At 38.3% G+C, this 132,849-nt stretch overlaps 6 protein-coding genes and 2 long non-coding RNA genes across 25 annotated transcripts; 2 read left to right on the top strand and 6 right to left on the bottom strand.

Moving 5' to 3' along the window:
• Positions 1-36,441: 36,441 nt before the first annotated feature.
• On the bottom strand, positions 36,442-41,651 carry vrtn (vertebrae development associated). The gene is made up of 2 exons (XM_048206575.1): positions 41,422-41,651; positions 36,442-39,610 (listed from the first exon to the last, which is right to left on the bottom strand). Exon 2 carries the CDS (start codon positions 39,606-39,608, stop codon positions 37,563-37,565), a length of 2,046 nt encoding a protein of 681 aa, XP_048062532.1. The 5' UTR covers positions 39,609-39,610; positions 41,422-41,651; the 3' UTR covers positions 36,442-37,562.
• An 8,790-nt stretch (positions 41,652-50,441) lies between these two features.
• Positions 50,442-52,023, top strand: zgc:153157 (uncharacterized protein LOC751674 homolog). The gene has a single exon (XM_048206574.1). It carries the CDS (start codon positions 50,888-50,890, stop codon positions 51,704-51,706), a length of 819 nt encoding a protein of 272 aa, XP_048062531.1. The 5' UTR covers positions 50,442-50,887; the 3' UTR covers positions 51,707-52,023.
• Positions 52,024-57,359: 5,336 nt separating this feature from the next.
• Positions 57,360-61,185, bottom strand: LOC125278756. Its single transcript, XR_007187264.1, has 4 exons — positions 59,626-61,185; positions 58,112-58,178; positions 57,741-57,860; positions 57,360-57,554 (listed from the first exon to the last, which is right to left on the bottom strand). It is a non-coding gene; the product is annotated as an uncharacterized LOC125278756 (long non-coding RNA).
• Positions 61,186-63,959: 2,774 nt separating this feature from the next.
• zbtb1 (zinc finger and BTB domain containing 1) lies at positions 63,960-69,755 on the bottom strand. Of its 2 annotated transcripts, none has more exons than XM_048206571.1 (2): positions 69,589-69,755; positions 63,960-68,053 (listed from the first exon to the last, which is right to left on the bottom strand). In XM_048206571.1, exon 2 carries the CDS (start codon positions 68,047-68,049, stop codon positions 66,016-66,018), a length of 2,034 nt encoding a protein of 677 aa, XP_048062528.1. In that variant the 5' UTR covers positions 68,050-68,053; positions 69,589-69,755; the 3' UTR covers positions 63,960-66,015. The 2 variants fall into 2 exon arrangements, with proteins under 2 accessions (XP_048062528.1, XP_048062529.1); XM_048206572.1 differs by lacking the exon at positions 69,589-69,755 and adding an exon at positions 69,462-69,562.
• Positions 69,756-69,800: 45 nt separating this feature from the next.
• Positions 69,801-75,402, top strand: zbtb25 (zinc finger and BTB domain containing 25). Its single transcript, XM_048206573.1, has 3 exons — positions 69,801-70,906; positions 72,186-72,364; positions 73,621-75,402. Exons 2-3 carry the CDS (start codon positions 72,192-72,194, stop codon positions 74,747-74,749), a joined length of 1,302 nt encoding a protein of 433 aa, XP_048062530.1. The 5' UTR covers positions 69,801-70,906; positions 72,186-72,191; the 3' UTR covers positions 74,750-75,402.
• A 1,487-nt stretch (positions 75,403-76,889) lies between these two features.
• si:dkey-1h6.8 lies at positions 76,890-80,492 on the bottom strand. Of its 2 annotated transcripts, XM_048206570.1 has the most exons (3): positions 80,305-80,492; positions 78,674-79,743; positions 76,890-78,593 (listed from the first exon to the last, which is right to left on the bottom strand). In XM_048206570.1, the coding sequence occupies exons 2-3, from the start codon at positions 79,628-79,630 to the stop codon at positions 78,585-78,587; spliced, it is 966 nt and encodes a 321-aa protein (XP_048062527.1). In that variant the 5' UTR covers positions 79,631-79,743; positions 80,305-80,492; the 3' UTR covers positions 76,890-78,584. The 2 variants fall into 2 exon arrangements, with proteins under 2 accessions (XP_048062527.1, XP_048062526.1); XM_048206569.1 differs by having other exon boundaries at positions 76,890-79,743; positions 80,305-80,491.
• Positions 80,493-82,885: 2,393 nt separating this feature from the next.
• mthfd1a (methylenetetrahydrofolate dehydrogenase (NADP+ dependent) 1a, methenyltetrahydrofolate cyclohydrolase, formyltetrahydrofolate synthetase) lies at positions 82,886-109,491 on the bottom strand. 15 transcript variants are annotated; one of them, XM_048206554.1, is made up of 28 exons: positions 109,053-109,491; positions 108,849-108,955; positions 106,669-106,753; positions 106,530-106,540; positions 105,678-105,737; positions 105,545-105,598; positions 105,296-105,432; positions 104,165-104,265; positions 98,871-99,007; positions 98,517-98,628; positions 98,304-98,431; positions 95,828-95,925; positions 95,547-95,690; positions 95,193-95,329; positions 94,014-94,060; positions 93,814-93,921; positions 93,650-93,724; positions 93,461-93,553; positions 93,111-93,245; positions 92,966-93,034; positions 92,722-92,833; positions 91,248-91,387; positions 91,053-91,094; positions 89,748-89,848; positions 89,304-89,481; positions 88,472-88,579; positions 86,659-86,811; positions 82,886-83,571 (listed from the first exon to the last, which is right to left on the bottom strand). In XM_048206554.1, exons 1-28 carry the CDS (start codon positions 109,360-109,362, stop codon positions 83,500-83,502), a joined length of 3,054 nt encoding a protein of 1,017 aa, XP_048062511.1. In that variant the 5' UTR covers positions 109,363-109,491; the 3' UTR covers positions 82,886-83,499. The 15 variants fall into 15 exon arrangements, with proteins under 15 accessions (XP_048062511.1, XP_048062512.1, XP_048062513.1 ...); XM_048206555.1 differs by having other exon boundaries at positions 108,849-108,958; positions 109,083-109,491; XM_048206556.1 differs by having other exon boundaries at positions 109,083-109,491.
• A 7,794-nt stretch (positions 109,492-117,285) lies between these two features.
• LOC125278826 lies at positions 117,286-119,120 on the bottom strand. 2 transcript variants are annotated; one of them, XR_007187274.1, is made up of 3 exons: positions 118,968-119,120; positions 118,448-118,601; positions 117,286-118,377 (listed from the first exon to the last, which is right to left on the bottom strand). It is a non-coding gene; the product is annotated as an uncharacterized LOC125278826 (long non-coding RNA). The 2 variants fall into 2 exon arrangements; XR_007187273.1 differs by having other exon boundaries at positions 117,298-118,338.
• Positions 119,121-132,849: the final 13,729 nt, after the last annotated feature.

Below are 132,849 nucleotides of genomic sequence, written 5' to 3'. Positions count from 1 at the left end.
TTTTGTTTATATGCATCAATATGTTTGACTCATTAGACAAGTCAGTTGATGAGATGGCAGCTCTCGCGAGTGGGTGTGGTTTCAGCGCCGACAGCGGACACGCCCCCAGTGTTTGAGAGCAGAGAGCGTTGCCTATTTTTCCGAGATTTTGATGACTTATTTCATTTACTTGCAGATTTTTTTAATCATTCAAATTTGGCTGGGTGGTTAATAACACATTTTTCTGCGGTGTGACAAGCTCAGAACACATACTTTAAAATGACTTTACAGGGACTTTAATAAATCACTTAAAAAATGAATTTATGCCAGTATGATGTTATGCTGTAGCCACATTGGGCCAGCTCAGTTTGGAAAATGGATGGGCGGATGATTCAGCTGCGGATGCCATCTGCTGGCAAGACCCAGAAATTAATTTGGCGCGTGACTCTCACAGTGCATTATGGGTATTCTCTAGCCATTGAGCGTGCATCAGTTGTACACTCATTATTGCGGTCCATTGTGGGATTGAATGAGTGAACTCGATATCGTCCACTATGGTTTTGGACAAAACTACAAATGGCTGTCCCCTCAAATAGTCCCCAATTTAAGGGTATAGGGGGCAATTTCAGACACAGCCAATGTGTGTATCCTAGGTGTGTGTTTTTACCAGTGAGGTGATGAGGTGATGATCAATGACAGGTACAAGCAATCAGTACTCTGGTGACAGTGCCCGTTGTGATTGGGTGACAGTGGAGCCTCCCGAAATTTAGTCTGTGCTACCTCAAAATATATTTGGGTGCATTTGTGTAAGTGCATATTATTCTTGGGGTGCAACATGGGGAACCGGCAAGGTTTTGCTCCAAATGATAGTATACCAGTATACCACCTGAGGACCAGCTTTCGGTCAGTAGAGTGTTCAGTGTCAGAATGGGAAAAGTTGCCAAGTTATCGGAGTTTGAAGGACAAATTGTGATGGCATGACACCTGTAGGAGTAACCATCTGTAAGTTGTTCACATGCTAATGTAGTGAGTACGTATCAAAAGTGGTGCACGGATGGCCAAAAGACGTAGCCTGGGTAGCCGATGACCCAGTCGGGTCCTCATGTTAACCGTACGCCATAGCCAACAATGCATGAAATGGGCCTAAGATCATCGAGATTGGACCGTGGATGTTTGGAAGAAAGTGGCCTGGTCTGACGAATCAAGATTCCTGGTGTAGAACATCGAAGGCCAAGATTACCAACAGAGGCTATGGCACCTGGATGCATTGTTGGGTGGACACAGGCCAGTAGTGGTATTATTGGGATACTTTAGGCCCAGTTATCCCAATAGCACAATTCCTGACAGCTGTCAGATATCTATCTGAATATCGTTGAGGACCAAGTGCACCCATTCATGGTAGCTGTGCTCCCTGCCAGTGATGGCCTTTACCAACAGGATAATGTGCCATGCCACACTGCCAGAATCATCAAGGAGTGGTTTGAGGAACAGGGTGGTAAATTTCTGTTAATGCCTTGGCCTGACAAGAACCCATCAAACATTTGTGGTTTGACTTGGAAAAGATGGTTTTTCCAAATCATCTGATGAAATTGTTTTCATATCACAATATATATCCCAGAAAAAAATATATATATGTTAATATTTTTCCAATATTGTTCAGCCCTAAACACAATCACGTGTAATGTGGCATAATTGCTTATTACTTTTGACCAATAGGAGGCACTGATACCACACTGATCTGGCATACTCAATGTTGGGTGTCAATTACACACAAAGTTTAGTGTCAATGTCAAATCTTTTCAGAGATGCAACCTCAGATGTAGTTTGGCAATATGGCATCAAATTTGTATTGACGTCAAAACGACACAAGATCGATATGGTTTTGCCGGCAAAACTGGAATCTATGTTCTCAGAATGAAACAAGGAATGCATTAAGACAAGTTTCATTACAATACACATGCTGCACCGAATCTAAAGAGACCAGTCTCGTGATTTTTGATCAAACTGTTATAAGCTAAGTTACAAGCAAAAAGAGCCATTTTTCATATCTCCTGACCACTAGGTGGCACTGTGCCGAAACTGTGCAGGTATCCTCAGGTCATGGTTGTCACAACACAAGCCAAGTTTGGCCTGAATACGCTAAAGTATTGTGAAGATATACCCTCACATCCATTTTGGAATGCTCTTTGTCAAATTTGTTTTCGCGTTATTCGAGAACGGTTTGACGAAAATTCAATGGAGGAATAATTTATGACAGAAAACTGTAACGCATAAAGCTTGCCGGAAGGCACAGGCAAAAGTAATGATTGTGAATGTGTCGGAAAAAAATAGCAAGGACACATTTTAAATATTTATTAATAAACTAGTGTTTGAGTCAGTGTCGGTGCAAAGATGAAGTTGACAATGCTGCCTATAGTGAATGCACCTATAGAGAGAAATGCAACTTTCATATGGATTACATAAGCAGAGAGTATTTCTTTTTGATTTGAATTGGTTTGTTTAAAAGTAGACATTTCAAGCTTTCTATAGATATATTTCTCATGTCTGTGAGGCAAGTAGCCTATACACTGAGTTTTGGTTCATTTAACAATGGCACGTTTCAAATGATAAGCCATATTGGAGGTCAATGGATGATAGGCGAACATTTGGATTTCCTGCCCGACAGCCTACTGACTATGTCTAATAGCCTAATTACCACAAAGACCCTCCATTAATGATCTGTCCCTCACAAACTGCATGACTTCACCACAAGGTTGTTTTTTCTGCGACTAACCAACTAATAACATTTTGGCCTCCTCTAGTCGACTAATGAATAATGATTAGTCAACAATTAGGGGGCAGCCCTACTTTTTATGTCTATGGGCTGCCATAGACTCGAGTGGAAGAAGAAGAACACTATTTATGCAGATATTATCCTTTGCTAACAGTGTTTCCAAACTTTCAAAGGCACTGTATCGTGAAAAAATGCTGGAAGCTGAAAAATACTTCATTTACTGGTAGAACTACAAATTATCTTTTTAAAAAGATTGCAACATACACAAATATATGTTTGAGTTTAAATTTACATTATATATAAATTTTAGTGCAATGTACAGTAACAGTCATTTTAAACATGATTTCATAATTGCTTCTTGATTACATTGTTTAATTGACGACAAACCTTCACAGTAGTAAATTAAACCTCCTACACTGTTGCATTTCATTAAAAGGGGAACATTTTTTAAAAAGCCAAACAAGGATGATGACACAAAAATAACGCATGGAAGACGATGCAGAAAAGCAACATATTTTTGATCTCTTCCAGAGGTGAGTGGCTCTAAAAAGCCGTCCTTGTCTCATTGTTTACACCGAAAGAGGCAAAAAAAAAAAATGACAATGTAGAAGCACTAGAAGCTTTTGTTCTCACACCTTTTTCCTTCAGCCTTTTCTTCACTCTGGTATGCACATTTCCTGAGAGAGACAGCCATGAAAGAGCCAGATTTATATCTCCTAAAGCTTCTACTGTGGCCCTGCTATATCTATGAGGATTTTGTATCGACTTTAAATCGTATGAAAAGGGAAGAGCAAAACTGGAAGAAAGAGAAAGTTACACCATGTATCTTGGTACACAAAAACATTTACAAGCTGACTGGAATGCAAAATGGCACCTTATGGAAAATGAAACACTGGCTTTTTCAGCCCATTCAAGTGACAATCTTTCCATGTCAATAAGGTAGCATCAATAATGCCATCATAGGATTATGTATTTTGAACAAAATCTAATAGCAACCAATAAATAAGTATCAACGTATGTACACCCTTCTTAATATATACCCTGAGTGCGCAATCTCATCGTGACTCAAACACTAAACAATGAGTCATCTGGCTCATATGGACCAGTAAATATTGAACTGAGTTAAACAGACAGCTGCTCAGATCACAGCTCATTCTCAATGACAAAATCTTTCCTGATTTTATGGTTGGATTTTTCTTTCAGATATGAATAACAGTTCTGTCAAATCAACTCAAAATTCAACGGCATATGTAGAATAAATAAAAGATGAGTAAGATGAAATCTAAAGAGCACAGACAATATCTTACCCAAGAAATGTCAGGCTCGCTTTGGAACAATATAAAAATTCTGCATTGATGAAGCATCTGCCACACTCTGTCAATATCCACATCTACTGACAGAAATCAAAGCAAATGTTTGAGTATTTCCACAAGCTTCGGCACAGTGCAAGCACCAAAGATAAATAAGATTCCTCATTCACAGGAGTGCAATTTGAATGCTGATTCTTGTGTAACCGCCTAAAACAGAGCTAATATGTAGTAATTTCAAAACATATCTGGAACATACTACCGCTGTTGCCATGGTGCAAAATAAATTATAACAATATAATTCAAATATATAAATTATATATATAAATAATATAATTTAGAGAGAAAGAGAGAGCGAGAACTTGGGTCTCCTTTTCACTGCATAGCTGGAGGTAGGTTTTAATTTCATACTCTGGTTGTTGTTTCTATAAAGACTGTTTTTGAAATAAAACAACTAAAGCAAAAGCATGTAATTATTTGCCAAAACAAATCATTATTTAAGTCTGCAAATGGCAAGATATCAAAAAATAGGATTAGTATGATCCCTGCACACAAATTCTTTCCGTTCTGATGAACATGAAATAAACACTAGTAGCTCACAAAGCTCCATTTCCTCTCAGTCCTCAACCTAATAGCTTTCTCCAGGCCCAAAATCTTGTCGACGGGTAACATCACAGACTCTGGTCATTAAAAGCAGCACTCTCACCTGCGTCCTTTCCAGTGTCACAATTGCGAGGCAGCTTCCCAGACAGTCTAATGAGGCTATGCCTCTCTTTCTATTTTTTCTTGTAATGATATATCTATCTTTGGCCCTTTCAATCCGTCCATTTCATTATTTCTGTTATAACAACACCAATGTCCCCTTCAATACCAACTATATGAGGACAATATCTTTTTGCCTTTAAAGGGATAGTTCACCCCAAAATGAAAATCTGCCATAATTTACTCACCTGTATGTCTTGCCAAGCCTTTTTGACTTTTGAAAAAATGTGTTTTTGTTCATACCTAATGTGTTTTTGGGGCCCAATGTTGTTTTTGGACCCTCTTGACTTTAATTGTATGGACAAAAACATTTGTGTTCCACAAATAAAAAAAATAAAAAAAGACATACAAGTTCGGAACAACATGATTGTTATTTTTGGGTAAACTGTCCTTCCTATTGGTATTTGACTTTGCTAAGCTTTTACATAATGGGATTGTTCATATTCTGAAAATCAATATAAATGTGAATCAGAGCATGGATGTAGTAGATGACTGGCACATGTAAGAGGTAATATGTTCTAACAGGATTAGCCATTAAATCTGGCACATTTCTTGATTAACGCAAGTGGCGAGAGCACCTCTCCATAATTCAGCAAAGTAATTAACCTTCGAGAAGTGTCTGAACCAAACGAACGATATTAATTCCAGCCCAGAGAAAGAGATAGAGCAGTTGAGCTGTGACATTTTGCCACCAAAACCAACTGAAATAACAAGGTCTGAGAGGAACAAATCCCGGTTTGACAAGTGACAGTGAACTACCATCGTGACAGCAAAGTCCAATGGCATAGCGAGTTTTCTCGAAGCTTTCTTGACACCCCTGTAGAGGAGGCAGGTTTATGGCATGTCCACTAGCAACAAATCAATCTCACCTGTAACTTCTCTTTCAAAGAGCCCAATATAGGAAACTGGTTTAAAATGATCAAACAATACAGACTGGAATCAAAGACAGAAAATTTGGTGTCAACAGAGTCCATGATTGTGGAGTATTGATTCCACTCAAAGACTGAGGACAATCTAAAAGATAGAGGCTGTTTTTAGTGGGATGAATGACCATTGAGGTCTTACTTTTGTATTTGTCACTGGTTTTCTGATCTTTCTCAATCCTACTAACTCCAAATGTGACAATGGAAAGATGAAATGGCTCAGGTGGGGATTCAAAAAGGCCCTGTGAGGTATTCACAGCCTGATCAATTCTTAATTAGACGGCACCAGTCAGCTGTCAGGGTATTTATAGAAAAACACTTTCCCTTAGGTCTGAAGGTAATGGGTTGACAACAAGAGTTGCAGCAGAAGCAAGACTATTATATGCAAGTTATATGTAGTATATATAGTTTTATGCAAGCTTGATAGTGAGATGAGTGTTTTGGAGGTTTCTTGTGCTTGAAGGCCTAAGAGGTCTGTCATTCTTGGAGAAATCTATCTGCTGGCATTCCCATCTTGTAAATGGCATGTGACTAAAGGTGCGGTCACATTAGCAAAATCTCATGGGCAAAGAAGTTCCACTGTCTATTGTCAATAGTGTAGAGATATATGAATCTCAGCTCACACAGAAGTCACTTTCAAACCATACAGCTTTCTGTTGGTCAACACAGCAAATCTGCGTGATCCGTGCCATGCCAATTTCTAGATCGCATGGATTTCTTTGAGATTTGGTGAACATCTATAAATGCGACCAAGTCTTAATGTTGCATTCCATTCAACTTTAAAAAAAATCGGGCAACATTGAAGTTTAAGCACAAAAAAATCATACATTTTTTAATTGGATGCAGCGTTGTTACTCTAGAGCCACAGCAAAATTGCATTATAGAAAAAGTGATTGGCTGATGGGACGGATACAGTACAGTCTTAAACTAGCAACTAGCAACTATCCTGAGCTACATCCTGTTTTTGTATTAAATTTCTAACCTTGGTTCTTTGAAGATGAAGAGAGCCAGTGAATAAAAGTATATGAGCGATTATCATGCTGGTTTTGTTTTTGACCACTGCTGTATGACAAGGGTATGATGTAAAACAACTTTAAATGGTAACTAAATCAGGAAGCACAATGCGTTAAGCCTTCTTCAACTTTGAGTCTTTGTGCTATGAGGGAGAGAGTTGTAATTGGCTTTTATTTGTTCCTTCTCTTATCATTGTCTTGCTTTCATGGATAACTTCAGACTAATTAATCAGGCCATGAGAATGATGGAAACGGTCATTGTACCCTCTTCTCTTGTCTTTTTTCTATGAACGTCCCTTGCAGTGCTGACAAAGGCCTTTTGAAAGACACTCTGTTATGAGCAGATAAATTGTAGAGAAAAAAAAATGTGAATATTGAGTAAATATATCTTTAGTAAAGTGTGTTCATTTCCACAACCCCAATTACATTAATTTTGTCTTGCACTGATTTTGTTTTTATATTATCTCATCCAGGCCCCAAGCTGTCTAATTTTAAAACACATTTTCAAAGTGTCTGAATTCCTTATCACAAAATTAAAATAAATGAATAAATGAGGCTCACTTTGCACATCAAATCTGCATGTTTTATATGTAAATTATGTGAATTTAATTTCTCATATTGTGCAGTGCAAATGCAAGGAAACAAAACATTGTGATGTGGCCTCTCTACATAGAGTGATTAAAAACCATGCAACCCAATTAAATCGCCTTAAGAGATGAAATTTGCACTCCTCAGTCAACCACTTTGTTAAGAAAACATCAATGAAATATGCATGTTTGATTCAAATGTAATGACAAGGAATGTGTGTTCAGATGTTAAGTATCCTATATGACCAGAAGTATGTGGACGCTCTCTAAAAAACAGGCTTGGCTATGCCTGTAATTCCAGTGTACTTTAGTGAGTCAAGAACTTCAACGGCAAGAAATGTCCTTCTATTGAGTTGTCCTCACTCGCTGCACAAAAACAAACATACAACACAACCAGTATAGTACGAATCGTGTACAAATGACTCTTTTAAACCAATTACATGTAGTGAATAAAAAAACAGTACAGAATGATTCCTGAAACAAAAGACTCTTATGTGCTGGTTCATTTACTGAACAGTTCAAAAAATTACAGGTTTGAATAGGTCTAAAATACTCTTCTGTGTAAGTTACAGCATTAGCAGAGAGAGAATTTCTTTGAGGTGTCCAAAATATACATTATGACTGAAATATACCCAACTGAATAAGGAAATCTGTATCAATACCCAGAAGGCATCCACATGCTTTCGGCCATAGTAGTGCATGTCATTTTTGCACAATGTACTAATATGTGAAATCCATTACACAACCAGGGTTTCTACAGGTTTCATCAAATCTAACTTAATGCTTAATGTCTTTTTAATGCCAATTTTTAAAAAATGTAATGCTATATTATATATATATATATATATATATATATATATATATATATATATATATATATATATATATATATATATATATATATATGTGTGTGTGTGTGTGTGTGTGTGTGTGTGTGTGTGTGTGTCACTAAATGTCAATACATGAAGTATTATGGGAATTACAATATTCATTATGTCATTAAGTTGCATTCACATTCTGCCAAGTGTCAGCCCTTTGTGCTCACAATGTATTTTAATACTTCCCAAATTCCCAATAAAATTGTTTCATCTATATATTTGTTATATATTCTATATATTCTGTTCCCTTTCATGGGAACTGTCGACGCTGTGTCATTACACATTGTGAACGCCTCTTGCATCGTGAAGTACTCGTGAATCTATCCAATAATGTGACGAGACGTCAGAAGCGGGTGACGTCATGGACCAGGAAACTATAAAGCATACCCAGAACAAAGAATGCTAGGTTCTGTTGTCTTCAGCAAGCGCTCAGTGTTATCTTGTGTGTCTTATTTGGTGTTGTCACAATCTCTTCATCTGAGGGCAAGAGTATCTACACACCTCACATATATATATATATATTTTTTTTTTTTTTTTTTTTTTTTTTTTTTTTAATCACCAAGTGTTCATCCTTGCACCCGGTTTATACCCAGGTGGGGATACACACGAGATGTGTGTTGTCTGCATGGGAGTTGAGCATGCCCAGGCAGCTCTCGAAGGAGCTGTCTGTGTGCATTGTGAGAAGCTCACTCTCAGAACGCTGAGATCATGCCGGGCACTCTTTGACAAAGATAAGGAGGGTGCCGTGGCCAGTGTTCCCCGCGGATCGGGTCCCGCTGCTGCTGAGGCAGAGCGGCAGCTCCATTCGTGGGGTTCACAAATGGATTTGACAGAGGGGTTAGAGACGGGCCCAGCCTTATCTCTGCCTTCACCTGTCAGACCCAGTGTCTCTTCTCTGGTGGTGGAAGCACGCGCTGCGGTTTCTTCCCCTCGGAGAGAGACAACGGCGCTTCATCTATCCAGCTCCGAGGAGGTGGATGTGATGAGCGTCGAGGCTGGCGCTTAATGAGTGCTTCCTCCCTGCTCGGTCACTATCCCAGTGTCAGGGACTGCCCTGCCCTGAGGCGTGGAGGTCGTGGAAGAGACCAGTTCGGTATCGTGTTTTCAGCCCCCAAACATCAACATATAGCAACATCATGGTGCTGAAACACCATGGGTATGGGGCGATGCCTCGGGTTGAAGAGACGCTCGTGAGCTATCTCTTGCCCGAGTCTGCATCGTCCCTGAATACCCCGACGCTGCCCACAAAACCCTTAAAACAACATTTACCTTGGTGGGCAAAGCTTATTCGGCGGCAGGTCAGGCAGTAGCGTTTGAGTCCATGCAAGAGCTGAGAAAAGCTACAAATCTAGCTCTCCGGGCCACCAAGGAGACAGCCAAGTCAGTATTTGTCAGATATTAAAGACAGAGACAAGACCATCCTTATGGATGCGCCGCTGTCTCCTGTGGGCCTATTCGGCGACGCAGTATCCTCGGTCGTCGATAGGTTCCAGGAGACGAGGAAACAGTCAGTGGCATTCCAAAGGTTCCTTCCCCGCCATGTTCATCCCCCCGAGACTGCTGAGTGGGAGCAGTCTCAGCCATCAACAAGCTCCTCGGCGCACAGAGCGCAACAGAAAGTTAGTGTGGCCACCCGTGCTCCCCCGCAGAGAGCCTGGGGACCGGGGCGGTCAACACAGCATGAGAACCTATGAGGGCAGCCCCCTCCGGAGAGGGTCGGGTATTAAAATATCTGGCACCCGTCCCTCTTCGGCGCCCTCAGGGTTAGCGTTCTGCTAACCCTGCCACCCAGTGTGCTTCAGGGCGCAGCGGTCTCCACCGACCCTCCGAGGAGGGCAATCTGTCAGGGTTCTACAGCCATTACTTCATTGTTCCGAAGAAGGATGGAGGGTTGCGTCCGATCATAGATTTACGTGTGCTAAATCGATCCATGCAAAAGCTCAAGATGCTAACACTCAGACAGATTATCCCACAGATCAGGTCTGAGGACTGGTTTGTGGCGATAGACCTTAAAGACGCTTACTTTCATGTATCCATCCACCCTCAACACAGGAAGTTCCTCAGGTTTGCTTTTGGGGGCGAAGCTTACCAGTACAGGTTTCTTCCCTTCGCCTTGCGTTATCACCCCGCACATTTACAAAGTGCGTGGATGCAGCTCTGGCTCCACTGAGACTCCAGGGCATCCGCATATTGAACTATATCGACGATTGGTTGATAATAGCTCAAACACAACATTTGGCAGTTCAACATCGAGATGTTGTTCTGTCACACATGGAAAGGCTTGGGCTGAGGCTCAATGCCAAGAAAAGTGTGCTGGGTCCAGCTCAAATTACCAACTACTTAGGGGTAGTTTGGGACTCCACCATGATGCAGGCACATCTCCTCCTCGTGTGAGTTCCATTCTCAATGCCGTGAATGGGGTGAAACTAGGCCAGTCACTCACTGTCAAACAGTTTCAGAGACTGTTGGGTCTCATGGCAGCTGCGTCCAACATGATACCTTTTGGCCTGCTGCACATGAGACCCTTGCAGTGGTGGCTCAGGACCAAGGGGTTTTCTCCGAGGGGAAATCCTTTTCGCACCTCTGTGGGGAGCTCCTTGTCGTCGCGTAATGCTTATGACGGACGCTTTCCTCATGTGCTGGGGGCGATCATGAGTGGTCGCTCAGCTCAGGGTCTCTGGGAGGAGCGACCACTCACGATCGCCTCCCCAGCCCGTTAGGGAAGCATCCGTCATAAGCATTACGCGACGACAAGGAGCTCCCAACACAGGTCCTTGGGACAGGAAACAGGGCTTTTTCCACACGACCAGAGCACGAAGGCATAGCCGCATCACGTGTTGGTCCACACAGACAACATGTCAGTGGTCTCATATATCAACCATCAGGGGGGTCTGCGGTCTCGCCAACTATGCAAATTGGCCCGTCGGATCCTCCTGTGATCCCTTGGGAAGCTCCTCTCACTGAGAGCAGCTTACATCCCAGGGCATCAAAATGTGGGAGCAGACGCCCTGTTGAGGCAGGGGCCGAGGCCCGGGGAATGGAGACTCCACCCCAAGGTGGTGGAGCTCATTTGGAAAAACTTTGGTCGAGCGGAAGTCGACCTGTTTGCTTCAGGGGAATCAACCCAGTGTCAACTGTGGTTCTCCCTGTCACATCCAGCACCATTGGGTCTGGATGCCATGGTACAGACATGGCCGATGCTCCCAGGAGTTTTGGAGAAAGTACGCCAGGAAGTGGTCAGTCTAATATTGGTAGCCCCGTACTGGCCAACCAGAATATGGTTCTCAGACCTTGTGTCTCTTCTAGACGGCTCCCCAATGGAGCTTTCCCTCAGGCAGGACCTTCTGTCTCAAGCAGGCGGCATGATACTTCATCCACGCCCAGAACTATGGAAACTGTGGGCCTGGCTTCTGAGGGGGCCAGGCTCATAGATTCTGGTCTCCCAACTGAGGTTGTGGAGACCATACTCCACTCCAGAGCTCCCTCCACGAGGAAGCTGTATGCATACAAATGGAAATTATTGTCTACTTGGTGTAGACAACGTAACGTGGACCCTGTCCACTCTTCTATTAGCCTAGTGCTTCAATTTCTCCAAGACAAGTTCTCAGATGGTTTATCCCCTTCAACCCTGAAGGTTTATGTTGCGGCCATTTCGGCCTATCATGCTCCTCTGGGGGATTCCTTGGTAGGTTGAGACCCCCTTGTTATACGCTTCCTCCGTGGTACCCTGAGGCTGAGGCCTTCTATTCGTACAAGAGCTCCGGCCTGGGACTTGGCCGTGGTGTTAGAAGGGCTAGCTGAGGCTCCCTTTGAACCACTAGAGGAGGTTTCTGAGAAATTCCTCACTTTAAAGACCGTATTTCTACTAGCTATTTCATCTCTTAAAAGAATAGATCTTCAAGCACTTTCAGTTGCTCCTTTATGTTTAGAATTTGTGCCTGGCATGGTCAAGGCTTTTCTTCACACTAGACCTGGCAGAAGCTAGCGTTCTTTGTTATAGTTTCCTGGTCCGTGACGTCACCCTCTTCTGACGTCTCATCACATTATTGGTTAGATTCACGAGCGCTTCACGACGCAATCACGCAGAGGTGTTCCCAATGCGTAATGATGCAGCGTCTCGTTCCCTATTCAGGGAACCAGGGTTACATACGTAACCTGTAGTCAGATAATATGAAATGGTGTCTGAAATGCGGCCCATTAAGTCTACATACAGGGCTCGACATTAAGCCTTGTCATGTGCTTGTCCTTCGGACAAGTAAATCGGTCATTCACTTGTCTGAGTAAAACAGTTGCTTGTCTGGAAAAAATAGGATTTTTTATTTTTTTGGTGTAAATATAAGTTTATTTTGAAGCAATATCCTTTCAGAATATTTCAGCTTTGACATATATAAATCTGCATATTTGTCATATTTACACTCAGGGCATTTTTTTTTTTTTACCTTTACAAGGGGCAGTTTCCCCCCACCCAATGATTCATGTAAAATGTATGATTCATCTTTTATTTTTAAATTCTTAAATTTGCTCAATAAATTCAATTAGAATAAGACACTAAGGGTTGTTACCAATCAAATTAAATCATTTAAAATAAAAATAATTCAAATAAGAAATGTTGAGGGGAAAGTGATACTTTTAAAAATTAAACTAAACCACCAGTAGGTGGCGGCAAGTAACCGTCTTAGTAAGTGAGTCATTGAGTCATTCATTCAAACGGCTGAGAAAGATTCATTCCAATGGCTGAGTCATTCAAGAATGAGGCAGTTGTTTATGAATGAGTCATTGCCTACGTCTCAATGTGCATTCTATCTATCCTAAATAGTATGTGACATTAGTAATATTCAATACTATTTTGGGGTGGATAATATGCACATTGAGATGCTTGACTCAACCGATTCATTCAAAACGCTGAATCATTCAGTAGGCTAATGAAAACAAGGCTGTGCGAGCAACCTTGTAATCATCAGTCCATTATACAGCCTATTATTATCCACTATCGATCGACACTTACACTAAATGTAATCAAATCTGTCATTCTTGCATTTTAGTGATTCTCAAGTTATTATTTTTTTTTATTGATGATTTAATCAGGCTCCTTGTCCGACCGGGCAAAAAAAAATCCACTTATCCCGGACTAACTGACAAATGTGAGTGTCGAGCTCTGACATGTTATAATCCTGATTTGTAATCGAGACGTTGTCTGACAAAATCACTATACACATAAGATAAAGACATTTGCTGTGATTTTGGCTGTACACGTAAAATGATCACTCAGGTTAGAAGCAATAGTATCTATTTTATTTGTTCTCTGACAGCACACACCCTCAACTAAATGCCCTGCTCCTATCAGCCACTCAGAACAGGCGCAGAGAGAGGTGCGGCAGCGGCAGGAAAGCAAGATCTTGCGCTCCTGCGGCAGTACCGGTGGTCTCGGAAGATAGATAAGGTTTCAACAAGTCGCTATATTTGTCACAATGCGCTTTCTTGGAAAAAAGTTGCTAAGTTGGCAACACTGATGCAGCTTTCCGTCTCCAGGTCCAAGCCGGTAAACCGCTATCAAAAACGGCGTTACGGCAATTTTGCTCTGGCCAGAGGCAATTACCAAACTGGTTCTGTGTGTATATCACACCAATGTACATATTTTGCGACAGCAAATCAGTTATTAATTATGAAGGCTATATTTAAAATAAACTGGTAGTACTATTTTTCTTCAAAACGATCTAAAAATTTAATGCCTGTAGGAATAAAATTTAATGCTTTTTAATGCCATTTAAGGCCTTAATTTTTGCAAAATCCATTTAATGTCTTTTAATGCTTTTTAATGCCCCGCGGATACCCTGATAACTAACATGACAAATTCTGTAGGACTTTATTTTGTATGATACAGATATCTCAGTATATACTATAAATGGCTTGTGCTGCAACCAACATCACATGAAATATGTTACGCATGCATCATAATCACACACAAAAACAAATAAATCACAAAGGAATCTTCAGAAAAAGAAGAATTTAAAGGTGCTCTTTTGCTACGCACCCAAGTTTGATTGACGTCAAGAGTTTGGTTCATTTGGTTCATTTGCTGCTGATATGAACGCAATCGCACTAAATCACAGAAGCGAACCGTTAATGATGACATAATCAAAAGGTTCAGAAAATGTTACCAAGCAACAAGCTGCTGCTTTGATGATGCAAACGCACCACGGCTCAGACTCAAATAATATAATGTGAACACACTCCAGTGGGGTCAGGGGGAGGAGAGAGCACTCAAATTTGGATTCGGACCAGGAAAATCGAACCAAGTGTGAAAGAACCCTAAATGTCACCACAATTTAAAACTGTGAAGAACTTAAAAGTATTTAGCCCTGAAAAATAAGACATTTTAATTTCTTTGATCTGAGTGTATGGCAGTCTCTTAAATGAGGCCTCCTGCTTGCTGTCAAACTCTTAAGTGGATCTACGAGGGCTAACTATTATTTAAAAAGTTGTCATTATCACAGCATAAATCTCTCATTTGATGCAGTCGCAGCAGGCTTTGAGACATAATGACTGCTACTAGATTTACAGGCACTGCATGCTGCCATTGTAAAGTGGCTTAACTGCTGGCTGCTTTTATAGCCCCAGTGGTTTATTTTAGCAGGATGTTAAGGTAGCAAGAAAGGCACACAGGTCTAAAGCAATAACTCTAAGTTTATAGCAGTGGACCATGACAACACAACATACCAAAAGTTAGAACAGGTCTTCCACAAATCCACCGAGGAAAGAAAAGGCCATTTCATTGTGCCCTCTACAGTATGTTATTGAGTTCTCATATTTGTTTAAAAAAGGAAGGAATGCTGACTAAAATAGAATAGATAATACTCAAATGATACTTTGAAAAAAAAAAAAAAACACATGAAGGGCAAAATCTCAAGAATGGATGCAACAATCTCAGACAGCTAAGGTAAGTTCATCTGCAAAACAATCTCTGCAAATTCTCTGAGAGAGCATCTGTGAGAACAAACCCATTTGTTTTGTTGTCTGAAATAACCAGGAGGTGATAACCTGCAACAGACTGCATGTGAAAGCAGCTCAGGTTTCCCTGAGCTTAAATTTAGTAAACACCAGAGTGGCTAAACATGCAGCTTTTTACAAAGCTTTGCTTTCTCAATGTAAAGCATTGCTAGGAGTAGCAATGCTTGCAAGACCTCAGCAAAATGTCTGAATTTCTTGCCAGAAATAGCAGTATTCGATTCCAGAGGGTATAGTGCAGCTCATGTGCCGACTGACAAATGGCAAAAGCACATACAAAAGAAAAGCGAATAAGGAGGACTCCAAATAACATCTGCATGTTTTTACATTAAATTAATATACTTAATAAGGCATGAGGCAAGAAGACTTACAGATGAATATCATGTACTTTAACATGCTAATGCAGAGTTTGCAGTGAAAATTATTTTTTATTATGTTAAGCCCGCTAGTTTATGTTAAAACATGATGTGCAATCTAGCTTCACATGACTGAGTAGTTTTCACCAACTGCATGCATGATTACTGAATGCAATGCATTTGTGTTAATTATTCAACAATCAATAGGCTTAAATTCTGGTCAATACTGATAAGCAAATTATTATTTTCATGTTATTGCTGAAATTAAAATTCATTGTTTTTTGTAAATAAATTAAAATTAAAACACTAAAACCTAAAATTGATAGAAGTGAATTTAGGCATCATCATTCTAATGTACAGTATGAAAAATGGATATTTATTCTGAAATTTGCTAAGGATTGCATTATTAATTTTATTAGATTATGCATCGATTGTTGAATAATTGACTTATTCAACACAAATGCATTAAATAATCATACATTTTAAAGGTTCATTTTGAGTGAGTGTTAGATAACTGGAAGGGAATCTAAATGTAAAAATAAAGGAAATGATTATGCACAAATATCCGATAAATAAATATCCGAAATACACAAAAACTGACAAATTAAAAAAAAAGGACAATTAATTGATCGATTAATAATACATTCCTGTGGTGCGCAAATGGCTCTAAAACATTAATTACAGAAGTTAATCAAGAACGTATCATAAAACAGGGGCTTGTTATGTGTAAATTCTGTGATATGCATAACAATTATTCTCTGTGTGATCAGACAGGAGAACTAATCAGGAAGGCCTGTCTTGCTTAATCTTTGAACTGCCTCTCAACTGCTTCCAGAGTTCAGTGGTCTATGAAGCATGTGTTTCCCCAAATAATTAAGCTAAAAGGAATAAGGAAACAACAAACATATCAGTGAGAGTGATATCGATATAGGCCCAGAATTGGTGATGTATCCCAAATTTAACCTTATGTCTACAGGATACAGCATCTGGTGTTAAACCAGAAACATATAACAAAACTACATTTAGAGAACACGCTTCCACTATAAAACCTAGTGGGAAAAAATCCCAGGGGTCTCATTAGTTTGGGTTTATCGAGAGCTGAATATATCTGGGAAGGTCTGTGCTTTAGCCCACTTATCATTGAGTCTCACGAAAATTGAGGTCGGAGCCTGTGAGCTGCAAGAAAATGCTTTTTATTATACTGCTTATGAATGCTTCCCAATGTGAAAACTGTAACTGTTTACAACGGCAAATCCTTATGTCTTGAAATATGACTAAGCATGTGTGCATTTCGACGTTTTCTATAAAACATTTCCCTCTCAATTCACTCCCTTTTGTTCATCGGTGATTCCTGTGGCCAAACCTCAGGGGACAATTAGTGCTAGGCTAACATTAAAATGTAATTATCATAGCAATAAATTATGATTAACTGCAGGGCTGTCATATTCTCAATGGACCCGCTGCCATCTCAGAGTGGTGCTGGAGGTACACAGTCGTCCCTCAGGGGCTGCAGTCAGCAGTGCAGAGGGCACAAAAGCTTTGAACAGCATTCATTCATCCAACATCAGCCAAGCACTTCCTGTGTCCCACACCAAGTGATATAGAGTACGTTTATGGTTTGTGTCCATGAAAAGGACTACAAAGTTGTCCCCTGGGAGAATGGCAACAGTATGCCAATCTTTACTCTAGTAAGAGTCGACACTGAGTCAATTAAACGAGTTGTTTGTAAAACAAATCCCAAGCCGTTTCGTTGTGACATCTAGGGCTGCCACTAACGACTATTTTTGTATCGATTCATCTATTGACTAATTTATCGATTAATCGATTAATCTGAACGATTAATTTTCCACCCAAAAAAAATCAACAATTATTCTTAAGAACATTTTATTTAACTTGCAACTTTGGCATTCAGTAGTGTACCATAAAAAAGTATAAATTTGATAATCATATTCAGGACACTATCAGTAAGGGCTGCAGCCAATTGTGGTGAGCAGCCCTTCTTTGGCAGGAATTCAGTCACATGGCTTTGCCTAAAACTGAGAGAAAAATAAATACTAAATTATATAAATGTAAAAATTCAGAGTGGAAAAAAACATTCCTAATGTTCTTTTAACTTGGCAAACTCTTTTCATATTGTATATGAATAGTATTTATTAAATGTGTACGTATTATGTATAAATTTGTATTTTTAAATGTTACTCATTATGTAATTTATGCCGTTATGTTGTTATACTGTCAAGCAATGAAATGTCCTTAAAACGGGCAGAAGTAAATGAATTAATTACAGTAGGATACATTACGCAGGCACAATCTAACCGTTACAGTGGTTCTCAATTTCACTCCTCGCAACTCAACTTCTCTTACTTCCAAAAGAATTTAGGGCCGTTCACATGTCGCGTCTAAAAACATTATGGCTGCTATGCAACCATGAACTGCGATGACGAGGAAGTATCAGCAAATGATTCATTGATTTCTAGCCCTCGCATTAGCTTTACTACTAGATATATATATAAAAAGATGAGAAATAAAAACCCGCCCTGTACAGCCGTTCGGCTGAGCTATCGATGTTGTTACGGAAAGGGCAAAGCCGGATGGTTCTTGTCACATGATATGTGGTGGCTCACGTCACTTCTATTATGAGCATGCTACATTTGAAATAACGAACTTCCACGTGCAAAAGACGTGATATGTGAACGACCCCTTTAGCAGCTTAAAGGACAGCAGATTTTAAACGTTCTGCATACGGAGGCTGAGTTAATTTAATGGACAGAAACACTTACGGTGGCTGTGGCTTTGACTTTTCCGGCGGCCCATCATCCAGAATAGCCCCTATTTGTTTCCACTTCAGATGTTCATGCTTCAACCTTGCGCTGCTGTGTTATGCCAACGAAACCAGTGTACAAACCACCTTTTTATTATCAGCTAATCTGATTAAGACCCCTCTGGCCTTTGAAAACTTTTGCTAGCAAACTCGTCTGACATCGCACTCGACTCTGCTTCACCCGCCATCTGTAGTCAAGTCTACCTTTGTCGAGTCCAAGACAAGTCCAAGTCCAGGACTAGTCAAGACCGAGTCCAAAGAGGTTCGAGTCCAAGTCAAGACCGAGTCCAAATGAGACAGTCAAGTCAGAGCCAGAAAAAAAGAATCCTCTTCAAGACCACGTACATAACTATTGATAATTTATGTGATGCGAGAGACAGCATATCTTCTATTCTAAAATAATCATTTTGCATTATTTTTTTTTCAAAAAGCATGTGCAGAGTAGCAACACTGTAGGATCAAATAAGGCCATTTTATTTACTTTAGGTATAGCAATTTCACTAAAGTCACATAAAGCTGAAGTGCAACTTTACATTTTCAGTCTTTTTTATTACTGTAACAATCACAATTTGGGCTACCAATGGAAAATATAAAAAAACAATTTTATATGCACTCGCCGGAGCAGGGCAGCCCTTCAGATACAAAGCAATTTGCGCTACGCTGGCCAGAGCAAAGTAGGCGGAATTTTCCAAACTTGTAGCGGGAGTTCTATACGTCTAGTCATTTGATTGTTGTTCTACCTTTTGGTCAGCAGCAAAGTATATATCCCGTGCTAAGAAGTGAGCGATAGCAATAGCCCTGCTTGTAAGAAGAAGAAAGAGAGCAGCTCTTGACAGTGTCTGTCATGTCTCCATGACACAGCTTTTCTCCCGATGTCTCTCTACGACCAGCAAAATTGTATTGTATAGCTCTGGAAATTCCAACACAGTAAATAGCTATTCATCCATTTTGCTTTCCAATTGTTTGGATGCCCCATTGCTTTTGGTCGCGTGGGTAATCGTCACAGAGCGCAGCGGCAAAAGTTGAACTATTTTGAACTTTGACCGTGGCGTACGTGCAAGCTGCGTTCCGCTGCGTGTGCGTTTTGGTCGACGCAGTAACAAACCGTCCTCGCGCAAGCCATTGAAATAAATGGAGAGCAAGAACGCGCGGCAGACGTTACTGCCTGTGCGGCGCCACTGGTAACAACGGATCGGCTCGGAATTGGAAAGAAGTGAGACAGTCCTGCTGGACTCGGTCGAGACCACCTAGGACCTTTGACGAGACCACTGACCAAGTCCGAGACAAGTCCGAGTGCAAATACCAACGAGTCCAAGACAACAGAAAAACATCTCGAGACTAGACTCGAGTACTACAGCACACACTGATGTCGAAAAAAAACATAAAATTGATGTTGATTTTTAGACGTCAATTTGATGTCCACACACTGATGTCCAATTGATGTCAAAGAAAACCCCCATCAAATTGATGTCAAAAACTTGACAACCGTTTGATGTCCACACATTGATGTCCAACCGATGTTGAAAAAATATCAAATTGACATTAAAAAAACGTCAAAAATGCAAATCAAACTGACGTCAAAAATTTGACGTCCATTTGACATCCACACACTGATATTCTTTGGACCACCAAAATAACGACACAAAGCAATGCAATGAAATAAAAATACAAAGTTCTGTCATGAAACTCTAAATGCGCAGGCTAATAGGTCCTTAACTCAACTTCTCATAATCACATCATTATAGGACACAGATGATTGGCTCCAGCTGTATTAGTAGCCAATGAGCTTGCATGCTCAGTCTTCAAATACATGAGTAGCATTTGCCTTAGCAGTGCAGCACGCTTTCAGAAACCCTCCACCTTCCCCAGCTCCACCTGTATAGATCTGCTACGGGTAATTCATGTACGCTACATTGTACAGCAGCAGCATGTCTTACTTGCTCATAGCAGCGTGTCATGTACGTATTGGCAGTAGCAAATCCCGTACTTGCTCTGCAGCAGCAGCAGTAATAAAAGCAGCAGCTTAGCAGATGTATTCTGCCAAGACCAAACATATCAACATTGTCATACCCATTATCATGCCAAACACTCAGAGTTGTCATGACATAACTTTTATTCAGCAAACTTCAAATCAATAATACAAATAAAAACAAAAATGCACCTACTCTGATTGAGAACAAAGGTCAATGACTGTCTGGCCCTCCTGGCATCCCATATCCCCATATCTGTCGGGAGCTGATCTCGAGATAGTTCTTTATGTATTTGATGATGTCAGCCTCAGACGATTCTGGATTTGACTGCTGTACAGCACCTGTATGAAGATGGAACAACTTATATCACTCATTTTAAGACATTATAAACTACAGCATTAATTACAAGATTTTCAGCCACCATCACTCATACTAACATACTGTAGCAATCCAGAAAATAATTAAAGCTCTCTAAACAAGCATGGATAACCACCTAGATCAGTAATCCTCACTATTTCTTCCAAGTAAGCCAGTCGCCACAATAAAAAACACACACGGAAATACACATCTGCCTAGTACAATATGCAATGCATTTAGCCACTGCCATTCTAATAATACAAAACTGTTAAGGTGTACAAGTTGCTTTAAAGGTGGGGTATGTAGATTTTCAAAAACGCTGTTGGTTATTGTTGATATCCATTCACTGATGTCCAATTGATGTTGAAATGAACATCAAATTGACATAAAAAAATTGACATCAATTTGATGTCCACATACTGATGTCCAATTGATGTCGAAAAAAACCCACCAAATTGACGTCAATTTTTTGACGTCAATTTGACATCCACACACAATATCAAATTGAAGTCGGAAAAAAAAAAAAAAAAAAAATGGACGCGAAAAAAATTGACATCAATTTGACGTCCACACACTGAAAAAAATAAAAAATATCAAATTGACGTCAATTTTTTTAAAGTACATTTTCAGAAATGTTGCGCTTTCATGTGCTTGAATGATAAAATGGCCCTCCTATGAGGCGTTAATCACAGAAACAGCCCCCAGGCAATTTGAGTTTGAGACCCCTGCCATAGAGACACGTTGAGATGGTGAATCAGTATTTGGTTGATCGACTACTTCAGATGTTTCATCGTTGGACTCAGGCGCGAATTGATATGGTAAAATCGATGCCATCTTTTCTGTCCATACATTGTATACAATGTCTTGTAAATTGATAGCTGTCAATCAGTTATAGCAATGGGCACGCAGTGAACGCAGTAGACCAATCACAAAGGATTGGGCCATCTGACCAATCAGAGCAGTGTAATGGAAAGGAGGGGTTTAAAGAGACTGATTCTTTGAACTGCTTCTAAATGAATCGTTTACAAAACACTGAGAACTGAGTGAAAATAAATGCATATTATGAGAAAAAAAAAGGTGTTTTTTGACCTTGCATGCATGTAAGCCTGTTGTAGGAGACTCCCAAAACAATATTAGGAACCCTAAAAAAGGCATAATAGGGGCACTTTAAGCATCAGCTCTGTGCGCATAACTCTCTTTCTCTAGACATATGCCACATTACGGTGGGTGTCCATTGGCGGAGCACAGCAGGCGCCTTTAATTCATTCCAACGAATTAAATCTGCCCCCGCCACCCCACCCCAATGTCATCATCCATCGCAATGTTTCTCTGTAGACATCATCCAATGCCAATTTGGTAGACATCGTCTAACACTAGAACTGGATTAAATCCAATACGTAATGGACACGTGATTTCCAAACCAGGTTAAGGTTAGGGTGTAGGTTTAAGGGTTAGTATTTGTTGTAGCATTGTGTAGACAATCAGCTACTGTGATTGACATCAGTAATGAAATCTTTTGAATCAGCTGTGGGGATTACACTGAACTGCTTTGTGAACTGCGTATTGGATTTAATACAGAACGTCATCGTGCTACAGGCTGCGGCAAAGACTCCTTTGCTCACGCAATCAGCTTGTGATCCAGTGGTGTGGTCCACGTCTCAGAATGGCTCAGTTTACAGTGAATGCAGTGAACTCCATCTCTGCATGTGCTGTGAATATAGCATGCATTTAGTAATGCATGCTGAGGGTGAAACACCCCCCACCCCACGGAACGCACTTTATGGTGCTGGCCCCCCGAAAATTTGAAACGCCCACCCACTTTGAGGGTCCTGGTCCAGACCCTGTTCTGGGGGACCCCCCCTAGAGGGACCGAGGTCCAGCCCCCACAGTCTCAAAAAATACTACTGATACTTTCCCAGACTAGCAGGTCTGCCTGATAACTACCCACGTCCACAATGGCCTTTCCTCAGACATGCAGTCCACCCTGACTTACTCCCAAAAGAAATTACTCTTGCTGAAATGTGCCATTCATCCAGAGAATCAGATGCTGCGTCGCCTGCCAGTGCTGCCACCATTGAAACCCAACTCCACAGCTCCAAATGAAGATGTGAAAAGCCAATCTACGTTCCAGCAGGAGAGGGAAGTAATTTTCTCTTCCCGCCTCTCTATTGATCTCAGCATGGCTGATTCAGAGCCCTGCTGCTTTCTGGGCACAGGAAGTAGAGAGAAATGGCCTCACTGAGAGGAGGCAAACAATTGAAGAAAGACATTTTTGTCTTACCTTCATCGCACATTTATCCCATAGAGGACAAACAAGCCACAATAGACACCATATCTTGAAGTATCCGTTGTATTACATGCTTCCCCTCACTGAGAGTCCACCTCACTGGGCATCAGACTACATAATGAATGGCTTATTGTTTCAGAGTATATCCTTGGTTGCTCCCTTAGGCATGTACAAAAGCCTTTGCTGGTTCCACGAAGCATATGCATGAGTTTATACATCCTTAAGGAAAGTCATTTCAACTGCTACAGTAGTTTATGACTTCTGTGCTAAACTCTTAAACACAATGCAGAGGAAAAAAACTCAAGGCTGGAGCAACGGGTATACAAATTAAGTAGTCGCTTTTTTTAAGTTTCAAAAGTACTTACTAACTTTCCTCCCAGAGATGACTGGAAGCACACAAACAGTCTTCACGTATCAGTGTGTAGCAGTAAATCTTCATCTCACTGCCTGGGGGAAACAGCACCTTACCTCAGTGACAGATGTGTTGCTGAATAACTTTGGTAAAATGAGGAGTAAACAGCCAATGGGCTGGTGCCACATTAGAGACGGATTATCAAGGTGCCAAGCTGCAGGGAAGTGAGAAACTGTTGATCCAGCCATAAGGGGTCAGTCTACATGCTTCCGAATAAAATCTAAAATCTTTAGTTATTGCCACACAACCAGGGCTAGGAGAACTGGCTTCTGTTTATCACAGGGACAGCCTCTCTGGAACAACATAGGGTGAAGTGATTTGCTCAAAGGCACAAGGTTGATGGCTCACGGCGTGATTCTTGTGTTAACTGACCCAGCAATCTTCCGGTTAGCAGCCTTGACAGACCTCTACAATGCGAGTAAATCACTTGCATATGCAACCTAATTTAATGCTAGGCAACTAAAAATGTTTTTAATTAGCCAATGGCTAGTAAATTGTATGATTTCACTCACCTGTGATTGAGTTAGAGGCAAAAAATAAGTTTAGAGCAGATAAAATTCCATTGCCTGCTGAGCTTTACGCATGTTGCTAGGCTGAGAGCTCCCTCTGTTGCTTTCTCTCTCACACTCGCACTCAACGCCAGAGAAAGAGAAAGGTATGCCACGTAAAGAGAAGTGACACACTAGATCTAAATGCAGGGCTCAACAATAAGAACTGCCCGATGGCCAAGAGTTGATGGAACTGTCACTGTCCCGATCAGGCCAGTGATGCATTGTCATGAAAGTTTATAATTTGCACATGTTTTTAAGCCTTGCCAATTTAAGCATTCAAGCACAAGAAGATGCAAAAGAGAACTCAAATTTCGTACTCGCTGTGTTAGAAGTTTTGTGTGCGCACACATTCGAAGCGCAACCCAGAAAGCCGTGTCTGACTGCACACGAATACTGAATAGAGTTATTCTCTTTCACGACTTCTTGCGCTTGAATGGATCATTTCACACACAATTATGTCAAAATGTCTGTCTTGACAAGTATCCTAGTAAACATAGTCAGTTATGTCTTAAGTGTGAATAAACATTTAAGACAGACAACGCAGGTGTATCAGCATATTGGATCCATGCATTATGTCTTAAAGTGACAACAGCCTAATATTCCTGCAGTTGTCTGTGTTTTTAATGTTAATCAAACAACAAAAGACTCACTGCTCTTGACTGGATAACTTTTGTAACTTTAATAAAGATTCATCTATATTTAATTTAAGTGAAGATTCCACAGTGTTATTTTACATTTGAAAACTTTTCCATTTCTGTACCTAATCTACATAATCTGTATTTACCTACTGTTAGATCTACCTGAAAAACATGAAAAGCAGTGTTTATTTCATTTGAATCTTTGTTATTTTGTATTTATTTGTACTATTTCTTATAGTTTGACTGTTTATTCATATTTTATTACAGACTGTTTACTTGTCTTTAGTAATGTTTTTCCGTTGTTTTTGCATTCTATGTAAAAAGTCTGCTGAGTAAAATTAAAAATGTACTAGCCAATGGCAACTCAAGCTTCGGTGTGTCCATAGAGGGTTGCTTGAGCCTTAAAGGCTTAGTTCACCCTGAAATGAAAATTATGTCATTAATTACTCACCCTCATGTCGTTCCACACCCGTAAGACCTTCATTCATCTTCAGAACACAAATTAAGATATTTTTGATCAAATCCGATGGCTCAGTGAGGCCTGCATCGGCAGCAATAACACTCCCTTTTTCAGCGCCCAGAAAGCTACTAAAAACATTTTTAAATTACAGTGGTTACAGTGGTTACAGTGGTTCAGCTTCAATATTATAAAGCATCGAGAATACTTTGTGCGCCAAAAATAACAAAATAACAAAATAACAAAAAATTTACTGAAATCGTGATTTTGCAATGATAGTACGCAGTGCCTGTGACCCCGCTTGCACGGGGAGTGTGCCTTGCAACCATGGAGACATTTGTGAGAGACGGTGCGTAATATCATTGCGCCTGCTGCACCCATGTTACGGCAGCAAAGCTCCTTGAATATTACGCCGGAATGAGAGTATAGCCATATCGGCCTAGAAAATCGCAACTTTTCATTTTTCATTGGTCTTAGTACACAATGTAACTACAGAAGTGTCAAGTTTTAAATAGGAAAAATATAAAAACTCTTTGGTCATTTTTGAGTGAGATTCTAACGGTCTAATCAGATTCAATGAACTATGCTAAGCTATGCTAAAAGTGGTACCGCCAGACCCGGAGATCTGCTGAATGGATTTGAAAACAGTAAAACTCAACTGTTTAACTCTAGGGGAGTTGGAAAATTAGCCTATTTTAAAAAAAAGTGGAGTGTTCCTTTAAAAACCACTGAAATATGGTACGGTACTGATATTAGTGTTCTCAAAAATACCGACCTCAATACCACGTCGGTTCTGAAATTTTAAAAATATGACTCTTTGAGTGCTGTTGAGCGGATTCGTAAACACCTCTGATTGGCCTTTGTGTTCACATGCTCATCAGATATGTCTGTGATTGGCTACAATGATCAACGCACAGGAGCATATGAAAGCACACGGAAGGGTTTAATTTTGAAAGCATTTTGAGACCGAGAGCATTTGAAAGCAGGCGTCTATCAGCCCATGTGTATATGTGTATATGTGTAAGGGCTCGGTGAAGAGCATCATTGATGCCTGTTTACAACATGTTTTTGAAGCGTTGATCATTATAGCAAATCATAGACATATCTGATAAGCGCATCAACACAAACCAATCAGAGGTGTTTAGGGATCCACTCAACATCGCTCAAAGCACCATATTTTTAAAATTTCAGTACCGACTTGGTATCGCAGTCGGTACTTTTGACAACACTAACTGATATTGTGCATACCTATTTTTTATCATGGAATAGCAGGAGGACTAATTCTGGAAAAACATATTCTTAGCACAAGCAAACAGCTTCAATCAAGTACCGTACTGAAGTACACATTTGACTCCGCAGTACTCTGCCATCCCACTCACTCTCTATAAGAATAAAAGTGTGTTGAAGAGGGCCATTTGTATACATGATCCATTAAATTATACATGATGCCCCCCATCGAGCCAGGCAAAGTTAAGGTTTGTATATCACTGCCTGAGGGTCCCTAAGATGCTCTGATGGAGGTGAGGAAAGGGGTTATTTTGCTGCCTGGGGAACTGCGAGATAGACTGGACTCATTTGCAGCTACCCTTCAACGAACACTGTCGACTGCATGCCAAGTGGAGCTGTGCATCGGAGGTGTCAATGTGAGCTCCCATATGGCGACAGGCCTCACTCTACGCCTTTCTCTCTGTCCTGCCTCACAAATTCAGAGGCAGGACAGAGGCAGGATTTCTCCCAACCTGCGCTAAAGGAGCAAGTGTCCAACAGTGAAGCATGACCAACTGTGAAATTGTAACAGCTCATATTGATCTGAGAGTTGAGTGTGACCCAATGTTGTGCAGGGCTCAATGCTGACACTTAGTCTTTCATTCCGCTTTAATGGTGCCTTTGGTTTCTTGTTGAACCTGCAATTTTAAGTTAAAATGTTGAGTGCTAACAAATACATCTGTACTGTGCTTGTCGGCTTCAGCAACGATAACAGATAGGGACACAAATATGCATAATTAATAAAACCAGAATGACCAAACTAACTGACATGCAAGAATGCACAACATTTTCTTCAAAAGAAAAAGAAAAAAAAGGAAATTATGACTACACCAGAACACTAAAAATTGCATTTGTATTATTATACTGAAACAACTACACATGTAGGGCTTGGTTCACAGCAATAATCTATCAAATTGCCAATAGTAATAATGCACCTCATCATTAAGCAAAACCATCTACAGGACACACTACAATGAAAATATTCCACAGTTTCTGTTTCACAGGCTTTGATCCTTTAAGAAGCTAAAGGCTCATTTAGATATCACCGTGACTGTTTTGCTGCACTGAGTATTTTTAAAGATACAGTTCTATATCCTCCCACATCCCCTGCTCCCTCAGGCTAGCAGCACATAGATAGAAGAGGTTGTAGAAGTTGATTAAAAAGGCGTAAACCCATGGAGAGTGGTGTGACTGCACTGTGACCCCCAGAGCTCAAACATGGCAAATTGAAAGCTGATAAACTCCAGCAGAGCCCCTCCACAATAACCAGCAATGGAAAAAAGAGGGTCAGCAGTTATGATGGTGCCTGAAAAGGAATTAACTCCAAGTCTGGGTGGGTGTATATCGAGGCATACGCATGAGATGCCACAGTTCACCTTACTCACCACTGAAAATTGATTCTGTTAAACCCAGATCCCAGTGGCCCTTTGACTGCCAGTTTTTCAATCAGCAGAATTAGATCTGAAATATAAAAAAAATACTATTTCCTGAAATGACTTGCAAAGATAATGGGTGATAATTCACTTAAAGGTGCCCTAGAACTTTTTTTTTAAAGATGTAATATAAGTCTAAGGTGTCCCCTGAATGTGTCTGTGAAGTTTCAGCTCAAAATACCCCATACATTTTTTTTAATTCATTTTTTTAACTGCCTATTTTTGGGCATCATTATAAATGAGCCGATTCAGGGCTGCTGGCCCTTTAATTGCTCGTGCTCTCCGCCCACGGAGCTCGCGCTTGCCTTAAACAACATAAAAAAAGTTCAAACAGCTAATATGACCCTCAAAATGGATCTTTACAAAGTGTTTGTCATGCAGCATGTCTAATCGCGTAAGTACAGTGTTTATTTGAATGTTTACATTTGGTTATGAATGAGTTTGATAGTGCTCCATGGCTAAAGCTAACATTACACACTGTTGGAGAGGTTTATAAAGAATGAAGTTGTGTTTATGAATTATAAAGACTGCAAGTGTTTAAAAATGAAAATAGCGATGGCTCTTGTCTCCGTGAATACAGTAATAAACGATGGTAACTTTAACCACATTTAACAGTACATTAGCAACATGCTAACGAAACATTTAGAAAGACAATTTACAAATATCACTAAAAATATCATGTTATCATGAATCATGTCAGTTATTATTGCTCCATCTGCCATTTTTCGCTGTTGTTATTGCTTGCTTACCTAGTCTGTTGATTCACCTGTGCACATCCAGACGTTAATACTGGCTGCCCTTGTCTAATGCCTTTCATAATGTTGGGAACATGGGCTGGCATATGCAAATATTTGGGCATACACTCCGACTGTTACGTAACAGTCGGTGTTATGTTGAGATTCGCCTGTTCTTCGGAGGTCTTTTAAACAAATCAGATTTATATAAGAAGGAGGAAACAATGGAGTTTGAGACTCACTGTATGTCATTTCCATGTACTGAACTCTTGTTATTCAACTATGCCAAGGTAAATTCAATTTTTGAATCAAGGGCACCTTTAAACTCATTTTAAATAGCCTCAGTTGAATCAGTCAGTACAAAAATGATTAATATAAAAATATAAAGCTATGGAATTAAAAACTTTAGAGAACTGATGACAGCATTACATGGCATTGCTTTGGTCTCCAAGCTTAGGTACCCTTTAACTGAAAAGCAAAGTGAAAGTTCAAATCAAAAGTTACAAGATTTCAAGGAGACCATGTAATTCCCTTGACAGAAAATACAAGCACACAGAGTGCCAACTAGTTTGGCAACAAACTGATTTAACATGCGGCTGTACACTATGAAAGATGACAGGTGGAAAGGGAAGTGACAAGGTAATAATTCACCAAGGACATGGAGCAATCCTGTATTTACCTTATGCACACTGTATAAACAGTCTGGTTCTGTCCTAGTCCACTACATTGCATACTACACTGCATTCTAAAGGCACAATATGACAGTGTCAAATGCATAATGTGAGGCTAACAAACAACTGAGACTGAGTTAGTTCATCCAAAAATTAAAATTATCCCATGATTTACTCACCCTCAAGCCATCCTAGGTGTATATTACTATCTTTTTTTAGACAAACACAATCGGAGATATATATTTTTTTAAATATCCTAGCTCTGCCAAGCTTTATAATGGTGGTGAATGGGGGGCCCGATTTTGAAGCAAAAAAAATCCTTCGTAAAAAGTACTCCACATGGCTCCAGGGGGGTAAAAAAGGCCTTCTGAAGTGAAGCGAAGGGTTTTTGTTAAAAAAAATTTTTTTAAATCTATATTTAAAACTTCATTAACTATAAATAACTAGCTTCCGGCATACGGCCGTACGCATCAATTTGCGGCGGAAGAGTGAACTCTCGCAGAGGATAGAGCAAAACAAAACACCGGTCACGAATTAGTCTAAAACGAGAAATTTTAAAGAGAAATGTCGGACAATTTTGACATAAGAATAGGAGCTTGAGTTTGTTGCACAGCCCTATTTGTTTAAATTGCGAGAAGCATCTAAGCTTACGCTACTCCTACTCCTACATCCTGCGACATACATTGCGTCAAGGGTTTCCTTGAGGAGAAAGTCGACTTGCGCAATATGCGTACGGTCGTCTGCCAGAAGCTAGTTATTTTAGATTATAAAGCTTTAATTCAGAAGGCCTTTATTAACTCTCTGGAGCCGTGTGGAGTACCTTTACGATGGATGGATGCACTTTCTTTTGGCTTCAAAATTGGCCCCCCATTCATTGCCATTATATAGCTTGGAAGAGCCAGGATATTTTAAAATATATCTCCGATTGTATGTGTCTAAAAGAAAAAAGTCATGTACACCTTGGATGGCTTGAGGGTGGGTAAATCATGGGGTAATTTTCATTTTTGGGTGAACTATCCCATCCTATAACTGATATGCATTTATAAAACAGTCTCACGTTTGCTGGGTCACGATGTCAGTAAAGCTACTTTGAGATCATTACTGTTTGAAAAGCTTGAGAAATAAGTCAACTGATGTGAGTGAATAATAGAGGTGAAAGGTGAATAATAGACTTCAGTCACAGCTAATTCACCTACTGTGGCCTTAATCATTACCATAGCTACCAGCTAAAAAACCTAATTTAACAGTCATTTGAAATCACCATTGGTGATTCCCACTTCCCAGTCAAGTCTGGTGCAGAAATGTAGTAGCATGTCACACCTAAGCCCACACAACATATGTTATATCACGAAGTATTTAAAGCTACAAGACTAACTAAACAGCACTTTAACAACTGTCATGTCTTAATAGTTTAATAAAAATGGACATTAATCAGGAATGTGACCACTGTAAAGTGTTCTTAAAGCCATTAAGAGCCATGTCATTTGAACACCTTTTTGTTTTTATTTAATGTACTCCCTCCTTCCAGCCCATCTCTTTAGATGGGAAAACACAAAAGATAGACATTCAGCGTATAAGAACAGGCTATCTATCTTTTTCAGTGCCCAAAAATGATGGTAATACAGTATTCGTTTAAAGTGGGATTGTCCTGGTTTACCTAACTTTTGGCTCTTGGGCAGGTGAAGTTATGCCAACATTGAGAATTTACCCAATTTAATGAATTTCTGCTCCATGAATTGATCATAAATTTCAGTGTTGTGTGAAATACCTGCCAGTGATACACTGACCCCTTTCCTAGCAAGTGCTTACCAGGTTTGCTTTCCTGCGGAATGAATCAATCCAAAAACAGTCAATTATAAATCAAAACCAGCAGATGCTGATAGGAAAACTGTCGAAAAAACTTGCACTGTAGAGTGCAAGTCTGCCTCAGTTACCTTCAGTTGAAAATGTTGCTCAAACCACACAAGAACTCTCTCAAAACTTAAAATGAGCAAGGATCCCAAAAAGTGTTTGATTTGGACCTCACATGCATTTAAAAAAAAAAAAAAACAATATTAACCATTTAAAGCCAAACTAAAGTGCTATAAACTACTTCAGATACAACAAGGTCACATTAAAAACCAGAAAGACAACATAAAACTCAAAGCACCACCACTCGACAGGGCGACCTTCACAAGCTACGCAACATCAATACAAATGCTACTGCCATGCTAACCAATGAGGAAAGACCTTCTCTTGTTGAAACTAAAACTCGCAGTACAGTATAACACTAACAATGGAAGAGAAATAATCCAGCTTATATAAATACTCAAATACTCTTGTCTTGACACTATTTGGCAAGGGCCAAGGCCAATTCCAAGTACAACGACGAAGGTGAGCTCCACATTTCTTCTGCAGTTGACGTAAATTCTCTAAAATACAATCTAGCTTGTGCAGAGAAATCTGTGAATGAGTAGAAAAACCAATGGACATTGAAATGCACAGCAACAGAGATGCATTTTTCTGTCAAAAATGGAAAGAAGTCAAATTCTTTCCAAATTCTTCTACTACAAGTGGTAACTAAATGCATTTTTTTTTTCACCTAAGAAAATACATGTAATTTACTAGAGTTTTGGACAACATGTTAATTACTGCAGTCTGTTTAAATTATTTAATTAATCTGAATGAATTATTTTTTAAAAATTTGAATTAATGATTAAATTACTCACTCATAAAGACACTTGTTTCATAACTGGATGAATAAGCGTTTTTTAACAAATCTCTTAAATGAATAATTCAATGACAAATACATTTTTTAACAGTCACTTGTCGCCACCTACCGTACTGCTGTAACTGCTGTAATGCAATTAATACAATCATTATTTGAAGCATCAAGTTACTTTCAAAGGGTTATTTACTCTATTTTAATCACTACAGTAGACATCAGTGTTTATATCTGAACTATAAACTTTTATCCCAGTACTTCTGTGATAATATGAATATTTGTAAGACAATTTGTATTGTATTTGATAACGTGTGGTTGAAAAGACTGTTTGTGAAGCTGTTTCAGCGGCAGTGCCAGCGCAGGTCTGACACAGGCGAATCTTTGTCATTTAAGAATAAGATCGCATCTGTGTTTGAATCGAGATGGCGATCTTTTAATCGTGCAGTTCTAGGACACAGCAAAAAAAAAAACTTAAAATAATGGCATACATGGTGGTAAAATATTACTGATTGGTTTCATGTTTAACCTGTTTTTAACACATGTCAGCCAGTTAGATAGGTCTTTTAAGTTTAGTTCCAACCTGCTTCAACACACCTCCTGCCTGCAAGTTTTGAGTCATCCTGAATACCTTGATTAGCTGGTTCAGGCCTGTTTGATTTTGGTGCTAAACTCTGCAAGACAGCAGGATTGAAGGCCTCTGAGTTTGATCATTTTACCTACTGGCAAGTTAAAAACATACCATACTAGCCCTAATGTCACAACAACAAAAAAACAAATAGTTTTAGTTTGCAAGGCATTAAATTAATGTGCATGTCATGATCAAAAATATGTAAGATAAAGCACTGGTTCAATACAGCAAGAGACAGTTCCATCAGCTGGCTCGAAACGCTCTCACTAATGGTCTCCTGGCTATCCTTATTCTTGCCCCCTGAAATGTATTTATAATAACTATGCATTTGCATTTCAGTTTTTTTTATACCCAGCTAGGTTTTTTTTGCTATTGCTTAAACAAAACCACAATTATCCTTGGTCCTTCTCTTTCACCTCCTCTACAGCAGACAAAAGGCGACATGGCTTGTGTCTGAGGATGTTTGCCTCTTAATCACAGAGGAGAAAGGCCATTAGGGAGGCACAGCGGTGAGCAGGATTCCACAATGGAAGTCATTTGGTCATTATCAGGGATGAGGTTAAATGAGAGAGTTGGGTTTACTAATGAGGTGGTCTTATTACAAGGAGAGACACGAGGCATTAGCATGCAATGGATGGAACTGAAATTTGCCAATCTCTCTCTTCTTTTTCATCCTCAATCTAACGTTTTTCCTGCCAAGACAACTTGTAACCCCAAAGTAATCTCAGAGGTGTGCTGTCATATTTGCTGTCTGATGGAAAAAATCAGTTTAACGCCATAAAACATTATATTTGTGATGTTTACAACCTTGCACAGAAGGCAAACAATTATTGCAACAGTAACTGAATGGTAAATTCATCTCCAGTGCTGTCTGTGTAGATTATTTCAGCGCAAGTGCCTCTGAGTGGCATAAATGAAAGTTGACAGCAAATTGTCTGTCAAACGAGTTAATTAGACACCTTAGTGATGAAAAATAATGAGTGCAGAGACCAGTCAAATTTGTGCAAAAAGTTTGAAAATGCTTCTTTCAGGGAATCTGTGAGGGGTTTCTCACATATATGCATGTCACGCGTTGTGAGCAGTACAACAAATTACTCAAAATGAGCAGGAGCAAAGCGCCATGTCTAATCTAGCAAAAGTGTGTACAATTAGTCAGAGCTGACTGATCACCTCACACAAATTAAACAATTGTATAACACATAGGGCCTAGTTAACAAAATCTCCAGTCATTCTGTTTGAATGCAGTGACATAATATGATCAAATCATTCAAGTCTTTGATGATGAATAAAAGGGATATCCAAAAGAAAAGGTTATCTGCACCAGGAATATCAAGGGTCAATAACAAGGGTTCATGATCCATCCGCCCATTCTCATCTTTTACCACCATTTTAAAGGATTAGTTTACTTTCAAATAAAATTTTCCTGATAATTTACTCACCCCATGTCATCCAAGATTTGCATGTCCTTCTTTCTTCAGTTGAAAAGAAATTAAGGGTTTTGATGAAAACATTCCAGGATTATTCTCCTTATAATGGACTTCAATGGCCTCCAAACGAGGTCTAGGACTTTGAAGGTCAAAATTACAGTTTCAGTGCAGCTTCAAAGGGCTTTAAACGATACCAGACGAGGAATAAGGGTCTTATCTAGTGAAACAATCGGTCATTTTCAGAAAAAAATGTAAATGTATATGCTTTATATAAACAGATGATCGCCTTCCAAGTGCTTCCGCCAAAAAAAGCACTTTCGTATTCTGTATTCTTCAAAAAGCTTACGCTGTATGCCCTACGCCTTCCCTATTCTACTTACGGAACGAACACAGCACCAGTTCCATTTCTCCGCTTTTTGAAGAATACGAAAGTGCGGTTTTAGCGTAAGCACTTGGAAGGCGATTCTTTTCGACTGAAGAAAAAAAGACATGAACATCTTGGATGACATGGGGGTGAGTAAATTATCAGGAACATTTTATTTGAAAGTGAACTAATCCTTTAATGGCCTTACTTACTCCCAATTCCTGTCAGTGCAGTTTTGACTCTGCTTTTAGCTAAGCTACCAACTGTAACTGATAAAGGTACACTCATAATGATTTTTGTTTATGATTAGTCGGTGCCAGTGGTCGTGGACTATTTTTTTGTACTTTTATGTTTTGTACAACACTGTATAGTCATACAGTAACTTGCCATGAAACATTTAAATTAACAAAAAATGACTGAGGGCACCATATAGCCTCTTCTGAAAGCACTTTACTAATCCACAACTTACTGTAACTGTAATGTCAATTCAAATACAGACTGTGAACATTAGAAAATAAAAAAATAGCCAAAATGATTATGCTTACAAATAATAAATGGAAAATGTTTACTTTGACAACAAACCAATTTAAACTCAGTTATTTGAATATGTTCAGGTCAGACAAAACATTGCACCTTTCAAGGGAAAAACAGCCATTAAATGCTAGGTAAATCTGAAAAATAAAACGAAAATGTACCTTTACATATTAACATTTTGATCAATTTAAGGATCAAACTTCACTAAATTTCCTCAGGAATCAAAAAATAATAATTACCTTACTCTCTTATTAGGGAATGCGTCTCTTTCTGAACTTCATGCTACAGCATCATCCGATCCGCGCTCATTTTGTTTTGTTTTTTTAATGCTTGAATAATTTACATAAGAACTTTGCCAACTTGCCAAAGTATCCGATCCGCGCTCATTTTTGCACGCGCACTGACGTAACCTGCAGGTAGCTGATGTCAAAATAAAAGTCTCAGCAATGGCTCAAAAAAAAACGCAAATATGAACAAAAAATCGTAATGTTAAATGATTATTTACACTAAATAACATCACCAAAAATAAATAAATAGTTGAAGCAATTTCTTTTATGAGCTGTTGTTCACATTTTCTAAATTTATTAAAGATTATATTAAGCTATACCGCAAAGTGTTACTTTGGAATGGGAATGCTTAAGGAATAGCGGCCAAAATTAATCATCTAATGTAATAATTTAAGAATCAACCATTGAAAAACCCACATATGTAAACCACTACACTGAATACTTCTAACTCTGAATCCAATTACTGACTAACCTCTTTTGATTACACATCTAAAAACTGTATGTGGTATTAAAATGTGCATTTTGATTTAGAAGTAATAATATTAATTTATAACAAACATTATGGGGAATTTCAGCAAGAGATTCAGCTAAAACAAACTGTATGATGCTCCTAAAAAGCCCACCACTGCCATCTAGTGTATCTGTACATACTCCTCTTCTGGATTTCTTTCATGACGTTCAAAAACTGAAAAAAAGGTTCAGAAACCCTTAAAGAGGTTTACTGATAAAATCATCTTAGTACAAATGAAACCATAAGGAGGAATAAAATATTCCTAGATTTTGCTCTAACTCTTATGGATTATATAGATTCAGTCGTTTTGTGGATGCTCATGAATATCTGTTGTTCCTTTCGTTTGTCCATTAAAAATGTGTAAATTCAAAACTTACTCACAGAGACGTGTGTATTCCTGCAGATTTCTGGCATCTATAAAAAGCTTCTGTATCCTGATCGATTCTGTATCTATATCTGTATCCTGGCCCACCTGTCAATTATTTTCATGCTACTGTGAGGTAAACACTTCTATGGTGCAGATATGGTAAAATCTCTGTCTGAGAAGTACTCCAGAAACCACAGACATCACAGTGTTGATGAAGCACACCAGCAAACTCTCTCTCTCTCTCTCTCTCTTTTATTTGCTATTTTTAAAAGACATTTATCTCAAGGTGTAATTGGTTAACTGATATTATGGAAAGTTTTACTCAAAATGCAGGTGCACTTTTTACTGGGCCAGTATTGGGTTGAATTAAACAACAACAACAACAACAACAACAACAACAGTTTGCCAAATGCTGTTGGAGTGAATGATCTGCCAGATCTGAAGTCAATGAATTTATTTTCAGAGTCAACACCAGAGCATCTTTGTGTTCAACTCTAACACAGATCTTTATTAACAAATTAACTCAACACTGGGTGGTTAAAGTTTGTAATACTTCATAAACACACACCTAAAGAGAAAACAGTGGGCATAAACCAGATTTTATTGCACAGAGCAACTGGTCACATACACGAGGTGCTCATGATGAAATGAACAAAATTAGCAGTGTGCTCATCAAATTCAGCAAAATGGTCCAAGGAGCACATTGTGAACTTGTGTAATTTTGTAGACAAGTTTAACCGAAAGTTACAGAACACCATAAATGTGAAGCTGAAAAATATCAGCTAGGTAGTTGAACATAATATCTTCAGAAAACACTTAGTATCAACAGCATCAAGCCAGAGATTGTCAAATATTTACACCTTTAGCAGCAAGAAAAAAGTAAATGTGTGAACTGAAACATGGTCAAAAACAATGTGCAAAATAGCAACAATTCTGTAACATTCAATTGTGAGGAATCCATTTTAAATTGGCCACATAAAGTTTTCCCAAGCAGAGATCACATTCAATTGTCAGTATAAAAATATATATGTATAAAAAAAAAAGAAATAAAGAACACTCCAATGTAAGAATTAAAATATACATTTTTAAGAAAAGTTCTCAACTGTAACTTTAAAAAAAAAAAAAATAAAAAAATAAAAAAAAAAGTCCCTAAAAGAAATAGACAAGAAAATAAAATTAACCTAATCAGAACTTAGAACTAATTTAAATTGTAAATATTTGGGGGGGTGGGAGTCAAAAGAGAGCCATTTGAAAACCTGATAATGTCTTTGAACTGCCTTTTGCCTGGGGGCCATCAGCACTTACTGTAGGTGGACACAAAGACTGTCTGATTTCACACACACGCAAATGTCCTCGAGCTAGAACCAAGTGGTCAAATAAAGGAAAAGAACAAATAATTAAGATGCATGAACTGCAATTATGTGGGTGACTCAAAAACAAAAAACAAAACAAAAAAACAGCCGAACTCAAAGAAACATTGCATTGTGAACTATGAAAATTAGTAGTGTCAGTTTTGGATGTAATTACTGGACTTTATAGTGGTGAAGAAAATAACAGCATTCAGCCATGAATTAATGGCACCCCGTGATGCAGAGCCCTTTTCCACATGTAGTAGGTGGAACGAGGAGTAAGAGGAAAGTAGGACCGGAACTCTTTGAATGTGGGAAAGGACTTCTCTTCAAAACGTTGTTGCAGAAACAGCTTTGCTTGGGCCTTGAAATTGGCCAATGCCACGACATCCATCACAAACATATGTTCATTACTGGACTGGTCAGGCAAAGAGTATTCAGGCAGTGTGAATTCAGAGGGACTAACAGTCTGTCCATTCAGGCAATCGATGTTCCCATCAAAAGAAAACATTCCTGGAGTTTTTATCTTTTCGAAGACGTCTGGCGAGACAGCCAAGCTCTGGGATTCCACCGTCTCAGACATCATGACGGGCTTCTTGGTATTGTTGTTCAAAGAATTTCTCCAGAGCCAATAAAAAGAGGAAGAAACTGAAGGGAACTTGAGTTTGAATTTAACGAAGGACATCTTTGACCTCCGGATGTGCATTTTGGCTTCTTCCCTTAACATTTTCCTCTGGTGGTATGCCAGCCTCAGGCCTCTTTGTTTGCGTCTGGAGATCTTCACCCTTGGTGACAGTTTCTGTCTGTCAAACTTAGCAGGGGACACTTGACTTCTGGGACTCTGGGTTTTATCAGCATCTGAGCTTTCCTCACTACTACCTGAGAGCTCTTTGAAAGGTGTGAACAGCATGGCTTCCCTCCTCCAGTTGTAGTATGTGGATCTGGAGATGCCTGGAAACCTTCTTTTGAAAATTCTGTAGGGGAACGAGGTGTTCGCTACGATACAGTTCTGCAAGCTCTTCTTCGCCTCCTGCATCAAGGCCACGTTTTGGGCCCGTTCTCCTTCAAGCTTCTCGCACTTGAAAGCCAACATGCTAGCAAAGCTCCCTTGGCTGGGCTTCTTCTTGACTTCAGGTGAGGACCAGTAGTCCTGTTCAGTGCTATCTCTGGGACTCAGCTCGCCTGTGGAGCCACCTGAGATGCTGCAAGTAGACACAAGCTCTTGCTTCCAAGCGTAGTATGTGGATCTTGGAATTTCTGGGAAAAGCCCTTTAAATTGGCTGAGAGGAATCAGCTTCCCTTGCTTGTAGGATGTCAGGAAAAAGTGTTTGGCCTCATACCTGGCCACTGATTTCTTGTGGTACTCGATGCTTTGCCTCTTCCAGCGGTAAAAGGTGCTCTTGGTGATATTGAACTTGTCTTTGAGGTTGGAGTATGACAGCTGGGCATCCTGATTCAGAAGCTCCAGGGAATTTACCATGGGCATTCGCTGCTCGCTGTTGGGACTCCCGATTTTGAGGTCACTCGCATGAATCAAAGCTACAAAGTTGTGGGGTTTGAAAACAGAGCCTGCCTCCAGGTCGCCCGACCACATGATGTGAAGGGTCAAGGGCTCAGAGTTTTTCGACCATGTCCTTGGGCGAATGAGTCGATTGAAATAGGGCCGAATCTTTAAATTGTACATGGGATAAACCGAATAAATGTTGCACTGCAGGACAGACGCCAGCGCATACACGTGCCACATGTTCGCAAATGAGCCAGGGAAGCAGGAGGCCTTGACGTCGGCATCGAAGATGGCCTCCAGCACCTGAATCGGCAGATTGAGCATGTCCTGGGACTCCTCGGCGCAGAGGGAAAACCTAACTGCCTGCAGCATCACCTTCGAGTCGATCATACCGCATAGGTAGTATCGCTTCCAGAGAAGCATCTCCACCACAGTCCTGACCTGCAGCTCCAGACTCAGGCTCGTAGAGCCCACTAGAAGCATGCTAGCTGCATCAAACAGCATGTTTCCTTCTCCTTTACAGACCAGAGGAAGCAAACCCGCCGGGGCGTCTGCCGGGTACAGCCTGTGAGCTACCGCGTCGATGCCAAGCCATGAGGAGATCTCAGAGCAGAGTGCCGTAGGAAGAGAGAAAGAGGCCAGAGCCTGTTCCACCTCCACAGCAACTTTAGTGAGGGCATCAAGACCCACGCACTCTGTGGCCTCCTGCAGCTCCCCCAAGACTGAGAGCACCACCTCTGTCCTCTGAATCATGCCTACACAAAAAAAAATGAAAAAAAAAAAAATAAAAAAATAATAATAATAATAATAATAAACACAGGATGACAGGAAGAAACAAGATCAGCATTAGCAGATCTATATATATTGAGGGGTTGCCAAAATGTGCATACAGTTTTTATAGACAGATGTAAAATATCTATAAAGAGATCTCTACTTCAGCATTGTGATGAGAAAAATCTAAGAGAGTTGTATGAAATGAATTTTAATTTAGTTTTTTTTTGGATAATACAAATAGTAGTGACAATAACAGGAAGAACTATAATAATGCTGAATAATATGTAAAATGAACATGCTCTTGTAAAGAGGTGGATGTGATTTGTAATTTAACAAAATGTAATCGTTAACCCATTTTTGTGACCAAAATGTACTTTTCAGTTAGAACGGTTTAAAATAATTACAGATGTATTTCACAGAGCGTTAACAACTATACAAGGAATTTAATGCTGTCTTAATCTTGTGAATATTTTACATCATTGATTAATTCCAGTTTGCTCATAAAGTTTCTGAAGCTCTAGAAAAAGAAACGCTGCATACAACACATATATGCTCGGTTTGAAAGACAAAGCTTAAGACTAGTCCCAGACTAAAATGCATGTTTGAGCTGCCTTAACTAAAAGCAACTTGCACTGACATATTTTAAAATAAGTCAGTGCCATTGTTTTGTCTAAAGATGCACACCAATAATGTTTTTTTCTAAGGCACGTTCATAAAAGTTACTTAGGACCCGGTTTCACAGACAGGGCTTAGCCTAAGCCAGGATTAGGCCTTAGTTCAATTAGGATATTTAAGTAACTTTTATAAACATACACTAGAAAATAACATTACTGGTGTGCATCTTGTGACAAAACAATGACACTGACATATTTTAAGATATGTCCATACAAGTTGCTTTCAGTTAAAATAGATCAAACATGCATTTTAGTCTAGGACTAGCTTAAACCCTGTCTGTGAAACCAGGGGTAAATGTCCTAATTGAACTAAGGCCTAATCCTAGTTTAAATTTAAACCCTGTCTGTGAAACCGGGCCATAGAGTCTATTATTACGATTTCTCTGCATCATAAAAATCATGATCACTATACATGTAATAATGTCAGTGGTCATAAAGCCCCATTTTGATTCACATTATAAAATGGCAGACTTATTTTTATTGTTATGTTAAGTAAATAGTAGTAAATATGTATTTATTCTTGGTTTATGAATCCATTTTCCCCACAGCTTTCTGGTAAATTAAATATTAAACTGTTACTTTATTACTTTAACTTTCCATTAAGTCTAACTGAGAATTTTTACTGTAGATTGCCGCCCATTTTATCAAACTTATTTTAAATAGACATGCAGTTTATTGTATATTTATTTAAAAAAAAAAAAAAATGTTTTTTTTTTTTTACATAGCTACACATGTATTAAATGGAAACATGAAAACGACAAGCCATTGCACAGAGATTACGGAGAGATCAGTCACAGATACTTTGCAGATAATGAGGCAGAAGCCCAAACGCAACAGCGACGAGTCTACGTCGTACAGGCGAAAAACACAGTTTAGAACTTAGCACTTTCGTTACTTTTTAGCATGCACGGTTATTCATTAACGTTTTATTAGTTTCTTTTGAAAACGCCAATTAAGTGGACCTAACACAATTAAGTAATTGAGAAAATAAGATAAAATAGGCATACGCTTGAGAAAATAAAAGCTCACTAATATTTAAGACTGCATTATTCCCAACAAATATAAACAGTATCGATCAGAGTTAAACTGTTCAAACGGACAAAATTATAATCGCTTACCTTGTTTTTTAATGTTTCCCTCCCTTGAGGTTTAAATCAGTTTCGTGAAGCAGTCAGGAATGACAAAACTGTGACCTTCTCACAACTCCAAGTTTAATCCATTGTGTGAGGCGGACAACGTGCTCATCATAGGTGACAACGAGCGCAATCTGAACCCAAGCAGTGGAAATTTCACATGATAAGGGAGGGACCTCCCTCCAGGAAATTGTCAATCACTATTGCCTTGTATCCATCCATACACACACACGCGGAGGACTTCTAACTGACACAATGGTTTTTATACTAATGTTTATTCCTATATCCTACATTTAAACATTACAAAAATGTTAATAGTAGCAGACTTAAAGTAAAACAAAATTTTACTCATTTAGAAGCCTTATAAAGAGTGACGACCACCTTAAATGTCCTCACAAAACACATTTCGACATAGTTCACGTCACTATATCTGTGAGGACAATTTCCAAATAATATTGCCCTCACTAGTATAGACAAACCTGCGCACACACACACAGACCTCAGCCAGGTAATTTCAATGTGAAGTGTAAACAAAGGCCAACTTATATAACTATAACTATAACTATATATATATATATATATATATATATATATATATATATATATATATATATATATCAGTATCACAGAAAGTGCTGCATTTTAAATTATATAGTTTGCCAAGCCACAAGGAGAGTTTAATTATAATAAAAATACATGGATAATTGACTGTAATACAGCACAGCTTGCAAATGCAGTGTCACACATTTAACTGTATTAATTGTCACTTTAATCTGTACATGATTATGACTGTTTAGAAAAGGCCTATACTAAAAATGAACCATTTCTCTACATAGAAGTTCGAATGGAAGTTTTGTTGCATAGTTCGGCCTTATATGTTTGCATTTTTATATTAGCAGTAACACTATAAAAATGAAAAGATTTAAAATGGACAACAAACTTTGAAAAGGTTTTATAGTTTCCTTAGTAATTATAGTTAAGCTTCACTGCACTTTTGGAGTTAGCCAATTATCATTGAGGAATGCTGGAAATTTCCATTTCCATAGCTCAAAGTGAACTCCCTCAGACAATGGCTTTGAAGTGTTTTCTTTCCATGCCAAAGCCTGGGGTCCAGTTTCAATCAGATGTAGATAGATTTTTCTGTATACCTGGGGATGTTTAGTGCAATGCTCTCTTTTAATGGATTAGAAAGACCTTGTTTTCCATTTTAACCCCCTGAATGCACCATACTCAGGGTTCTGTAAATTCAGCAGGTATGCAATTTTCTAAAAACCTTTTCCCTTTTAGTCATAGTGCTGCTTATGCTCCAGTTATCTTACTAAAAGACAAGTCAGACCAGCAGGCCGCACAAGGTCAAGCTCACAAATATGTTGATTGGAGGTGTGCTAGAGCAGACAGTATGTGCAAATGGCAGAGAGAGCAAAGAGACAGATCTGGGAAGGTGCATATCTGCCTCTTGTTTCTTCAGGGTATCACTTTTAACACCTCTGCCTGTCCACCTTTTGCAGCCTTTCACAGAACCTTTTGTTTCCACGCACCCCCTCCACATCAGCTTGACCTCATCTACCCACCAACCCTACATCTCTCCCCCTGAATTTTTCATATCCAGTCCTTTTTTTTTTTGAAGGGAGAGAGCTTGGTTCCATGCTTAAACAATGCGGTTTTTATTTATTCTTAAACCAAAAACTACATAATTATTTGTTTAATTCTCTTAAACGGCCAGTCCAAAAGTTGCAAGTCAATCAAACTTGAACTCTAAGTCAAGCGTCACGCTGTTATAGTATATAATCTTGGTAATTCGGGCCTGTGAATGAGCTGTAATGTAAAAACTCACTTGACTTCAAGTGTGATAACAGAAGTTCTTGCTGAAATGTTGATGAGCCGTTGTGTGCTACAACACCTCAAGTGTTCTCTTTCCATCCTGTGCTTAAAATGCAAATGGAGCAACATTGGGTCGGCTCCGGTAGTCTGCCACATGCTGAGGTTGTATGTATGTGCTGGGGTATGGGCTGTGCTTGTGTATGTTAGGGGGTTGAGGGGGGTCGTCAAAGATCTGTGGGACACAGACAAGGAGAGTCTTGCAACCTTTTGTTCTTGAGCTTGGCCGTGTGGACTCAGGCACAGTCAAGAGCAGGCCCTTGACACCTATTGGGTCATCTCAACATGGGTTCTGCTTTCGTGAAAGCACAGGCAGTCAGTCAGAGTTTGCTTCTAAACAGTATTTCAACTCATTAACTGCCAAATACAAACTAAAGGTATAGAGATAAGGGAACTCAAACAAACAAACAAAAAAAAAAATCTTAAATTCACTCTGGCTATATGAACATTTATTAATTTTTGTACATTTCAATGTGATTTTTAATAAGATTCATTGATTTTTAAATAAACTATTAACTGTTTTACTTTAATGAAAATTTATCAGCACTTTATCACCCAAAAATGAAACTTCTGTCATCATTTACTCATCCTCAAGTTGTTCCAAACCTATGAATTTCTTTCTTCTGCTGAACACAAAAGAATATATTTTGATCCAGTCCATCAACTGCTTGGTTATTCATATTCTTCAAAATATCTTCGTGTTTAGCAGAAGAAAGAAATTAATAGTTTTGGAACAACTTGAGGGAAGAAGTTTCATTTTTGAGTGAACTATCCCTTTAAACAGTTATGTCTCTCAGGAATGTTTTATGAAAGATTTTTTGTATTCTGGTTTCACAACTTCACCTTGACCAAGACAGAAAGGCACACTTGCTAAATGGAACTGGATAACGCTTTAGTCCTTATAGTATCTTGTTAATAACTTACATTAAAAAAAAAAGCAGCTTCAGAATTCACATTTAAGTTATGAACAGACTGTAGAATGTGAAAGAACCACAGACCTTTTTTTTTACTTATAAAAAATGTTAATTTAAAAACCCTATAAGAATATTCGGAAGGAACCCAAAATTTTGCTCTTTTGGGTTGGCCTGCAATTTGGCATTATGACTGCTCTACTGGGAAGTATGACACACTGCTATTGTGTAAAGTTTCATGGTTGTGTTTACAAGGGTGTAGCTTCTAGCAAACAGAAATATGGGTTATGTCCCATGGTGATATATTTCTCTGTCTACAGATTTGATACCACACATTGTGACTTGCAGCTATTGATGCATTTAAGGATTTTTTGCATCAGTAAATCTGACATACCACATGTAACATTCATTAGTGTATTGTGTTTCTATCTCCTGTTGAGTCTGTGCCACTTATTCTTACCTTTTATTCCACTGATCGGTTTTTCAGTTCATTTTTAGTGTCCAATGACGGCATTGGTTCCCAGTTTATTTTCTGACATGTAATTTTGTGAACATTTAATATTATATCAGAGAGCATAAAACTGATTTGTATATTACACATTACATTTGTTGGATTGTGATTCAGAAATGTTGCAGAGAATGAGGCAGAATATAGTTTAATGAAGCAAATAAAAAAACGCTAAAAGAATAAAGAAACAAACAAATGGAAAAATGATTATGACAAAGGATATATACAAGCTATTATTTCTACAGTTTCTGCTAAAATTAAAATGTATTCATTGCAAGAATGATACAATATCAATATGTCTTCACAGATCTACACATTTAGTTGTTCATTGGGAACACATCAGCCTTATTTTATATAATCTGAAGGGTTTGGACTTTTTGTTTACATTTATTCATGTAGCAGACATGAAATCCATGAAATGACATAAAATTGTGACTTGTGAGAACCAAAAACACAGACAATGTCCTCATGTGATCATCATACAATGTCATGAGGGAGTCATGCACTCAATGGAAACAATTAGTAAATGACATACGTCAATATATATATATATATATATATATATGCACCATATTGCATTTGTCTAAATTTGTTAAATCTATGTTTTATCTACTCATGCTAAACTACTGACCTCATTAAACCAGAACAACAGCAAACAATACATACAAATTTAAGATTGCTGTTGAACACTGTACAGTATACATTTCTCAATCATAAATAAGACTCATGGAAATAATTAGAGGTAGTTAACCTAACTCTTTCTGTCATGACTGCAGTCTGACAAACCATTATTGTCCATGGAAGTAGCACCTGAAAAGGGAAAAAAAGGCATTGTAGATGTTTATTGACTTTAGATATCAAGAAAAAAATGTTGTTTAGGATATTAATGGCATTTTGATAATATTTCTCTATGTTCCATTTATACATTTACGACTTCTAGAATTAAAACTTCTGCTAAAGCCACTAACTTTTATCTACTGACCTGGCTAAACTGCAACAACAAGCAAGAACATATGACAAGAAAACATTTAAAGGTGCAATATGTAAGATTCCTGTCCACTAGAGGTCGCTAGAGGCCTATTCAAATCAAAGGCGTAGCTTGACGACAGCAAGTTTGAGCACAGAATCTTGGGACATGCGGTCTTTACATCACAGCCGGTGGAAACAATTGGGATAGGACTCGGGAAGAAATCATGTTCATGTGATTATTAACGTTACTGTAGTACGAACGAGGCCGCTGGAGCGATTGCGCAACACACGCCACAGTCGCCGGTGCTGCTTCCGCTTTTCCGGTCATGAGTATGAGATAATGCAGCTCTGTTTATCATATTAGATACATTTGAGAGTGTTGAAAATGATGTTATAACGTTATCCTGTGCGTTCGCTCGGCGGCTGCTGTGAGACACTTGTTTGAGACACACTGCAGTAAGATCAATATTAGAATATATTAAATGCTGGATGGCTTGTGTTGATAAATGGCATGCAATTAATTTTAAAACGTATTGTATGATGGAGAAAATGCTGTATTACTCTTACAAAAAATAAAGCTGTATTTGATTATGATATGTTAGCTAACACAGTGTTTTTCTCTGAGGCATGGTAAAGCATGGTACTTGCAAAAAAAAGAAAAAAAAAGAAAATTAGATTTAAACAATAAGACTAAACGTGTTTAGCTATATAACAACAATTAGCTTTCTGTCCAAACAGTTGTTCCCTTGCCTATTAAAAACATGTAAAATATTAAAGCATCTTTGGTGTTTCCATAGTTTTTACAAAATAAAACCAGAAACCGAGGGTAACGCGGGTATGGCGCAATTGATAGGCGACTCCTCACACGTCCCGGAGCCTTGGTTAAAATTGCAATTTCCTCACGATTTACAAATAGTTGCAAACATTTGGGATATTGTAAGTACTCAAGTGAACAAAATATATAACACTAGCCTAGTGGTTTTTGGATATTTTACTGGAAAAGTCTTACATATTGCACCTTTAACTGGTAGAAATATAATGTTAAACATATCCTATTACAAATATAAATACTGTTAAATATACTATAAGATTCAAATCAATTTAATTTAGTTTAAGCACATTACTATTGTTTTCTATGGTAGTAGAAAGAGCACAAAGGAGCACAGATCATAAAAGTAATTCCTACAGCTGCAATGTAGGTAAAATAAAGGTTGATAAATTTGAGCATTTATATTAAAGCTTACCTTTATTAATAAACAAGTAAATTCTGGCATCCTTTTCAATTTGGTCTCCAATGACACCTGAATATTGACAGCAGGTTTAATATCCTGATGAGCAGTTAGACGTCAGACTCACTCTGTTTTTTCTCTCTGGCCTGTCTGGATTGCATCTACCAAGGGTGACCAACTCAGCCACATTACGTTCATTAGAAAGCCATGTAAGCTTACTGCAGTTTGTCTGTCTGACCAGATTAAGTCATGGTAAGGATGAATATTCTCCAATGAAGATGTCCTTTGTTTCTTCAAGCATATTAGCACCTTAATGTAAGTGAGATATTTTCTCATTATAGCATTCATTATAGACTAGGTTCAGTTGCCTCCTGTGCACAGATTTTGTTGTAATTACTTACCTGCTAAAGCAATCTAGATTAATAATTGTTAAACTATATAATATTATGAAAAATAACCAAAGTCATACTGCCGTTTTCCTGTATTACCTACATTAAAAAAACAAAACTGAACAGCAATGCATTACATGCGCACAAGAGTAGAGTCATTATTTCTTCTTTTAGTAACAGATTTCACTCTCAGTTCCTACAGTCTTATATAGATTGTCTTTTGACATCACTTCCTCAGACTGTGCAATATGTTCACCACAAAAGTGATCTTGTGACACTTAAATCAGAATAATTTATCTTGGACATTGATGATCGATGTTCAATAGCAAATTTATCTAAATTCTATAGTTGATTTTTTTTTTCCATATGATAATGTTTTCTTTAGGCCTCCTTACATTCTGTTTGGAAATTTTCTGAACATACTTCTTATTAGGCTATTATTTTATTATTTATTTCTGTTTCTGTGACTGTATAGGACTGTGGTTGCCATATAAACAAAAAAGCAACAAAGACGTTTGTATAATTTAAAGGGATAGTTCACCCAAACATGAACATTTTGTTGTCATTTACTCACCCTCATGTTGTTCCAAACATGTATGAGTTTCTTTCTTCTGCTGAACACAAAAGAAGATATTTGGAAGAATGTTGGTAATCAAACAGTTGATGGCACCCATTGACTTGGTAGGAAAAAAAATACTATGGAAGTCAATGGGTGCCGTCAACTGTCTGATAACGTACATTCTTTAAAGGTGCCCAAGAATGCTTTTTCACAAGATGTAATATAAGTCTAAGGTGTCTCCTGAATGTGTCTGTGAAGTTTCAGCTCAAAATACCCCATAGATTTTTTTTTAATTAATTTTTTAAACTGCCTATTTTGGGGCATCATTAACTATACCCTGATTTTGGCAGCGCCGCCCCTTTAAATCGCGTGCTCCCTGCCACACGAGCTCTCGACTATATTTAACCCACGAGCTCTCGACTATATCTAACCCTAACCCTAACCCTAACCCCAGTGCATTTACAAAGTTCACACAGCTAATATAACCCTCAAATGGATCTTTACAAGATGTTCGTCATGCATGATGTATGCATGCTTCGAATTATGTGAGTAAAGTATTTATTTTGATGTTTATGTTTGATTCTGTATGAGTTTGAGGCTATGCTCTGTGGCTAACGGCTAATGCTACACTGTTGGAGAGATTTATAAAGAATGAAGTTGTGTTTATGCATTATACAGACTGCACATGTTTAAAAATGAAAATAGCGACGGCTCTTGTCTCCGTGAATACAGTAAGAAACGATGGTAACTTTAACCACATTTAACAGTACATTAGCAACATGCTAACGAAACATTTAGAAAGACAATTCACAAATATCACTAAAAATATCATGCTATCATGGATCATGTCAGTTATTATTGCTCCATCTGCCATTTTTCGCTGTTGTTCTTGCTGGCTTACCTTGTCTGTGCACAGATCCAGACGTTAATACTGCCTTTCCTTGTCTAATGCCTTGAACATGGGCTGGCATATATGCAAATATTGGAGTCATACATATTAATGATCCCGACTGTTACGTAACAGTTGGTGTTATGTTGAGATCCGCGTGTTTTCCGGAAGTCTTTTAAACAAATGAGATTTTTATGGGAAGGAGGAAGCAATGAGGTTTGAAACTCATTGTATGTCTTTTCCATGTACTGAACTCTTGTTATTTAACTATGCCCAGATAAATTCAATTTTTGATTCTAGGGCACCTTTAAAATGCCTTCTTTTCTGTTCAACAGAAGAAACTCATACAGGTTTGGAACAACATGAGGGTGAGTAAATGATGACAAAATTTTCATTTTGGGGTAAACTATCCCTTTAAATTCTTATTTCATTGTTGTATAAAACATAAAGGTAAGAGAACCACATGCCAGCTTGTGACTAAGAAACTTTTATTTGATCATTGATCATAGTGCTTGTCGCCATCTGCCATTTGCCTACAGGAACCCAGATTCATTTTTATACCAATTAGGTTGTATATTCAACACCCAGTTAAGACCACATTACAGAGGATAAAGTACTGAACACTTGTATAACACTAATAGATTGCTCTTGTCCTGCATTGCTAAAAGTCAAGCCATCTTGTGGCAACACAGAGTTTGCTATATTGTCTGGTTACTGAAAAAAAAAAAAAAAATCAGCTGTGTGAAAAGCATGTTGAGAGGTGTCAAACAGACTTGCATGTTGTACACAGTATGAGACACATCAACTCTCTCTTCTCTCCAAACATCTTCAAATACCTCCCTTCAGATATTCAGATATATTTTATCATCATAGTAACCAACAGCTATATTGTACCTTGTTTGACCAATCAATTAACCAACTATTGATTTCTAATATGCGGAGAGAAAAAACAAACAAAACAATGTTACAGGTATAAAACAATATGGTATAAAATTATTCACATACTGATATTAATTTAGCATTAATTTAACAATCTCAGGTTGGTGGTTATTTCAGTCATAGTGCAGTGTAGCTGTTTGCCCAGCTGGTGGCATCCATGACTTAAGTGTCAAAACAAAGTCACTCACTGTACAACAAAAGCATTAATTAAAAAAACTAAATTCATAAACCATTCTAGACATCTGAAATGGGCAAAAAGTTTGTCTTTTTACACAGGTCCAGTAAAATCTTTGACTAGTTTCTAAATAATAATAAAAAAATAAAAACCTCCAAAAAAAAAAAAAAATGACAATAATAATATATTTAATATTTAAATATGAACACAACTGTCCTGCGCCAGTGTTTCTAAAACAGCACAGAAAACTATTAATCGAATCGAGAAACGTGACAAAAAACTGACATTTTTTAAAATGACTATTTGTATATAGTTGTTTAATGATTTATAAAGTTACTAAAATCACAAGAAATGGGTGGTTGACAGTAAGTTTCAAGCAGTGACAGAAAAAATAAAACAAAACAGAATTTCCCTACTTATTTTATAATTAGGCTATTTATAAGCTAATTGATAAATGCAGTACTGTTCAAAATTATTTGTGGCTACATATGATACAGTTTCCCTTTAAATGTAACCATGTCCATGTTAGTTGTCAGATAACCAAACACGGTCAGGGGGATTCTGACAGGATGACGTTTAGCTGTGGGTAGCGACTTGTTAGTGCGCACTAGTAAGACCCACCTCCCTTCATTTTAGCTCTACAGCACACGGTACCTCACTGCATAAACACAGACGCTGTCTGTATGTCAGTTCTCATGTCATTCAGCAGATGAATCCCATCTCTGCACTGGTTTAGACAAGGGTTAAGCTGTAGCTACCGGTCATCTAGCGCTCTGGAAGCATCTCTGCATGGAATAAGGACCACACGCTGCTGTCATGCTGGAAACAGATCGCTATTGTGGATTTTTCAGACTGGAGGAATGATGAATAAATAAAAAAACAGCGACGTGGATAATCGTCAGGCGCTGTGTATTAAACCGTCAGCAGTTCTCTTGAATCAGCCGTCAATAACAAGCGTTCAAGACGGAAGGCATACAGGAGCACAGAGGGAGAATCCGCGCGAACATGAGGGAACGGGACTTTATGCCAAACATGGAACGGGGCAAACCGGCTACATACACAGGAGATAAAAAAGCTAAAATGGCAGCTAAAACCAATAAAAAGTGGGTGAGACTGGCTACTGTATTCGCATATGTTTTGTCAGTGTCTTTGGCTGCTATAATACTGGCAATTTATTACAGTTTGATTTGGAAACCGACGTCTGCCTCTGTGTCTGGACGGTCAGATGTGTTGGTGACGGCTGCAATTATGCCCATAAACACAAGCAATATCACAACAAGTGATGTACCAACAATTAACAAGATGAATAATACACCACCTGTGAGCCTGAGATCAACACAGACTCCCACCTACGCCCACTCCACTTCTCCACAGGGACAACTGCAATGGGTTGACAACAAAGGTCATGAAGGCCTTCCAAATATCCCCACAACAAAAACAAAGAAAACTGACCAAACAGGAACAGTTGACTCAGTGCACATTCACGAAAAATCAGGACGTTTCAGTTCAGCAAAAGTTAGCTATGAGTCGAAAACTAGTATTCTAGTAGCAGGTGCATCAAGTGAACCTCCTTTGGCACATGGAGCCACATCTTCTACTAAACAAAACACCTATGGCGGTTCTGGGTTCGGCACCCCTGAGAATCAGCCAGATATTTGGGATTCAGCCTCTCCCACAACTGACCAAGCATCTTGGACAAGCTACAGTGCAAGACCCGACGTCTCGCCTTTGACAGAACATGGTCTAGAATTAATGGAGGGTTCGTCACCGTTGCAAGAGGAGTTGGTTACCAAGGACACAGAGAATGCAGCAATTGGAGTGTGACAACAGATTATTTGTGTGGCATGTAATTATATGACATTATCTGCGATGACTGTGCAGTTAGAGAAATAACAACAGTGAACATCATACAGTTTCTATTAATTTTGTGTCTTCTTCAAGGACAGAAACTGTGTTGACCTACCTGCTTTGGAAAGCTCTTATAAAGGTTGTTACATTATAGAGTTCAACAGTCAGGTTCCAGAAGTAAAATTTATTTTCTCCAAAGGGGAAATAATTTTGAATGGTAACTTATAAACCTTTAAAGACAGACATACTGTGAACTACAAGGTTGTTAATTAAAGGTGCCCTAGAATCAAAAATTTAATTTACCTTGGCATAGTTGAATAACAAGAGTTCAGTACATGGAAATGACATACAGTGAGTCTCAAACACCATTGTTTCCTCCTTCTTGTGTAAATCTCATTTGTTTAAAAGACCTCTGAAGAACAGGCGAATCTCAACATAACACCGACTGTTACGCAACAGTCGGGATCATTAATATGTATGCCCCCAATATTTGCATATGCCAGCTCATGTTCAAGGCATTAGACAAGGGCAGCCAGTGTTAACGTCTGGAGCTGTGCACAGCTGAATCATCAGACTAGGTAAGCAAGCAAGAACAATAGTGAAAAATGGCAGATGGAGTGATAATAACTGACATGATCCACGATTACATGATATTTTTAGTGATATTTGTTAATTGTCTTTAGAAATGTTTCGTTAGCATGTTGCTAATGTACTGTTAAATGTGGTTAAAGTTACCATCGTTTCTTACTGTATTCACAGAGACGAGCGCCGTCACTATTTTCATTTTTAAACACTTGCAGTCTGTATAATGCATAAACACATATTCATTCTTTATAAATCTCTCCAACAGTGTGTAATGTTAGCTTTAGCCACGAAGCACTATCAAACTCATTCAGAATCAAATGTAAACATCCAAATAAATACTATATCCACATGATCCGACGCATACATGCAGTATGCATGACGAACATCTTGTAAAGATCCATTTGAGGGTTATATTAGCTGTGTGAACTTTGTAAATGCACTGTATTATAGTTGAGAGCTCGGGGGGCAGGGAGCGCGCGATTTAAAGGGGCCGCAGCCTGAATCGGTGCATAGTTAATGATGCCCCAAAATAGGCAGTTAAAAAAATTAATTTAAAAAATCTATGGGGTATTTTGAGCTGAAACTTCACAGACACATTCAGGGGACACCTTAGACTTATATTACATCTTGTAAAAACTGGTTCTAGGGCACCTTTAATAGCACATGCAGGTCGCACATTATATTTTTTTAAAAATCGTGTTTAAAAACTACCTTACCCATGATTCTGCAGAGAAATCTCCAACAATCTGAGAATCCCGGCAACAAATTGCACCAAAAGAGCTCTTGAGCACTGTGAATGATGTGTTTTCTTGCATTTTAAAACTACTTAAAGGGATAATTCACCCAAAAATGAAAATTCTGTCATCATTTACTCACCCTCAAGTTGTTCCAAACCTGTATGAATTTCTTTGTTCTGCTGAACACAAAGGAAGATATTTGGAAGAATGTCAGTAACCAAACAGATCTTGCCCCCCATTGACTACCATAGTATTTATTTTTCCTACTATGATAGTCAATGGGGTGGGGGGATTTCATAAAAGCCATTAAGTACACATGCAGTCTTGTGATATTTTTGTCAGATTTTTCGAAAAAAAAAAAAAAAAATGTTGTTGTTGTTTGTTGTTGCTTCAAATCAAAATTTGTAATGTTGTGATTCATCTTATACCTGGTTTGGTTCATGGCTTGTAACTCTTTAATGTAGACTTTAAAAAAAAAAATCCTATGGGAAAAATACATCCAGAACCAAGGCTGCTGTAAAAGTGTCCAGGCACTTCTGCACTCTATAATTCATTTGCAGGTATTCACAGCCATGCTGATATACAGAACAACAGAGGGATTATATTGCTTTTATTCAACAGTATGAACAAGGCTATTAATATCCAGTAACTTACATTCCAAGACAAGTCTAAGCATTAAATATTTGCATGTCATGAAGCAGCACAGACTAAACGCTGGTCATATGAGTGGAGTGGAGCGGAGCAAACGACAGATATTTCCTAGCCCCACTCCACCACATTTACTTCAGGTTTTCCAAACAGACATTCCAAACATAAGTGAAGGTAAATATCACAGTTCTGTTATACTAAAAATGTAGTCTTGAAACTGCTTATTAGCCAGTCAAATTTGAGAACAAGAACTAACTGTTGTATAGTGGATTATAAATGATAATAATATAGCCTTTATATACAAAGAGCGATAGGATTATGGTTCCTTTGGAAAAACATGATGATGTCCTTTGGACCATCAGGAAAATGAGCCATTCACATCACCAACACTAGACACATATCCTTAAGTAGCGTTTAATTCATTGTGTAGTAATTGTGAGCAAGTTAAACACTGTTTAAAGCAAGTTAAAACACTTTGCCAATAGAGTTCAGGAATGCTCAGGAATGGAATAACTATCTGAATGCAAAATACCTGGCTAGTAGGAAGAATACACTGTGCAAACTCACCCATGTTGAAAAGTGTCTTTTATAAATCAGCGTGGGTTGAACAAGATATATAAGAAGCAAAATATGATGTATCAATAAACAAATATTTTCCATTCAGTGCACTGAGTTATTAAACTACATTATAATGTGAACTTGTGAACTATAAACTGATTCATTGTCTTATAAACAAAATGGTCCTGCTTAAACATTAGTAACACTGTTTAAATGTAAAGCAGTTTTTTGAAGTGGAGTGAGGCCTTTGTTTTAAACTGGCACATATTTGGTAATTGTGCTCTTCCTTTAATTTTTTTTTTCCATTAACATGATTAAATTTATTTATTTTTTGCAAATGCAGTGAATACTGGTGTTTAATGATTCTGAATAAAAGACATTACAATAATATAAACAATGTATTAGTACTAGTAGTAATAGTATTAAATGACTTTTTGGTCCATGTTTTATACCTATATTTGTATTTATATTTTATATGAATATTAAGACCAATAACACATTATCTCTTAATTAGACTATTAGCTTATAATTATTTTATAACAATTTAGTTTATATTTATTTATTAATGTTAGCCAGATTTACAACTTTGAAATATGTCAGACATAAATTTGTTTTGAACCATTCCTTTTAAAGCAGCATGACACTCACAGTGTCTTTAAAGATAGCAGCATGACAATCACAGTGACAGTAACCAGAAGGCTGCACAAGTGCCCAATGCTCAAAACTGCAAAACTTGCATTTTGTATCTTTCTTATTTTGTTAAAATTATTCACATTTTCACAGATTCTGCAAATGGTTCGCAAACTTTTTCTTGCAACTGTATGCTCATTGCTTAGTTTATAAATTAACGTCAAACAATACAAACAAGTTCATAGTAAGATGTCATATTGTAAATAGGGAATTCACGTTTGTTACGGGAAATGAATGGATCAAGGGACAGTGCATTAGGGACATGATGCATTTAATGATGCAGTAGAATGCTGTCTAAAGGGGATTGTTTGCTTAATTAACACTTAAAAGTCATCATATTCTTTTAGTTATTTGGCCTCAAACCAAACTAGTCCAATAAAACAAATATCTAGCAACTATATTTGTCCTATTGGACAAGCCATACTAATTATATTTAAAATTGTATGAGTTGCTGCTGGTTTAAAGTGACCTGAAGTATCCCTCACTGACACTGTGTAGCCTCCAGCCATTAGTTCTCCATATGGGACTTCTTCACATTAAGTGTCAGCATTCAGGTCAACCAAGCAAATAGCAGATTGCCATTAGCTTTAGATGTGCAAAGTGTTTACGCTGTAGCAATATCAACTTAAAATGGCACCTCACTATTTTTTCACCCACTCTAAAAATTCTGGATTGTTTCAACCCAAATTTGGGTCAAATATGGACAAACCCAACCACTAGGTAAAATTTCATTAGAAAATTAAACCCAATGGTTGGGTTTGTCCATTTTTTTTACCCAAATTTGGTTGAAACAGCCCAGCATTTTTTAGAGTGCCTCTTGGCCTCATTTAAAACAAGGAATTGGGCATTCCCTGCATATATAAAGATGGTCCTGTGGGTAACAAATGAAAACATAATGCTCTGTACACTAAACAAACTGAACCAACACTTCATCATGGTGTTTTTTGACCATCTTCTTTGACAAAAATAAAAGTGGAGGAAATCTACCATTATTCATAAAAGGTAACTAGCAAATGGTCTTTTAGGTTACTGTAAGCAGACCAGTTCACAGATTTACTGTGCCATGCAACATTCAATATATGGCAGCCATGTGAACATTTTACATACACCTTTCAATACTTGCTTGTATGATGAGCCAAAACATAATGTCTCAGGTGAAGCAAATATTGTTGATCATCTCTTAACAAGCCCACATATTAAGGTCTGGGTAGATTAGATGCTAAGCAAACAATCAGTTCTCTGTTTATAGTTCAGAGTATCTCTGAAATGGCAATGCTTGTGGGTTGCTTCCGGTCAGCAGTGGCCAGAATTTACCAACAGTGGTCCAAGGAGGGAGCAGGGGAAGAAGGTCACCTTGTCCGATGAGTCCTGCTTTCTTTTATTTAATGTGACTGGCTGTGTATGTGTGCGCTGCTTACCTGGGGAAGTGATGGCACTATGATGCACTGTGGGATGATGACAAGTCGATGGAGGGAGTGTGAAGGGAAATTATCTGAAACCCTGGGTTCAGCCATTAATGTCGATGTAAATTTGACATGTGCCACCTACCTACACATTGTTGCAGACCAGCATTCCTTTATGACAATGGTGTTCCCTGGTGGAAGTGGCCTCTTTCAGCAGGATAATGCACCCTGACACACTGCACACATTGTTCAGGAATGGTTTGAAAAACATCATGAAGAGTTCAAGGTGATGCCCTGGCCTCCAAATCCCCAGATCTCAATCCAATTGAGCATCTGTGGGATGTGATGGACCAACAAATTCGATCCACAGCGACTCCACCTCGCAACCTACAGGACTTGAAGGATCTGCTGCTAACGTCTTGGTGCCAGATACCATACGACACCTTCAGGGGTCTTAGGGAGTCCATGCCTCGCCGGGTCGGCAGCACATGGAGGACCAACAGCATATTAGGCAGGTAGTCATAATGTTTTGGCTCATCTGTGTATATTTAAATGTGTAAAGTGTGACCACTAGGGGCAGTAAACAAGATCTACTGGAGAGCTTTTCAAACCTGTCCTGGGGACCCCCCAGCACTGCACATTTTGTATGAGCAAATTCTAATCAGAAGTGAGCATCCCTATGCTCTACTCACTCCGAAGGGCAGAGCCCTTGAAGTGGGGACTTTGGAGGGAGTAGGGCACTTGTGTGTCATAATGAAGCAGTTTGGAATGCACTTGGTAAAGGGAGCAATAAGATAGAACGTAATTTCCTCATTAGTTTCACATGGAATGTTACCACAACAAAGCTAGGCAGCAACAAATATCTTATTGCTGCTGCTGATATGATATAAATAAACATTTATAATGAAGGGCCTGCATATAAAATAGAAACATTTTAAACTGAAATAATATAACAATATTACTTAGTTTTATTGTATTTTAGATCAAATAAATGAATCCTTGGTGAGCAATAAGAGACTTATTTCAAAAACATTACAAAATAATGCCAACCCCAAACCTTTGAATCGTCAGGTAGGCTAATTCTTCTGAGATAGTTTCCATCTTCATTTACACACTCTTGTAAGGCATGTATAGTGTGTCAGGGTGACTCTGGATGGGGTGACAATGAAATCTCTGTGGCATCAATGATGTTAATCAGCGTCACTGTGAACAGTAGAGTGATTACACCTGCAGCATCATTCTGTCCATCCTCTTCAAAGATTAAAATCTTTTTAATCTCAAAGATTAAAATTATTTGTCCTTTGAGTCACTTTTTAAATTCTATTATGGTATATGTTCCATGCTTTTGTACTGTAAAAGTATTAGATCACTTGATTGGCCTGTCCTTACCTTTCGTGGATTAACTGAAGTTCCTGAGGATAATCTGTCTGCTGTCTGTGGTTTCTATCTGACATTTCACTGGGGAGCCTCACAGGACAAACCACACAAACACCGTGGGACATAGAAACACTAGGGGAGCAGGACAGGTGCCCTCAGATGAAAGCATTTGCATATCACCCATAGGGCTAGAATGACTGACATATTTCACCTCAACATAATTAATATTAATAATAATAATTTGAATAACAGAAAAAGAAATGAGGCCAAAAGGTAGCAGAGAACTCATTTTTTGGGTTGGCTTTATCTCTCTACATGTATAAATCTTTCAGAAACAAATACATCCACCTTGAAACACTTGGGAACTAGTGTCCCAATCTGACCTTAAATCATACGAAGATATATAGAGACAGAACTGCACGTCACATAATCAGGCTTTGCAGGATCCACCTGCATTTGGTGATCAAAAGTAATTGTGTTAACAATTTTTAGTCAAGGTTATTCACAAAGAGCAGAAAATGATTTGGTGACGCACATGTTTAATCTTATCAAAAACCATCAAGAGTCATCCTTGATTAAAGGCACAATATGTTTTTTTCGCCGCTAGGGGTTGCTAAACTCTTCACAACAATAGAGGGTATGCACGTGACGTCACCGTCGGCTATTATGACTGCGGTTACGTCCACTGAGTGGCAAAAAGAGTGAGTGACAGCATTCGTTTTCAGCATGAATGCCGCGAAAAACACACAAAACACATTCAAAATGGGAAAGAGCTTTGCGATTAACTACAAATAGCTTTGACAAAATCTGAGGTATATTGCCGAATGCTACAGAAAAACGAAGCAAATGGATCGCTGAAATTCACAGAAATAACTGTACTCCAGGCAGAGAAACATGGATTTGCAGTTATCATTTTATCAAAATGTTGGATTGTGCGGTAAAAGCATACCCTATATGTTGTATTGTTCTATATTTTATTCACCATCTTATATTCTGCATAATTAGATATTTTTCAATAAACACTGTCAAAAACTATACAAGTTTTAGGGCTGGGCGATATGACGACATATAACACTGATGTAAGTGATCACTCAGATTTAGACCTACCTATATTGTATTTATATATAAAGCGTTCACAGGCAGATTTGCTTTATGTATTTCCCCGGCGTCAAAATCAGGCACATAAAAATGTCAGGAAACACGATTCCTGGCTGCATGTCAATATCCAGGTTTCTTTTACATGTCATAAAGAACACTTACGAGCGCAACCTTTAGCGTACTCGTTTGTTTTACTCGCGTTTTCTCAGTTTCCCCTATTAAATCCAGTCATGCAGCAGGTTCTTTTGCCACTCAGTCCAACTGAGGGAGCGCGTTCCGGCGGGAAAGTGACGTCGATACAAAGGCGTAGATTGATGACGCAGTGAATGAGCCTGGAATAATGGAACTTTTCATCATGCCGATGGATTTAATAATGTTTATGGGGAAATAATGTTTATGGATGAGTGAATGCATGTTTTTTAACATGACTGTGGAATGAAGCTGGGCGTGGCTGAGAATCGCGGGCGCGATTGCTAATGAGAGTCAGATGCCACACGCGAGTCCTGACGTTTCGTTCTATCGAACTACTCACAAGTGCTGAAGTACTACTCATAAAGGTCAGTTTATTTGACGAATTAAGGTAGCGCAGCGCTGTTTCACTTGGTCTAACGTTACACTATCATACTAAACTGCATTTAAGTGTGTTGAAAGTTGTAATGTTATTCTATGTATTAGTTTGTTGGCTGTATGAGACTTAACAGTAAGCTAGATCAACATTAGAATATCATACTGATGATATTCTAACATTTTATCGTGTTGAGCTATATAACATTGATTAGTCGTATGTACATTTGCTTACCTTGTCTAATAATGTGCAAGAGCGGCGTCAAGTCAAAGTTTGTCGCAATTAAGCTCTCAGAAACGCCACGCTGATATTGATCCTTGTTTTATTTATCCTTTTGTCCCAAAGTTTGCTTGCCATGGTCCACAATGTTTGGTCTACAATGTTTGAACGAAACAACAGCGTGCCGCTAGACTTTACGCAGCTGTCTGCGTCTGTTGCCATGGTTACTATGCAGTACAAGGAAACCAGGGATAAAGCAGATATTACATCATTGACAGGCGACAAGGGAGGGACGAGCACTATTTAAAATGATGAATTTCTCTGAATTTACTAATTCTTGGAAACATTTAGGATAATGTAAGTACACAGCTGAACTAATTATATAACACTGTGCAAGTGTTTTTTGGATATTTTAATATAAAAAAATCGTACATATTGTGCCTTTTAATACTTACACTCGTCAATCAGGCCAAAATACAGTTTTGACACTTTTTCCTCTGACGCAGTGGATGATTGTGAACATGTAATTTAAATACACTGCCAACATGTGCTATCCTTTTTTCCCCCAACATCATTATGGAATAAATGTATAGCCTTTTTTTTTTTTTGCACGTTTTTCTTCATGTATATTCTTCCCCAGCAGCTGAGGTTCTTGGCATATCATGTAAGCCACATTTTTAACCAGCATGCAAATGTAAGGGACTTTGCGTTATGTCATAGACAGATGGGTCAGTTGTCATTTTGAAATATTTCAAGAATTGTTTATGTCCTTTTAAGGCATGAGGCTCTAAAAGCTATATCTCACACAGCACAGAAGCTATTTGTGAACATTCACACCCACAAAGTGGGTCAATGGAAAAAGGACAATTTAACTTATGTTCAGACATACAGTAGGCTATATTTTTATTTCATTTTATTTTATCTAAAGGCTATTGAGTCCATGACTTAGCCACTTGAGTCCAGTCACAGCTTTTCATTAAGATTCCTTACACAGTATTTTCAACTGCCTCTTGTGTGAAAGACAGATGGTGGGAGTAACAGATAAGGAGAAAGTGGAAAAGGCCAAATCAAAAGTGTGAATTTATTTTGGGGATTTCTAGCATAACATGCAAATAATAATTATAACAATAAAACAAAGTAATAAATAAATAAAATAAAAGTGTGTTTTTCCTCAGGCTTTAGACATGACCTGGGTATCTATCTTAAATATAACCACACATGACACATTAGATTGTGGGTGGACTGGAATAATGAATCAGCCAGAAAATTAAAGATTATACAAGGTCAGCCCAGACCAAATGATCTTTGAACAAACCATAGTCAGGCGAACTCATCAGTTTTCAATCATAAGTCGCTCTGGAGAAAGACTTCTGTTAAATGCCTAACAAAATGGAAAAGATGCTAGAAGTGTCCTGTGGTTTATCTGAGCCTATAACACTCATCAAAGATTAATACTGCCAAGAAGGGTGCCAGCCAACGCCTGTGCTAAATGACAAGTAATGAAGCAACTACAAAAGGACCAGGTGGCTGGGAAGTGCTGTAAAGTGCACCTTCAAGAGGACCATGCCTGTAAACATATGACTGGAGTGGGTGGATGATGTGTTATGGAAAGACTCTCCATTACTGAAGTCGGCATGACCAGCTCCCATGAGGACCAGACACCCACAGTCGTGACAAACAGACCTGCCTTAAAAGGACATCATGAAAACCAGACTAAATCAGAGGGGCACGAGAGATGGGCACTGTGGGTCTGTGATCCAAGGCAGAACTCTGCTGTTTTGGAACATATAATTAGGGATAATGGAGAAGAAATTCAATTAGCTGGGTGTAGCGGAAACAGTCGGCATCACAGATAAGAACATTTTTTTTTTTTTAGCAAAATAAATATGAAGGCTAGTTTAAGTTATTTCTGGTTTTAAACAATTCTAAATAAAGTTTTCTAAAGAAATTCTTCATCTGTGTATGGTATAAGGGTGGATATACTTTACACAAGTACATGAATAAAAACCAGTAAGCATTTATTTTAGATGCTTCTATCATTAAACCGAATATATTTTCTTAGGTAAATTGTCATTTAGATGCTTCTGTCATTAAACCGGATGTATTTTCTTAGGCAAGTTGCAATAAATATACTATACCTACTAACTTGCTCAGCAAGGTTGTCTCCAACCTGTTGCTCCGCTATGACAGTTTACCAGAGAAACTAACCGAAAAGAAAACATTCTCTCTATAGCGCCCCTTGCGGCAGGATCATTTTTATGTGTCTGCGTTCACGTAGGCCTACTTTGTTCATGTACCAGTGATTAATATTACAGTCAGACACATTTATTTTTGTCTGGCGATAGAAAGATTCTAGTACACCGACTCACTGAATCGTTTGCAGCGACAATCGGAAGTAGTACAGTTTCTTTATAACAGAAAACAAACAGAACACTGAATGAGTAAGATCTATGTACTGTAGGAAACAAAAATGTCTTCTATCGTTTTTCAATGAGGAAGCAGCTCTTAATTGCGCATGCAGCTTGTGAATGACAATATCAAAAAAGTGTCAAATATGGAAACCCTTTTTTGATGGAGGGCCTACTAGTAGCCTACTGATGAAAGGCTAGAAATGCTCCTGAGCTAGCACTCATGTCATGAGGCAGCAGATAACCTGTTCATAATGTAAGTTACAAACGCATAGATAAGAATAAAACAGTGCCACCAAGTGGATAATAAAAGAATAACATGAAAACACATAAACAACAGCAGGCAGCCAGTGTGCTTTGTTCTTCCAGTAAACAAACATGCTGATGAAATACAAGCTGAGCTATATAGTGACAAAAGACATTAGGTTCACTTGCCAAAAATGTCTCTTAAATAAGAATTTCAAAGTAAGCCTATATAAGTTAATAGAAAAGTAACACATATATACTTTGAATCTTTAAAATTTGTCTGATTATAGAAGAATTCCCATCTTTACTTTAATCAGGGGTCTTTTTATTAAACACCTTCTGCCATCTTAGTCAGGTATTTCCCTAAAGAAAACGAAAAGTTCCTTTCCATGCTAAACTAATTTGGTTGGACAAATACAGAGTTTGTATGCGTCACAGTGAGCACCACAAGGCATCTAGAGATGGTTTCCAAAACCACAAGCTCATTGGCTGCAAAGGCAGTCAAGCTGTTAGGGGGAACATATAGGGATTAAAAGGCTTTTAACCAGACATAAACTCATTTTAGAGCCTGTGATAGGGCCTATTTGGGCATTTACGTATTTAAATATAGCAAAATACAGGCTATGTATGGGGAGGGATGATTTTGTGCTGATATTTAGAGTTCGGCATAGAAGTGGCCTAATGACATTTAGGTATACAATCCAAAATGGGATGTCTAAGATGATACCAAAAAAGACTCTAAGATCATCTTCCCTAAACCTGACCTGTTTCTCAGAGAGTGGTATATGTATAAAAAGCAGACTTCAGGCTAAATATTATGACAGAAATGTCACCATCTAGAGGTTAATGATGGCACTACACTGGAAACAAACAAACTGTTCATGTTCGTTCACTTTGGCCCATGTATTTGATTAGTTCACTATGTTTTTACTTTCCTACAGACCTACACAGATCTCTCCTTGTTCCAACTTTGGAGCTTAATTTCAAAATAAGAGTTGTGGCTTTCTGCTTTTCTTTTGGAAACACTTTTAGAGAGGGCACAGGTAGAATGATTGGTATCAGTGCTACTGTACATGAGCAATAATACATTTCATTGCCACAGCACTTGACATGGCAATGCAGCCCAAAGAAATCAGCAAAGCAAGCCATCGCCACACACAATGCATAAAAGTGATATGTAATCTGAAATGCATGTTGTTTTGCTTGTATGTTCAGTTTGACAAATGAAGCTTGCATTTGTAAACAAAAACTTTCACCAAATGAACCATGATTTGAACCATTTTAAAAGAACACAGTAGTATCGTTTTATAAATCTTGACATTGTAAAGACAATATAAAAGGAAATCTTTCAAACTACTTTTTAAAATGTACTTATTTTTTAATTATTCTATGCTTGGCAGGGGGTTCATCTATGCAAGTGATTGTGTTTGAGATGGCTGCTTAAATAAAGGGATAAAATATCCCGGATGGGTTTGGACTGAAGTGGTCATTTGCATGGCAAATATTACACTGCCATTGTCCAACAGTCAGAAGGCTATTATAGTTCAGCAGTCAGCCTGTAGTCTGATTACAGAAAATATTTAATAAATGAATCATTGTCAAATTAAACAGTAAAGATAACCTATACAATATGTTTTGCATTCCCATTTGCTAAAATCGCTGAGAATGTAATGTCATTACATCACACAAATCACCCATTTTTAAACTTTTATTTTTCTTTTTAAATCCAAGAACATATGAAACACTGAAGGACATTTTTAAAATATGAACAAAAAACAGTATTTGCATAAATTCCTTTGAAATTTTTCAACCACAACATGTTTAGATCACAACACAACCCAAATACACTGCTGAAAAGCCAGTGCAAATGTTTGAGCTGTTTGTCTGTAAATTAATATTATTTGCTTGCTTTGGTCCTTAATAATAAATCTATTTGTCTGATAATCCCTCACAAATGTAACTACCGATGAAGAATACATGTGAGCTGCATAAAACCCACTGTCTTGATATACTTTTACACAATCCATTAAGTCATTAAGTTGCGTTAACTTGAATAGGCCAGTTTACTTCAATGTGGCAACTTATTTCAAACATAAGCGGAGCACCAACTGTCCAAAGTTTAGCCAGACTGCCTGCTCTTAATCCAATCATTCACTAGATTAATCTGTATGATCACATCTCCAAAAATCATCTCTCTGGCCTGTATGAACACCATGTAATTAAACTTTAAAAACACAAAACCAAACCAACCTGGCTATTTCACAGGATATTTCAGACAAGATAACGATTGCCGAAGTGCTTGTTTATTAATTCAAACATGTAATAATTTACCCTACACCCTTGTGCAAGCATTATATGGCATTTCCACATACTTCACATCAAGCTACAATAATTCAACAAGGTGTGAAATATTTGAAATGTTAAAAACTTATAAGCCTATTTAAGCTTTAGCTGGACCCTAAATGAAATCACATAGCTCGATTGCTCTGAACAATAGTCACATAGTCCTTATTATAAACAGATACTGCAGCTTGTGTACAAACTGGGAGATTTTATAAATCCATTTATATGAATATTACATGAACATCTTTGGGATGCTGAAATAACTACACACAATAAATGTTGTTTTACTCCATGAAACTCTGTTCACATCAACTCTGTGAATGCACACTAAATTAGGGTTGAATTTACAACAGTTTGCATAGATTCCTGGGTTTTGTATGAGTGATGATTAAGCATGTACAACTAGCTGAAAGGCATCAACAAAAGTGTTTTTTCTTTGCTTTTTACAATATTTTTAGTGTTCTGGTGCAAGGAAAGAAAAGTGTCCACATACTATTAGCAATCTATTCTCCTTTTATTATCTCTCCGCTTTAAAGGGATGGTTAGCCTAAAATGAAAATTCTGTCATCACTTACTCTAGTGTTGTTCCAAACCTGTATGACTTTCTTTCTTTTGCAGAACACAGAAGATATTCTGAACTATGTTTTAACGGTTTTCATCATCATCATCATCACAATGAAAGTCAGTGGAGTCCAAAACAAGATTAGACCCTGCTGACAAAAGCAGTCTGTAAAAAAAGATATTTTGAAAAGTGTCTGCTTATGTGATACCACAGATGGAAGAAAGTCACATAGGTTAGGAACTAAATGACGACAGAATTTTCATTTGGCTAAACTGTCTCTTTAAGGGCAATTGAATATGGAGGATTATGACAGGTAACGACACCAGAGCTACTTGAAATAATGATGAAATGGTAGCTATTATGTGCTTGAATCTCTGAAAAAAAGCACCACCAATAACAACAAAACAAAACAAAAAACCCCACCCCTTTGAGAAATGTTATCTTAAATACTAAAGTTAAAATGTTGGTAAACTTTAAACTTTAACGAGCCAATGTGCACCATCATTAAAGCTTCATGAACAGATATTATTTATTGGATGTAAAACTATTAGCCATGGGCCAGTTTCATAACTACAAACCTATATAGCAAACTCCACTGATAGTGTGATTTAGTCGATATCTAGACTTAACCAGTGCCTGGATATCCATCTTTAAGTAGAAGAAAATGAAAACAAAAGCTTGAGGCACTATATCCCACCAAAAACATTGAGCAACACATCAAGAATTTGCATACACATAGAAAGTGCAGTTGTAAAAGGTTACAATTGGTGTCTAAGTGCATAGATTTGTTCTCACATTTACAGTATGGCTTATTTCAAAGATTCAAAGATTGCAGAGAGAGGTCTCTCATTGTCTCTTGGTGTGCTTGGAGTTGTAGTGGCTCCGCATGTCTTTCCGGAGGCGGAACTTCTCTCCGCAAACGCCGCAGATGTACAGATGCACATCCATGTGCTTCTCCAGATGCTCGCCGCTTGGGAAAATCTGGAAACACACCTGGCAGATAGTCTCTCCGGCAGATAGGTGAGAGATCATGTGTCGCACATGATCGTGTTTAAGGAACGTACCCTGGTCGCACACGGGGCAGACGTACCGTGCCATTCCCTTGTGCATGTCAGTGTGCAACCGTAGCTGTCTTTCGCGCAGAAACTGTTTCCCGCAGGTCTGACACGTGAACTGCTTTTCCTTGGTGTGCACGGTGTAGTGCTCCCTTAGGTGACACCTTTGGTAAAAGCCTTTGCCGCAAATTGCACAGAAATGCTTGCGCCGATGGTCTGGCTCGCCGCCGTCGTCCAACAGGACGGGCCGGAAGGGCTCCTGTTCTGGACAAGACAACGTATGCTCCACTGCAAGACTTTCACTTTCAAATATTAACCCACAGAGTGGACAGCGAAAGCCAAGGTCGGCTCCTTCCAACAAGCTTTCTTCCATAGCCTCGGCATCTTCAAGCAGAAGCGAATCCTCACCTGGGGAGTCCGTCTCGGCCCCTTGGGGTTCACCACAGCGCTCGGCGTGCTCCTGCAGCTGCCTGCCTTTAATGAGAACTTGGCCGCACCTTCCACAGGCGCAGATATGTCCCATGTGGTTGGAGATGTAATGAGCAGACTGATCTTCCTCCGTCAACAGAGCTCCGCACAACTCACATGGAATGCACGCACCATCTTGCTTTTCCTCTTTGATCCGGTGCATCTTTGGATCCGTTTCCAACCCTGTGCTTTGGCCCTCCAAAGCATCCATGGCGGATACTCCAGCCTCTTCCTCGCTGTCAAACTTTATCTGGTCTGCAAGATTGTCTTTGTATGCCCTGGTACGAACTTTGCAGCTCCCTACGTTATGGTTCCCTACCTTCACAACTTTTATAGTTTCCAAATCATTCTCGGAATCATCGTCTCGTTCCACTTTAATGGTTATATTCCTGGAAAAGGCAGTTTCGCTGTCCATGCCAGTGGCGACGGACCTGATCACGGTCTCTGCATCTGGCTTGTGGTCTGGCCAGTCCTCTTCACCCTTGCAAACTGCTCTGTGTTCATCTGTACCCTCTGAGTTCGAACTCTCAGCTTTGCCAGAGTCACCGTAACCCTCTTTGCCAACTTTGGGCGTCTGGAAAGCTTTGCGATTGGTGCATGTGAGGATGTGTTCGATGAGCAGCTTTTCACAGCTGAACACAAAGCCGCAATCGTCGCATGTGTATGTGCGTCCAAACCGAGGACGTTCTTTCATGGCAGAGCTTCGGCCTGAAGTTCTCTTCCTCAAGTCGCACGGCTGGTCTGCAACGGTCTCTGAGTGTGGCGGAGGGTGTGGTATGACCACATCTTCAGCAGGCCTGACAGTTGAGATGTTAATGGTTTGACGAGCAGTTGTGGTTGAGGCTTTTGCTGTGCGTTCATTCTCAGAAGGGCTTGGCCGCTGCTGCTCAAACATTCGAACGCCAAACATCATCTTGCCTCCAACCACGCTGGATGAGGACGAGGAACTGGACGACGAAGAGGACGACGCAGATGACGAAGGTGTCAGATTGGATGTTCGGATGTCTCTGAGGTCCTCGAGTGAGTCTGGGATGTAGTACATTTGTAGGTAGGCCATAGATGATTTCAGCTCCTCAAACTCATAGTGATCCACAACGATTCGGCCAAGGTACATGAGCTGCAGGATGAGATCGAAGCACTCTGCGCTGATCTGCATGTTGCTGAGATCAAACCGCGCAGTCCCCTGCTGATCCCGGATGAACATCATTCTGAAGTACGAGCTGCAGGCTGCCAGCACGGCCTTGTGGGCCCTGAAATAAATGTCCCCTATGGCAATACAGCAGTCACAGAGGAAACCCCATTCCCTTTGGTTGTTGAGCTGCTGCAGGACATGCTCACTGTGGCTTGGCCTTGCCATTACCCTGTGAACAATTATAAAGAAACACATAGTAAGACCCAAGTTTGAGGAATCATCTTCTTTTTCACAGGTGTGCAAAATAAATAGTTGATCTTACTGTGGATGTGCAATAATTTTGCAATGGAATGAAACATGGAGTTCAGGTGTCTGAAGATACGTTTTTAAAAGTTGAACTACTTTCAAATTGACATGTCATTCTGTCATAAAAATACAACACTCATCACAGGACACCCCACAACCCCACAACAGAAAAAGACGTGTGGATGAATAATAAAAATCAACTTCCATGAGAGTTTTATTATCCAAATTTTCAAACAGCTAAAGAACAGCTCACTAATTCAAGCATCGACACTAAAAAAATATTTAAGCTTTTCAATGGTTTGGAAAAAAGTCTCTAATCAAAGCTGTGTATATATATATATATATATATATATATATATATATATATATATATATATATATTAAATAGAGTAAAAATAATGAAAATTGTGAAATCTCTTTGCAATTTAAGATAACTGTTTTCTATTTAAATACATCTTAAAATGTAATTTATTCCTGTGACGGCAAAGCTTTTCGGCATCCATTATTCCAGTCTTCAGTGATCCTTCTGAAATTATTCTAATATGCCGATTTGGTGCTTAAGAAACATTGTTTATTATTATAAATGCTGAAAAAAAGTGCTGCTTCATATTTTTTTGTGGAAACCATGATATATTTCAGGATTCTTTGATGAATAGAATGTTCAAAGGAACAGCATTTATTTGAAATAGAAATCTATTATAACATTATAAATGTCTTTATTGTCACTTTGATCATTTTAATCCATCCTTCCTTAATATAAGTGTTTTTTTATCGCTGACCCCAAACTTTTAAACAGTAGTGTATATTAGAAAAATCTCTAGATAAAATAGTCAAACTCACTAATCAACTAGACACTTAGTATTGAACACCTAGTCGACCTTAGTCACTCACACCTAGATGTAAAACTTAATAGCCATTTGGCTATATGAAACAAATACAGTATTTGCACTGCACTGAAACCAAATGAGCAACTCGCCACGTAAGATTCCTTAAAAGGTGCAAACTTGGTCAATAAACTCAGATGATCTGGCTATAATAATTAATGGAATCTACCGTATAATTAATTAGCTTCAAATTTAGCTCGTTTCCTCCGTTCAGCTCCATCATAAAGCCAAAAGAGGTTTACATCCCGCCCCCGCGTTCTCATTGGCCTATTTCAGAGACAGAATCATGCGGGCGTTGTGGCTGTCAATCATACACCGCACTTAAAAGTAAAATCAAACTACTTGGACAACACACTAAAGATCTAACCATACGATTGCCCATAGTGACAACATTAAGTTTTAAAAGGATCTGTTACTCAAGAGACAGCAGAACAGAATATATCTGACCATTGTGGTAGGGAGATCTCTCACGCAAGCATGCAGTGCCACCCCCGCGCAGCTTCCCGCACATACGCTATGAGCTTCACATTACTGCAGCTCGTGTTTACACGCAAAACACACGGAAAATACTCACCGACGGTAATGGGCGCTAACTTGTAGCGAACGACAGAATTCGAGTTAAAACACAGAGTGAAGAAGTTCCACCTCTTTTGCCTTCGTCCAAGCGAAAACTTGGGACGAGAATAGCTAATCTCGAGGGCGAAGCCCCTTCTGTGCAGCGCGGATGAAAGAACTTCCGCACAGCCGCTCTGCGAGCTCTATCACCGCACTGAGATCCGGCCCCGCTCACGCAAATCCAGCCCGCCCCAGCACGCGCAGCACAGTGAAAATGCAACCAAACCATGTATGAAAATATGCTCTTCAGGACGAATGCGGTAACAAACGGAGTAGAAATAATAATGATTTAATATAGCTTATATTTTGCACTTTTTCAGCAAGAACTAGATAATTTGGTAGTAGTTTTATATAATGATTTTTTTAATATAAATAATAAAAATATAATAGAAAAACACTACCACCATGCCAACCATTTAAGGGAATTGAATTTCTAACAAAAAGTTGGTATTTGATTATGATGGAAATGAGAAGCCACAGTCTGCAAAGCAGAAATATCACTATTTTTGTACATCATTTTTTCACCACATTTTTAGGTAAATAATAAACATGTTATTGTGTAACATTTAAAATTTTATATAATTACAATTCTCAAAAAATTAAAAATATGTTATACATTCAATTAATTGACTGCTAGCTAACTTGTGTTATTGAGTCCAATAATTATCTAAAAAGTACACACACACACACACACACACACACACACACACACACACTAATCATAAAAACACACTGTGACAGGTACTATCTACTTGTTCAGTTCTTTATTCTAGGATGTGTGATAGCCTAATGTTACATGATTTTGCAAAGACATATAATCTTTCGATTATTCAAGTTGTTAGAAGTGTCCCTATTGTATATATGCTATGTGTGTTAAACAAGTTAATGAGCGCCACAGATGGTCTTTCAGAATCTTTTGCAAAACTGGCTTTGCTCTGTCGTCCATGCAAGTTGTCAAATGTTTATAGCCTACTTTACGCATTTCGTTAAGCGAGTTTACCACACTAGATAGACTAGGCTATAGAATTGTCTACACTGCGTCTGAGTGATCTTTCGACATAAAAGAACAAAATCGTTACGGACGAGCATAGAAATACAAGCAAAGCGTCTGCTTTGTGTTTTCACTATGCCTGCGTCTGGATCAGCTAATGTACAGTACGGTCACGTGACGGATAACAAGCTAAGCCGTCAATCGCATAGGAAGAACCGCGAGACCATAAGAGAATTTTCCTGCTGCAACAAACACGAAATTATTAGCAGTTTCTCTCATATAGTTGGTAAGAATGCATTTTTTTGCGACCGTATTGGATGCATTATGTCTGTGCTGTGGTACATGCATGTTTTGTTGGCCAAGGTGCATGAAAACGTACACCGTTTCTTCGACAACACTTGATCGGTGTAGACCAGACGTGTAAAATTATTATGATTCTGTCGCGGACAAATCTGCTGGGAGTCAGACTATGCACATTACAGAAGCAAGAACTGAATAGCTCCTACACGATATTTTGTGTATTCCATTCGTTCAGTCATGACATTTTCCTATGCGACGAACAATTGCTGTTTGTTAATGTCCTTTTGTGTATTGATATTAAGAATCACTGTCAGGTATTGTCTGGTCAGGTCTGCATGCAAAGATTTTAAAATGTTGCACTGTAACCATTACAAGCCAGACGTTGCTGTTTCTCCGTAGGTATTTAATAGAATTGATACAATGATTCAATATCATTCTTCGATTAAGTTATAGCATATATTCAGAAGAAAGTACCACTTCGGATGAAAATTATTCCTATAAAATCACCGAATAATACCTATAAATAATGTAAGAATGCAATTTACACATCATATGCGTTTCAATGTTAAAAAAAGCCAATCCTATCCAGATGTAAACATCTGGTATGTCTCAAAATTTGTTAAAATATTATGGCCATTTTGATCGATAGAGGTCGCCAGGTACTCAGTAAACTCAGGCTCTTCTGAGAGACTCCTTATTAGTTGGTTCTGGCACTAGCTGGTTCATCATGTTAAAAGGCTGACTGGGACAAGGAAAAATAAGTATGTCAGAGAAGATAAAAAAGAGAAATATAGTTTAAAAGTAAGTCCTTTACACATGCAATCTTTGTATTTCTTATATGCATTTTTCATATAAAGTATACATATATGCGTTATATACATATAAAAAGTTTTCTTAAGGTTGCTGTATTGGACCTGAACAAAAAAAACACCTTTTCATAAAAATTCAAAATATGTGGCAGTGAAAATTTTTTTTTTTTTTTATAAAATGTCAAAATTACATCTTTTATAAAGACATGAGACAAAGGAGATGTAAAATATGTTCATTATAGAAGAGGATGTTTTTTTAAATAACTCAGTAGATACAGAAGATACCAAATTTATGTTGCTAGAAATGTTGACTAAATAAACTACACTGACAAATATAGGTAAATGCCATTATTACTAATACCAGCATAATATGCAGAACAGTAGGCTATTAAAGTTATGCAAAGGAATTTATTTGGTTGAATTTTGTCTTCTACCTATGTATGTTCTATGTAACAGGTTGAGATGGACGTGTCTGGTCACAGTCTGTTCCTCCTGCAGCAGCTGAACGTCCAAAGGGAGTTTGGCTTTCTGTGTGACTGCACTGTTGCCATTGGCAATGTATACTTCAAGGCTCATCGTGCAGTCCTCGCTGCCTTCTCAAACTACTTCAAAATGATCTTTATCCACCAGTCCAGGTTAACTAAAGCTCTAAAACTACCACTTTTCGAAACAACCACCTGTTTAATTTATCTTGAAGTGTACCAACATAACAGTACTGAATTGAAGGGTCGTCATGCTGACATACACTGATAATCAAATAAGAATGTGGAGGAAGTCGAGATAGCTTGATTGATAAACATTAAAATTTGTTGCACATTAATAATAATATCAAATATAGACCAAATGACAATTATTAAACACAATTTGATGTAAATTAATAAATTGCTGATTGTGTTTTTAAAGGGTTAGGCATGTCGTTCCAAACCCGTAAGATCTTCGGAACACAAATTAAGATATTTTTGATGAAATTCGACAGCTCTCTGACTCCTCCATAGACAGCAAATTAATTACTACTGTCAAGGCCCAGGAAGGTACTAAAGACATCGTTAAAATAGTCCATGTGACTACAGTGGTTCCAGGTTCTACGTCGAGATGGTCCTCACTGCAGAACACGAGATCCAGGGGGCGAGGTTGGATACAGATCCAACTCCTCCCACTTTACATATCCCTAAACCTACCCGTCTCCACCCCCTGGATCTAAACCTACCCATCTCCACCCCCTGGATCTGTATCCAATTCCTCCCACTTTACACATCCCTAAACCTACCAGTCTCCACCCCCTGGATCTCGTTTTTCTGCAGTGAAGGGCTACCGTCTACGTCAGAACGCCGACTCATTATTGGCCGGCTCCTGCATGCATCCTGCTGCTCACGTGAACAGCATCGGCCAATACTAAGCCGGCATTCTGACATAGAACCTGGAAGCGCTGAACGTAAACAGCATAGGAGAATGACAGAAGACAAGAAATTGTTGAATAAAATAATTATTTTTATGTTTTTGCGCACAAAAAGTATTCTCGTCACTTCATAAAATTAAAGTTGAACCACTGCAGTCATGTCGACTGTTTTAACAATGTCTTTAGTACCTTTCTGGTCCTTGACGGTGGTATAACATGAGGGTGAGTAATTAATAACAACATTTTTACTTTTGGGTGAACTAACCCTTTAATTCAGTGTTTCTCAACTCCAGTCCTCGGGACCCACTGCTCTGCACATTTTGTATGTATCCCTTATTTAACACACCTGATTTAGATCATCAGCTCATTAGGAGAGTCTGCAAGAACTGAATTGAGTGTGTCAGATAAGAGAGACATACAAAATGTGCAGAGCAGTGGGTCCCGAGGACTGGAGTTGAGAAACACTGCTTTAATTGACTTTCCTGCTTTTTTCAGTGAGTGCATCAAGATCCAGCCCACAGATATTCAACCAGATGTCTTCAGCTACCTGTTACACATCATGTACACAGGCATGGGTCCCAAACAACCTGTTGACCAGGGCAGACTTCAGGAAGGCATCAAGTTCCTCCATGCATACCAGCTTTGCCGTAAAACAGGCGAGGGTGGCCCTGATGCATCCTCTGACCCCATCCGTATGTCCAATCTATATGGCATCCAAATCTCTTCGCAGCTGGCCAGTAAAGAGAACTCGGCCCTGAAGGCTGGTGGTTCACGGGACCCTGAGGACAGCTGCTCCAGCTCTAGGGCTGATCGCACACATGGCCGTTTAGCTCTCGCTGTAGGGCTGGAGGGCATCGGATCTGAGCGACAGCCTCAAAGCTTCCGTGCGGCGTCCTCGGTAGCCTCAGGGGATGACTCTGACATTTCGGCACGGATAAAACAGGAGCGGGTAGAGGAAGAAGAACAACAGGAAGGCGACAAGGAGCCTTGCTCTCTCTCCCCAGCCCAGGTGAGCCCCTGTCAAGCCGGCCTATTCAAAGATGGCCCTCTAGCGCTTTTGTGCCCACGATGTGGTGAACGCTGTCTGTCACCCGAAGGCCTACAAGAGCACCTTTTTACCCATGCAGCCTGTGCCCTCGAGCCTAGCGGTCTGATGGAAGGCCCTTCAGAGGACAAAACTGGGGAGCACACGTCCCTGGAGGAGAGGCAACCTCATAAGGAGCGCATAGACTCTGGTAGTCTGGAGGAGGCCCTACGGCAGAGCCAGGCCCTGGCAGATGAGCTCGCTGTGGAACTCAGGCGAGGCGGCGGGACCGGACGAAGCGGCAGCCCATTGGCAGCCTTCACACGAAAGCGAAAGATGGCCTGCGCCGTCTGCAATCTTCGTTTCTCGCAGAAGAGCCAGCTGCAGGAGCACATGTTCGCCCATGTGGGCAAGCCACTGCGATACCATCGCTACAGCCGCTTCTGCGGACAGCTGCTCCATGGCTGCGAGGGTCAGCCAGATATTACCGCAGCCACAGGAGAGGAGGCAGCCAAGGACACTCAGGATAATGGGAGCTCCTGCTACTCACTGGACTCTGAGGTCTCTCAGGAGAGCGTGGACGCAGTGACTGTGGAATGACGTTGTGTTTGACATATATTCATGTGAACACACAATGTATGGTAAAGGAATATTCTGGGTTCAGTACAAGTTAAGCTCAATCAATAGCATTTGTGTGGCATAATGTTGATGAACACAAAGAGCAAAAAGAGCAAAAATCTCGCTTTGAGTGAGACACTTTGGAAATTAATGGGGTCAATCTCTAAAAATTTTAAATATTCACTGTTTCAACAGTACAGCCACACAGCGTAAACAAATTAGGTGTTAACATGATTACTTACTAACCTTTTCTGTGTAAAGTTATACTATATACAGGCCATTGTTTTAAAGTCGACAACAACAGGCGCACATGTTGACGAGCTCTTGTGTAGGGTTAAGAAATACGTGGAACCCTAGATAAAACATTTTTATTGGGGATATCTTCAGGACAGAAATAGAGCAGACACTGGAAAAGGATGACATTTTGTAGTGTGCATGTGTCGACCGTGTGCATGCTGTCAAATGGAGCATCCTTAGAAAGGCTATGTGTTCGGCTGTATGTGTACACTAAGCATTTGCATCAAAACTTAAGTATACTTTGGGCTTAAAGCGTTAGTTCACCCAAAAATGAAAATTCTGTCATTAATTACTCACCCTTATGTCGTTCCACACCTGTAAGACCTTGTTCATCTTCGAAAGACAAATTAAGATATTTTTTGATGAAATCCATTTCTCTGACCCCTCCATAGACAGCAATTTAACCACCACTTACAAGGCCCAAAAAGGTAGTAAAGACTATTAAAATAGTCCATTGACAACAGTGGTTCAACCTTAATTTTATGAAGCGACGAGAATACTTTTTGTGTTCAAAAACAGACTTTATTCAACAATTTCTTCTCTTCCCTGTCATTCTCCTATGCTGTTTACATTGTAGACTCATTATTGGCTGGCTCCTGCATCAGCATCACAAGCATGCGTCAGTGTTTTGACGTAGAACCTGGAAATGCTGCACTGTGTGTACAACATAAACAGCATAGGGGAATGACAGGGAAGAAATTGTTGAATAAAGTTGTTATTTTCATATACATATATATTTGTATATTCTCGTCGCTTCATAACATTAAGGTTGAACCACTGTAGTCACATGGACTATTTTAACGATGTCTTTACTACCTTTCTGGGCATTGAAAGTAGTAATAAAATTGCTGTCTATGGAGGGGTCAGAAAGCTCTCGGATTTCATCAAAAATATTTTAATTTGTGTTCCGAAGATGAACGAAGGTCTCGTGTGTTTGGAACGACATGAGGGTAAGTAATTAATGACAGATTTTGTGTGTGCAAAATGCCATAAATGCTGTCATTTGAGTTTGAACCCAGCTTGTTTTGAACCCAGACTATTCCTTTATTGAATTTTGTTTTCTGACTCAGCACTTCTGTCCTGTCTCAAAAGTCCCTGTCATTGTTAAAACATAAAATAATTTTGTTTAAAACTTAGTGTTGATGATTGTAGTGTTGATGTATAATGATGTTGCTGACTCTTGGATGACTGAACACTGTTGGATCAATTATATATTCAAAGAAAGTATTAAATCGACAAGCACATGCGCATGAAACTCAAATAGCACTATAAAGTGCCACATTTGACAAACGACCGCAATCATAATATTTGTTTTTAGAGGCCAGCTTAAGTTAATACTATGTGATTATTTATTGTTTATTTCTGGGTTGTGGCCTAATGAGTGAAACCGTGCGAAGAGTCTAAATGATTTCCTCCCTAAATCGAATTTCCTACAAAACGGGTTCAGTGCCTTAGAATATTTTTTTGCCAAACAGCTCTGTAAAGAAAAGCACTTAATCTATTGCTCAGCCAGTTGAACCAAATCCAGTTGTTTTTCATTTTCAAGTTAACAGTGAACAGTGCCTATTTGTGCAAAGTTGTCCAAGACATCTACACAATCAGAATAATATTATCAAATGAATGTGAGCAACTGGTGCTTTTCTAAAAGCTTTTTGATATGTTGAAGGACTTTCATGATTATATTCTGTATGGAACACAGAGTATAATCCAAGTTTGCTAACAATCTTACTACATAAACTGGGACAGTGCATAGCTAGCAAGATGGGACAATGCCACTTTAAATGTCTAACATAACACTTCTGGACAAAACAGCAATGGCACATAGTTTCCAGTCATGTTTCAAATGCTGAGACATGACAAAAATGTTTTATTTAGAATGATTGATCAACTTTAAGACATCACTGATGGTAGACATGGTTTCTTTGTGCTGTATTTGAACTGTCAAAGCACCACTTTTTGCAGTTATATTAATTGAGTACTCAAATTGAGGCTGGTGTACTGTGATGAGTATTTTATATCAGCAAAACTTACATTTGTGTTATTTGTGTGACTTGTGTAGTGCATTTAAACAGTCCCTTTTCAGTTTTATTCATCATCAGCACTCAGTGCCATTGTGTGATAATGTGTTTGGTTATTTATTTATTTTTTTAAATAAATGGCACATTGAATAAACTGATTTATAATGCATCTGCTTTGGTTGTATACTTGTCATTGGTTTCAATGGAACTGACTTTAAAGGGATAGTTCACCCCAAAATGAAGATTCTGTCATCATTTACTCCTCAAATCCTTAAACCTTATCATTATAAACCTGCTGCATGACTTTATTCTACAACTTGGGACTTTTTTAGTCCTCATTGACTTTCATTGCATGGACAAAAACATTCTTCAAAACATCTAATTTTGTGTTTCACAGATTCATATAGGTTTGCAACAACATGCTTGTGAGTAAATGATGACAGAATTTTAATTTTTGGAAGAACTATTCCTGGAACTGACCATCTTGTAGTAACATCTTAGTGCCACAAGAGAGTAGCATGTAGTCACAAAAGCAAACATCTTCCCTGCTGCCAACTCGGTGTAATCATTATCTTCAAGCATTACTCCCAGGCTTGTCATGTACAGTATACAGTCACTTAACATAACAACAACTTCACTGAACTGTAGGCTTCAGTCAGGGCCTCATTTAAATACGAATTGAGCAACCGATACACACACCTGGGTCCTTAGACCACTTATTTCCATAAAAACGTTGCCTTAACTTTTACACAACATATCATAAGCATGTGGCTCAATGCCTTCTTGGAATCATGTGTGAGATATCCATTGCTATAGAAACTACACTGCAGTATCATAGGGAATAACGCAGTATAAAAAATATGAACATTAAGTGTACAAACGATCATGAAAATAGGTTAATCATGCAATTACAAATTTACAGCATTAAAATCACACAATGAATACAAACTTTTCCACAATCTGACATCAATCATTTTATCTTTACAAACATTACCAATGTATTTATATATGTGTCATCTTACACTTAATCACATGAAATTCTTTTCCTCTTTTATGCATCTTATTTATACCATCTCAGAGAAATACAAAATTAATTCGCCAAATAAAGAATGTGAGGTTACGCGTGGTCCAAACTTATCTGATTGTGCTGCTGCTCGATTGTGAGCTGTTCCACAGCACCGCGGATGGCTGCTTGCACCATTGAAATTGCCGTCTGAATCAGTAAGGTCTCGTTACATCGGCCGTGGTCTAGTTCAGTAGACGCATTTAGGTCTGAAGGATGTAGTGTGTTGTTTGTTAGGCTGTTTATTTTTAAATGTTGCCAGGACCCATTCATTGTAAGACCATCAAACTGTGGTGCCTCATTCACGTTCTCTTCCTCTGATGAATATGCATGCTCGATAGTAATCACTGGCCTGCATTTTACATCATTCTCTATAGACTCCTTATTTAAGACTAGCAGATCATGTGCTGATGATGTGCCCGGCAACTCAGAGTCGAAACTACGGCCACTGCAACATGATAGAGGAACATCAGAATCCAAAAGACCACTAGTTTGTAACACCTCGTCATCTTCTTTATTCATACTCACATCTCGGTCAGGACATATTTCCTGCTCCTTATCCATGTGGTCAGACTTTATGTTAATGCTCACATCTGCACTGAATGTAAATTTTTCTGGAATGCTTTCCGCTTGTATTTGTTGCTCTTCCTTTTGGTTCTCTTCTTTCTCGATACTGGGAATGTCCATAACAGCTGGAAGTGATTGATTCAGTTGATCAGCTAGTTCTTTTTGTGTTGCATTGGGAACACTACACTCAAACTGATCAATATGAGGTGCTTTCTTCCTTCTTGGAAAGATGCGGTAGATCTTTTTAAATGTCAAATCTTTCGGTGCCGTTATCTCCTGACAAACCATGCCTCCTTGCTCTTTACATCCTCCTCCTAGACAGACATTAGATGTGGCAGATCTCTTAGAAATGGGCCACACTGTGAAAAAAACTCTCTTTTTACTTTTTCCATTAGGAACATCCTTATTTTTTGCATTACTCAGTTTACTCTCACACACAGAGTTGCACATGTTGTGTTGAGCTTTGTTTTTGCTTTCTGTTCTGTCTGATTCCTTCTTCTTGCCACACCTGAGGAGTGAGGAAAATGTCCTCTTAATGGATGTTTTAGAAGCGCTTCTGGTCATTTTCATTTTACTTTCCATATTTTCATCTTTGCTTTCATTCTCCTCCAGTGTTAGAAGAATTCCTGAGGTATCTCCTGGAGCATCTGGCTGGGTTTCCCTCTCGTCTGAGGCTTTTTGAGGGCTGTGGTGGGTAATAAGTGAAGATTCATTGTCTTTGCCATCATTGTTTTCTTGATCAATATTCTCCACTGTGCCATCACAGGATTTAGCTTGTCTTTGCCTTCTCTGTGATTTACCTTCAAATTTATCCTTTGATTTGGACTTTCCCAACAAAAGTCTTGGTGGACCCGTCAGTTTTCTCTTCAAGCCCACCTTCTCCTGACAGTCTGGTAATTCTGTCTCTTCCACGGACATGGTTAATTAAACTGTACCAAAGTCAATAATAGTTCTCACTGCCAATATTAGATCAATTACATAAGCGGGTGTTTTCTCCACTTACATACTGTCAGCTTAAAGATGTGGAGATGCTGCAAACAAACATAAAAACATTGTATTGCTTAAGTAAAAGGTTTTCTGTATTTCACTTGTTGGTTGAAACATACTTACTGACTTGTTTGTCTTTTTATATATCACACATTTAAAATATTCATCTTTAAGTATTTTTTTTTTATCATACTAAGAGACGACACACGATGCAACGTTTACAGCACAAACAACAAACTCGCATACTGGGTGTGACTCCAATGAGAATGAAAACATCCTTTATGAGAATAACTCAACAGGCTAGGCGTTTTGCTAACAGGTTCTAACAGTAAAAGTGAACTATAAAAATACCATTAATGGCAAATATCAACTTTAAATTATAGGCGACAGGAATAAATATATCTCAGTATAACGTCACAACTCGACGACTACTAAAAAACGTATTTTTGTTTGTAAGTTTGTGACAAATGACAAACGGTCATGACTTTTGCATCTAAATCTTTATGATGTCAAATATAACTCATGCGAAGAACAGCAGGTTAGGCTAACTTGGGTTAAAAAGTGGTACAACAACGTACTCATTAATGAGAAGTTAAAACACCTACCTGTAAAGTGAAGAGCACGACATAAACTTGGCAGTGTTGTGGGGGGCGATGAGATTCAAAGAGCGTTTATAAATCCACTCGCAGCTCTGTCTGCCGCGCGCAGACTTGCGCCGACACTCAGCTCAGCATGTACGCGCCTATCTGTTTCCATAACGACCAGCTGATTGACGCTTTATGTGAGCGTGCCCGTCATCCATCCAATCAACACGGCGGAGGCTCTGCTAATGTTAAGATATTATTGATATCCATCATTGCGACCACGTACACAATTTCCAGACACAATTACACAATTTTGCCTTTTTTGTCCACACGTAAACGTCGAAAATACACTAAACTGGCAATTTATTCAACTACGAGTAGTCTACTTTTGGCCCTTGAAACACTTCTCACACTCTCATTAGTTTAATTTATCTGTACTAACAATGTCATTGTTAGTGGACATATTTTAGCACTTTTTAATATCTGTTAAAATGACAACTTTATTGGAAATGATAAATAAAATATTTTCTTCAGGTGATAATTGCCTTGTTTTATCTCACATCAAATGTTTTTATTTCATCTAGAGCATGATTAATTTTGTCACCTTGGTAGCAAGTAGGCTACCACGTTTTGATAACTAAAAAATTGTTGGTCCTGATGAGTAGATTGTAATACTGAGGAACAGTTTTTGACATTTTTGAAAAAACCTAATATGAAAAAGTTTCACATAATATTGAAATGGTTTGTTTACACTTTTAGATCATCATCATTACACACACACACACACACACACACACACACACACACACACACACACACACACACACACACACACACATTATATATATTTTTTATTCATGATTTTTGTTTAAACCCAATTTGTAGGTTAATCGTGGCTCATCTATGTGGGCTATACACTGATAAAACAAGCAATATTCACTTTGCCAGTTCAATGACTACTGAACTTCAAATTATTACAAACAAAAATCTTTAATCTGGCAGTTATATGAAACGTCCATGATGAGCAGATGGCACACAGAAATTAATTCTCATTTGGAGGCTCGCTTGATGTTTGCAAAAGACATATGTGCAAATATGACCTGTTATCTCATTTTCCCAGAATCTTCTTTATAGTTATGCCTGTAGCAGATATTTCCTTATGGTACCTTTTAGCTGGACAGCTTTTTTTTATCATTCAGGCATGTTTTAAACTTTGTTCAGAGGACGGATTGCCTATTTCTCTCTGGACATATATGACACTTATTCACAAAATGTTATTTCAGGCTTAAAGCCACCAATGTTAATGTTTAGTGACATGAGGTCCCAGAGGTCTGAGGGAAATATGCCCTTGAAAGCCTCACCAGAAAAGCAAAAAACTTACAAAGTACTTGACAAAGCTAGAACAGTATTTAGGCCTGGCAGAGTTCACTTGGGTTCACTAGAATGGGCTGCCTCATGATAAACCTGGTGGAAAAAATCCCAGACTAACCCCTGAATGAAACAGGCCAGACGCGCACTCAGTATCTCACTTAGCAAATATGGCTCTATTTTCATGGTGACAGACCCATTTGACATTGAGCAAAATGTGCTAAAATATGATCATACCTTTTATTTTAGGATTTTCCTTCAGTATCTGGATACAAAGGAGTTTAACTGTTCATTGCATAAATGTAGGTTTTCCATGAAACTTATAACATTTTAAAACATTAAAACATAAAAACAAGAAGACAATAATTTGTTAAAATAAACCCCCTAAACTTTGGGTTTAGCTTTAGATTAGCTCATTTATTCAACAGTATCAACACAGCAATTAATGCAAGATAGAACATGCAGGGAAGAACTGTATGTATATAAACACACACACACACACACACACACACACACACACACACACGGAAGTGTCCTCATAAACCATGTTTACATTGTAATACCCATGTCATTATACACATTTGTGTGCTCATAAAACACATATGCCAGAACACACAACACACACCAGCATACATATACACAAAAACACCAGCATACATATACACACACACACACACACACACACACACACACACACACACACACACACACACACACACAGTGCTAGGTAGTAACTGGATTACGTAATCAGATATCTTTGTATTTTAAAATCAATATTGTCCAATACTATCGTCAATTCAATGTGATAAACCAGTTAGGTCAAAAAGTAGTCAGATTATATTACCTAAAATGTATAATGTAATGGATTACATTACTAACTACAATTTTTGTCATGTAATTTGGAATTGGTAACGGACTACAATTTTTAAGTAATCTACCCAGCACACACTACCTTGTGCTGGGGGGGAGGGCAGAAATGAATTACTTATAATGAATTATGAATTAAACTGATCAAAAGTGACAGTAAAGCCATTGATAATGTTACAAAAGCTTTCCATTTCAAATATGTGCTGTTCTTTTGAACGTTTAATTTATCAGTGTTTTTCTAGCCACACAGCACCAGATAACTGTAAGGGACATATTGACAGTGATCATTGACTACTGGATGGCAGCAATGGCTGCTGGGTAAAATGTGTATTGAAGAAAGGTCTAAAAATAAACTGGACTAACAAGCTGGACAAATATACAATTATTTAATTATAGTTTACAATCAGGCTGTCAGTTTATTATCTATAGCAACTGGGAACTTCATTAAAGGTCAAGTCAAGATTTTATTTGAGTCAGATAAGATAACATATATTAAACGTATAGTCATGAAAGCTATCTCATAGAATCAACGCATCACCTATAAAATCAAAAGGGACTTTCAATAATACTGGCAAACTTCAGAGTAAACATGCCGATAAGAAAAATACTGACAGACAATTGGTTCTGTGATGCTAAAGCTCAGTCATGGCTAAAAATATCTTATGGTTCAAGAAGCACAGCATAATAACTGTGAAATCTGGAGTGAATTAAAATACTGTACGCAACAACATCATTTGTCAGTTTACAAAATTACAGATAATACAGTGACAATATATATTGATAATTAGCTGTTCACATAGGAGGTTTTTGACCATTTGGTGCTAGAATATGATGCCGTGATTTGTCTGAAGAGTCTTTATAGGTTTTAAAAATCATTTAGCCATGTTAAAAAGAAAATAGTTTCTTTCTAGTTATTAAAAGTTTGATTGACCATTAATTAAACCAAATTCAGCTTTCCCACCTTAGCAAGTAACCATTCCTTTACTTGCTGTCATGGTAAAGGTTGTTGCCATGGAAACAGGGCCACATGGGATCATCCATTTCTGTATTTGTCTGTTGGAGAGTTTGAAGAAATTAGTCAATCTGGTGTATGAAGAAGACAATCCTAATAATACACCCCATTATGTTTTTTTTTTCCTGAGACAAAAACAAAAAACTAGCTCAAGCAATGAACAGAAAAAATAAAAACTGTCTGACAAGCAAAAGAAAACCATGCTGAGCCAAGTTAACCATAACTGGATATGGATATGGCTGCTACCCTTGTAATCTGTAATGAACATAAACGTTGGATAAGGTCACTTGGACCACCAGTGGATTTTGTTGAACAGCTCATGTTCAGCACAGGCATGCAGCCTAGCAACGTGTCTAGATAAAAATATCCACAACATGTGTGACAAAATATTCTCTCTTTCTTTTCTGCACTGTAGACTCACCCGATGAGCAACTGACTGAAGGGGACAGAAATGAGTCAATGACATCATCTGACTAGAGGTTAACCACCCTAGTGTTCATGTAATCTCATCATTTAATCTTCCATTAGTGTGTTCAGCCAGTTATCATAATCACTCAGGACACGGTTGACAACAACAATCACTTTACTTTTATGTTTTTTCCTTCAGGCATGGGAAGATAGTTTAATGTGACTGGCTCATTTGATGTAGTTTTAATGTACACCACCAAGATGTGAGAAATATAGCCTTTACATGCACTACCATTCAAAAGTTTGGGATCAGTAACATTTTTTACACGTCTTCGGTGTCACATGATCCTTCAGAAATCATTCTAATATGCTGATTTGGTGCCGAAGAAATATTTCTTATTACTATCAATGTTGATAATATATTATCAAACATTTATACTACTTAATATTTTTATGAAACTGATAGAGCTGCACAATTCTGGATAAAATGAGAATCAAGATTTTTTGGTTTCAAATAGAGATTGCGATTCTCCCATGATTCTGAATATACAACTAAACAAAATAACGTGTAATTTACTAGAGGTTTTGAAAAAAATATTAATTACTGGACTCTAATTTCTGGAAAAATGTTTAATTAATTTGAATGAATGAATTTGAATTGGTTTTGAATGAATTATTTGACTCATTAATAAATACTTGTTTTATTACTGGATGAATCAGTGTTTTTGAACAAATCTTTTAAATGAATGATTCAATGACAAATAAATTTTTTAACAGTGGCGTAAGATGTAACTGATACAACAGTTATTTGAAGCGCCAAGTTAGTTTCAAAACGTGGTTTTGATCGCTATGGTAGACATCAGTGTTTATATCCTAATGTTAAACTTTTATCTCATAATATCTTTTATCTTATTAATAAAATAAGATTGCGTGGGTGTTTGAATCGAGATCACTATCTTTTTATGATTAATCGTGCAGCTCTAGAAACTGATATACAAACCCGATTCCAAAAAAGTTGGGACACTGTACAAATTGTGAATAAAAACAGAATGCAATGATGTGGAAGTTTCAAATTTCAATATTTTATTCAGAATACAACATAGATGACATATCAAATGTTTAAACTGAGAAAATGTATCATTTTAAGGGAAAAATAAGTTGATTTTAAATTTCATGGCATCAACACATCTCAAAAAAGTTGGGACAAGGCCATGTTTACCACTTTGTGGCATCCCCTCTTCTTTTTATAACAGTCTGCAAACGTCTGGGGACTGAGGAGACAAGTTGCTCAAGTTTAGGAATAGGAATGTTGTCCCATTCTTGTCTAACACAGGCTTCTAGTTGCTCAACTGTCTTAGGTCTTCTTTGTCGCATCTTCCTCTTTATGATGCGCCAAATGTTTTCTATGGGTGAAAGATCTGGACTGCAGGCTGGCCATTTCAGTACCCGGATCCTTCTTTTACGCAGCCATGATGTTGTAATTGATGCAGTATGTGGTCTGGCATTGTCATGTTGGAAAATGCAAGGTCTTCCCTGAAAGAGACGACGTCTGGATGGGAGCATATGTTGTTCTAGAACTTGGATATACCTTTCAGCATTGATGGTGCCTTTCCAGATGTGTAAGCTGCCCATGCCACACACACTCATGCAACCCCATACCATCAGAGATGCAGGCTTCTGAACTGAGCACTGATAACAACTTGGTTTGTCCTCTTGAGTCCAGATGACATGGCGTCCCAGTTTTTTTCCACTTTTCCACTCAGTTTTCCACTTTGCCACAGTCCATTTTAAATGAGTCTTGGCCCAGAGAAAACGCCTGCGCTTCTGGATCATGTTTAGATATGACTTCTTTTTTGACCTATAGAGTTTTAGCCGGCAACGGCGAATGGCACGGTGGATTGTGTTCACCGACAATGTTTTCTGGAAGTATTCCTGAGCCCATGTTGTGATTTCCATTACAGTAGCATTCCTGTATGTGATGCAGTGCCGTCTAAGGGCCCGAAGATCACGGGCATCCAATATGGTTTTCCAGCCTTGACCCTTACGCACAGAGATTGTTCCAGATTCTCTGAATCTTTGGATGATATTATGCACTGTAGATGATGATAACTTCAAACTCTTTGCAATTTTTCTCTGAGAAACTCCTTTCTGATATTGCTCCACTATTTTTCGCAGCAGCATTGGGGGAATTGGTGATCCTCTGCCCATCTTGACTTCTGAGAGACACTGCCACTCTGAGAGGATATTTTTATACCCAATCATGTTGCCAATTGACCTAATAAGTTGCAAATTGGTCCTCCAGCTTTTTTGGAATGTGTAGCTCTCATGAAATCCAAAATGAGCCAATATTTGGCATGACATTTCAAAATGTCTCACTTTCAACATTTGATATGTTATCTATATTCTATTGTGAATAAAATATAAGTTTATGAGATTTGTAAATTATTGCATTCCTTTTTTATTCACAATTTGTACAGTGTCCCAACTTTTTTGGAATCAGGTTTGTATTTTTACAGGAATATTTGATGAATAGAATTTTTTTTTTTTTAAATAGATTTTTTTGTAACATTATAAATGACCTTACTGTCCCTTTTCAGCAATGTCTTGCTGAATAAAAGGAAAAAAAAAAAGAAAGACCTGCTGACCCCAAATTTTTGAACGGTAGTGTATATATGTGGTTCTAATATTACTGTGGATAGATAAAGGAGTATAAAGCTCACCGAGTCAGTCAGACAGCAGAGGAAACCTGCTCCAGCATTGGCCTTGATATCGGTTATGGGCAGCACAAAGTTGGTGGGCGCTCCCTTCATCATGGGGTCATTACTCAAGGACAGGTGTGTTTTGGCTATGCAAACTGGCAAATTCCCAAAGCCCTTTAAGAGAGATGAAAGAAAGAAGTCGAATAAGAGAGAATGTTACACTCCCTCAGGAAGACAGGCATACATACATACTGTAGTGTATACTTATAGTGTATACTATATTGTATACGTATAGTGTATACAATCAAAGAACAAACTAATGTGACGTCATTTCGAACAAAATCAGTGTATACTATAGTGTAGGGCCTATATACTATACCCAATATACTTCAAACACAATCAAAGAACGAACTGATGTGACGTCATTTCAATACCAGGCCAAAACAAAGTTCGTTTGTTTGTTTTGGGTGTTCAAAATGGCTTGCCAAAGCAAACTCTCAGGAAACATTCACACCAGCTGCAAAACACCTTCGTACTACCATTGGTCCTTGACGATAACGTAATAGGAAGTGTGCGCTGAGGCTCCACCTTATTTCACAAGGAACTCTTCTCTGGCCCTGTTTCCACCTGGTATTAAGATGCGTTTTGGTAGATTGGATCACAAGTGGATGAGGGAAACACACACCCGTTTCCACCTGGTATTTTAATACCAGGCTGGCTGAACGCTGTGAGTGCGTGTTAGAAATCAGGAATGGTGAAAAACATTGTGCTTGGTACATTTTTCGTCTTCAAACCAAACAGGTCTTCAGCTGACAAAGATTAAATCCAATCTGTCTAGCGCACACTTACCTTACGCATTAGGTCAGTAGGCGGAGAGTAGGTGGTCTTTAGTGGCTGTTCGGACACATTCGAACACATGAGCGTTTCCACTACGAAAACAATCCAGTCGAATGCATTTTCGACTACCGCTGGAAGTGGTTGAATGTGGACAAGCTCAAAATGTTTTACACCCCATTTACACCTGTATTTAGTGTCGTCCAATTGTGATCCGATCGACCAAAACGCATTTTAATACCAGGTGGAAACAGGGCCTCTGACTCATTTTTGTCTGTAGAGTGCGTTGAGGTAAGATCTCCGCAGGTGAAAACACGAACATACTAGATAGCCACTTTTTAGTAGAACATGTGCTTCTGATGAAATGAGGCACTGACACTGTTTTTCATGTTTGATACTGTAAAGTTGCTTGCTTTTATTTGCAGAACTTGTGCTAACATACCCATGTTGTTATGATCAAATGCTTTTCTCATGCTTTCTATAACAAAATTCTGTTTTCTCATTTTTGTTGTGTTTATTTTGTTACTGAGAGGAAAGCGCGCAGCACATATTTACATATTCATCTAAACGACGCTCTCCGCAGTGGGTGGCGTCAGATGTTCGATAACAGTATATCGCTGCTCACATATTTTTTGAACTTTGTTTTACACCTAAACAAATATATCTGGGCCTTGAAATATTGAAATTTCCCAGAAGTCCAATAATTTCCCAAAATAACAAGAACACCCCTTCTTTTTATACACACAAAACACACACACAAATTCACAACAGTCAAACCCATTCCTCCAACAATCTGGTACACAAAATTTTCCACTCAAAGTGTCCACAATATGTCATATAATACGTTTTTTAAACCTCTCATTAACTTACAACAGCTGTAATTACACATTAATTAACCTTAATACAGTTTGTTCTATAAGAAAGCAAATATCTTAGAAGTTTATACGAATTACTGCATGTATATGTAATTAAACAGCCTTAATGATAAAAGGAAGCTCACCTGTTTTGTATAAAGTGCAAGCTTTTCCTTTGCTTTTGGAGACAGCTCGATATCTTTCGCACCATACATCTTCTGTGCCACAGTCCTTAACTTATCAGCAGCTGGAATCTGAAGAAGAAGAAAAAAAACACGTTTATCCTGTGTTTAATAATGCATTAGTTTGAGTAATGGATTTTGGCTTTATTCCACCAGTGGAATCTTTCTGTACTCAATACTCACAGGCTGCTTCTTTGCCTTAATTAGTGTAATGTGTGATGAACAGTTTTCATGCTGGTTATATTTAGGCCTTGTCAATTAAAAAGATTTCATGCATGATAAAGTCACTGGCTGGTAATGAAACAACTCTATATATAAAGTGTTAATAGATCTCAGAATATGTGTGGGAAAGTACAGCTCAAGCACCTTGGGTTATGAAAAAAACCCTGAGTAAAAGTAAAATTGCTCCACAGTATACTAGTATAACCCTGACAGCAACATAGTGTCGGCCCAGATCCGGCCCACATCTGATCAGGGTGTAATCCACATGTACCAGATGTGGGCCAGATCTGGGCCACACTATGTTGCTGTCTGGGAAGGCATTTAATGATGCTGCTAACAGATATCCTTTCACTTCCTCTCCCACTTAATTAATGCAGCTGATGCTTTTACACAAAGCAAAGTACAGTATTTTAGTATTAGTTTCAGTGGTAAAAGTTACCTTAGGTAACTCAGGTAGGTTACCTCATTTGTACCTTATGTTCTTCTTTTGTAAATCGCTTTGGATAAAAGTTCTTGCTAAAAGCATAAATGTAAATGTACCAGTGTAAATTTTACCCACTACACCACTACTTACCTGGGAGTCGTACAGGAACCTGAAACTTCCAGTTAGTTTTGCTGCTCTCTGAACAGCTTCGGCCAGAGCCAGCGCTCCAGCGCCCCCCTCAGACCAGTTAGTGCACTGCACTGCATCAAAGGCACCAGCCTGCCTCGCCTGGCCACACACCAGCTCCAGCTCAGCGTCAGTATCAGAGCTGCGCCAAATACAATCAGAGCCCATATTCACACACATTCACTCAGAGTGGGAGTGCTGTGTGTGGTTCAGTTTGGCTCGTGAGCATACGATTAGAGTACAAATGATAAAAACCTAAGAACTTTAGAGACTATTAGAATATAATTAGAGATATATTAGTGATAAAGGATAAAATGGTGCATATTGATAATAATGCATGAATAGTTAGATGAGATGAGCTAGATGAGAAAATGCACAGACCACACTTTTTGTTGGCTGATGTTGTACCTGAATTTGTTGACAGCTACGATCAATGGCAATCCAAATGCTTGTGCATTTTCCACCTGTCTCCTCAGGTGACAACAGCCTCTCTCCAGCTGCTCGAGGTTCTGCATTGGAGAAAATACCTCAAGTCATGTGGTATATAAATTCATCTACTCATAGTCATACATGTAATTAATTAAATTTCCCCCTAATTTTCCTGCAGTAATACAACCTGACTGACAATTATCAACATTTAGAACTGTACATTAAAGGTGCCCAAGAATGCTTTTTCACAAGATGTAATATAAGTCTAAGGTGTCCCCTGAATGTGTCTGTGAAGTTTCAGCTCAAAATACCGCATAGATTTTTTTAAATTAATTTTTTTAACTGCCTATTTTGGGGCAGCATTAACAATGCACTGATTTACACTCGGCGCCGCCCCCTTAAATCGCGTGCTCCCTGCCACACGAGCTGTCGACTATATTACAGCGCATTTACAAAGTTCACACAGCTAATATAACCCTCAAATGGATCTTTACAAGATGTTCGTCATGCATGCTGTATGCATGCTTCGAATTATGTGAGTAAAGTATTTATTTGGATGTTAACGTTTTATTCTGAGTGAATTTGAGGCTGTCCTCCGTGGCTAACGGCTAATGCTACACTGTTGGAGAGATTTATAAAGAATGAAGTTGTGTTTATGCATTATACAGACTGCAAGTGTTTAAAAAATGAAAATAGCGACGGCTCTTGTCTCCGTGAATACAGTAAGAAACGATGGTAACTTTAACCTCATTTAACAGTACATTAGCAACATGCTAACGAAACATTTAGAAAGACAATTTACAAATATCACTAAAAATATCATGCTATCATGGATTATGTCAGTTATTATTGCTCCATCTGCCATTTTTCGCTGTTGTTCTTGCTTACCTAGTCTGATGATTCGGCTGTGTGCAGCTCCAGACGTTAATACTGGCTTGTGTAATCCCTTGAACATGGGCTGGTATTATGCAAATATTGGGGGCGTACACCCCGACTGTTACGTAACAGTCGGTGTTATGTTGAGATTCGCCTGTTCTTCGGAGGTCGTTTAAACAAATGAGATTTATATAAGAAGGAGGAAACAATGGGGTTTGAGACTCACTGTATGTCTTTTCCATGTACTGAACTCTTGTTATTTAACTATGCCAAGGTAAATTCTATTTTTGAATCTAGGGCACCTTTAAATGATTTCACCACTTGCCAGTAACTTATAGGTTATAAACATATTTAAAATATTAAGACATTAAAATATGTCAGAAAGTGCAGGCTGAAAGATTGAACTACCTCCTGTGAATACTCTTTTGGAAGGGGCAAACCTGCTTGGACCTATAAACAACAAAGAATAGAAGCATAAAGACAATGTGAGCTATTGCCTCTGTCACAAGCACAAGATTGATCATTTAATAAACAGTTGATGTGTTATTGGTTCAAGTGAATCCATACTGCAAATCTGTCTATAGATTTGTGGATCTGACTCACAGGGGGGGCACCGCCATGCATCTTCAAGGCACGAACCGTGGCCACCATCACTACCACATCTGGCTGCAGGCCTGAGTTGCGGCATTTAATGTTGAAGAACTTCTCCAAGCCAGTGTCAGCACCATGACCAGACTCAGTAACTGAAAAGACAGGAAAGTAGCTTTAGATTTTATTTGTGTTTGCCATTTATAATCCAGAAACCTAGACCATGTGAATCAGAAGAAGTCTCTTATGCTCATTAGGGCTGCATTTATTTAATCAAAATTACAGTAAAAGCAAAAATACTATTACAATTTGAAATAACTGTTTTCTAATTTGAAAAATATATTAAATTATAAAATGTAATTTATTATGGTGATGGCAAAGCTGAATTTTGAAGTCTTCAGTGTCACACGATCCTTCAGAATTCAGTCTAATATGATGATTTGGTGCTTAAGAAACATTTATTATTGTTATCGGTGTTGAAAAACGTTGTGCTTTTTAAGATTTTTGTGGTGATATGTTTTATTTCTTTGATGAATAGAAAGTTGAACAATTTTTAAATAGAAATCTTTTCAGGCTATGTTCACACTGTCAGTCCAAATCCGATTATTTGTGAATCCGATTGGAATCTGGTCTAAAATTATTGACTGTTCGCATTGTGTATTGCAACTGTTCCAATTTGTGTGTCCATGCTGCTCTTTTGTTTTCCGGAATATCTGCATTGGTTTCTATGGTGATGATGTTGCGTTGGTAGGCATACGCCAAAAACAACAACAACAGCAACCCCAACATTGAGGGATTTGGAATACAGATGTTGTCTTATTTACAACATGGAAATGTGTAGCCACTGCGCTAGACTATTGCGTCTTATGAGGAAGCGTCAGAAATTTAGGAGGCTGGTATGCGCTGTCGTTTCAACATTCAAAACATGTCTCTGTTATACTGTCATTTTCTGCTTTGCAACAACATAACCTTGTTTCTGCAGCGACTTTCAGCATGTTTCCTATAACAACGTCTGACATTTCCATTTTACGGGGCATGAGAAAGTCACATAAACCATGCAAAATCCGATCAGAGGAGTCAGACTGAAACGGATTTCCAGAAATGAATAGGATTTCAAATGAATGTAGCTTGAAACAGATTTATAAAAATCGTATTTCATGTGATTTTTTTGCTGTTCACACTTGCTAATTCTGATCAGATTTTAATCGGACATGCACAAAAATCGGATTTGGACTGACAGTCTGAATGTAGACTTAATGTTTTGCTGTCGGTTTTTACCAATTGAATGTGTCCTTGTTGAAAAAAATAATAAAAATTCTTTAAAAAAAAAGAAAAAAAAAAAAGTACTAACCCGAACTTTTTAACATACTGTATTTGTGCAGTATTTTTTTCTAAAATGAATGCACAGCATTTAATAGTAAGAGTGATAAGAAACTTTTTAATGAATCCTTTTTTATAAAATAAAAAAAAATACGTATTTCTTCTTCACCTACAAATCCTTTGGATCCGACCATTTTTAAAGCGATTTTGTCTGCCAGAATGGAAGGACTGCCATGGGCAATGTCATCTAATGGGCTGGTGTGAAGAAACACCGGCGTACCCTAGAGAGAAAGACAGAGATGTGCTGAGACAGAATCTGAATGATTCTGTGTGCAGTGATCCTAAAATATTTATTCTGAAAAATGACTGACATTTTCAGTGATCATGGAACACTTTACGTTATTAAATCTTACCTCTACAGTTTGCATCAAGACAGGTTTAAGGGCATCTTTCAATACCATGGCCAATGGACCACTGATATTCTGTGATAACAAAGTTGTGCACATTAGATCACACGCATATACGGACACACACAAACACGTGAACACACATACTGACTAAATCCTCTGTGGTGACAGGATCCCCAGATTTGTTTGTAGCCACTACTATCTTGGCCAGCCTCTGCTGCATCTCCTCCTCACTGCTGCTGAGTGACAGTATAGCCATGATCTCATTTTCCAAAGAGCCAGAATCCTGAACAACACAGACACCCACTTAAAATGAACAAATCACCCAAAAACATGAAAATTCACTGTACATTCCAGAATCGTTATTTCAACACGATATTATTTCAGTGTTACAACATACAGCGCAACATAATACTATCACATAATATGAACTGAATTACATTGTTAAGAAAGGCACTAGATCAAATGTAGTGACAATGACATTGTGATACTGATACATACTGTTGTAGTTTCAGGGTCAATGTCCAATCGGACAAAACGTCTAATCTCGGTCCCTGTGAAGGTCAAGGGGTCAGATTTCTCAATGCCCAGTTTCTACAGGTCATAAAGGACACAGTGACCATGTCATCATACTTCTGCCGTGGTTTTGAAATTAATATTTGACTGTAGACTGTGTTTTCTATGACTTACCTTCAGTCGGCTGAGCTGGGCTGGGGAGACGGACCTTTGACCTTCTCTGAGAGGAACCAATAAGTCAAACAAAGCCTATAAGATACAAGAATATGAGATCATACCAAATACAAGCCTTACAAACACATGAGTATAAACACACACATATCAGACACAAACCTGACCTTCTCAGAAAGCTTGGTCTCATAGTGAGCATGTGCTTTAATAGTGTCCATCACCACTCTACTGGCAGCAGAGATGAGCTCATTCTGGCCTGAAGGCTGAAGGCTGACCTGGGATCAATGTGTTGGAAGATATTCATGTTCCGTTTAATTAAATATGCATTCAAAGAGGAAGAGGAACTACAAGAGGTACTCAAACATACCTCCTCTAATGGGATAATCTGAGAGTATCCACCTCCAACAGCAACCCCTGAGAACAAAAACAACTAACATATCATTTGAACCACTTAAGCTATAAAAGCCTGTTTTTTTTTTTTTTTTTGGGTAACACTTTATTTTACAGTGTCATTGTTGTTACATGTAGTTACTGTAGTAATAACTATAAATTATGCATAATTACATCCAATTAACCCTAAACAAAACCCTCATCCTATCCCTTTTATAGTAAGTACATGTAGTTAATTATTATTACTCAGTACTTAAATGTATAATTACACTGTAATACTGACAACAAAATTAATCGTAACCTTTTTTTGTCTCGGCCTAAATTAAAACGGGTAATTGCGAGTTTTGTAAATAAAGTTTAAAATAAGAAATAAGCCACATTGTGAGATATTAAGTTGCATGGCAAGAAATTATGAGAAATCAGTTCATAAATGTCTGAAATAAATTTGTAATTTTCAGATACAAAAGTATAATGGTAACCTTTTTAATAATAATGGTAATAATGGTAATAATTCTAACTTTTAGTTTTATAATTTGTCAGTTTCTGTCATTGTTGAATTTATATTTCATATTTCAACTTTGTATGACTGTCAACTTTTGTCATAATGACATAAACCAAAATTATAAGATAAGTCAACTATTACATAAAAAGTCAAAATTATGTAATTATCATAATTATATTTTATAATTTAAACTTTTTGAAGTTGAAATTATAACTTCAGTCTCAAAATTTAAACTTTTTATCTCATGACATAGTATGTAATCATTTTGATCTTTTGTCATAAAACTTTTTATCTTGTGATTTCAACTTTTGTTTCGATTTATGTCATAGTTATGACTTATTTCATAATTTCAACTTTTTATGTCATAATTATGACTTTTTAGTCTCATTTCAAATTTTATCACATTATGACAGTATGTATTCAAATTTTGACTTTGTCATAATTCTAACTTTTTATCTCATAATTTCAACTTTTTGTTATCATTTACATTTTTTATCTCTTCAACTTTATCTCACAATTATGATTTACCAAAGCAATATTTTTTCTTATGTGGTAGAAATGAGCTTCCACAGTAATCATATTCGAAACTTGAAAAAAACAACAACAAAAAAACAAACAAACAAACAAACAAACAAAAAAATGTTTGTCCCTCACCCATAGCACCAAAACAGGATCCTGGGGAAGGCTCTTGCACACAAGCAAAAGCATTGATATTCAGGAGGGCCCCTAAAGCCTGAGCCAGTCCGAGAGCGGTGGTGCGCTTTCCCTCACCCAATGGAGTAGAAGTAATTCTGGACACAGTAAAACTCACAGAATATACTGACTTTCAAAGCAATGAATTTAGTTTGTTAGGCGAATTGCTCAGAGACAGAGCTTAAGCTGGATGTGAATGCAGTGTGTGAACCAGGCTTAATGAAGTGTTGTAAGAACCCATTTGGTGCTTGTGGAAATTTACTACACTATAAGATTATGCTTATGTACATAATTATATTTCAAAATACATCTTACCCAGTGACAACCACATATTTCCCATCAGGCTGTTTCTCCATGCGTTTCAGAACATCTAGTCGTATCTTAGCCCTGCTTCTGCCATATGGCTCCACTTCCTCAGAAAACAGGCCCACCTCTCTTGCAAGCTGAGCGACTGGTTTGCTTTGGCATGAACAGGAGATTGCAGCATCACCAGGAAATGCAATAGGCATCACATGGGTCAGCAAGAGTCACGATGCACTTCAGAGAATATGCTTAAATTAAACATCATTATAACAGCAAGCAAGCCACGACAGTACCTCTGTTGAGGCTCTTGAGGTTTCTTCTTTGTGTACATTATGTTCCACTTCCCTGGAGTGTATGTCTGCAGAAACCGCTTTGCACTTTCAACTGTATTCTGATCCAAATTCAAATTAGAATAACATAAGCATTTTTAAAAGCAAATAATATCAGTTATTGGCCGATGTTAAATTTTTTTTCCTTTCATTTCTTAAATTTATTAGTTGATATTTAACTCAACAAGCTCATTTTTCCATATTTTTAAATTTAGATGACTTTTTTGTCATCAAATGCTAACTTAAAGTTCATCTTGAAAATGAAAATGATGTAATTAATGACTCATACTCATGTCGTTCCAAACCCGTAAGACCTCCGTTCATCTTCGGAACACAGTTTAAGATATTTTAGATTTAGTCCGAGAGCTTTCTGTCCCTCCATTGAAAATGTATGTACGGTAGACTGTCCATGTCCAGAAAAGTAATAAAAACATCATCAAAGTAGTCCATGTGACATCAGAGGGTCAGTTAGAATTTGTTGAAGTATCGAAAATACATTTTGGTCCAAAAAAAATAACAAAAACTACGACTTTATTCAGCATTGTCTTCTCTTCCGGAATCCTTTCCATTCAATTGATTCCATTGAATTGATTCCATTGAATCCTTTCATCTGTCGGCGTTGGTAATGCACTTTTACAGCGCCGTGGTTGTTTTTGGCGATTAGGACATCCGCGACATTTTGAAGCATCGAAAATACATTTTGGTCCAAAAATAACAAAACTACGACTTTATTCAGCATTGTATTCTCTTCCGGGTCTGTTGTCAATTAGCGTTCATAACTCCGCTTCTTCTTCTTCTTTCCTGTTTTACGGCGGTTGGCATCCAGCTTATTGGTGCATTACCGCCCCCTTCTGCTCCGGAGTATGGTTCATGACTCCGCAGTGACGCTGCTGATGTAAGACGCTGCTGACGTGTTATCCGGTGCGCCAGAGCGTCGTTTACAGTCTGAGGGAGACGCACACTGTATTCAAGCTATTCTACATTGTTTGTATTTTGGTATTGCTATATTTTTTTAAAATGGTGTGTAAGTGTGCATGTCGCGGATGTCCTAATCGCCAAAAACAACAACGTAAATTGCATTACCACGCCGACAGATGAAAGGATTCAATGGAATCAATTCAATGGAATCAACTGAATGGAAAGGATTCCGGAAGAGAAGACAATGCTGAATAAAGTCGTAGTTTTTGTTATTTTTGGACCAAAATGTATTTTCGAAGCTTCAACAACTTCTAACTAACCCACTGATGTCACATGGACTACTTTGATGATGTTTTTATTACCTTTCTGGACATGGACAGTCTACCGTACATACATTTTCAATGGAGGGACAGAAAGCTCTCGGACTAAATCTAAAATATCTTAAACTGTGTTCCGAAGATGAACGGAGGTCTTACGGGTTTGGAACGACATGAGGGCGAGTCATTAATGACATCATTTTCATTTTTGGGTGAACTAACCCTTTAATGTTTTTGGAAGAAGCCTCTTATGCTCTCAAACGGTCATTACTCAGTCTTCAGTGTCACATGACCTTCAGAAATCATTCTAATATGCTTTTTTATGCTCAAAAACATTTTGTTGAAAACAGTTGTACTGCTTAATATTTTTGTGAAAACAGTAACATTTTAATTTTCAGGATTCTTTGATGAATAGAATGTTCAAAATAACAGCATTTATTTGAAATGGAAATCTTTGATAACATTATAAATGTCTTTATTGCCACTTTTAATCAATTTAATGCTGCTGAAATTTTGAACAGTAGTGTATATTATAATGGTGTGATGCCTAAATTCACTTGTAGTATTTAAAATTATTGGTCTTTAATTTTTATTTATTTAGAAGAATTTCAATATCAACCATAAAATAAAAAATAATTCTAAGTTTATTTCTATTGGCCAGAATTTTAATAAAAACCCTTTTCTAGAACAGTATCTAAGAAGCCAATAAAGGGACATGGTGAAGTAGAAAAATATGAGATGGAATAATCGGCAATGCTTTTGCTTTCCCACGCAAATGTATTGCGCTCCCCCCGAGAAACTTTGCGTTCGTTCAAAATGACTCAAAGAACACAAAAGTTTTTCAGAGGAATGCAAGCATTTTGTGAGCGAACACAAAGTTTCTCAGGGGAACACAAAAGCATTGACTTATTACTTTTCCTCCCATCTCGTATTTTTTTCCACCACCGTGTCCCTGAAGGGGCTCCGTAAGTATCAACTATGACCAATATATAAACTTTTATTTGTGACAAATAATATTGTTCAGCAGCTTGTTCAAGGAAAGCAGTTCAAACATTCCACTAGTTTTAGCTTGTGTGCATGAAATAAACAAGACTCAAAGTGAGTCTTTTTCAGTGATTAAATATACACAGACTTTGCAAGTGCGTTAAGTAAAATTACTCAACTAAATGCAAGTCAAACAAAGTCATTTGCTCCTGAAATGATACCTTCATCAGCATAGCTACAGTCATGGGTCCGACTCCACCAGGCACTGGAGTGATGTATCCAGCTCGCTCTTTAGCTGAGGGGTAGTGCACATCCCCCACCACTCGTTTCCCACTGGCTTTACTGCGGTCTGTGAGCGAGTTAAAGGTAAACGTGAGCTAAAACCAGCAGCTATTTAATATTCCAAACAAGTAGATACAGTCAAGCAGAGAGACCTGGTATATGATTGATACCACAGTCTATGACCACCGCCCCCTCCTTCACCCACTCTCCTTTCACCATCTCAGCTCTGCCAGCACCCACAACCAATATATCTGCTCTGCCCACCTAAAGAAAACAAGACACTGAAAGTTACTCCAGCACTCCATTCTTTTCACCAAACTGCACGCCAGGTCAAGGACTGTACTCAACAACGATAAAGCAAACAATAAACACATTTCACAATTTTTTAAAGTACAGAGTCATGAGCTCTTCTTTGTTGTAAAATCTAGATGAAGAATTGCTCATATTTAAAACTTTAATCGAAAAGGGATATAAAATAGAGTGTGAGAGAAGCAGATGAAACCAGCCTGTTCAGCAAGGTTGAGGGTCTTTGAATGACAGGTGGTCACTGTGGCATGGTTCCATAAGAGCAGATCGTGCATTGGAGCTCCAACGATCTTACTGCGGCCGATCACGACAGCATTCTTTCCCATCACACTCACACCTGCACACATGAATCACACTTGCCAGTGAGCTGCCTAGAAAGGCAGCACTTTTTGAAAATTCTAAAAGCTCTTATCTTAATTGTCCTGCTTTATCAAATTGTAAAGCAGCAACACATGTATCCTTTGTGGAGAAGGCAGAATGCATTGCAACAAGTCAAGATGGTGGACAAGGTTATAGAGATATTGGTTGTACATAAAAAATGTACACTACCGTTCAAAAGTTTGAGGTACGTTTTGTTTTCAGCAATTAACAGTGAACATTAGGGGTGCAACGGTTCAAATTGCTCACGGTTCGGTTCGTATCACGGTTTTAGGGTCACGGTTTCGGTACGGTATGGTATGTGCTATGTTTAGGGAAAATATGATTACTGTCAAATAAAAATAAAGAAAATAAGAACAAAGAATCAGACTACAAGCAACATCACAAATAAGTACAATAAAGCAAATATTCAAATAAAATAAACAGTGCTTTTCAGGTTTTTCAGGTATCTAACAGTAGTTTTCAGGTATAGAAAATGGATAAAGTTGTCACGGGCACACAAGAACAAGATGTTGAGATCCAGTTGCAGCATAAGTATTTATTGGGGAATCCAGAAACGTAAATCCAAAGCCAGGCAGGGGTCAAAATCCAGAATATCCAGTCCACAAAAAACACAAAGCCAGAGAAACAAACGGTGCACGTAACAATACAACAAACCACAACTGAGGACAGAAACAACTGAGATTAAATAGACAGACACTGATTACAAAATACATGACAGCTGGGTGTAATGATGTGATAAATGGATAATGAGTCCGGCAGTGCGTTATGGGTAGTGTAGTGAATGGGGTGAAAACAGTCCAGGATGGAGTGCCCTCAAGTGGCTAATTCGGGCACTCTCACTGACGGTCGTGACATTACCCCCCCTCAAAGGAGCGGCTACCAGACGCTCCACCAGACAAAACAAAAACGAAAAACACAAACTCAGGAGGGAGGTGGACAGGAGGAGGATCAGGGGGAGGGATGGTGGGCCAGATCCAGGGTGCCCAACTGATAGCCAGGGCGGTGCTGGAGGAACTGACCAGGCTGGTTCCAGTGGTTCTGGAGTCCTGGCTGATTGCCAGGGTGGTGCCGGAGGAACTGACCAGGCTGGTTCCAACGGTTCAGACGGCCTGGGCAGTGGCGGCAGGGCAGAAAGCCTGGGCGGCGGCGGCAGGGCAGAAGGCTTGGATGATGGCGGCAGGACAGAAGATCTGGGCGGTGGCAGGGCAGAAGGCTTGGACGGCGGCAGGGCAGTAGGCCAAGGGTGCTTCATGGCCATATCAGGGAGAGCGGGCAGCTCGGTAACGGTCTCCGTGGCCGTATCAGGGAGAGCAGAGGACTCAGGGACAGCAGCGGGCTCAGACTGGAACTGCTCAGGGACGGCAACGTGTTCAGACTGGGGCTGCTCTGGGACGGCAGCTGGCTCAGGCTGGGGCTGCTCTTGGACGGCAGCGTGCTCAGACTGGGGCTGCTCTGGGACGGCAGCGTGCTCAGACTGGGGCTGCTCTGGGACGGCAGCGTGCTCAGACTGGGGCTGCTCTGGGACGGCAGCGTGCTCAGACTGGGGCTGCTCTGGGACGGCAGCTGGCTCAGGCTGGGGCTGCTCTGGGACGGCAGCGGGCTCAGACTGGGGCTGCTCTGGGACGGCAGCGTGCTCAGACTGGGGCTGCTCTGGGACGGCAGCGTGCTCAGACTGGGGCTGCTCTGGGACGGCAGCGTGCTCAGACTGGGGCTGCTCTGGGACGGCAGCGTGCTCAGACTGGGGCTGCTCTGGGACGGCAGCGTGCTCAGACTGGGGCTGCTCTGGGACGGCAGCGTGCTCAGACTGGGGCTGCTCTGGGACGGCAGCGTGCTCAGACTGGGGCTGCTCTGGGACGGCAGCGGGCTCAGGCTGGGGCTGCTCTTGGACGGCAGCGGGCTCAGGCTGAGGCTGTTCTAAGAGCATCCTCCAGGCACGCAAGACCGCCAAAACATAGAACGTGAGGACAGCCCTCTTGGCCATCACCGGACTGATAGGGAGAGCATGCCGTACTGGAGCGGGCTCACTGGCTGGAGCGGGCTCACTGGCTGGAGCGGGCTCACTGGCTGGAGCGGGCTCACTGGCTGGAGCGGGCTCACTGGCTGGAGCGGGCTCACTGGCTGGAGCGGGCTCACTGGCTGGAGCGGACTCACTGGCTGGAGCGGGCTCTGTAGTAGACTCACTGGCTGGAGCGGGCTCTGTAGTGGACTCACTGGCTGGAGCGGACTCTGGAGTGGACTCACTGGCTGGAGCGGGCTCACTGGCTGGAGCGGGCTCACTGGCTGGAGCGGGCTCACTGGCTGGAGCGGGCTCACTGGCTGGAGCGGGCTCACTGGCTGGAGCGGGCTCACTGGCTGGAGCGGGCTCACTGGCTGGAGCGGGCTCACTGGCTGGAGCGGGCTCACTGGCTGGAGCGGGCTCACTGGCTGGAGCGGGCTCACTGGCTGGAGCGGGCTCACTGGCTGGAGCGGGCTCACTGGCTGGAGCTGACTCACTGGCTGGAGCTGACTCACTGGCTGGAGCTGACTCACTGGCTGGAGCTGACTCACTGGCTGGAGCGGCCTCCGGGCCTTGAAGGATGGAAGAAGCCTTCTTCCTTCTCCTCCTCCTCCTCCCTTTACCGGAGTGAAGCTGAGGCTCAGCGCCCACCTCCCCTGTGCCTTCTGAAACGGATTCCTGGGCTGGAGCATGCAGACTGCCTGGTTGACTCGGTGAGGTCCATTCTCTCCGATGGCGGAGATATGCGGCGAATCTCCAGAAGTCTAAAATCCGTAGCCCTTCCATCTCACATTGAGGCAGAGGATCGTCAAGGCAGCAATTAAAGAAATCCTTTAAAGCTGCATCATTGTACCCCAGCCCCACCGCCATCGTCCAAAAGACCTTGGCGAAGCATCCTACCTCCCAGCCGTCCTGACGTTGGGCCGTCAAAGCCCGAACTTGAGCCATCCGCTCCCTCGTGGTGGCTGGCGGAGGAATCCGGAAGCTCATGCTGCTGGATCTGTTGTCTGGTGGTTTGTTCTGTCACGGGCACACAAGAACAAGATGTTGAGATCCAGTTGCAGCATAAGTATTTATTGGGGAATCCAGAAACGTAAATCCAAAGCCAGGCAGGGGTCAAAATCCAGAATATCCAGTCCACAAAAAACACAAAGCCAGAGAAACAAACGGTGCACGTAACAATACAACAAACCACAACTGAGGACAGAAACAACTGAGATTAAATAGACAGACACTGATTACAAAATACATGACAGCTGGGTGTAATGATGTGATAAATGGATAATGAGTCCGGCAGTGCGTTATGGGTAGTGTAGTGAATGGGGTGAAAACAGTCCAGGATGGAGTGCCCTCAAGTGGCTAATTCGGGCACTCTCACTGACGGCCGTGACAAAAGTAATCAAATATAAAATAACACTGCATATTATCTTTACTGTATAAAATAAATAAAGATTAATCATTACTGAAGTTACAAAAACTATTCAGTCAAGAGCAGTGAGTGATTTCTTTGTTATTTGTTTTTTGATTTAACATTAAAAACAGGCAGCAGAAATAGTTTTTTTCCCTTTAAGACGTGCACGATCCAGTACATAGCCTACTGTTACATGTGCTGTCTTTCTCGACTAATATACGTTCACTTAAGACATAACCGACTATGTTTGCTAGGATACTCGCCAAGACGGGCATGTTGACATAATTTTTGTATGAATTTGGCCGCTGAAGCGCAAGACTTGAAAGAGAACTCAGTATTTGCGCGCTGACTGAAATAAGCGTGTGCGCGCTTCGGATGAGCGCACACAAATCTTCTCACGGCGCGTGCGAGTTCTCTTTCGCGCCTTGTTCTTGAAGGTTTAAATCAGCAAGGCTTAAATTAGTTTAGTTTAAACACAGATAGCAACGTGTGCTGTTCAGGTCTCACCTATCAACACCCGGGTGATGACGACGTAAATGACTGGACATTAGAGCATACGGTAGGCTACTCGCAGTTAACAGTTTACAAAGAGTGACTGTTTTGCCCACGCTTTTTTATTATCGTTGTTGTAACGTTTTGCGCATCCATCGACTAAAACATACATTATCTGAACTCTGTCTGTCTGTTTTCCACGTTGCTATTTTAAACAAACCATATTAACCAATAGATGCGTCGTCAGTCGATATGGACCGCGGTGCAAGTGCGTAGGCTACCGAACCGTAAGTGGAGAACCGTACGGTTCGATTTTTTTTTACCGAGAACCGTTGCACCCCTAGTGAACATTTTTAATGTTCTAAAATTTCTATTTCAAATAAATGCTGTTCATTTTGTACTTTCTATTTATAAAAAATCCTGAAAAAAATGTATCACAGTTTCCACAAAAATATGAAGCAACATTGATACTAATAAGAAATGTTTCTTTAGCACCAAATCCAGCATATCAAAATGATTTCTGCAGGATCATGTGACACCAAAGACCGGAGTAATGATGCTGAAAATTGGAATAAATTACATTTCTAAATAAATATTAAAATAGATTTTTAATTTGTAATAATAATTCATGACATAACTGTATTTACTGTATTTTCAATCAAGTAAATGCAGTGTTGTTGAGGATTAGACTTTTCTTTCAAAAACATTATAAACTATTACTGAACCCAAACTTTTGAATAGTGGTGTTGTATTTCATGGTCAGCAAAATAGCAATAAAAAATATCTGTATAATTAAATCTGAATATTTTACTAATTATTTTTGGTGTACATTTCTATGCTTGTTAGAGATGCTGTCCATGTAGGCAGCAGAAAGTAAGGAAGCTCACTAGGTTTTGGATCACAGCTCCTTTCTGACTCACCTACAGTAGATGTGCAGCAAAAAAAAAAAAAAAAAAGATTGGATCTTTCCTTCTTTCCTTTCTTTGGGGTGACAGCTCATTTCACCACCCAGTCATCAGCCTGCATTGCTCTCTGTGTATATATATATATATATATATATATATATATATATATATATATATAGACTTCACACCTATCTAATGACACTGCACACTAATTGTGCTGTAGTATGAAGGCCTTTAGACAATCATGCTATGATTCTGACTGATGAGAGGTAGAGCTCATGGGTAGATGTTCACAAGATTTCCACCCACCGGTCTGACTGATTAGCTCCATACAGCCATTAGGAGTGCATGGGATGAAACAGTCGCCCAGGTCTCCACGAGACAGCTTCCCCGCATTTATACTGGTCAAGCTGTGAGGAACACAAATCAAAAAAGACACAGGGTAACACTTTATTTTACAGTGCCGTATTTACACATTACTACATGTACTTACTATAGTAATAACAATAAATTATGCATAATTACAAGTAACTAACCCTAAACCAAACCCTAACCCTAACTGTAATGCTATAGTAAGTACATGTAGTTAAATAATAGTACTCAGTACTTATTTAAGTAATTACAATATAACTACGGCACTGTAAAATAAAGTGTTCCACGATGTTCTGTGGAGGGTTTGGTTTTTAAATATGCCATGCATTAAGGAAGTTTTCCTGAAAATGTATCTCGAACAGGCATGAGTATTTGCTAAGCCAGCATTAAAAATACAGTATTTTACAGTGTGATTTGGGTTAAAAAAAGCTAAATGTACGATACCATTGTTGTAAGCTTGTATTATTGATTATTGAAACATAATCCTGACAAGAAATTTTGAAGATTTCAGTCTTACTACATCACCATTCCTCTATCACCAAGGTATTAAATTGATTACCAGCAGTTTTCAGTCCAAAAAGCATACGGTAACACAAGCTTGAAGCTGATAAAACTATCATGAGGATGTGTAAATAGCCTGCAGGTGGATATTGCATATTTGTGCAAATTTTAGACTCAGTTGCCCCTCAAAACTACTTTTACTTAGATAATTCATCTAAAATCAGTAAAAAAAAAAAAAATGTCCAATATTCACAGACATCTATAAAGAAGACCTTCGCTCTCTGACTTTGGGTGGAAAAACACAGATAAGAGTGCAAAATAGACCTGGAAACTACAACTAGCAGTGGTTTGATGGATCAAACGATGGGAAAAAAAGCGTGTAAAATTCAACAATCTGAGCGTGTGAGGAAAAACTCTGCAGTCTACCTGTCTATTCCAGTTAGTTTCATAAGAATAAAATCCACTATTTCTCCCATATTCTTGCTGTGCTCCACAAACATACATTTCAAGCATGTCAGTTTGACAGCTGCACTGAATCTTTCTTGGAAAAAAACAGACTTCACCTACCCATCAACATCTTTCTCTGGGGCCACAGCATTGGTCACTTTCTCTGTGTTTATTGGGTTGATGGAGTCAAGAGGTAGTTGTACGATGAGACCATGAACCGCAGGGTTCTCATTCACTGCAAGTATTCTTTGTAGGACCTTAAGAAAATCAGTAGTATCAGCCTTCAGACTATATATGAAAGGAGAAAGGACAGAAATCTAGACGAGGCGAATCACGCATTTGTTATTGCTTGAGGCCTGTTTCTCTTACTTCGTCTTCTGTGGCTGTTTCAGGAAGCCTAATGTGGTTTGCATTGATTCCAATCTAGGTAAGGGAGAGAGACAGTGTCAGCGAGAGGTTTATGATAAAAATGATTTCAGTTTATTAAATCAGCTCACTGAACCTCAGCCGCTGCCTTGAGCTTCATGCTGATGTAGAGGTTTGAGTCATCTCTGTCCCCGACCTAAAACAAACCACAGACTACATGAGAGTGTGCAGAGGACAGGAAAAAATTAAATTGATCTGAAATTGATGTGCATAAATGATACATTGTTAGTCTAATACTTTTAGACTTTTTACATTTTTACATCCCGAAAAACAGAATCAGCGAACAATTCGCTGATACTAACACAATACTGGTAACAATTTTACTAAATAATGCTGTCTCTGAATGTCTAATATTGTAATATTTTAGTGAATATGTTTTTATTTTTTTCAAATTGTGCTTAATATTCTATAGTTGATTTATATGAAAATATAAATCTAATGAAAAAATATGTAAATATAAAAAATGTCTAATATTTAAGTGTAACTATTTTGCATGTTAGTTTTAATTTATATAAATCTATTTATCTTTATTTCATTTATATATATATATATATATATATATATATATATATATATATATATATATATATATATATATATATATATATATATTACATTTTGATACTGAATTTTTTTGTTTTAAATCTAGTTATTTGTATAGAGTGGTCAAATGCCTTTATCAAAACAGACCAAAAATATTTCAAAGAACATCAAAAGAACACAGCACAAGCAGTGAGGTTATTATGAATCAAGACATGAGTCACACACCAAATCATTGTTATCTTATCCACGAGACCTTAAACTAACACACCTTTCTTTCACGTTGCACACTTTTGCATTTATCAACACATGACCATGAAGCCATAGGGAGATTATCTATTTTAACACAACACCCACAACCGTGAGAGAGAAGAAAATGGCACATTACCAAATGACCATCTGGAGTAGAGCGAGAGAAAAAGAAGAAAGATGAGTCAGAATATCAAGAGAGATGAAATTATACAGCTAGCTATCACCACAAGGTGTATTATACGGGCCAAAATAATGAGCAAGAGGTCCAGAATGACCTGTAGCACAACCAGGCCGGGCCTGAAGCCTGGGAACTGAGTGTTCATCTCTGCTACCTCCTTCTTCAGTTGCTCCTTCACCTGTCTAAATAAAGAGAAGATTTGCATTTTATCTACCTCCAGGGTCTTAAAAAGGGACACTTACATTTATTGCTTATCAATTTATTGCTCAAATAATAAATTAAAATATACATTAATCAAAAGAACTACATTAAAGATGCCCTAGAACCAGTTTTTACAAGATGTAATATAAGTCTAAGGTGTCCCCTGAATGTGTCTGTGAAGTTTCAGCTCAAAATACCCCATAGATTTTTTTAAATTCATTTTTTTAACTGCCTATTTTGGGGCATCATTAACTATGCACCGATTCAGGCTGCGTCCCCTTTAAATCGCACGCTCCCTGCCCCCCGAGCTCTCGGCTATAATACAGTGCATTTACAAAGTTCACACAGCTAATATAACCCTCAAATGGATCTTTACAAGATGCATACTGCATGCATGCGTCGGATTATGTGAGTATAGTATTTATTGGGATGTTTACATTTGATTCTGAATGAGTTTGATAGTGCTCCGTGGCTAAAGCTAACATTACACACTGTTGGAGAGATTTATAAAGAATGAAGTTGTGTTTATGAATTATATAGACTGCAAGTGTTTAAATATGAAAATAGCGACGGCTCTTGTCTCCGTGAATACAGTAAGAAACGATGGTAACTTTAACCACATTTAACAGTACATTAGCAACATGCTAACGAAACACTTAGAAAGACAATTTACAAATATCACTAAAAATATCATGTAATCATGGATCATGTCAGTTATTATTGCTCCATCTGCCATTTTTCGCTATTGCTCTTGCTTGCTTACCTAGTCTGATGATTCAGCTGTGCACAGATCCAGACGTTAATACTGGCTGCCCTTGTGTAATGCCTTGAACAAGGGCTGGCATATGCAAATATTGGGGGCGTACATATTAATGATCCCGACTGTTACGTAACAGTCGGTGTTATGTTGAGATTCTACTGTTCTTCTGAGGTCTTTTAAACAAATGAGATTTACACAAGAAGTGTAAACTATGCCAAGGTAAATTCAATTTTTGATTCTAGGGCACCTTTAAGTTGCAATCTTAAGAAGCTGAGCTTCACCTAAATGTCTTCCTCACAAAGTGTATTAAGTAGAATTAAAATATAATCTACATCATCAACAAAGACTTTGCAATGTGAATTAAATTTTAAATGTTTTTGAAAGAAGTCTCTGATGCTCAATAAGGTCGCATTTATTTGATCAAAAATACAGCAAGTATATAGTAAATATTAGCAGGCTACAATTTAAAGGTCACCTATTATGCATATAAATTCACATTTACATGGTGTTTGAACATAAATGTGTGTTGGCAGTGTGTGTACACAACCACCCTATAATGATAAAAAAAATCCACACACTCCTTTTTTTTAAATTCCCATAAATCATAAGCAGTGTCTCAGAACAAGCCATTGCAGATTCTGGGCAAAGTGACATCACTTTGTACAGGCCCCGCTCACGAGTGCTGACGGACTCTGCCGTATTTTAAGCTAAAACTTCACACACACACTCTGGGGACATCAGAGACTTATTTTAAATCTTGTAAAAAGGGGCATAATAAGTGCCCTTTAAAATATCTGTTTTCTATTTTAATCTATTTTAAAATGTAATTTATTCCTGTGATGGTAAATCATCATTATAGAGGCTTCAGTGTCACATGATCCTTCAGAAATCATTCTAATATGCTGATTTATTCTTAAGAAACATTTATTATTATTATCATCATCAGTGTTGTGATGCTTAATATTTTTGTAGAAACTATGATACATTTTTTTTTCAGGATTCTTTGATGAATAGAAAGTTCAAGAACAAAATTTATTTGAAATATAATTTTTGTGTATGTGTCTTTACTGTCACATTTCAAGAATTTAGTGCACCCTTGCATTAAATCTTGCAAAATAAAATTTTACTGACCCCAAAACTTTTAAATTATCGTATATATATATATATATATATATATATATATATATATATATATATATACCAGGTTAAAATGCACCATTCAATTATACATAATATGTAACATTTATTTCCAAAAAAAGGGTGTCATCTACCTGATTCCTACATCTAAAGGGCCCCTCAAACACATTCAGACTTACTGCGAGGTCTTGTTTCCAGACACAATGGTTGCCATGGTGCACTGGCTGTCCCGGTACCTCAAAGCTCCTCGCCGGAGCACAGAGGCAGTGAGGGCAAACATGTCCAGCTGCTGAGCATAACACAGTGGCAAAGTTAGAAAACATTATAGAAAGAAAAAAGCACCTTGAAATCAAGCTGCATCGGTATTCTACAGATATCAACACCTGTCCTGTGTGAAAACGGAGTCTGCACACCCACTTCTCGCTCTCTGCTTTCTGCAAGCGTCTCCTCTGCTGTCACGGGAAACTGTGCAGTGCGCAGCTCCCAAACCAGAGTGTTATCACTGGATCCAGCTGCGGCATTCCAGACTATTCCAGTATGAGTGGGGAAGTAAGCTGATAAAGGAGCCCTGTCAAGGCTGCAAAGCTTAGACAAGCTCAAAGAATCAATCACATGGTGTACGGAAAAAGCTTGCACAGGGCCAAAGAGGTTAAAATACAACTGCTGGACTGTAAAGGAAGTGGGCTGTTTCATAGCAAAGAGCCAGGCAGCCAATCAGGGATCCTCTGAGTTGGGAGAGGAGCATTCTTGGGACTCTGAGCTCTGTCTCCTCCTCTTCTTTCTTGCCTGTGAAAGAACTTCAGCATGTGATCTCCAAATCAGAGTCCCTCCTTCTCATGCCTCTGTAAGCAGCAGAAACTCTTGAAAACAGCTGTCAATCATAGTCTCTGGGAGGAGTCTAGTGCAGAGAAGTCTAAACACTGTTTACAGTTTGTGCTGCCTGCAAACTCACACAAGAATTTGATTGTTTTAAGTCATTTTTGCCATGATGCTGAAAATAATATAGGTGATGTGTGTCTTAAAGTTTCATTTTGTAAGTCTGAAGTGTTACAGATTTCAATGGTAGTCTTTAAAAATGCATTTATGGCATAACAAAGGAAAAAATAAAATGATTTAAAACATATGCATATGATATCACGTATCTAAAATACATTGTTCGATTAAAGAAAATGTAGACAACAGAATACTTCAGAATATCATGACACGTTTCTCTAGCTTTCTCAAAAAAGAAACGAAACGGTTTGTTGTTGTTAACTGTGGCGCCCTCTAGTGAGACGCTGTTGCATAACAACTTTGAGGCGTTCTCTCTGTATCATTTATTTTTTATTTTTAGATTTTTAGACTCAATCATTTATTCAAGGTATTTTTGACAGATTATCCTATCTTTTTGTTATTTTAGGGGGTCACACTTTTTTTTTTCTTTTTTTTTTTTTTACAAGTGTGACATGCCTTCAAACTAAACAACTAACAAATAATATTAAAATTATGACTGTTGCCCAGATGTGGTGCAATGTTTACGACAACCATTTTTTTTTTTTTTAATCTCTAATACATTAAAATCTGTTAATCATAAGTGGACAAGCTTATCGGCTAATGCTAATATAGTGTGTTATAACTTTTTTCCCCATCTGTTTTAATTTAAATTCAATTTAAGTATCTGACATAAATGGATCTTATACTGTATTTGGAAAGTAAAGGTAAAATTTTGAGCTGTCTACTCAAATCATTAAAAATGTATCACATTTTCCACAAAATAAGCAGCACAACTGTTTTTAACATTTATAATACTAATGTTTCTTAAGCACCAAATCAGCATATTAGAATGATTTCTGAAGGATCATGTGACATTGAAGATTACAGTAATGAAAATTCAGCTAATATATTTTTAATATAAAATTGGTTATTTTAAATGGTAATGTCATACTATATTTTTTAATCTCCCAAAAAACAGTTGCAGGGAGCAAATATTGCCCCTTAATAACAATAAAAAAAAAAAAAAATCTCTCCAAAATTTTTATAACCACTAGGGGTCAATGTCGTGTTAGATTTCAGTGTAAGTGACCTCACAAACGAGACGAGTCAAGTTATCAACTCCAGATTATTTGTAGGCCTGTCAGTGTTTGCTTTCTGTAAGACACCTCAAACATTTTAGTCTGGGTCTAGGCTTAAGCTTTGTCAGTGAAACCAGGCAATAGTGATAAAATATAAACAGATATAATTTTAAAAAATAAAGCATATATGTTTTTAAATCTATAAAAGCTGTTATATTCTTATCAGAAGATACGCAGGTGTATTGCCTCCTAAATAAAATGTGTACTTTACTAAACATAGTTCAGTAGATGCTATACAGTCTTGTAAGCAGTTTTAATAAAACAGAAATGAAACACTGACAAACAAAACACTCATTCCCACAAATGAAGTCTATCTGGCTATTCACCACGCAGATCCACCAGGCTCTCCAGAACACCATTAGTGTCCTATAAGCATTAAAATCATTAGGATTATTTCCTGCATAGAGGACATTAGAGTGCAATTGCTCTGGTCTGACTAATCTTGTTAGCTAAATAATACAAGCCTGACTTCCTCCTGGTGTCAAAGAGAAAATCTGAAGAATGATTTTACATTTACACACATTGCCAGAAGTAGGTCCATTACATCATGCCACATGAGTCACTGAGACGCCACTGACCCAGAACTCCTGGACTGATGATCAAACCAGAGGCGGATATTGGGCATAAAAATATTATTAATACACTGCTAAATACAAACACAAGTTAATCCAAGTCCAGAGGTGTAGAACAAGCAGAAGGCTAATACCTACCAGTTGGTCTCAGAACTCATTGAAATGGTTTATATTGATTTTGTACTCCTTATTTGTCTTTAAAACCCGCTGAACAGCATGCTCAAATCCCTAAAGACTCACACCAGTTCTCTAGCAGTGGTATTATCAGTTTATAAAAGGAGGACAAAATATGTCTTGCAGCTACAAGTAACATACAGCTTCCTAAACCTGTTTCATCATTGGTCGTTCACACTGTCACTTGTATCACATTACATTTCTCAATGCAACAAACCTTGTTACATTTGCTCTTATTTAGGAAAAGCCTGTCTGACTGGCTCTGTGAGTTTTATATTTCTTTATCTGTCTGCAATCGTAAAGCTGCAGTCTGTTAAAGTTTTGCCTCTTTGGCGCCATCTGTTTGAAACCTGCAATTGCAGTTATTTATGGAATTATCATCTTTACGTGGGTTGTGCATCAGCATGGCTCCTCAGTGCAGATGAATCTAATGTTTGCTGTCTGTAACCACATCGGTGTGGGTTCTGTACTTCGGAATCACGTCTTGGAAGTATGACCAAACAAATTTTCAACGGAAAATGTCATCTGAACAAGTAAGTAACATGTTTGCCACTTTTGTTCTGACAAACTGAGAAAAAAAGCATTACAATATTTTGTGATGCCAATGGTGATTAAATCTAACGATCACTTAGCTCAGATCATGCCAGACCATGCAAATTATTATTGTTATACTTTGTTCCCAAATCGTTAATGTTAACAACATCAGCATTGCGTGACTATGTGTATTTAGCGTGTATTAGCGTTACCTGTAGATTTCAATTTCTGTAGCCACTCCACAGACCGAAGTCTTTTGCTTTTGACTACCGGTGAATCTCCAGTTGTCACTGATGATTGTCATTTGATGACTGATGACCTTTCTGGATTACAATCCACCATCAAAATCAGTGGACGGGAATGCAGGGCACGCACTGCGTGTTGGCCAATTAATGTAGGCCTGTAACATTCTTCTAGTCTATTATTATTACTATTGAGTTATGCTTCTTTTATTATTAAATTAATATTATAGTAAATTTGCCAAGCAATAATGTCATAGCGCATCACCGCATAACTGATGTGCTGTGAGGATAATAAAAGGCTTTGAAAATGCTTTAAAAAAAAACAAACAACCTGTTTGACACAAAATACTTTTATTCTCCTTTGTTTCACTAGCCTATATGGCCACAGGAGAAATAATGGAACAAATTAAGACAGTTATATACCGTTATTAGCATAAAATGTTGAAATAGGAAAGAATAGGAAGAGGAAGTGGTGGAGGAGGAAGAAGTGTTTCTTGAGCAACAAATCAGCATGATTGTGTCAGAATGATTTCTGAAGACAAGTCATGTGACACAAGACTGGAGAAGTTGCTGCTGAAAATTCTGCTTTTCCATCACAGCAAATTTTTAAAAAATATACAGTGTCCTCCACAAATATTGGCACCCTTAGTAAATATGAGCAAAGGCGGCTGTGAAAATAAATCTACATTGTTTATCTTTCATTCAAAAAATTCTAACCTTTCAATTAAGTAAAACAATTGAAAATGGGTGGAAAAGCTCATTATGAAATAAATGTTTTTCTCTAGTTCATGTTGGCCACAATTATTGGCACCCAATTATTGCAATGTCCTTTTCCCAAGATAACAGCTCTGAGTCTTCTTCTATAATGCCTGATGAGTTTGGAGAACACCTGAGAAGATATCCTCCATACAGAATCTCTCCAGATCCTTCACATTCCCAGCTCCATGTTGGTGCTTCTTCTCTTCAGTTCACTCCACTCATTTTCTTTAGGTTTCAGGTCAGGGAACTGGGATGGCCATGGCAGAAGCTTCATTTTGTGCTCAGTGACACATTTTTGTGTTGGTTTTGATGTTTGTTTTGGATCATTGTCCTGATGGACGATCCAACCACTGCCCATTATTGGATTTCTAGCAGTGGTCAGGTTTTGATTTTTTATCTGTTAGTATTTGATAGAATCCATGATGCCATGTATCTGAACAAGATGTCCAGGACCTCCAGCAGAAAAATAGGCTCACAGCATTAAAGATCCAGCAGCATATTTAACCGTGGGCATGGGGTACTTTTTATCCATGTGTGCACCAAACCCATCTGGTGGGTTTGCTGCCAAAAAGCTATTTTTTAGTTTCATCATTTAGTTTACCATAGAAGCCGGTCCCATTTGAAGATCCAGTCTTGTCTGACAACTGAATATGCTGGAGATTGTCTTTGGATGTGCAAAGAAGGATTTTTCTTGAAACCCTCCCGAACAACTTGTGGGGATGTAGGTGCTGTTTGGTAATTTTTTTTAGGCTTTCTGAGACTCAAGACTCAACTAATTTCTGCAATTCTCCAGCTGTGATCCTTGAAGAGTCTTTGGCCACTCAAACTTTCCTCCTCACCGCGCATTAGGACGATTTAGACACAGGCAGATTTGTAACATCTTTAGTTGATTGAAACTTCTTAATTATTTCCCTGATGGTGAAAATGGGGATTTTCAATGCGTTAGCTTTTTTCTTATACCCATTTTCTATTTTGTGAAGCTCAACGATCTTTTGCTGCACATCAGAACTATATTATTTGTTTTTTCTCATTGTGATGAATGATTAAGGTGATTTGGCATTTGTGTTTACACATATTTGTACTCCTGTGGAACAGGAAGTCATGGCTGCACAATTTCATGCTCCTAGTCACCCTGGTGTGCTAAAAAATGTAAATGGGAATGGGAATATACTTCAGAGATATTTTACTCAGAAGAATTTCTAGGGATGCCAATAATTGTGGCAAACATGTATTGGAGAAAAACATTTATTTCATAATGAGCTTTTTCTCCCATTTTCAATTCTTTTCCTTCAATGAAAGGTTAGAATTTTTTGAATTTTTTGAATGAAAGATCAAAAACATAAACAATGCAGATTTTTTTTTCACAGCCACCTTTGCTCATATTTACTAAGGGTGCCAATATTTGTGGAGGGCACTGTATATATTAAAACAGGAGTGGTTCTTTTAAATTGTAATAATATTTCACAATATTAGTGTGTTTACTGTATTTTTGATCAAATAAATGCAGTCTTAACTCTTAAAACATTAAAAATTCTTACCAACCAAACTTCTGAAAGGTAGTATGTAATCATTATGCATTAATGGGAAATATATGTAATTATTTATAACTTTTTAAGTATCTAGTCTAGTATGTTATAATGTTGATTGTCTTCTAATGAACGACAAAGTTTAACTGAACAGATTTCTCACAAAGTTCTTGAAATTTTCAGCCCTTTTTGAGTTTGCATTATGTGCTTTTAGCTAATAATAATAATAATGAGTTTCTGCCTGGCCCTACATAAATTTATTCATTTAACAGCTGAAATAGCATTTTTCTCAATATAATTATACATCAAATGTTGACATGACTGACTGAGAAAAGCCCTGTCTTCCTGATGCACAACATTAAAGCTGAAAATTCTGATTTATTTAGAAAGGGGCTCATTTTTTGGTTATGTAGAAAGGGACTTCCTTTGCCCATGTGATGATGGATATTGTCACAGTTTTGTGACACTCCTCCTCCACCACCTCTTCCTCTAGAGCCTGAACATTCCCTCTTACACACACCTTTGCTGACAAGCTCAAACTTGCATATGACACGACACTAATAGCACTAAGATCTGTGTGGGCGTATGTGTGGGCGGCTCGCTTGTTGAACAGATTGGCCCATATGAAAATGATGTCCTTATCAGGGTTGATGCATTCCCTGGAGAAACATGAGCTAGCCAAAACAAACAGAGAGAAAGTAAAAGTGATTGGTACATCTTTTGAATATATATTGTAGTAATGTGATTCCAATGCTTGGAGACACAGACATGCACATACTCACTGCAATATGCAAAGACTGTCCAATTATCTCTCCTTTTCTGAGTTCATTTGGCCTTTCGTAACATTTTTTCTTTCTTTCCTCTAAAGTAATGGACTGGAAATCACAGAGTGCTCTATTTGCTCTCTGCTTTTACATTTTAATTCACTAAGGACAGAGCATTTTGTGACTCAGATTGCTAATAGGGGTGTGAAAGAAAATTTGCTTTGTGCTTGTTTCTGGTGAAGTGAAAATCACATTAGTTCCTGAACAAGTGCGGACAGTCACCTCTGTCCCACTTATGTCATACGGCAACCTTAATCTTCATAAAACAGTGTAAGCAAGACATAGAGCGATAAATCAGCTATGGTGATCACCAGTGGAAATGAAGAGATGAGACATGGTGATTTAGGGGCAGCACTGTGTTTTTTCCTCCCTGGATGCCAGCCTGGACTGTCAAAACGCATGTAAAGGTAGGGTGGCACATCCCTAAATGGGTCATTGAACTGGGACAGTGTGGAATATTTGCAGAGTGAAAAAGAAATAGCATTCGAGATCAACCTAAATGCAGATTCACATAAGTTAGATTTAGGCTTTTGAGATTCTTAATAGTTTTGAATGCAAACTGCTTGGTTGTTGTGGAACAAAATCAATGCTGTGCTTTTATTGCTGATCCTACTGTGCTTACAAATTGCATGAATCAACAAACGTTTTCAGTTAACAAGGTTTACAGTCAGTGCAACAGCATAAGTAAGAGTTATTGTACAGCAATAGCGAATAGCATTGTCGCTAAATAAACAGCGACAGGGTGATCAACAAGATAAACACTGCAACAATATTACAGTAATATTAATTCAGAAGTCATCCAAGCTTATTTTCCCCACAATCGATAACTGAGACACAAGATGGTGCCAGTTGCATTGAGTTAAAGATGAATCATAAATGTATTGGATTATTTGCCTGGAGAAATTCTATATTAAATCCATTTATCTGATAAAGGTGTGTTTTGTCAACTTTTTCAGTGCAACAGCACTGAATAGCAAATAGCAAAGTCGGCATGAAACAGAAACTGTGATCATCCTTACTTCCCTTTTGTGACATATATATACAAATGAAGCGGCTTCTTTAAGGAGAAAAAATGTCAGGTGGTGCTTAAAGGGTTAGTTTACCAAAAATTATTTTTTTGTCATTGAGTACTCACCCTCATGACGTTCCAAACCCGCAAGACTTTTATTCCGTTTGTTCTGTTCATCTTCGGAACACAAATTAAAATATTTTTGATGAAATCCGAGAGGTTTTTTTATCTCCCATAGTAAAGACATTAGGAGACTGACAGGGAAGAGGAAATATTTTTGAATAAAGTCGTTATTTTTGTTTTGTTTTTGCACACAAAAAGTATTCTCGTTGCTTCATAACATTAAGGTTGAACCACTGCACTTATGTTTACTATTTTAACACTTCTCTGGACCTTGAATGTGATAATTTCGTTGCTTTCTAAGGGAGTTGTGTTTTGAAGATGAACGAAGGTCTTACGGGTGTGGAACGACAAGAGGGTAAGTACTTAATGACAGAAATTTCATTTTTGGGTGAACTAACCCTTTAATTTTGTCCATAGGAACTGTTGGATCATTGTCGCTTACAGTGTTTTCACGTGAGTAACAGGTTGCTGGACGGGTTATGTTATTGTCCTGCCCTCACACCAATGTACACAATCAGAGATGTTGCCAGTGGGAGGGGAAGATGATGTTTTTGATTAACGATTATGAGGGCACATTGATTTTTCAAAAATAATTACATGTACATGAACAAATCATTTATTTGTAAACTGCAATATTCCATAAAAAAATAAGAAATGTTCATTTTGATTTCGTGGTCATTAAGTAATAGCCATTTAACTGCAATTTTGATTTTTAAAATAAACTGCCTGTCCAGCAGATGGCGCTAAAGTTAATTACATTAGCGAGGAAGAGCTGTGGAAGCTCTAGCAAGCTCCATAAAAAAAGAAAACGTTGAGCACCACAGGTTTCCATCAACAGGCTTTAATGCGACAATACAAAATGAGATATTGCACTAAAACTGTATAACCAAAGATACATCCAAAACAATGAAAATCTGAGCCTCAACCCCCTTTGAAGTGTAACAAGCTTTTGGCTGACAGTAAATGGGCTGAAAAACATTTGAGGCCTGACTCACACTGTGTGTGAATAAATCACCCACTGAGCACAGCAAAACATGGGAATGTTCATTTTAGCGGACAGTATTGTGTATGTGTGTCTGCTGAATCATAATTTCTTTCAGATTTCACTACAATCTGGTTTAAACTGTAAATGAATGGGTAGAATTACACTGCTGCATTATTGATTTATATAATCTTTGCAGGCGAGACCAACTAATTTGATCCCCTGCTTGAAAAAAATTGTTTCTTGATTTATTTGAGCTTTTTATACTCTTTTAAAATGAAAAAGTAGTATTGCTAAACTGCATTAAGAAAAAAATAAGTAGCCTATAAGATGATGACAAAAATAAAATCTGATCATATAAAGCTACTTAATGTTATTTCACTTATAGAGTGACTGTTATGAGACAAATCAGTGGGGAATCATGGATTGGTAACGCATTACTGAATCACTTTATTAAATCACCTTTATTAGATACAGTCACAATTCTTCTATTAAACCAGAGAAACTTTGTTATTTTTTCATTTTCTTCAAAAATATAAAAAGTAGAGGCTTCAAGAGTCACTGGGGAGATGGACAAAACCTGAAAGAATTGTCCAAAGCCTGTTTGAAGCCATTGCACCTTAAAACCTTAAAGGTCTTCGTGCCGTTTTTAATGAGAGCTTCGGTTTGTGAGGAGTGGGATAAAAATCCCTGAATATATTTAGGACACTTATGCACCTCTCTGTCCATTTATTGGTGGGGGAAGGGGTAATGTGCTCTTTCCTTTCTTCTTTAATGACATCTTTTACTTGATAATCCCTTGATGCAGAAGAGCTTTTGAAACCGAGTGGAGAAAAGGGTCATGGGGTGGTCCTTTAACATTAGCACAGAATTAATTAATTGACAATCTAAGAAAAAAAACGGCTTGCTGTTCAGATCTTACCAAGTGAAGCGAGATGAATATGATGAGGTCTGATTTCCATCAGCTCAGTTTCTTTTTTTCTTTTTTTGCTTAGACAAATAGCACTCACTGTATGAGGGAGAGTCTCTGCGTAGTTAAGCAGAAGAGCATCAGATATGCAGGTCAGAAGTCAGGGCTATCCACAGGCCAATAATGTAGAGTAGTAGAAAAAGACAAACAGTAAATGCATAATGAACGTCTGATGGGACAAAACAAACAATTTAGACTGATTCATTTATGCTAATGTCACATTTAAGACACACAAAACAAATTCTCATGTTAGAGGCAAAACGATACAAAATAATGAATTCATGTAGCTGCAAATGCTGATAAATTCACTGTATTAAAGACAATGCAAAGACTGAAAGTACAATTTTAAATCCCCCAATATCACACTTGGCTTATTACTCCAGACAAAATTACCGGAAAGTTATTGGGCCAGTCGATGCACCATTACCAAACTTGAAAGGTATGCTCAAATCATGGTGGAAATAATGCCTACCAAGTTATGTTTCAGTTGGTCAAAAAGCTCTCTCGAGATTCCACCAGACCTCCAGTTCCAAAATTCTCAATTTCGTTGGGGTGTGACTTGGTAAAGGTTGTGAAAATCAAAAATTCATACACAGTAAAATCCCCAGAGTTAAATCAACTCTGCTCAGAGTACATTTGGTCCCTCTCTAAATAGTGTTAAAGTAACACTGAAACAGAGTTAAAGTTAATGAGATAATTAAGCAATTAATAAGGCTGTTCTTGTGTTTCTCTTTTCTTTAGTGATTCTGCTTGTTAACAGCAGGTGTTCATCACTAATGCACAATCATCACTTAATTAATTGCTTAATTATCTCATTAACTTTAACTCTGCTTCAGTGTTATTTTAACACTATTTAGGGAGGGACCATATGTACTCTGAGCAGAGTTGATTTAACTCTGGAGATTTTGCTATGTACTTTAACTTTAGTGATGACATGGTCTGATGTTCATATGAGCCAAATTTGCTGAAAAGTGGACAAGATTTGGGTATTTACAATATTTGGTTATGATACTAACAGCAATTCTGTGTAGTTTTTTCTTTAAATAAAATTGTGTTTGTACTGTATTTGAATACAAAGAATAATTTTTATAAACCAAGAAAAACTTACTATGGTGTCAGAGCAAAATCCCATTACTTCTCAGGCTATTTCACTATCCTTTTTAGCATTACCTGATAATATTATAGACAGACTGAAGCTTTTTTCATAAAGATTATCAAATTAGCCTTTACATGCAGTGTCTATATCAGATAATATGGCTATCAGAATCAAGCTTCCCATTTGAGAGTAAAAGCACGATAGCAGGTCTAGATGCAATACCCCTGATTATCTCAAAGGGAAAAGAAAATGCCAATTTTTTTAGATACCCTGCTACTGAATAAACAGGTATTTTTGGCCATAACAGAGACAAAATTACAGATAATATAACCAAATATCCTCTCACAGGCACTGGGCTACTAAAATGGATGAATCTTCTAACACATGCATGAAGTTCTCACATCTATTCCAGTGCGATTATGAAGGATTCCCTACTAATGGACAGGCACTTTACTTTACCCAAGTATCCTCATCCGCAGTGATTGCAAAGGCGACTGACTATAAATGGATGTAATTCCTAATGATTCAGCTATCAAGTTCTCAATGCATTATGCAGGAATAAACAGTTCAGCAATTTTGGTCCCCTAAATTCTATGAATATATCCATATACAAAAAAGCAGATGAATGTTTTCTACACTAGCTTATTCCAATGCAGTTTCTATTCTGGAAGCAGGTTCATTTTAAGTTTAGCTCTAAAAATAATGAACACCTCATGCAGCTCTCTGTATTTCTGAATTCTTGTAAATGTGTCAGGTAGCAACAGAGACAGCATTAAGTTCAAAGATTTAATCTATAACCTAGAGACGAAGAGTGACAATGTGAGCTCCAAACCCCAGTAATGGTTTTCCCCTTGAGCCCACGTACTGCAAAATTCAGGAACAGAGAATATTGAAAATAAGGACTATTCATATCCATAAGCATGAAAAGAAGATCACTGACACCATTGGAGGCTATCCTGAAGCACTGGCAAGACTGTTCTCATTTAATTGGATATGAATTGTTAATATCATTTTGGTGAAGGTGAGCTTGGGAGCAAAATGGTGAAAGGATTTCGTCAATATTGCATGGCAGGTCTCAAGAGGTTAAAAGAATGGAAAGAAACTCAATGAATTAGGGAACAAGTGACGGAGCCCTTCACAACCTCTATATGAAAGGGAGGACATAGGACATAGTAAATGGTCTGTTTTAGCAAAGTACCATCAACATTTTAAAAGGTGAACAATACTAAGTGAATAATGCACAATAAATCATGCTTTAGGTGTTATGCGCTAGACATACTCATTAATAAAATAATAAAATGCCATAGGTGAACATGATAAAACGAGGATAAAACAACAGTTTTGCTCTAGGCAGAGTTACAGTGCATGAAATCCACTAATTAGTACAGTGCTGAAATTAATTATTGCAGAGACAACAGGGCCTTAACATCTATAATTTAAAACTAGAACATTAAAAAGGTCTCCATTTTAATATCTTGTCTGACTAAATACAAATTTGCCTTAGATTGTTGTCAAAAGTATGATTCAGTATCAGTGAACTATGTTTTCAGTGGTACATAATGAACCGTTTTGTTTTTATTACCTTAGAATGAGCCATTTCTATCTCATACAGCGCGGATCCCCTTACATGTCAAGTCGCCATTATGCGCCGGCATGTTTCTACAGCAGCCCTAAACGGACAAACACTCTACAGAAAACGTTTAGTCACTATGTTGTTCTTCATCTAAATCATACATGTTTTTAGAGGTAGAGGTAGAGTCGTCTGGTTTATTAGAAGCAGAGACCATTCTTTGTTAGAAGTAAGAAGAAACCTCGCTTCACACAGGCTACTCTCTGCTCTCTCAGACGACGACACGTCAGCCAGACGGCCACCGTAGCTTCTCCGAAAGGGAGGGGGTGCGAGGGGTGTGCCCGTTAGTTGCAGTTCGCAACCTCACCGCTAGATGTCACTAAAATTTACACACTGCACCTTTAATGTGGTTCAGATAACATAATATTTTGAGTTTCTGTTGATTAAACCAATCACCTTCATTATATTAACTCAAATTTTTAATTTCAATGAACTTAAAATTTGAAGGCAACCAGGTAACTTACTTTAAGTTAAACCAACAATTCTTTTTTACAGTGTGTATATTGTTCATGTTGTTGCTATGCCGATTGTTTTGTACATTGTAATAAGCCAATATACATGTGAAATGATACAATTTTTAATCAATATTTCATGTCCACATATTTATTTTTAATTATTTGGCAAGTAGACTGTAATAAGCTGGATAAATGTACATTCAGTCAATCAGTCAGTCATTATTACAAAATATACTCCTATTTAGTGTTTGAATCTACAGTTTTGTTTATAACTACTGTAAATATATAGAAATATACTTTTTATGTATTAATGAGCTCTGATATATTATCAGACTTTCACACAAAAGTGCTTAATGCCATTGTTCACAAATAACAATAAAAGTGTTTTAATAGGGACATTAATTTCAACCTGAAGATCATGTTGATTATTTTTATATAAATTCACAGAAGACAAAGTGGTTGTTTGTGAAGGGTCCCCTGAAGGGAATTATTGACTGTTGTGATCTGTGTTGCACCAAATAGCACTGCTTGGGACTGCGGGTAAGAACAGCCTATGAAAACCTTGGTCCTTAGATTTCTGCACCTAATGAAGAATTCATGAATGTACCCATTGGAGCTGGACAGAAGTAACAACACACAATACTACTGCCATTTCAGAGACTGAGCACTTAGTCAGTCTATTATCACACATGGGGTCTGATCTACTTTCCATCGTGCTCAAGTTCCTTATCTCTTATGGCTTTGACCTCACTGAATAATGCAGGTGGTTCTTAGTTATAAAGCAGAGGTGGACACATACTTTGACCCAGACGCTGTTGTATTATCTCAACATCTTCAGACCTGACGCTGTTTGTTTGTTCATGTGTATTTGTGATATCCCTGTTCACTTTTTGATCTCTCCCCTTTTCTCATGTCATACCTTGGATAAAGACTGACAGAAATACTCGCTCTATTTCCATAATTCTTCCATCTGTGGGAGAACTACAGCTATTTGGTAGAAAATTGCTTTTAAAGGTGCCAGTACTGAAAGGGCAGCTCACAATTTTACTGTGATTCTGTAATGGCCACTGCCACATACACTATGATACAGACACATCCACTAAGGTTTTCACAGTTTCATGTTCACTTACCCCTCTGTCTTCAAAATCAATACCTTGCCACTACATGACCTTGATATTTTGAGTTCAGTTTGCACCTTTTTCTCACAGCTCCTGGGAAGTCTTTCGGAGTCTGATAATGGTTATTATTTCAGTGCTGAGGAAAATGCAGCAAATATTCAACTTCAAGGGCTACAGAAAAAACATATGGGTCAGTGACAGACTGTACAAATCTTTTTTAAACTTTTCATTTAAAACATATGTCAAGTTCTTAGAAATATTATTTGTGCTCATGTTGATTTCATATGCCTTTGAAATAACTGTTATATCTTTTCAATAAAAGTTTAGGTTACACTTATTTTGATGGTCCACTTTAGAAACTTTAGAAGCAATTTTGAAACTGCATGTCAACTAACACTCAGAGTATTAGAAGACTATAGTAAGCTGAATGAGTTGACATGTACTTGACATGCATGCATTCAAGAAATTTAATTTATGCATTTTCAATATGTATGCATTTTAACAGATCTAGTAAAAAAACAAAACATCATGCCATTGACGCATATATACTTCTTGCACATATGCGAGTGCAAGTGTTAGTTCACCTAAAAATGAAAATTCTGTCATTAATTACTCATCCTAATATCATTCCACAACCGTAAGACCTTCATCTTCAGAACACAATTTAAGATATTTTTGATGAAATCTGAGAGGTATAAGACTTGTCCATAGATAGCAATATAACCACCACTTTCAACGTCCAGAAAGGTACTAAAGACATTGTTAAAACAGTAAACGTGGCTACAGTGGTTCAAACTTAATTTTATAAAGAGACAGAAATAGTTTTTGTGCGCAAAAACAAAACAAAAATAACTTTATTCAATAATATCTTCTCTTCTGTGTCATTCTCATATACTGTTTATGTCCAGCGCTTCCAGGTTCTACGTCAGAATGCCGACTCATTATTGGCCGGCTCCTGCATCAGCATCACACGCATGCTTCGTGCTGCTCATGTGTGCAGCTTTGGCCAATACTGAGCCGGCATTCAGACATAAACACGGAAGACTTTGCTGTGATTACTGCATCATCTGCATAAGGATAGAGAGGAGGAACAGAAGAGATTGTTGAATAAAGTCATTATTTTTGTTTCGTTTTTTGTCGCTTCATAAAATTAAAGGTGCCATCGAATTGAAAATTGAATTTACCTCGGCATAGTTGAATAACAAGAGTTACTGTAAGTACATGGAAATGATATACAGTGAGTCTCAAACTCCATTGTTTCCTCCTTCTTATATAAATCTCATTTGTTTAAAAGACCTCTGAAGAACAGGCGAATCTCAACATAACACCGACTGTTACGTAACAGTCGGGATCATTAATATGTACGCCCCCAATATTTGCATATGCCAGCCCATGATCGAGGCAGTACACAAGGGCAGCCAGTATTAACGACTGGATGTGCACAGCTGAATCATCAGACTAGGAAAGCAAGCAAGGACAATAGCGAACAATGGCAGATGGAGCAATAATAACTGACATGATCCATGATAACATGATATTTTTAGTGATATTTGTAAATTGTCTTTCTAAATGTTTCGTTAGCATGTTGCTAATGTACTGTTAAATGTGGTTAAAGTTACCATCATTTCTTACTGTATTCACGGAGACAAGACTGTCGTTGTTTTCATTTTTAAACACTTGCAGTCCGTATAATTCATAAACACAACTTCATTCTTTATAAATCTCTCCAACAGTGTAGCATTAGACGTTAGCCACGGAGCACAGCCTCAAACTCATTCAGAATCAAATGTAAACATCCAAATAAATACTATACTTACGTGATTAGACATGCTGCATGACGAACACTTTGTAAAGATCCATTTTGAGGGTTATATTAGCTGTGTGAACTTTGTTTATGCAGTGATAGAGTCGAGAGCTCGGGATGGGGTGGAGAGCGTGCGATTTAAAGGGGCCGCATCATGAATCGGCACATTTCTAATTATGCCTCAAAATAGGCAGTTAAAAAAATTAATAAAAAAAAAAATCTATGGGGTATTTTGAGCTGCAACTTCACAGACACATTCAGGGGACACCTTAGACTCATATTACATCTTGTAAAAAAACATTCGATGGCACCTTTAAAGGGATAGTTCACCCAAAAATGAAAATTTGATGTTTATCTGCTTACCCCCAGGGCATCCAAGATGTAGGTGACTTTGTTTCTTCAGTAGAACACAAATGATGATTTTTAATGACGATCAGTTTGTGCCTCATTGAAGTATAAGCGAGAGACATCACTTCCATTGTCAGAGCGCAATCAGACCTCACTAACCGAAAGCTGAACGCAGTTGGACATAGTGGTGTTTTAGAGGTAAAAAATTATATAAATACTGTTCGGTTTCTCGCACAAACCGATTGTTTCGTGTCTTAAGACATCAATGTGTCGTCACAAGCCGCAGGGTTTAATTTGGATTTGTCTGTGCATGTATTTTTTACTTTTATAGATTTTGTTACCATTGACATGCATTATACGATTGACAGACTGAAACGGTTGGAGTTAAAAAAATCATCATTTGTGTTCTACTGAAGAAACAAAGTCACCTACATCTTTGATGCCCTGGGGGTAAGAAGATAAACATCAAATTTTTATTTTTGGGTGAACTATCCCTTTAAGGTTGAACCACTGCAGTCACGTCGACTGTTTTAATGATGTCTTTAGTACCTTTCTGGACCTTGAAAGTGGTGACTATATTGCTGTCTATGGAGGAGTCAAATACCTCTTGGATTTCATCAAAAATATCGTAATTTGTGTTCCGAAGATGAACAAAGGTCTTACGGGTGTGGAACGACATGAGTGTGGGTAATTAATGACAGATTTTTAATTTTTGGGCGAACTAACCCTTTAAAGTTATAAAATGCACACAATCAACCACACAGTAAGTGATGAGCAGTGATGAGTGGTCTGACACTGATGCTTGTAATGGCTTACATAGTTCACTTGTGTCCACATTAACCGTCTATTGACCCTTTGCCTTTGATTAAGTTCATACCCTCAAAAAAAAGAAAATCCACCCTTGTGTAATTAGCGAGACGATATTGCTAAAAACTGAATATGTGGGTTACTGTACATTCATAATGAAACTATTAATATTTGTATGTTACAAAGTACGCCGACAAAGGAATCAATAAAAGATACATCTGCACACACATTGGCTGACAAATATCAGCTTGTAAATAATAGCAAGAGAGACAGAGTGTGAAGCACAAAAGAATAAACCAGACATGATCAGGTCAACAGAGGCTGCTTGCATGATCTATCTCTGCACACTCATGCAGTAACATGTATTTTCTGCAAATATCCAATTGTCATTACTCAAAAGCTCATTCACACTGGTCAATGGAAATATCACTTTCATAAAGCGTGCCTTTCTCATTTATTTCCATCTTTCTTGGATTCAGCTCATTTCACTGGACATTTCAAAGCATGTGCAACATAAAAAAGGACACATAATCAATGTCCCTATGAAATCATGTGTTGGACATGGCATAGTGCACATCAATAGCTGCTCTGATAATGTATTACTCTTCGAGTAAGTAAAACATCATGGCTTTAAGAAAGACAATTCTGTGTATAGACATGGCATTTTACAATCCTCATCCCCTTTTCCCCTGGAAATTGAAGCAAACTACATAAACTCAAGGCGTTTTCATTTCAGCCTGAAAAAAACGTAGCGTTCGTCTAATTGTTGTCTGACTAACAGGCAGAAAATCTCTCTCGAATGTGAAAGTCTCACCGCCTGAGGCAGCTTCACACAGCTCGCATAGCACGCAAGTTATTTAGCCTCTGTCTCTGTTACTCTGTCAAGGCTGATAAACATTGAAAAATGAGGCAATGTTGGCACTTTTATGCCCATCCTCACTTTTCGTGAAAGTGTGTGTGTGGTCTCTGATGACTGCAGGTACTTATGTCAGCTATATTTAGAGCTGCATATATACTGTAGACCGCAGACAACCAGAGCAGTCAATCTAAAGACAGATGTGAGAAAAATCCCACCAAGCGTGTGTTTTTGATGAGAGCTGACTGTTGTTGTGCTGTGCAGACATTCGGTTGGATTATTGTCCTGGAGAGTCAAATTGTTCACATTGTTCTTGGATTGACAGGGCCCATCCAGGCAGATATGTTTTGACTTGTCTGCAAAACCTGCAAGAAATGTGTCTAAGATACAGACAGCGTAGCCTCATATAATATAACATCTTGTTTAAAACAAAAAACAAAAAACAAAAAAAAAAAAACAATAAAATAGATATAATACATTTTAAAATCATTCAATCATAAAATAAATATAATGAATATTAACATTAGAACAAAATTCATTATTAATAATAAAACTAAAGTACACTGCTCTCCAAAAGTTTGGGAACGCTCTAGAAAAGTGGGGTTTTGGACAATATTGGCATGAATCCTTTTTAATTTGTGATGATTTTGCACTGATAAGGGACAACACAAACTACGAAAACATATTTTATTATTACATAAACAGTTTATACCTAGAAAAAACTTTTTCAAAAAACAATTTTCAATTCATCAAAATATCCACCATTAGCAGCTATCTGACCTAAACTGATTTCTAATTGGATCATTGTATTCTAAACTTAATTGGCAATCAATTGTTGAAGCTATTAAGGTGTGCTGACCCAAACATCTTTTACAAACCTGGGCCAAGTTTAAACCAGTAACCAGGCATCACAGCTGACAAAGGGGCATGTCTGATTTTGACATGTATATATTGCCATTATTATGTAATCAAAATGAAAATTATTATTGCTGGTCTTCAATGATAATGTCAAGTTACTTTAATGTATTTGCACCAAAAAATTATAAGGATTTATGCTGATATTGTCCAAAACCACACTTTGCCAGGGGTGTTTCCAAACTTTTAGAGGGCAGTGTAGATTTAAAGATAAAGTAATTACTAAAACTAAAATGATAAAATAATTTCTAATTACAAACCCGATTCCAAAAAAGTTGGGACACTGTACAAATTGTGAATAAAAAAGGAATGCAATAATTTACAAATCTCATAAACTTATATTTTATTCACAATAGAATATAGATAACATATCAAATGTTGAAAGTGAGACATTTTGAAATGTCATGCCAAATATTGGCTTATTTTGGATTTCATAAGAGCTACACATTCCAAAAAAGTTGGGACAGGTAGCAAGAGCTGGAGGACCAATTTGCAACTTATTAGGTCAATTGGAAACATGATTGGGTATAAAAAGAGCCTCTCAGAGTGGCAGTGTCTCTCAGAAGTCAAGATGGGCAGAGGATCACTAATTCCCCCAATGCTGCGGTGAAAAATAGAGGAGCAATATCAGAAAGGAGTTTCTCTGAGAAAAATTGCAGAGTTTGAAGTCATCATCATCTACAGTGCATAATATCATCCAAAGATTCAGAGAATCTGGAACAATCCCTGTGTGTAAGGGTCAAGGCCGGAAAACCATACTGGATGCCCGTGATCTTTGGGCCCTTAGACGGCACTGCATCACATACAGGAATGCTACTGTAATGGAAATCACAACATGGGCTCAGGAATACTTCCAGAAAACATTGTCGGTGAACACAATCCACCGTGCCATTTGCCGTTACCGGCTAAAACTCTATAGGTCAAAAAAGAAGCCATATCTAAACATGATCCAGAAGCGCAGGCGTCTTCTCTGGGCCAAGTCTCATTTAAAATGGACTGTGGCAAAGTGGAAAACTGTTCTGTGGTCCGACGAATCAAAATTTGAAGTTCTTTTTGGAAAACTGGGACTAAAGTCATCCGGACTAAAGAGGACAAGGACAACCCAAGTTGTTAGTTTGTGCGTGTGGCATGGGCAGCTTACACATCTGGAAAGGCACCATCAATGCTGAAAGGTCTATCCAAGTTCTAGAACAACATATGCTCCCATCCAGACGTTGTCTCTTTCAAGGAAGACCTTGCATTTTCCAACATGACAATGCCAGACCACATACTGCATCAATTACAACACCATGGCTGCGTAGAAGAAGGATCCGGGTACTGAAATGGCCAGCCTGCAGTCCAGATCTTTCACCCATAGAAAACATTTGGTGCATCATAAAGAGGAAGATGCAACAAAGAAGACCTAAGACAGTTGAGCAACTAGAAGCCTGTATTAGACAAGAATGGGACAACATTCCTATTCCTAAACTTGAGCAACTTGTCTCCTCAGTCCCCAAATGTTTGCAGACTGTTATAAAAAAAAGAGGGGATGCCACACAGTGGTAAACATGGCCTTGTCCCAACTTTTTTGAGATGTGTTGATGCCATGAAATTTAAAATCAACTTATTTTTGAATACATTTGATGATACATTTTCTCAGTTTAAACATTTGATATGTCATCTATGTTGTATTCTGAATAAAATATTGAAATTTGAAACTTCCACATCATTGCATTCTGTTTTTATTCACAATTTGTACAGTGTCCCAACTTTTTTGGAATCGGGTTTGTAAAAAAAAAAATTTTAAACATTTAATGGTAAGCCCTTAGAAGGTATACGCCTATTGTTTGTTATATAATATAATATAATATAAAGCTTTAATAAAAAATAAAAAAGTTTTAATTAAATATTATCAATAAAAAAAAATCAATTTTATCATTGTTGATTATGATGATGATGATGAAGATAATAATAAATGAATAAACGTAAAACTAAAGTATATTTATTAAAGCTAAAGAATATTGCTAATATTATAAAGAATAATTTAATAAAAAGTTTAATGCCAGTTCCTTAGAAGACTTATGAAGGGCTCACCCAAGACATTTTAACAATTTCTGGCAGAGGAGATGTGAAGAGGTTTAATCTCAGCCTGTGTATGTATCCAATTCATTCACTGACATCAAATTTATGCTAAATACTGCTTTCATTCATCCATATAAACTCTGAAATGTAAGGCCAATGCACATTTTCTCCAACACGATACTAATGTCTCTTAGTGCCCGTTCTGTCAGTGATTTAGAGAAGCCGTCTGACATGCCTGAATATCCCAAACCAGTCATGACTAATGAGCTCATGTGATGAGCACAATTACCAGTGTCAGAGCTCAGAAGCACACTGAACTGACTGACACTTTAAGGCTTTAAGCCCATGCTGAGATGAGCCCTGCCCTTTGGGGATGGGTCATTATAATACAGGCGGGACATAAAAAAGTAAGGTGGGGGGGTCACCCTGTTTATAGCAGCTAAGGGAATAGCTGAACCTCTGAACCTATGATCAATTTTAATGAGGATATTAGTTAGTAGGTGGAGTCTCCTCCCACAAACCTGCCATCCCTGCTGGAAAATCCACCTTAAAAACATTGATAGCTGGTCTAAACTGGTTATTGGCTGGTCCAAGTTGGTCATTAGCTAGTCTAAACTGGTCATTAGCTGATTATTAGTTGGTAGACCATGTTAGACCAGAAATAAAGCAACTGCTAGCTGATAATGATCCCAATTTAAGGTAGTCAAGCTATCTTTTAAAACATGGTGGCTTGGTTACCAGTCTAAACTGGTCATTGGCTGGTTACCCAGTTACCATGTTCTAAAACACAGTCTGACCAGTTGTTTGTTGCTGGTCCAAGGTGGTCTCCCAGCTAATGACCACCTTGTAGAAGCTAATAACCATCTTGGAGCACTTTATGACCACCATAGACCATCTAAAGCCAATTTAGACTAGTTACAATGTTGTTCCAAAACACAGTTACCATTTTTAACTGGATCATCCAGCAGTATTCTCAATTTCATAATAATGATAGTGAAATTCTATATTTCAGGATATGATTTAAGGTTTTGAAATGGTAATATACAATGTATCAGCACAGTATAGGCACAACAGGGCTAAAGGCAAAGCTTAAAGGCACAGTGTGTAAATCATAGCGGCATCTAGCGGCGAGGTTGCAAATTGCAATATAGAGAAGCAACGGTGGCCAACACAGGACAAAGATGTAATTTTCTGTGACAGCAGAGAGTAGCCAGTCAAACAAACACGCTCTGTAGAACAGGTTGTCCGTTTAGGGCTACTGTAGAAACATGCCGGCACAAAATTCATTTTTGTTCAATAAATATATACTGTCATTAAAACATGTTAATATAAAAATATAGAAACAAACTTATTTTAAAAAGTAAATATTCTTAAAGCATTGAAGGAGATCCCATAATAATTTAATATAGATTTACAGTAGTAACAAAACTAAAAATGATTAACAAAATATATTTTGCTTCAAGATATATTTTGCTTCAATTTATAATATGCTTCAAAGTAAATCTATAACATTTTAAAAACCATAAAATATTAGATTAAATTAGCACAGAATCAATTTTGCGTTACTGGCCGCAAAGGCGTCAAGGATCAGCCAAATTTCCACATGCATCTTGAAAAGCGGATGTTTTGGAAAGTGCTGTTTTTGTGCCATCTAGTGGTTTAGAGGAAAACAAAACCAAATGGGCCCTTTACCCCAGTGCGCCTTTAGCCCCGTTGTACCCTATCCTTATTTAGTCAATCATATTATGTAATAGTTTTATTTTACTTTTGAATCCAATTTCAAATAGTTTAGTATAAAAACAGCCACATATTGCCAGCTTAACACTTTCCATTTTCCCAATTTAGACAATGAACCATTTAATTTTCAAAGGCTTATAACTAGATAAGATTGATTTTCACAGAAACACTGATTGACACTCAATTTACTTACTTCAGTCATAAGTAATGAACCTCTTTGCCTCTCTGACCTTACTCTTCTTCATCACCATTTAATTCTATCCATGGGGTGGTTGCATTCGGTAATTAGAGAAAATGGGGCTATTATTATCGTTACACCTTGATGAATAAGGACGAAGCATATGCATTCTCCTGCACTCTTTCTATCACTCCTGCTCTCATCTCGGAGCTGCAGGGATTAATGCCATGCTGTCGTTTGGTATTTGGACTGCGTCTGCGTTTACCTGACTAGCATGACGATGCATTTGCTTACTAACCTGGGGCTTTAGAAAGGGGCCAAACACTAAACAATTGCTTTTCACCACAGCTGATTCTCATAATATTCCTTATTTGACACAGATAATTACATTTGCTCACTTCAATGACAAAAACAATTTCATATTTAAGTGCAAACCGCACTGATTCTCATGAATGTCTTAGGCTTCATGTTCAGTCTAAAAAACCCCAGGAGAGCTGCTTATTCCCTTATTTTCAATCCAATGTCATCTTTCATCATGTGTACACTTGTAGTAGTAACAAAAAATTGCAAGCCATTCTCATTATTCATTCCTTTAAAGCGACCACACCACCATCCTGACAATCAAGACGCCCATAAACAGCTGCCCATGCATATATACATGCACAACTGTAGGAAAGGTACAACTAGGACCATTTCCTCGGGTGCACCAAAGCCCAGGATATGTTACTATACCCCTGGGCAATCAGCATTGCAAATGGTTGGGAGAGTGTCAACAATAGATAAAGGCCAATGCGCTGGTAGGGCCGGCAGATCAATATCTCCCCCATTGATTCACATGTTTGAGAATGCAAAACAGGTGGTAATCATGGGCGGCACCTATAAAGCTTGGTGAACAGCAAAATTAAAGGCTGTGGAAATGCTTGGTGAGGGGGTTGGGTTATTCAGATTTACGGAGGCTTTGTTCTGACGGAGTGATACTAATGTGCAAAGCTATCATGGGAATCTCTTTTGACCTGTAGAGGAGAGAGATACATACATATTAGTACAGAGGAACTCATTACTGACAGAGCTGCAGGGGGATGTGACTTTATCAATACCCCATCCCCGTTCATCAACGTGGCTTTGTCATATTTGTTTGCGGCTAATTTTAAACCGGTACAGAGCTGAGAGGTTCAGAGGAGAAAGGGCTATTGTAGTCACACAATTGAAAGCTGATTGTAAATCCACGGTTGCTGTGACTTGATTTTAATCAGAACTGTTACATTTTATGAGGGATGAAAGGCTTCACATTTGGGTAGATACATTTTTACCAAAGTACAGACATGGCAAGTGAAAAGGCAAGATGAAAG

The sequence above is a fragment of the Megalobrama amblycephala genome, linkage group LG11 (assembly GCF_018812025.1).
Source record: "Megalobrama amblycephala isolate DHTTF-2021 linkage group LG11, ASM1881202v1, whole genome shotgun sequence".
NCBI lineage: Eukaryota > Metazoa > Chordata > Actinopteri > Cypriniformes > Xenocyprididae > Megalobrama > Megalobrama amblycephala.
Note: the sequence above shows the minus strand (reverse complement) of the source record. Positions and strands in the feature narration are given on the sequence as shown.

What these genes read in the sequence shown, in the direction of transcription:
- vrtn (XM_048206575.1), bottom strand. Translation starts at nt 39,608, where the DNA reads ATGATTCAGAGGACAGAGGTGGTGCTCTCAGTCTTGGGGGAGCTGCAG.
- zgc:153157 (XM_048206574.1), top strand. Translation starts at nt 50,888, where the DNA reads ATGAGGGAACGGGACTTTATGCCAAACATGGAACGGGGCAAACCGGCT.
- zbtb1 (XM_048206571.1), bottom strand. Translation starts at nt 68,049, where the DNA reads ATGGCAAGGCCAAGCCACAGTGAGCATGTCCTGCAGCAGCTCAACAAC.
- zbtb25 (XM_048206573.1), top strand. Translation starts at nt 72,192, where the DNA reads ATGGACGTGTCTGGTCACAGTCTGTTCCTCCTGCAGCAGCTGAACGTC. An exon ending in ATCTTTATCCACCAGTCCAG is followed by an intron (nt 72,365 to 73,620) that starts GTTAACTAAAGC and finishes TGCTTTTTTCAG; the next exon opens with TGAGTGCATCAAGATCCAGC.
- si:dkey-1h6.8 (XM_048206569.1), bottom strand. Translation starts at nt 79,630, where the DNA reads ATGTCCGTGGAAGAGACAGAATTACCAGACTGTCAGGAGAAGGTGGGC.
- mthfd1a (XM_048206553.1), bottom strand. Translation starts at nt 109,362, where the DNA reads ATGAAACAGCCCACTTCCTTTACAGTCCAGCAGTTGTATTTTAACCTC. An exon ending in CTGTCACCACAGAGGATTTA is followed by an intron (nt 93,035 to 93,110) that starts GTCAGTATGTGT and finishes TTGTTATCACAG; the next exon opens with AATATCAGTGGTCCATTGGC. An exon ending in TCTTGATGCAAACTGTAGAG is followed by an intron (nt 92,834 to 92,965) that starts GTAAGATTTAAT and finishes CTTTCTCTCTAG; the next exon opens with GGTACGCCGGTGTTTCTTCA.